Source organism: Mirounga leonina, unplaced genomic scaffold, assembly GCF_011800145.1.
Source record: "Mirounga leonina isolate KUSES-001 unplaced genomic scaffold, KU_Mleo_1.0 Mir_150, whole genome shotgun sequence".
NCBI classification, from domain to species: domain Eukaryota; kingdom Metazoa; phylum Chordata; class Mammalia; order Carnivora; family Phocidae; genus Mirounga; species Mirounga leonina.
Window position 1 is genome coordinate 19287111 of NW_023270374.1, and position 144179 is coordinate 19431289.

At 42.1% G+C, this 144179-nt stretch overlaps 1 protein-coding gene across 4 annotated transcripts; it reads left to right on the forward strand.

The window, feature by feature from the left end:
* The first annotated feature begins 48380 nt into the window (after window positions 1-48380).
* Window positions 48381-102573, forward strand: GPCPD1 (glycerophosphocholine phosphodiesterase 1). Of its 4 annotated transcripts, XM_035005877.1 has the most exons (21): window positions 48381-48550; window positions 53784-53860; window positions 57399-57498; window positions 62361-62445; window positions 68471-68546; window positions 70454-70495; window positions 72280-72403; window positions 76042-76273; window positions 77934-78096; window positions 78416-78548; window positions 79472-79526; window positions 82336-82428; window positions 85345-85422; window positions 86121-86160; window positions 87815-87876; window positions 89741-89806; window positions 91735-91871; window positions 92386-92521; window positions 92938-93098; window positions 97849-97920; window positions 99139-99354. In XM_035005877.1, exons 2-20 carry the CDS (start codon window positions 53812-53814, stop codon window positions 97871-97873), a joined length of 1857 nt encoding a protein of 618 aa, XP_034861768.1. In that variant the 5' UTR covers window positions 48381-48550; window positions 53784-53811; the 3' UTR covers window positions 97874-97920; window positions 99139-99354. The 4 variants fall into 4 exon arrangements, with proteins under 4 accessions (XP_034861768.1, XP_034861764.1, XP_034861765.1 ...); XM_035005873.1 differs by lacking the exon at window positions 97849-97920 and having other exon boundaries at window positions 99139-102573; XM_035005874.1 differs by lacking the exon at window positions 97849-97920 and having other exon boundaries at window positions 48381-48546; window positions 99139-102573.
* The last annotated feature ends 41606 nt before the right edge of the window (window positions 102574-144179 follow it).

Genomic DNA, 144179 nt, shown 5'->3' on the forward strand with positions numbered 1-144179 from the left:
AATTAGGCAGATAGAACAAATTCTCTTTACTCGCCTTTTTGTTCTATTCAGGTCTTCCAAAGACTGCATGAGGCCCACCCTCATGAAGACTTTCCTCAGTCCCCCAACACAAATACTAATCCCACCCTAAGCATCCTCACAGACACACTCAGAATAATGTTTAACTAAATATGGGGGGCATCCTGTGACTCAGTCAAGTTGACATAAAACTAACCATTACAGTGCCCAAGAAATATTTGCTTATTAAATGGATGAACTCCCATCTTCAGGTTCTTCTGCAGATTCCTAATTTGGGCAGCCAGGATCAAGATGTCAGTCTCCCCTTCTTGCAAACCCAACCATTTTCTTTAACTGATTACCTTGGAGCCTCCCCAGTTATTTGACTGAAGGAGAAATGAAAGGCAACCTTAATTCACTCCACTTGTCACTAAACCAGTTACCTCCAACACCACTCTCTAATATTCTCCCATGTAGATCAAGAAGTGGGGGAGAAGTGAAGAGGTGGGAGTGTGGCTGACAGGAGCCTGAGAAGGAAGCATCCAGCCCCCCAGGTTGGAAGACCTCTTTAGAATGTGAGGTGTTTGTGTTTGTTGTTGTCAACAGTGCAACCTAGTGCTCCCAGGGAAGCAACGTGGAAAGTCCCTCCTAATATCTCATTGCACAAGAGTTTCACGTATGGCAGGTTGTGAAAAATGGCCACAAATTCCTCCAATCCATGCATTGCCTTCTCCTTCCCAGTGTGGCTTTTCATCTCTTCCCATCAAGGGGTAGAAACGATTTCTCTACGCCTTTGAATTTGGACAGACCTTCTAAGTTGCAGGAAAGACATCGTGGGGGAGTTCTGAGCAATGTTTCAAGGACCCTTACAGCTCTGTTCACACCTGCTTGGGGCCCTGAGGGTGCCAGGTAAAGTAGCCCAGGCTCGCATCCTTGAGCGTGAGAGATCATGTGGACAGAGTGGTTCAGTCGACAGCTGGCACCAACCACCAGACAGGCAGATGGGGCTTTCAGGTCCCCCAGACCCAGTCATGCCTGATTGCAGCAACACGGGTGACTCTATTGGCTTTCTATTGTTGTATAACAAATCACCACAATCTTAGCCTCTTAAACAGCACAGGTTTACCATCTCACAGTTCTCTGTATCCAATACGGGTTCGCTGGGCTAACATCAAGCTGTCAGCAGGGCTGTGTTCCTTTCTGGAGGCTCTCGGAGAAAATCTGTTTCTTTGCTCATTCAGATGGCAGGTGGTGTTCAGTCCCTTGTTGTAGGGATGAAGGTACTATTCCTGTGTTGGCTGTTAGTGAGGGCTGTTCCCTGCTTCTGGAGATCTGCATTCTCAGACTCATGGCCCCTTTCCTCTAGATTCAAAGCCAGCAGTGATGAGCCAAGTTTCTTTCATATTCAAATTTCTCATGTCTCTCTTCCATAGCATCTCTTTGCCCAACTCTTCTGCCTTCTTCTTCCACTTTTAAGGGCCCATGTGACTCCTCAGACAATCCAGGATACTATCCTTATCCAGAAGGACCTTATCCAAAGGTCCATAAATTTAATCCCATCTACAATGCCCCTTTTACTGTATAATGTAACATACACAGCCCTAATGCCAGGGATTAGGGCATAGACATCTTTGGAGGAGGACGTTATTTTATTTGTCATAGTGACCCCAGATGAGAGCATCAGAAGAACCACCCACCTGAGCCAAATTCAAAAGCTGACCTACAGAATTATCAGCAAATAAAATGGGTAGTTTGTTTATGCAGCAATAATGAACTGATACATCCTACATACAATAACATCCGATCACTAAAAGGAAAAAAAAAAAAAGGGCCTTTGGAATAGACACCCAAAATTCTTGTGCTCTTGGATTCCAAAGTGGTCCCTCAAGCCTTGAAAACTCTCAAAGTTCTTCAGGCTCAGAGTCCTAACCCAATCTTATTGATGCTAAACCCTCCTTGAAAATGGGAAATGGGTGATAAATCTTGAGAACCCAATGGATTCTTGAAGTATGTTATCAGTAAAATGTAGAAGTTGGACCCCAAGTGATGATTAAATATCTACCCATGCTCCATGCTTTTCTGGTTAAGTCACTTCCGGCTAAATGCTGAAAATCAGCTGTGGTGCCAGATGGGTCCCTTCAGGGCCGCCACTTGTCCTGCAAAGAGTTGGGCACATTTCACTACTTTGTACAGCATCAGTTGAAGAGAAGGCTTTACTGTGCATAGGCAAAAATCCACAAGTCCAGGGTGAGCAAGACAGACTCACACATAGTCTTCAATTTCACATTAAATCAAAGAGTGATCTGCCAGAATCAGATTGCTACTGGATCCAACTTTGGTTCATTTCAGTGAAGGGACAGTACCCAAACTTGTGACCTGTTGGACTGGGATGTTTGGCTATTTGGCTAGCAGGGCAAATGCAACAGCTCTTGGACTGCAAGGCCCCCAATGTCCCAGATGCAAAGCACTTGGCATCCCCAGACAATTTCACTCAACAGCTGACATCCCACATCCAGACCACTTGGCACCAATCTATGTCATAGGAGGGAGGCGAGTTTCTTCACTTGAATAGAACTTACAGCATGTCCACAAATGCCCTGGACCTGGCATTCCTTCCTTGAGACATGAAAGGAAGTAGGACTGCCTGCCTTTTTGTTTGCTAGTTTTTCTTTTCCCTAATAAGGCAGATTCCTTAACCCATTCTGTATGACATTGTAGAATTGGTTCCTACCCTTGTATGACAGATGTCAACCCTGCAGGATCCCACCCTGGCATGAGAGTAGCTTTGAAAAAATAGACAGACACTGGTATCACCCAAGATCAACTAAATTGGCCCACACACTAAAATTTTTTATATGCCATGGACCTTTTCACATTAGGGGAAACATATGGACTCCTTCTCAGAATAGCATTTTTATAAAGCATAAAATGAAATGCACACATTTACAAAGTAACTCTTTTATAGTGGAAGAGAGAAATCAAAATATTAAGAAAACAAGTTTGTGGGGCACCTGGGTGGCTCAGTTGGTTAAGCGACTGCCTTCAGCTCAGGTCATGATCCTGGAGTCCCGGCATCAAGTCCTGGGATTGAATCCCACATCAGGCTCCCTGCTCAGCAGGGAGTCTGCTTCTCCCTCTGATCCTCCCCCGCTCTCATGCTCTCTCTCTCAAATAAATAAATAAAATCTTAAAAAAAAGAAAACAAGTTTGTAACATATTTGCTTCCATGTTAACACATTAAACAAGATGTAGTGATGGATCTAATAACCACAGTAATTCCAAAAGAGTAACAAGAGTAAATCCTTTCCTCCAGATTTTGCTCTCTACCAGTTCTCACCTTTATGATCTCTAATGGTTTTCCCAGAAAAGAATCCCTTTACATGGTATCCATGTTTGAAAAGAGTCTTTCTTCTCTAGTACTGGCAATAATTCATTTTCCCATTTCTGGAATGCAAATAGTTTAAGAACCATTGTTATGGCCTTTAGGAAGTCGCTGAATCCCAAGGGCCTCATACGGGAATGACTATATGAGCAAATACTAGCTAAGATGTTAGGTGGTAGCACCTTAAATTATATCCTTCTCAGAGGTATTGACATTGCAATTAGTTATTTCTATGTATATTTGGAATGGAGATTTATTTTTAAATTTTATTTAATACATGCCCACTAGAATAGCTAAGATTACAAAGACTGACAAAACCAATTTTTGGCAGGGATGTAAAGCAACTGGAACTCTCATACATTGCTGGTAGGAATGCAAAATGGAACAGCCACTTTAGAAAATAGTTGGGCAGCTTTTTATACAGTTGAATGAAAACTTACCATGGTGAACCATACTTACACTATGATTTATATTCCTATTCCTAAGTGACAACTCAAGAGAAAGAAAGACATGTGTTCACACAAAAACCTATGTGGGAATGTTTCTAGCAGCACAGTTCATAACAGCTAAAAACTAGAAACAACCCAAATGTCAACGAGCTAGTGAATGGGTAGGATGGTATATCCTTATTATGGAGCAATATTGAGCAATATAAAGGAATGAACAGCTAATACAACACAGATGAATCTCATAAGCATTATGCTAAATGAATAAACCCAGACATAAAAGAGTATACACAGTATGAGTCCATTTATTAGAAATTCTAGAAAAGGCAAAACTGTATAGACAGAAAGCTAACTGGTGGTCGATGAAGGGTTGTGGTCAGGGAAGGGGAAATGTCAAAATGTTTTGGGGAGTGGAAATGTTTTAGTAGTGGAAATGTTCTATATCTTGATTGAGGTGGCAGGTAAACTCTTTGTCTGACGGGGCGCCTGGGTGGCTCAGTCAGTTAAGTGTCTGACTCTTGATTTCGCCTCAGGTCATGATCTCGGGGTTGTGAGATGGAGGCCCAGGTCCGGCTCCACACTCAGCAGACAGTCTGCTTGGGATTCTCTCTCTCTCCCTCTGCCCTTCGCTACCATGGGCTGTCTCTCTCTCTCTCTCAAATAAATAAATAAATCTTTAAATTAAAAAAAAAAAAACTCTTTGTTAGAGAGTTGAACTACATTGCACAAGGATGAGGGGTAGGGTCGGAGTGGAGGTGTTGATTCTGAAAACTGATAAGGAAGATCTGCAGAGATAGGGCCTTTATGTAGGACGGCTACAAGTATACAAAGGGTTTGGGATCCTAGGTGCTACTCAGGGACCTTAGCAAAAAGCCCCCACCCAAATGAAGAGAGGGAACAATAGAGGGATTAAGTGGAACTCCATTTCTTCCAACACATCAGATGGCAAGATATCTGTTCTGAGTAAACCCTGGGTGTTGTTACAATCCTAAGGGAGTGGGGAGGGAACTGTTCACCAAAAGTCTGGGGTTGGGTTTCTCCACTGCGAAAGCCAATGAAGGTTGAATCCGATTTAGTTTCATTTAGGAGTGTAAAAGAAGGTGACAGTTCTTGAGTTTGATTCTCATGGAACAAATTCATACAGATTCATACATATGACCATAAAATCATATTAATAGAGGGCTATTAGGGAAAATGGAATATCCAAACAAAAGGACAACTAAAGGTGGTTTTGGCACTGAGAGAGGTGGTAGGAAAACGCTTGGCAGCAACAGTGCTCCTAGCTCCCCTGGGATCTTACTAGAGGCTGGTGCTTCTCATCCTGCTTTCTTAAAAAGACTCATTTACTTGGGCTTAGAGACTTTTCAGGGAAGCATACTTGGGTGGTCTGCCATGTAAGGAAATGGAAAGTCAGCTTGAGTCTCATGTCTAAACTTGCAAAGACCATCATTTGCCAGACAATTTGTTTGGAAGAGTTGCCTTGTCTATGAAAGGCAGCCAGCAGAAGTTAACACTGTATTACATCAATATAAATAAAGGCTCTCCTCTTATAAATACATGCCCCAAATACTAGGGGCAGCTCACTCAACCTTGGGAGTTAGCAACTGCATGCTAACGGGATGATCAAGAGTTTTCAATTAGGAAAGAACCCTACCAACCAAAGGTGTCTTTTCAAGGTAAACCAGAGAGATAGATGGTTATGTTAACATCAGCTTATTGTACCTATTTATGACTTCAGGAGAACCATCTCCTTACATAATAGCTTGGCTTCATGACAGTCGAGAAAGGCACTTGCATAGATAAATATGGAACTGTGAGTATAATGAGAGTATAATGTTGAGGATCTTTAATGATTGATTAAGATAGTGGATTAAGAGTTTTTGAAATGTCTAAGGTTTGTCCCAGCCCAGGACAATCTATGTGGATGGAGGGGGACTTGGAAGAACATCTTAGTCCGCTTGGGCTGCCATAACAAAAGACCATAGACTGGGTGGCTTCCACAACAGAAGTATGTTTTCTCACAGTTCTTGAGTCTGGAAGTCTGAGATCACGACACCAACATGGTCAGGTTCTGGTGAGAGGTCTCCTCCTGTCTTGCAGATGGCCACCTTCTCGCTGGGTCCTGCCGGTGCCTTTCCTTGCATGTGGACAGAGAGCCATCCCTCTCTTTCTTCCTCTTCTTATAATTCTATCACATCAGGACAAATTCTATGAGCTCAGAACTCCCCCCCCCCTTATGACCTCATTTAAACTTAATTACCTCCTAACACCCCATCTCTAAATACAGTCATATTAGGAGTTAGGACTTCAACTTCTGCATTTGTGGGAGACACAATTCACTCAGAGCAAAGAATACACAGTCTATCCCTCCCCTCAGCTTGGATTTTCAACTTAACCACCATAGAACCTGTAATGTGTGAAGCAGTGGTAACTGGTAAGGAGGGTGGGCTCTACAGCTCAGAAAGAGGAGGGCTAGAGTACTCCAAAAGACTTTCTAAAGCTGGGACTCTCTTGGGACCATCAAGCGTAACTAACAGCAGATTTCCTAAACCCCCGAATCCAATCTGGCACTTCCTTACTCAATGGCTTCCAACCGCTCTGAAGAAAATGTCCAGAAAGCAGACCCCTCATTGCACTTCCAAGCCTCTTCTCTTGCCACACTGTGATGCAGTCCTCTTGAACTCCTTTTCAGATTTCTCCTTCACCTTCAAGGCTGTGCCCATGCAGTTCCCTCTACCTGAAAGATTTACTGATCTAATACCTCATTTTCATCCCCTTACCTTCAGTTTCTGCCTGCTAGCTCCTCCCTTCCTTGAGATCTCAGTTTAGAAGACACTTCCTCCAGAAAAACTCAGATTACCCTCCCCAGGGCTGGTTATGTGGTTTTCATGTTTACTGTATGCCATGGTAGAGAGAACAATACCATGAACTCCTTCTCAGCCATCACTCAACCTCATTGGATGATGGAATATCATCAAATATTCCCTCAGTGTTCAAATTCCCTCATAAATAATTTAAATCATTTGTCTGAATCAAGATCCTGAGTTCACACTTTGCAAGATAATACTTAACTTTTTTCACTGAATTAAGATCTATAATATATATGCATCGAGTGCTCATCCCTTACCACATTGGTGGAACCACACAGTATTGTCTGTGCTTGCATACACCCCAGGCCACACACCTGAGATGCAAACTCACGGTTCACATTCATATTTGCAGAGCTAACCCCAACCACAAACTACTACTGACTTTGTCCCCTCAAAACAACTCACCCAAATGCACTGACAGACAGCCCGGATGTACCACCAATATGGTCACGGTCAGCACAAATTGGCCTCATCATAGGGCTCCTCAAGAGTTAGAAAACAGGGTGCTTTTTTTTTTTTAAAGATTTCATTTATTTGTTTGACAGAGAGATAGAGAGAGAACACAAGTAGGCAGAGCAGCAGACAGGGGGAGAGGGAAAAGCAGGCTCCCCAGTGAGCAGGGAGTCCAATGCAGGGCTCGATCCCAGGACCCTGGGATCATGACCTGAGCCGAAGGCAGATGCTTAACCGACTGAGCCACCCAGGTGCCCCAAAAGCATGCTTTAAAGGAAAAGAAGAGAAAGACTGTGTGATGCTGCATTGGGCAGCTCCAGGCTCACCTGGCACATCCTTCAAGGGCATCTCAGGCAGTTCATAATAAACCGGATGAAATGTACAAGTGCTCCCTGTGAGACATACCGCACCATAGGCTGGAGCTAAGTTTAGGTGGATCCCAAGATCTTCCCCCTCCTAAGATCCTCTAAAAATAGCTTCTCTGTTATTTAGGAAATCTGTCTTGCTCCTGAGCACAAATATGCTTTGATTTGATTCCAACAGAAAAAGGCATTACTGCCTGAGAGAAAAACACACACACACACACACACACACAGGCTCTTAGTGAGGGACATGGATGGGTAATGTACTATCTAGAATTACTTTCCTTGCCTTTTAGAATACACGTAATGCTCCGCTACCCCCATTTCTGTGTTCCGTGCTGAAAACACAGAGGATGGGGGCTTTCCCCATTGCAAATTGGTGTGTGTTAGGAGGAGAGAGATACAGGCTGTGTTCCCAGTGTTACTTTGTAACACAGAACGTGTCCCAGAGAGAAATGCTGGGAAACAGAGAGGAAATAGGGGAGGATTTATATTTCCATGTTGGCAGTTGATCACATTCAGTCTTATTTAGCGAGGCTGCCTCAGTGCCTGTTGCCATGGGAACAAGACATGATTAAGTAGTTTATTGAATGCAGTTTCCATGGACCAACATTCTAAAGCTGGGTCAGGTTTTCATCCTCACGCCAGGTGTTGTAAAGCTACCAGGCTGGGGGCGCCTGGGTGGCTCAGTTGGTTAAGCAACTGCCTTCGGCTCAGGTCATGATCCTGGAGTCCCAGGATCAAGTCCCGCATCGGGGTCCCTGCTCAGCAGGGAGTCTGCTTCTCCCTCTCCCGCTCCCCCCTCTTGTGCTCTGTCTCTAAAATAAATAAATAAAATCTTAAAAAAAAAAAAAAAAAGCTACCAGGCTGTTTTCTTCCGATTGGTGTGTTTTTAATTTCACTGCCCACGAACACCCAAAACATTTGAAATAAAATAGCCAAGCACAAGGGGCGCCTGGGTGGCTCAGTCGTTAAGCGTCTGCCTTCGGCTCAGGTCACGATCCCAGGGTCCTGGGATCGAGCCCCACGTCGGGCTCCCTGCTTGGCGGGGAGCCTGCTTCTCCCTCTCCCACTCCCCCTGCTTGTGTTCCCTCTCTCGCTGTGTCTCTCTCTGTCAAAAACAGATAAAATCTTTAAAAAAATAAAATGGTCAAGTGCACGAACCTAATATTTGCAGCGTTTTGATGAGCTTGTCAGGAATGACATGACTTGGCACATTTGCCAGGAGACAGCTGTCATCGTAAAATTTTAGATGCGTCCACGCTGCATTTTTGCATCCCAGTGTAAAGAACTCTGCGAGATCACCAAAGCCATCCCTGACTCGCAGTCGTCTTCTCTTCCCTGACTGTGTTGCTTCAGAAAAACATTCATTATTGTAGTGGCTTCTTTGTAACCTTTCCAGATGCTTCACATTCCTCATTTGTTCAAACCGGACAGTTCTCTGGTGCAAGTCTGGCCAGACATCTTGTCTCCCTAACCACCCAATGAGGTATAGCAACCCTGGTTTCCTCCTCACATCCTGCCCTCTTAGTTACTCACATGACACACGTGGATAGGCAGCTGACACTTAGATACTGTGTATCTGGGATTCTTTCCAGAAACACTCTGCAGCGGTTCCGTGTGTAGAAATCAGCACACAGCGGACAGTCAGCAACAAGGTGAGAGCTGGGGCAAGGCCACCTCAAAGGCCTGCGTGCAAATCTAGGCCTTGCTTCTAGAAGCTGGGTGACTTGCTTCCTTTCCCACAACTGCTTCATGATTACTGGAATGCACCGCCCGGATTCCTTTTTGGGCCGGAAGGATTTATTCTCCCAGCTGCTGGAAGTGTTGTCAGCTGACAGCAGAATCTCTCTCCAGGAATTGCCTTCTCCTAAAAAGAGCCGGCTCCCACAGGGCCCTGCTTCCTTCCTGGACATCCCACAAACAATATCTGGTTTATAGGGGGTGAAGGTGGAGGTGGTATGAGGGCCCAGCCCCCTCATTGCCACTCACCTTACTCCGACTCAAGATCCCTCTGAAGGGTCATCCCAGCAACAGAGGCCCCTGCAGAGCTGGCTGAAGTCCTTGTTGGGATGTCTTTGCAGTCCAGCTTTTCCCTCTGCTCAACCCTACCTCTTTCCCTTCCCATCCAAGAGTACTGCTCACAAGGAGACACCCTCATAAATGGGTACATGAATGTCCATCTCAGAATCTGCTGCTGGGATAAAAATCTGCAACAAACCTAAACTTCCTTTGAGAAGTTCCCTCTCTTACTTTTGCAGTGCAGGTTTGGAGTGATTTGCTCCATACTCAGCTTTGGGTTTAAGGCATTTGGAAAAGCCCATCTGTTCCTCCATTCCGAGGCCACAACAATGTCTGAATTAGGGCAATGAAACCGTGAGAAGAGGTCTGATGAGGACTCCTGAAAACGAAGCTTTCCTAATTTTCCCGTCTACCAGAGGACATGTTCTCTGTCATTGGATGTGAGCAAGGCAACATGTGGCCTTCGGAGTTGCTGACAGGCATCTAAAGATGATGAGAGACACTTGCTGAGATTACAGCCAACACGGGAAAGTGGAGGTGAGAAATAATCGCAAGATTCAAACCACTGGCTCAAACCACATCTCCACCAGTCACATCTGAAGTCAGCCTACCTGTGCATTTCTCAACCTGTGAACCAATTAGTTCACTCTATTGTCTAAGTCAGTTTCAATTTCCCCAACTGTAAAATGGCACTGATGACTCTAGAACCTTCCTCATGTGGAGGTTTTGGAGAATAAATTATCAATGGACCCAGCACATCGGAAGTATCCCATGGGTGTTAGTGATTCCTGTGGATTTCAAAACCCATAGCTGATTTGCCTGATGGAAGCATGGGTTCCTCAAAGGTACAAAGGTCTTTACTGAACAATGTCTGGGCTTCCCTTCAACCTGTAGTTCAAAGCTTAATCCAGAGCTAAGATTTTCAATTTTTACATAGTGGCATTTTTAAAAATTGAAATCTCATGTGGAAACCATAGATACATATACATGTGATAATCTCCAAAATGTGAGGGCACTTGCTATGTGCCAGGTTCCATGCTCAGCACCTTATTTTTAGGTCATATGTGTGTACTTGTATTATGTATGAGTTCACTGACCCCTCCCAACAACCCTATTATTGTTGCTTGTACTTCCTGGAAAACTTCTTGAATGCCTTCACAATAGTACAGAGAATGGTGGAATTTGATGAGTATTACTATTTACTCTGAATAATGGACACTGTGAATGCAGTTTTGGGGTCACAAGACTTTTTTTTTTTTTAAAGCGGGAAACAATATATGTAGCAGAAATAGCCTAAAATAATAGCTACATGCCCGCGCGCGCGCGCAAACACACACACACACACACACACACTTATTTCAGAGCTTTAACTGGGTCTCTGTGGGGCTGAGAGCACTTGTTGAGAAAAGTAAGCAGCTCAGTCACGGACCTCTTTCATATTCCAAACAGGCCTGAGAAAACAATCTGAAAGAGGGAAGGAGAAAGGAAGACAGATTAAGGATAGGAAGGAATATAACCTTATACAGAAATGTGAAATTTTATATTCACTGGGGAGAGGAAATATGCCAGTTATAGGGTATGTGGGAAATACTTCATTTCCTCCTTTTGGGTTTAGACTAAGAATTTATGTCTGTCATTGGGAGACTGTGTGTGTTGGTGCGTGTATGAGCCTTCAGCTCCCTGATGTGCAATTAGGGAATAAAGTGTTTTATCTGCAACTACACTGGTAGGGAGATTTAGAGTTCAGCGTTAGGATTTAAGGACCCCTGTCCCTGCTGGACCCTTGGAAGGGACTTGGAATACCAATACCTTTAAGAACTATCCTGACAAACTGGAGGGTGTTATGCTGAGCGAAATAAGTCAATCAGAGAAACACATGTATCATATGACCTCACTGATATGAGGAAATCTTAATCTCAGGAAACAAACTGAGGGTTGCTGGAGTGGGGGTGGGGTGGGAGGGATGGGGTGACTGGGTGATAGACACTGGGGAGGGTATGTGCTACCAGTGAGCGCTGTGAATTGTGCAAGACTGTTGAATCACAGACCTGTACCTTTGAAACAAATAATGCAATATATGTTAAGGAAAAAAAAAAAAAAAGAAGATAGCAGGAGGGGAAGAATGAAGGGGGGGAAATCAGAGGGGGAGACGAACCATGAGAGACAATGGACTTTGAAAAACAAACTGAGGGTTCTAGAGGGGAGAGGGGTGGGGGATGGGTTAGCCTGGTGATGGGTATTAAAGAGGGCACATTCTGCATGGAGCACTGGGTGTTATATGCAAACAATGAATCATGGAACACTACATCAAAAACTAATGATGTAATGTATGGTGATTAACATAACAATAAAAGCATTTTTAAAAAAAGAACTATCCTGACACCCATGCCCCCAAGGTGTTGACCCAGACCAAATAAATCAGCCTCGGGGTGTATGGTGATTAACATAACATAATAAAAAAAAAATCAGCCTCGGGGCCATGAACTGCTCAAGGGGGGACAGACTAAGTCAGGTTTGAATGAGCAGAAGAGCTAGAGAGCCTTTCACAGAGTGGAAGATGAGTTGGTGGGGGCAGATTTCAGAACTGTGGTGTGCTGGGCGCCTGGGTGGCTCAGTTGGTTAAGCAACTGCCTTTGGCTCAGGTCATGATCCTGGAGTCCCGGGATCGAGTCCCGCATCGGGCTCCCTGCTCAGCGAGGAGCCTGCTTCTCCCTCTGACCCTTCCCCATCTCATGTACTCTCTCTCATTCTCGCTCTCTCAAATAAATAAATAAAATCTTTAAAAAAAAAAAAAAAGAGGGGCGCCTGGGTGGCTCAGTTGGTTGGGCGACTGCCTTCGGCTCAGGTCATGATCCTGGAGTCCCTGGATCGAGTCCCACATCGGGCTCCCTGCTCAGCAAGGAGCCTGCTTCTCCCTCTAACCCTCCCCCCGTCATGTACTCTCTCTCAAATAAATAAATCTTTAAAAAAAAAAAAAAAAAGAACTGTGGTGTGCCAACAAGAAGTCTCAGTAAACAACTGAACTGTTGGGAAAGTTTTCCCTTAAACTAGAGGAAAATTCTTACAAAGCCTCATCTGAAACCACATCTTTCCTATCATATGTGATCTGAGTTTTCCTCAACAGGATGGTGAAATTTGACTCCCCCTCCTACCTTGTGAGCCGTGGCCATCAGGGGCCATGGGACCTGGGGAGACCTGTACAAAGGTGTCAGTCTCCACCCAAAGCAGAGAAAGGAGGGAAGGGCCCCTCAAGACTGGGGGGTGAGTGGGGTCCATGATGGATGTCAGGAACCTTTTGTGTCCTACAAGAATGTGCAGTTTCTTAAGGGCCCAGAAAACTGACTCTTGAGTTACAAGTGGGGTCAAATAAGCTTTTTTCCTTAGCAGAGAGTAATCACAATCCATTCCAAACATTTCTCTAAAGAATTGAAGATATTTGTCCAATATTTCCTGTGGTGGAAATGTGTGATCATGTTAATGATTGATCAAAGGAGTTGTGGGGACTGTGCATTTCTTAAAGAGAGGAATTCAGTACCAGCGGACCTCATATCACTCTCTGTGGAGGATTCCTTATGCAAGGGCCCCAGGTCCACGAAATACAGGCACGTTTTCTGGTAGATGGTGCTGTACGGCCAGACATCTGGGTAGCAAGAAAAGAGAGTGGCATGGGATGGGAAGCCAAGAGCTCCAGCTAGCCGCTAGCCAGCAAGGTGACCTCTGGCCCATCTCGTTGGCCTCTTAGAGCCTCAGATTTCTCTTCCTTAAAATGAGAGTTTGCAAATTCCACAATTAGAGATTCATTCCTTTGACCTCACGTGTTTCCTCCTGCTAAAATACACATACCCGTATGAGTGTTGTGGGAAACCATAACCAGGTATTTATGCTAACGTGAATTTATTCAAGAACAGGCTTTGACAGACAAGAAGGGAGTATTGGAGGAGGTCACTGAGTTGGAGAAAGAGAGCCAAAAGGGGAGGCCAGACAGGCCAGCAGACAGTTTTGATGAGAGCTAAGAGAAGAAAAATGAAGTTTGGATAGTGTCACCTTGTCAAAGTGGGAGGGAGGTAGACTGTCTACACATGTCACCACAGTAAGAGTTGGGTTTTACGAAATATTTGTTCCACTGCTAACCAGCTCTGGCTATGCTGGTTAAAACCCCTAAGTGCCAAATCATCATCCTTGGGTTTCTTCTGAGATTGCGGTGACTACCAGGTAGCTATCCTTTGGAGTAAGAGAATGAATTCCTTTCTTTCAGTTTCCCCTATAAATGTACGTCTGGTGATCATTTTCTAATGAAATCATTTATTGAGAGTGTAGGAAACTTCTCTGTTTTATCGACTCCCAAATAAAAGATTAATCAATGATTAAAAAAAAAAAGGCGGCGTCAGAGGAGGTAAATTTCCCTTCGGTTCCTGCCGTCTCTGAAATATTTTGGTTGTGTGTCTTTCCTTGCATCCAGAAAGTGGAGGTATTTGAAAGAGACCCATCCCCACAGGAACCAATAAAGGAGAAGGAATGCACCGTGCTCAGGGCTGACCAATTTGGCTGACTCACTGAGAGCAGAAAATGCACTCTGTCAGTATTTGTTGAGCAATAAAAGGAGAGCTGTAAAATAAATAAACAAATGCATAAATAAAAATAAATTTAAAAAAGAGCTGTGTCTTGTGGCTTCTCATAATTTCTTCCAGAAGAAGTTTAGCAGACACTGTGAAGTAGAGATGAAACTGTGATTTTCTACAGACAAGTTCAGCTGGTCAGCTCAGTGCAGGGCTCAGTATAAACAGCTCCCTTTAGAAGCAGCCAAGAAAATGGTCTTAACAAATACAGCATGCTTGGATAGTTTAGGACAATCTCTTCCTCCGATTGTCTGATCCTTACAGTTCACACAACAAAACAAAAATGCTTCTTTTGATATCACTGAAGATTTCTAATTGGGTCTTGGGGCGCCTGGGTGGCTCTGTCAGTTAAGCATCTGACTCTTGATTTCAGCTCAGGTCATGATCTCGGCATCGTGGACTCGAGCCCCCCGTCGGGCTCCGTGCTCAGCACAGAGTCTGCTTGAGATTCTCTCTCTTCCTCTCCCTCTGCCCCTCCCCCTCCCTGTGCTCACACTTGCATGCTTGTGCTCTCTCTCTCTCAAATAAATAAATAAATAAATAAATAAAATAAATAAATCTTTAAAAAAAAATCTTTTTTTAAAATTGGGTCCTGAATAATATAGGGACTGTAATAAAGTGGCAGGAGAAAATATAAAAGTGACGTTTTTGTCCTGAAATAAGCTTTCTTCCTCAAAGAAACAAATATGAACTGGGCATATTTCCTCCTCAGGGTTTCCTCAAGGACAGATGGATCTGGGACCTTTGACCCTTGTGTGTCTCGTGACTCACTCTCTGTATGTAAAAAACTTTTTAGTTGTCAGAAGAAGATTAGACAATACAGCCCTATTCTCTGCAAAATAGATTTCTTCCCAGAGAATTCTATCCATCCACTCACTTTTCTATGATTTAGTTTGAAGCACTTGAAACATTTTTTGGCTCTTGGGGAGATGATCTGAATCACTTAACAGAGTATAGGCTAGATTCTCCAAATTTGTAACTTGACAAAGGGGATTTATGGCTTTTACGAATGCTGGAAAGTAAGAGCTTCCGTGGGTTAAATTCCACTGATAACTTGCTGGTGATTTGTAGCCAACAGTTAGTGATTTATTAACAAAACAGAAGAGGAGCTGTTTAAAGTATTAGAACAGAATTCAAATCCTGAGTCAGTTGTAGCCAAGTGAATGACAATTCCCAGTTGCATAATTATTAGGAGACCTGATGTCAGCCCAGTGCATGTAACACAAAGTTTTGCCTATAGACATCAAAGTGAGACGTTATGCTCTAGAAAGGGTCTGTTTCCTTAACATCAGTGTTTTCTACAAATGTAAGAATGTTTAAGTACCAGAAGTTCACCTGGAGTTTCACTCACGCTCTCATCCAGAAGAGTTTAAGCTGAGTTGAAACCTTCTTCTCGTACCCCATCTCACAAGACCTGGGTCTCAGAGGAGGAGAAAAGAGAACAGCAAACTCCAACAAGAAACACAGGAAATGAGATGTGTGAGAAAATTCTCCCAGTCTCTGCATGTTAAGCTGAACACAGCTGTGTCAGAGGGCCAAGACCACAGCAAAACAGGAACTGCTTGGCTAAACACTTTCCACTCAAGTGGTCTCAAGAATGTCCTTATTTTTGGTTTCAGATGCTGATTCACATGATCAGTTTTAGATATGGATTCTCTTGGGTGTGACTGGCCACATCTAGCAGGATCCCCAGTTAGGACAGAAGTAGTTCATTGTTTATGTTGCCTTTGATTTATTTCAAATCTAACAAGGCTCCGGGGCGCCTGGGTGGTTTAGTCTGCCTGTGGCTCAGGTCATAATCCCCCGGTCCTGAGATCAAGCCTCCTCCTGCCCTTCCCCACCCCCCGCCACCCAGTGGGGAGTCGGCTTCTCCCTCTGTCCCTCCCCCCACTTGTGCTCTCTCTCTCCCAAATAAATAAATAAAATCTTTAAAAAAAAAAATCTAACAGTTTTCCTTAAAAGTTTTCCCAATGTTGTCATTTGTGGAAAAATTGACAGTATAACCATGGGAATAACTGTGATGATGGGGGTGCGGGGGACGGAGCTAAGAAGGAGAATAAGAGGAACAAAGAGGCTTATTTCATTTAGGATGATTGGGGAGGCTTCTCTGAGTGGACAATAATTAAGCTAAGATCCAAAGGAAGAAAAGAAAGAGCCAGCATAAGAAATGTATGGGAAGAGCTTGCTGAAGAAGGAACAGCATTTGCAAAGGCACTGAGGCTGGACAGGGCCAGTGTAATGAGCCCGAGGGAGAGTGGTATGAAATGAGCTTGGGGAGGTGGGTAGGTACTATAGCAGCTTAGAGGGCCCAACAAGTTTATATTTAATTCTAAGTGTGGTAGAAATCTACTGAAGGATGTTAAATAGATCATGGTGTAATCTGCTTTGTAAAATCAACCTATTTTCTGTGTAGAGAACGGGTTGGATAAGGCAAGGAGATTTGGGTGGTAAAGGAGGTGGAGAGGTTTGAAATGGGCTTTGGAGATAAAATCAACAGCCCTTCTGATGAATTGGATACAGAGAGGGAGGGAAAGGATGAATCAAGATATATTGAAGTTTCTCACCGGGGAGACTAAAGCAGGGTGGTACCATTTACAAAACAGGTAAGACTTGGTGGGGCAACAGGTTTGGGAGGTGAGGAACCAAGAGCTGCAGGAGACACATTGTAATATCTGTGAAATTCTCTAATGGGTATATCAAGAAGGCAGTTGGATAAAGGAGTCTTGAGTTCCAGGAAGAGATCAAGGCTGGAGGTATTAAATTGACATTGTTGGCATCCACATGGTATCAGAGCCATGGGACTGGATAGTTATATGGAAAGACAAGAGAGAAAATTACCACATTTAGAGGTTGGATGGTGGAAAAAGAACTTGCATAGATGGCAAACAAGGAGAAATCAATCTCCCAGGGACCAGGAGGAGAGTACTTCCAGAAACAGTGGGGTGGTCAACTGGGTCAGTGATGCTTAGAGATTGGTGAATACAAAAACAGAAAAATGTCCATCAGATTGGGCAACAAAGAGGTTGTTGTTAACCATGATGAAAGCAGGTTCAATGAAATGATGGGGGCAAAAGCCAGGCCAGAGGGAATAGGGGAGGGGAAGAGGTTGAGACAGCATGTGGAGGGCATTCTTCCAAGAAATTTGGCTCTGATGAAAGTAGTTAAAAAGATCTTTGCTTCCATACATGTTGTGCAAAAACAAAGCTCTAAGATTCTTTTCATATTAGTCTGGTTTTCCCTTCCTGTTTTGATTGCAAAGCCCTCTTTGCTTCAATTTTCAATTAGCACTAACTGGAAAATCACCTCTTTTCATCCCAGCACGAAACCTGAAGGTTATTGTCCTGTAAAGTAACTACTAATTACATTGGCAAAAGTAAACTTCCTGAAAGACTGTGTCCTTGCTGAATAAAGATATCATTTAGGCAACCCTGATTTCTTGTTAGAAGCTGAAAATATTTATCTTCATAGAACCAAATAATTATTCAGGAGAAATAATCCCCTTTATAGTTTAGCCAAGAAATTGAAAATGACCTTTAAGGGCAGGGACAGCTTGTCTCCTATTGTTAGTGCAATAATAACTTTGGAAGAGGAGAAATTGGTCTGTCATGCTCACTTCTATTTCACCTCCTTTTTTCGGCAAGATGTGTCAGGGACTACCAGCCCTCAAGACTCTCTACCCCTTTCCCAGCTCCTGAAAAAAAATTTTTGCTTGTGTTTTCCTTAAAATGTTCCTGGCTTCAACATTACATACATCCTTTGGTCTTCTTTTCTTCTCTCAACTATCTTTTCCTTAGTTTAACTGAGCTCAGTTTCTAAGATGGCTCCCAATGATCCTGCCTCCTAATATTCATGCCCTTATGTAGTCCCCTCTCTCACTGAAAAGGGCTGGTGTCTGATGTAGGAAAAGACGTTAGGGTTCGAAGCCAATGGCCAAGAAAGAATTCTTGAGACGTCTTTGGTGCAAAAATTTGGTTTTGTTGTTTTTTTTTTAAAGATTTATTTATTTATTTGAGAGAGCGAGAATGAGAGAGAGAGAGTACATGAGAGGGGGGAGGGTTAGAGGGAGAAGCAGGCTCCTTGCTGAGCAGGGAGCCCGATGCGGGACTCGATCCAGGGACTCCAGGATTATGACCTGAGCCGAAGGCAGTCGCTTAACCAACTGAGCCACCCAGGCGCCCCCCAAAATTTGGTTTTATTAAAGCACAAAGACAGGACCCGTGGGCAGAAAGAGCTGCACGTGGGGTTGTGAGGAGCAATTGATTATACACTACTTGGTTTCAGGGAGGTAAGGAGAAAGGGAGGTGTCCAAAAGGACTTTCATCTGCTAAAGAAGACCCTCAGGATGCTGGAGCCTTGCTATTATCAAGCTATGTTTGTTTTTCCCTCTAGCAAAGCATTAATATTAAGATAGTTAGAAGTCTCCTGCAAGAATGTCACACACAGCCCACCCAGGGGTTGGTGAGTTGTGGGGTGTCAGCACAAGCTGTCCGCAGCTTGCCTTCTGCTTCCTCATCAATGTCTGTGACCAATAAGATAGTACAGAAATGACAGAGGATGACTTCTGAGGCTAGGTCACAAAAAATATTATGGCCTCCACCTTGCTCTCTCTTGGACTGCTTACCCTGGGAAAAGGCAGCCACCGGGTCATGAGAACAGTAAAGCAATTCACTGAGAGGTCCTCATGGAGAGGATCTGAAGGTTCCTGTCTATAACCAGGGCTATGTAAGTGTGCCATCTTGGAAATGGATCTTCTAGCCCAAGTCAAGCCTTCAGATGACTACAGCCCCAGCCAACACCTTGCTCCCGTAATAGTCTAGAGCTAGAATCACTCAGCTAAGCTGCTACTGAATCCCTGACCCATGGAAACTATCATATAAAATGCTTATTGTTTTACAACACTAAATTTGGGCATTATAGAACAATAGATAACAGTACATCACTGAGATTGATATTGGGAACAGCTCTATGGCTTTCCACCAAGAGTTTACCTATTCTAAAGAAGATTGTTTTAAACTCAAATCTGGAACTGATAAATTTCAGAAAACAGAAAAAATGCAGTGAAAGATTCAAGGCAGGGATAAGGAGATGAGGTCATTTTTCTGTACATATATGTATTTTGGAAAGTAGGGGAGGGCAGAAGATGCTAATATACAGTTAAGTAGGTCCAAACAACCTGTCTTCAGATCAAACCTCTTCGTGTCAGAGCTTCTTTAAAAAAAATATTCACTGAAGCAGACTATCATGTTAGATTAAAAATAGCCATTTCTCAGGGGACCCAGCTAGACCATAGACCACAAGGCGGGGAGGAAGCCCAAGCTAGCCATCTGGAGAGGTACTGGAAAAGAGAGAGATGGCTGACTAGTCCCTAGCTGATCCAGCCATCCCAGCTGCAGTGCTGGACATGCAAGTAGAGAAGCCGTCTCGGACATCTGATCCAGTCAGTCTTTCAGCCAATCCAGCCCCAGCTGCCATCTCACTGCAACTATATAAGAAACCTGAGCAAGATCCTCCCAGCTGAGCCCAGCCAGCCAACACAACAAAGAAAGATAATAAAACGGTTGTTTTAAGCCACTAAGTTGTGGAATGGTTTGTTCTGCAGCAAAATAATTGGAACAATGAAAGAAGGAATTGATCAGAGAACACTAGGTTTTATTAATGCAGGTGATCATTAGTTTGCAATGGAACCATTGTCTGGTGGTGTGACTTTCTCCAGCTCAGCTTCTCAGGTTCCGGAGGAGGGGGATAAATAGTAGGGCTGAGAAAGATTATTATTTTGCCACATGGCATGAAGAGACAGCAAACCAAGGGGTGATAAATGGGCATGTAATGAAACTGAATTTGATTTTAAAAGGAGGAAAGGAATCCAGAAAAATGGAGATATGGCTCCCAAAGTTTTGTTGTCTAGGGCCAGTGTTGCCCCCAAAATTAAGCTGTTAAAAAACCCCAAAGCTAATGGTTGACCATTAGCATTTTCTCTTGTGAACTCTTGGCCACCTCATTTCATCCACACTTTTCGGTCTTCCACTGTAATAACTTAGGCACTGAGTTATTCCCAGCTATGACATGGTGACATTACATAGGGCAATGGCCATCTTGTTCTTTTGAACATCCTAGTAGCCCCCTGCCTTATGCTTCAAACAGGCCTTCAATGAAAGTTTGCAGTGCTGCTAGTTAGTTGTTGTTTTTTTTTTTAAGATTTTGTTTATTTATTTGACAGAGAGAGACACAGTGAGAGAGGGAACACAAGCAGGGGGAGTGGGAGAGGGAGAAGCAGACTTCCCACTGAGCAGGGAGCCCGATGCGGGGCTCGACCCCAGGACCCTGGGACCGTGACCTGAGCCGAAGGCAGACGCTTAACGACTGAGCCACCCAAGTGCCCCTAGTTATTTAGTTTTTAAGAAGAAACATCAACATCCTCTTATTGTTAACATTTTTCTTGATCATGAAGCAGAGTGCTGGAAGCTTATGGTACTGGCACCAAAACAGACACATAGATCAATCAAACAGAATAGAGAACCCAGAAATGGACTCTGTGGTCAACTAATCTTCGACAAAGCAGGAAAGAATATCCAATGGAAAAAGGACAGTCTCTTCAACAACTGGTGCTGGAAAAATTGGACAGCCACATATAGAAGAATGAAACTGGACCATTTTCTTACACCACACACAAAAATAAACTCAAAATGGACGAAAGACCTAAATGTGAGACAGGAGTCCATCAAAATCCTAGAGAACACAGGCAGCAACCTCTTCGACCTCAGCCGCAGCAACTTCTTCCTAGAAACATCGCCAAAGGCAAGGGAAGCAAGGGCAAAAAGGAACTAACTGGACTTCATCAAGATAAAAAGCTTCTGCACAGTAAAGGAAACAGTCAACAAAACTAAAAGGCAACTGACAGAATGGGAGAAGATATTTGCAAATGACGCTACAGATAAAGGGCTGGTATCCAAGATCTATAAAGAACTTATCAAACTCAACATCCAAAAAACAAAGAATCCAGTCAAGGAATGGGCAGAAGATATGAACAGACATTTCTCCAAAGAAGACATCCAAATGGCCAACACACATGAAAAAATGCTCCACATCGCTCGGCATCAGGGAAATACAAATCAAAACCACAATGAGATACCACCTCATACCAGTCAGAATGGCAACAATTAACAAGTCAGGAAATGACAGATGTTGGCAAGGATGCGGAGAAAGGGGAACCCTCCTACACTGTTGGTGGGAATGCAAGCTGGTACAGCCACTCTGGAAAACAGTACGGAGGTTCCTGAAGAAGTTAAAAATAGAGCTACCCTACAACCCAGCAATTGCACTACTAGGTATTTACCCCCAAAGATATAAATGTAATGATCCGAAGAGGCACCTGCACCCCAATGTTTATAGCAGCAATGTCCACAATAGCCGAACTATGGAAAGAGCTGAGATGTCCATTGACAGATAAATGGATAAATATATATACAATGGAATATTATGCAGCCATCAGAAAGGATGAATACCTACCATTTATGTATACATGGATGGAACTGGAAGGTATTATGCTTAGCTAAATAAATCAATCAGAGAAACAATTATCATATGGTTTCACTCATATGTGGAATATAAGAAATGGCACAGAGGATCATAGGGGAAGGGGGGGAAACAGAAAGAAATCAGAGAGGGAGACAAACCATGAGAGACCCTTAACTATAGGAAACAAACTGAGGGTGGCTGGAGGGGAGGTGGGGGGGATGGGGTAATTGGGTGATGGGCATTAAGGAGGGCACGTGATGTGATGAGGACTGAGTGTTATATGCAACTGATGAATTATTGAACTTGACATCTGAAACTAATGATGTACTATATGCTGGCTAATTGGATTTAAAATAAAAAAAAAACCACTAGAAGGGAGCCTGGGTGGCTCAGTCGGTGGAGCCTGTGACTCTTGATCTCAGGGTTGTGAGTCTGAACCCCATGTTGGGCATGGAGTCTACTTAAAAGAAACAAACAAACAAAACACTGAAAATATACTTCCTATCACTGTCTTTGGTCACTTTGATAACTTCTCTTGGTCAGGTCAACCTCCCCATTCTTGGGGTAGCTCTTGACTTTGGTGAGGCTTCCAACAGAAAATACTTCAGACTCAGATATTAGGTACTGACCATTTAATAATGAAAATGCTTATTCTTCAGGGAGGTAGGATAAGAGATGTTTGTTTTTGTTTTCTTTTTTTTTTTTTTTCTTTCCAATATGAGCCTTTGGCAGGGCCTCCGGCAGGCAACAAAATCATATTTGAGACATTAGAGAAAAGACTTAGGAACTGAGTGTTCCTAGGCTTATCAAGTGGATGGTTTGTACTAGACAGTCAAGAAAGAAGGATTTGGTGGTGCCTGGGTGGCTCAGTCGTTAAGTGTCTGCCTTCGGCTCAGGTCGTGATCCCAGAGTCCTGGGATCGAGCCCTGCATCGGGCTCCCTGCTCTGCGGGAGGCCTGCTTCTCCCTCTCCCACTCCCCCTGCTTGTGTTCCCTCTCTCACTGTGTATCTCTCTCTGTCAAATAAATAAAATCTTAAAAAAAAAAAAAAAAAGAAAAAGAAAGAAGGATTTATTTTCAGAAAGGAAGTATATGCTATTAAGACAGTTAATGGAAGAAAAGTTTATTCTTTTGTACCACCTGCTCTGGTTTCTGAACAAAAGTTTATTCCATTGTACCACCTGCTATTCCGAGGCTATTCTACTTGAAGAACGTATTGTGAGAATCATTGTCTGCAGTTTCCATAGAAGCAGTCTCAGTGTTTGCTGATAAGTTACAACAACCACTCCCAAACCATTAAAACGGGTCTGAACCCATCCTGTTTGGTAAGTAGCTGATATTTCACAAAACAAAAGTGAGAAAAGTAAATGTAAATGGAGCCCAAGATTTCAACCCATGACTGTGTTGACTGGGCATAGAATAGGAAATACAGGGGCACCTGAGTGGCTCAGTCAGTTAAGCGTCTGCCTTCAGCTCAGGTCATGATTCCAGGTTCCTGGGATCAAGCCCGCATCAAGTTCCCTGCTCAGTGGGGAGTCTGCTTCTCCTTCGGCTCCTCTCCCCCTATTTGTGCTCTCCCTCTTGCTCTATCTCAAATAAATAAAATCTTATAAAAAAAAAAAAAGAATAGGAAATACACCGGTGTCTACAGAGTTGGGTTTTTAATCTCAATATCCAGAAACGCTCAAAATCTTTTGAGTGGAGAAAATCAAATGTGAATACACCCTACTCTGTCTACCAAAGCCCAAGAATTCAGGGATAAGAAACACTGGCTTTCATTTCCCTAAAAAGGTAAAAGACAAAGGTTATTTACTATATACCTTGAAAAAATTTTTAGATGACTTAATATTTTGACAACCAAAGCAGCTATAATTCTATAATCTCACTGTATCAAATAAATATGTAGGATATTTTATGAATTTAGCATTTAACTTAGAAGACTTTTTTTTTTTTTTTTTTTTTTGGCATTTAAAGAACACTTTAGGGGGCGCCTGGGTGGCTCAGGTAGTTAAGCGTCTGCCTTCGGCTCAGGTCATGATCTCCAGGTCCTGGGATAGAGCCCCTCATCAGGCTCCCAGCTCAGCGGGGAGTCTGCTTCTCCCTCTCCTTCTGCCTCTCGCCCTGCTTGTGCTCTCTCTTTCTCTTAAATGAATAAATAAAAAATCTTTAAAAAAAAATAAAGAGGAGGAGGGGGAAAGATGGCGGAGGAGTAGGGGACCCTATTTCAACTGGTCCCCGGAATTGAGCTGGATAACTACCAGACCACTCTGAGCACCCACGAAACCAGCCTGAGATGTAAGAAGATCTGGATCTCTACAAACAGAATATCGCAGGCGGTTGGTTGTGAGGTTCGAAGCGGAGAGCCGTGATTCTGCGGGCAGATATCGGACATATCAGATAAAGGGCTAGTATCCCTTTATCCCGACAGCAGCGGGAGGGTGCCTGGACATGGGGATCCTACACCGCCGGTGAGTGACAGCCTCGTGCGCTGCGGACGGGCACAGACTCGCAGACCGGTAGCGTGGGAAAAGGACTTTAGGGCAGCCCCCGGGGTGGAGGACCAGACCGGCGGGGTCACGCGCACAGGAACCGCAGCCCCCTTTACAGAAACCGGATCGACGGTCGCACGCATGCAAACTGCAGCCTCTGAGAGGGAAACCCGGTGCGCCGGGGTCACGTCGGTGAACTGCAACCTCCAGGGTGGAAACCCTGAGCAGCGGAGTCGCGTGTGCGCGAACTGGGAGCGGCTGGCGGTTTTAGAAGCACAAAGGGCAGAGAGGAGCCCCGATCTGGAGGCAGGACTGGGAGCGCTGCGGGGGGACGCACAACCCAGGACGCTGCAGTTTATAGCAGCACGGACAGAAATGGAGATGGTGTGGCCTGGAGGGCTCACTGAAGAACAGACTGCGGTCTCTCTGCTCTGAGGCAGAGGGTTGGAAAAGGTCTCTTCTGCTCTGACTTGTGGAAGAGACGCGGAAAGCCACCAGGGAAAGGCGCTGGAGAACAAAAGCCCCAAAGACTGATTCCCACTGAGCCCATCCCCTGCCACAGGGGCGCAGGGCACCTCCGCCCAAACAGGGTTGCCTGAGTAACAGCGCAGCAGGCCCCTCCTCCAGAAGACAGGCTGGGAAAACAAGAGGCCAGCAACCCTAAGGTCCCAAGAAAACAGGTGCATCTTGCTTGGATTCTGGTCAATAATTTGGACTCTATACATTCCCTCAAACACCCATCAACAGAATGACTAGGAGGAGGAGCCCCCAAAACAGAAAAGACTCAGAGATTATGACTTATGCTGCAGATTTACAAATGGATGCAGGCATAACCAAGATGTCAGAGATGGAATTCAGGCTAGCAATTGTGAAGACAATGGCTAGAATGGAGAAATCAATTAATGGCAACATAGAGTCTCTAAGGGAAGAAGTAAAAGGGGAATTGGCAGAACTTAAAAATGCTATCAGTGAGATCCAGTCCAATCTAGATAATCTAACAGCTAGGGTAACTGAGACAGAAGAGAGAATAAGCCATCTGGAAGACAGTATAATAGATAAAAAGGGAAAAGAGGAGGCCAGGGAAAAACAACTCAGAATCCATGAAAATAGAATCAGAGAAATAAGTGACACCATGAGGCGTTCCAATGTCAGAATCATTGGAATCCCGGAAGGAGTGGAGAGAGAGAGAGAGGGCTAGAAGATGTATTTGAGCAAATCGTAGCTGAGAACTTCCCTAATCTGGGGAATGAAACAAACATTCGAGTCCTAGAGGCAGAGAGGACCCCTCCTAAGATCAAGGAAAACAGGCCAACACCCCGGCATGTAATAGTAAAACTTGCAAATCTTAGAACCAAGGAAACCATCTTAAGGGCAGTTAGGGGCAAGAGATTCCTTACATACAGAGGGAGGAACATCAGAATAATGTCAGACCTATCCACAGAGACCTGGCAAACCAGAAAGGCCTGGCAAGACATATTCAGGGTACTAAATGAGAAGAACATGCAGCCAAGAATACTTTATCCAGCAAGGCTTTCATTTAGAATGGATGGAGAGATGCAGAGCTTCCACAACCAGCAGAAGTTGAAAGAATATGTGACCACTAAGCCGGCCCTGCAAGAAATATTAAGGGGGGTTCTATAAAAGGAGAAAGACCCCAAGAGTGATCTGCAACAGAAATTTACAGGGACAATCTATAAAAACAACGTCTTCACAGGCAACATGATGACAATTAATTCATATCTTTCAATAATCACTCTCAACGTGAATGGCCTAAACGCTCCCATAAAACGGCACAAGGTTGCAGATTGGATAAAAAGACAGGACCCATCCATATGCTGTCTACAAGAGACTCATTTTGAACCTAAAGATACATCCAGACTGAAAGTGAAGGGATGGAGATCTATCTTCCATGCCAGCGGACCTCAAAAGAAAGCTGGGGTAGCAATTCTTATATCAGACAAATTAGATTTTAAACTAAAGTCTGTAATAAGAGACACAGAAGGACACTATATCATTCTTAAAGGGTCTATCCAACAAGAAGATCTAACAATTGTAAATATCTATGCCCCCAACATGGGAGCAGCCATCTACATAAGCCAACTGTTAACCAAAATAAAGAGTCATATTGATAACAATATGTTAATTGTAGGAGACCTCAATACTCCACTCTCAGCAATGGACAGATCATCTAAGCAGAAAATCAACAAGGAAACAAGAGCTTTGAATGATACATTGGACCAGGTGGACCTCATAGATATTTATAGAACATTCCACCCTAAAACAACAGAATACTCATTCTTCTCTAGCGCACATGGAACTTTCTCCAGAATAGACCATATACTGGGTCACACATCAGGTCTCAACCGATACCAAAAGTTTGAGATTATTCCCTGCATATTCTCAGACCACAATGCTCTAAAACTGGAACTCAATCACAAGAAAAAATTTGGCAGGAATTCAAACATTTGGAAGCTAAAGACCACTCTGCTCAAGAATGTTTGGGTCAACCAAGAAATCAAAGAAGAACTTAAACAATTCATGGAAATCAGTGAGAATGAAAACACATAGGTCCAAAACCTATGGGATACTGCAAAGGCGGTCCTAAGGGGGAAATATATAGCCATGCAAGCCTCACTCAAAAAAATAGAAAAATCCCAAATTCACCAACGAGTTAGTTGGTGATACACCTTAAAGAACTAGAGAAAAAGCAACAAACGACGCCTAAGCCACGCATTAGAAAAGAAATAATTAAAATTAGAGCAGAAATCAATGAATTAGAAACCAGAAACACAGTAGATCAGATCAATGAAACTAGAAGTTGGTTCTTTGAAAGAATTAATAAGAGTGATAAACCACTGGCCAGACTTATCCAAAAGAAGAGAGAAAGGACCCAAATTAATAAAATTATGAATGAAAGGGGAGAGATCACGACTAACACCAAGGAAATAGAAACAATTATTAGAAATTATTATCAACAACTATATGCCAATAAACTGAGCAATCTGGATGAAATGGAGGCCTTCCTAGAAATCTATAAGCTGCCACGACTGAAACAGGAAGAAATTGACAACCTGAATAGACCAATAACCAGTAACGAGATTGAAGCAGTGATCAAAAACCTCCCAAAAAACAAGAGTCCAGGGCCTGATGGATTCCCTGGGGAATTCTACCAAACATTCAAAGAAGAAATAATACCTATTCTACTGAAGCTGTTTCAAAAAATAGAAACAGAAGGAAAACTTCCAAACTCATTCTATGAGGCCAGCATTACCTTAATCCCCAAACCAGGCAAAGACCCCATCAAAAAGGAGAATTTCAGACCGATATCCCTGATGAATATGGATTCCAAAATCCTCAACAAAATCCTAGCTAATAGGATCCAACAATACATTAAAAGGATCATCCACCACGACCAAGTGGGATTTATCCCCAGGATGCAAGGGTGGTTCAACATTCACAAATCAATCAATGTGATAGAACACATTAATAAGAGGAGGGAGAAGAACTATATGGTCCTCTCAATTGATGCAGAAAAAGCATTTGACAAAATACAACATCCTTTCCTGATTAAAACTCTCCAGAGTATAGGGATAGAGGGAACATTCCTCAAGCTCCTAAAATCCATCTATGAAAAACCCACAGCGAATATCATCCTCAATGGGGAAAAGCTGAGAGCCTTTCCCTTAAGATCAGGAACACTTTAAGGGTGCCCACTCTCACCACTGTTGTTCAACATAGTACTAGAAGTCCTAGCAACAGCAATCAGACAACAAAAAGAAATAAAAGGTATTCAAATTGGCAAAGAAGAAGTCAAACTCTCTCTTTTCGCAGACGACATGATACTTTATGTGGAAAACCCAAAAGACTCCACCCCCAAATTACTAGAACTCATCCAGCAATTCAGTAATGTGGCAGGATACAAAATCAATGCACAGAAATCAGTTGCTTTCTTATACACTAACAACGCAACTGTAGAAAGAGAAATTAAAGCAACGATTCCATTTACAATAGCGCCGAAAACCATAAGATACCTCGGAATAAACCTAACCAAAGAGGTAAAGGATCTAGGAACTACAAAACACTCATGAAAGAAATTGAAGAAGACACAAAAAGATGGAAAAATATTCCATGCTCATGGATTGGAAGAATAAACATTGTTAAAATGTCTATGCTACCCAGAGCAATCTATACCTTCAATGCCATCCTGATCAAAATTCCAATGACATTTTTCAAAGTGCTGGAACAAACAATCCTAAAATTTGTATGGAATCAGAAAAGACCCCGAATCGCCAAGGAGATGTTGAAAAAGAAAAACAAAGCTGGGGGCACCACGTTGCCCAATTTCAAGCTATATTACAAAGCTGTGATCACCAAGACAGCATGGTACTGGCACAAAAACAGACATACAGACTAATGGAACAGAATAGAGAACCCAGATATGGATCCTCAACTCTATGGTCAAATAATCTTTGACAAAGCAGGAAAAAACATGCAATGGAAAAAAGACAGTCTCTTCAATCAATGGTGCTGGGAAAATTGGACAGCCACATGCAGAAGAATGAAACTCGACCATTCTCTAGCACCATTCACAAAGATAAACTCAAAGTGGATGAAAGACCTCAATGTGAGACAGGAATCCATCAAAATCCTAGAGGAGAACATAGGCCTCTTTGACATCGGCCACAGCAACTTCTTTCAAGATACATCTCCAAAAGCTAGTGAAACAAAAGCAAAAATGAACTTTTGGGACTTCATCAAGATAAAAAGCTTCTGCACAGCAAAGGAAACAGTCAACAGAACAAAGAGGCAACCCACAGAATGGGAGAAGATATTTGCAAATGACGCTACAGATAAAGGGCTGGTATCCAAGATCTATAAAGAACTTCTCAAACTCAACACCCAAAAAACAATCAAGTCAAAAAGTGGGCAGAAGATATGAAAAGACACTTCTCTGAAGAAGACATACAAATGGCTACAGCCACATGAAAAAATGTTCATCATCATTAGCCATCAGGGAAATCCAAATCAAAACCACACTGAGATACCACCTTACACCAGTTAGAATGACAAAAATGGACAGGGAAAGAAACAACAAATGTTGGAGAGGTTGTGGAGAAAGGGGAACCCTCTTACACTGTTGGTGGGAATGCAAGTTGGTACAGTCACTTTGGAAAACAGTGTGGAGGTTCCTCAAAAATTTAAAAATAGAGCTACCCTATGACCCAGCAATTGCACTCCTGGGTATTTACCCCAAAGACACAGATGTAGTGAAAAGGGCCATATGCACCCCAATGTTCATAGCAGCAATGTCTGCAATAGCCAAACTGTGGAAAGAGCCGAGATGCCCTTCAACAGATGAATGGATAAAGAAGATGTGGTCCATATATATAATGGAATATTACTCAGCCATCAGAAAAGATGAATACCCAACTTTTACATCAACATGGATGGGACTGGAGGAGATTATGCTAAGTGAAATAAGACAAGCAGAGAAAGTCAATTATCATACGGTTTCACTTATTTGTGGAACATTAGGAATAGCATGGAGGACATTAGGAGAAGGAAGGGAAAAATGGGCGGGGGGAATTGGAGGGAGAGATGAACCATGAGAGACTATGGACCTGAGAAACAAACAGCGTTTTAGAGGGGAGAGGGGAGGGGGGATCGGTTAGCCCTGTGATGGGTATTAAGGAGGGCACGTACTGCATGGAGCACTGGGTGTTATATGAAAACAATGGATCGTGGATCACTACATCAAAAACTAATGATGTAATGTATGGTGACTAACATAACATAATAAAATTAAAAATAAAATAAAATAAAATTTGTTAATCAAGAAAAAAATAAAAATAAAAATAAAGAACACTTTAGGGGTGGTTGGTTGGCTCAGTGGGTAGAGCATGAAACGCTTGATCATGAAGTCGTGAGTTCAAGCCCCACATTGGGCATGGAGCCTACTTGAAAGAAAGAAAGAAAGAAAGAAAGAAAGAAAGAAAGAAAGAAAGAACACCTTAAAGAGGGACCATATATCTCTTCCATATGCATCTTGTGAATAGCTTTTAATCCTTTTGTTATTGAAAAAAGTGGCATTGTGAAATTAAAATGGGTAGATTTTTATAGCAATAAACACAATACAGATAAATGTCTTTGGAAGATAAAAATCTTTATTAAGTTAAATGAATTTTAAAAGTTATGAATTAAGTGTAGCGGCACCTGCATATCTCAGGCAGTTGAGCATCCGACTCTTGATTTCAGCTTAGGTCTTGATCTCAGGGTCATGAGTTCAAGCCCTGTATTGGGCTCCACAGTGGGCATGGAGCCAACTTAAAAAAAAAGTTATGGACTAAGTGTTCAAATAAACTTTTACCTAGTTATCTTTCCATTTATCTGATCGATAGCATTTTTTTTAAGATTTTATTTATTTGTCATAGAGCGAGAGAGAGAGCACAAGCAGGGGTAGTGGCAGGCAGAGGCAGAAGCGTGCTCCCCACTGAGCAAGGAGCCCGATGCAGGACTCGATCCCAGGATCCCGGGATCATGACCTGAGCGGAAGGCAGATACTTAACCGACTGAGCCACCCAGGTGTTCCTCGATAGCATTTTTAGTACATCATGTTGCCATTGTTTAAATTCTAAGCTATGATTCACATTTAATACAAATAGCTCTCCTTCAAGCAACTGAGACTGGAAATGGAAGGACATTTTCCCCAAATAATCAAGTCGTATAGAATCTTTAAGCCCAAAAGAAAGATTTCTGTAGGTGAAAAGGGCATGGTATCATTTAGTTCAGCATAACTTCTACTTGACTTGGGAAATTTGTAGAGTTTATCTCTGTATTTGTGATTTCTGCATCCAGCTTTTACAGAAAAAAAAATTTTTTTTTTTTTTTAGAAAGATTACCAAACCCACGTTTTCACAACATCCCTGGTGCGTTGTAAATATTACTGTCACTGCTTACTAGCTGTGGAAATAGCCTAAGAAGTTCAGGGATTTATCAAAGGTCTTGGCAAATGTGTTGTGGGAAAAGGTAAATGAAATTGGAACCAAACATAATGGATATAGTCTTGATGTTCGTTATTTACCTTCTATGTAAATATTTTCCCCACTTGTGGTTTGCTTTCGTGAGTCATTATGGAAAAGCAACCACACAAGGGCCGGGTATGGATTATCAGCTGGTCTCTTGTGGGTGGGGGCTGTGGGACGACCAGATTGGGTGGGGGAGACCAGTGGTACAGCTGTGAAAGAATTCACCCAAAGCAGAACAAAGGAGAAAAGATAGAAGTTTATTGAATACACTGCAAGGGGCGGGGGGCGGGGAGGCAGGACAGCCAAGGAGAGCCCAGAAGGCGGGGTGGGGGTGGGGGGCTGTAGTTAAGGGGTAAGGTGAGGAGATATGGGAACATATGGAGGTTTCCTTTTTTGGTACCTGTGCCCAGTTGTAAGTAGCCCATTGGTCAGCTAGGGCGTATGGGTGTTTTGAGGTGGGTCGCCTAATGGGCCTGTTGTGTTCTGTCTGGTGGCCACTGTGGAACCTTCTACCTCACTCAGGTCTCCATTGCTCAAGCTTGCCTAAAAGTGGCCTCTACAGGGGAAGCAAATTAAACCCAGGATTGCAGCACCAGGTCACGTGTTGTGAAGAGTGCTTTTGTTCAAGAAGCAACCCTATGATTTTAGGTGTCCATGTCATGTTTTGATGACTCATAGTGGCATCACCTTGAAGCCCTACCAGCTGGAGCTCCGGAAAATACGTGATGTAACCCAAGAACATCAGGTGAGAGATGAATCACAGGCATGAAAGGCCTACAAAATGACATATTCCCTGAGTATTATTCCACTATGGCTAGACTGCAGTGAGCCTCACTACTCAAAGCCTTGCAACTCAGAGTACTTGCTTACTCAAAGAGATTGATAGCATCAGCCACCCCCATCCTACCCTCCCAGTTTGTTAGAAATTCAGACAGGCCCCAGACTGCTGAATCAGAATCTGCACTTTAACAAGATCCTTGGTGATTCAAGGGTAAGTTAGAGTTTGAGAGGCACTGATCTAGGTCCTAGATTCTAGGGCATCCCATTATTGTACTTGAGTTCCATGAATTATCCAAAAGACCCAAGACACCTCTCTCCCTCTTCCTTCTACCCATTTCTCTTCTGTTCCTTTCTCTCTTCCTCCTCCTTCTCCTTCTTAGCCTCTTTCTCTCTCTCTCTCGCTCTTCCTCTCTCTCCTTTTTCTCCTCTCTCCCCCTCTAGAATATATGCTAGGAAAATAGAGACCTTTAACTCACGAATTTTTACGCGTATTTGCAAAGCCAAATAACTCTCCCTACATGGAGCATAAATCTGTAAAGGAGCTGAAAGGGGGGCATGGAAAGGTGGTAGTGATCATTCTCTCCGCCAAGTTGGAGCAGAGTGAGGAGGAGAGATGCAGGTGGACATGGGAAGGTGTGAGTTTTGCCTCCCTCCTCTGTTAGCCTGAAGTCAGTCACTGAAATCTCATCACTTACTGAAGTTACTGAACAAGAGGCATCAGGACTCTGCCCCTTGCTTTCTTTTGTTACTATTTTATTTTGAAGTAATTTCAAACATAAAGATTGCAAAAATAATGCCACGGACTTCTGTATATCCTTTATCCAGATTCGCCTTTTTTTTTTTTAAGTGCTACCCCTCCCCTCAACATGGGGCTTGAACTCACAACCCCAAGATTAAGAGTCACATGCTCTACCGACTGAGTCAGCCAGGTACCCCCAGATTCACCATTTTTAACATTTTACAATATTTGCTAGCTCTCTCTCTCTCTCTTTGTACACACCCCCCCCAACACACACACAGATTACCTCGGGAGGCTGTATCTATTATGCCCCTTACCCCCATCCCCCCCTTTTTTTGTAGGGTCGGTAAGGATCATACCATATTTTCTCAAACTTGTGATTTGAGTTTTATGATTTTGGAGATTATTTATACTGATTGTTTAACAAGAAAAAAGAAATTCGAAGTTCGCAATATTAAAAAGCTTGCCTCGTCCATGGATTCCACTCTTAGAGTTAATTAGGGTTTTGTTTAGTTTTTCCTCTATGCCTGCTTAAATACTCCATCATCCTTGAGAACAAATAGGCACATTTAAGCTATCTTTCCAATCATTCAAAAGCATGTAATTTTTTTTTTTTTTTTTTTGATGTCTATAGGGAGAACTGACAAGGGCTAACCACCTTTTGGGTTTGAGTATGTGTGGAGATTTTTTTTTCGAGCTTTATTGAGATAACTGACACACAACCTTGTGTACATTTAAGGTGTACAACTTGTTGGTTTGATATATTTCTATATTAAAAAATGATTGTCGCCATAGCATTAGCGATCACATCTCCATCCTATTACATAATTGACATTTCCGTGGTAAGATCTACTCTCTTAGCCACTTTCAAATACACAATACAGTATTGTTAGCTTTAATCACCCTGCTGTACATTAGGTCCCCATGTACATTAGATCTTATAACTGGAAGTTTGCTCCCTTTGACTAATACCTTCCCATTTCCCACATCCCCCAGCCCCTGGGAACCACCACTCTATTCTGTTTCTCTACTCCTAATACGTTAGTGTTTATTTCCTAAAAACAAGAATATTCTCTTATGAAATCACAGAAATTTAACATTGATAGAATACTATTACCTAATCTACAGTCCATATTCGGGTTTTATCAATTGTCCCCAAATGTCCTGTACAGGAAATTTTTTTCTGAAACAGGATCCAGCCCAGGCACTTGTTATATTTGATGGTCGTATCTCTGTAATTTCCTTTAATTTGGAACATTTCCTCAGCTTTTGTCTGCCAAAGACAAAGAAAGATGAGGTGACATTCTGGAACAGTAGAGACCAATCATGAGACTTTTTCATTATTAGGTTCAGATTATACATTTTAGGCTTGAATACACCACAGGCGTTTAGAAAAACCTGTGGTTTTTTTCTAAACTACAATCGGTGAGTTTCAGCAAGCTCACGCAAGAAATGTTTTTACAGGATTGAGACCAAGGACTCGGTATAAAAATTTCAGATTCTCCATCCCAATACTCCTTCCCCTGTAGGCTAAAATGTTTTCCATACCCTGGTTGGAACAGCCAAAAAGTTCTGTGTGGTAGTGGAAATAGTCTGCCTTTTAGGTAAGGGCATGGACTTGGGAAATGCGGGAAACGTGGGGGGGCCAGGCTCTCAACAGACATGACTCAGCAGGAGTCATGGCTTGGTACTGGCCTCTTAGGTGGTGTCTTGGGGAAAGGAATATGAAAATTCATCAGAAAGCGTAGGCCCCAGTATTAGGTAATATTCATATACATGGGGACCTAATGTACATAATATACATGGGGACCTAATGTACAAAAAACTGATTCTCCTTACGTTGTAAGAAAGTGAATATATTGGAATATACTAGTTGGAATATACTAGAGTCTCACTACTCAAAAATATGGTCCCTGGACCAATAGCTTTAGCATCACCCGAGAGCTTGTCAGAACTATGGAGTCCCGGAGCGCCTGGCTGGCTCAGTCGGTAGGGCATGTGACTCTTGATCTCAGGGTTGTGAGTTCAAGCCCCACATTGAGTGTGGAGCCTACTTAAAAAATAATAATAATAATAAAAAGTGCAGAACCTCGAGCCCCACCTTGGAACTATTAAATGGCAGTCTGCAGTTTAACAAGATATCCAGGTGATTCACCTACGTGTTAAAGTGAGAAGCACTGACGTGGAGTGGGGCAGGAAACTCAAGATGCTGGCAATAGGTGCAAAGCAAGCCTTAAGATGCAAGAACCAGGGCAACTCTGGAGCTGTAGGAGCACATGACACTTCCTGTTAGAGTCCTCTGCTAAGAAGACTTAGCGCAAAGTCATGGAGATGAAAACTACAGCATAGGGAATATAGTCAATAACACTGTAATAATGTTGTACGGTGACAGATGGGGACTACACTTATTATGGGGAGCAGTAATATATAGAACTGTCAAATAATTATGTTTACACCTGAAACTAATATAACACTCTAGGGCAACTATACTTCAATAATAATTTTTTTAAGATTTTTTTTATTCATTTGAGAGAGAGAGAGAGAGAGTGAGCAAGTGCTCGAGCAGCGGGGAGGGCCGGAGGGAGAGGGAGAAAGAGCAGACTCCCCGCTAAGCAAGGAGCCTGATGCAGGACTCGATCCCAGGACCCTGGGATCATGACCTGAGCTGAAGGCAGTCGCTTAACCGACTGAGCCACCCAGGCGCCCCCCCAATAATTTTTTTTAATTAAAAAAATGAAAGAAGATTCAGTACAAGTGCTCCCCACCTCCAGTCTCCGAATTCAAAATTCCCAGTTCCTGGTGAAGTAGTTTCTGTTGGTGCCCTAACCGTGGCCCTCAGCCTGCCCCGAAGATCACGTGTGCACCATTCTCCTATGTGTTTATGGCTTCCCACACCTTCTCTTTGTCCAGAGCTGTTCTCTGGCCACTGTCTCAAGCAAGGCGAGCCAGCAGGTACACAAGTTCATGCCCCCAGAAGTAGCCCTCGTAGAATAAGAGATGGACTTGGCAGATACGTGCCTCAGCCTCCTCACCCCTCAGCAGGATAGCGTGGTGTTTACACAGCCTCTCAAGCGTCCCAGGAGGACTGAGACCCGGTTGCCCACAGCGGTCACTCCCTCTTGTACAGCATGCTGGAGTCCTGTTGTACTGGCCAAGAGCCATTTGTTAAATTTTCAGAACCTGTGCAAGCTCAGAGCCATTATTAAAATAAATTATATTAAAAACAAAGGTAAGTGGCACCTGCGTGGCTCAGTCGGTTAAGAGTCTGCCTTCGGTTCAGGTCATGATCTCAGGGTCCTGGGATCGAGCTCTGCCTTGGCTCCCCGCTCAGTGGGGAGTCTGCTTCTCCCTCTCCCTCTGCCCCTTCCCTCACTCATACTCTCTGTCTCTCTCAAGTGAATAAATAAAATCTTAAAAATAAAAATTATTTAAAACATTAAAAAAAAAAAAAAACAAAGATAATACATACTCAAACTTGCTTCCTAATTGCTCTTAAGGCTATTTACACCTATTATATTTGCATGGTGGAAATGTTGTATAGTGAGGTACAATTGTGCATTTCATCATGGCTCAGCATTTAGTGATGTTATGTTGGTAGCTGAAGCATGGCCATGGTGGGAGTATTGATAACCATGGAAATTGGCAAATGCAATTTTTTTTTTCCTGGAGAGTGAATTATTAAACATTTACCATCACACCATGGACTTACACATTCTTTAGTGCCTCTTCTCTGTTCCTTGTCCCCTTCTTCACCTCATAATACTTTCTGAGATCACCATGCAAATAAGTTACTTGCATACATATCTTTGTCTTCGAGTTTGCTTTTGGAGAAATGCATACTAAAACGACAGGAGAGAAAAATCTGATTTTTCCAAGCAGATACTGCTGCTCACTTCTGGATCAATTAGCGACAGCCAGGGAGGTTGGACCTCTTAGCACAAAGCTGCCACCACGTATCTACCCTTCGAGAGTGCAGTTTCCAAGCAATGAGGAATTGCTGTGAGCCTTGTAGGCGCTGCAAGGGAGGCCTGACAGAACTCTCAGCATGGTGAAAATTTATTTCTAAGGAGACATTAGGGGGAAAAGAAGCTGGTGTGGAATTCATTAGAGAAAGGAATTGAATCTCCTACTTAGAGGAACTGGTGGGTGTTAGGTGTGTGAAATTCCTGGGTTTCAGCATAGGTCAGTGGTTATCAGACTTTAGAAATTTTAGACCAACAAAGTCAATTTTTTAAAAATTCTGGGTCTAGACAAAGGATTGCCAACTTTTAATATTGACAAATAGAACATACAAAACATATAAAATATATATAAAAACATATAAAATATCTGCCATTTACTAGCCATGTGAACTTGACCTCGCTATGCCTCAGTTTCCACAGTACTAAATGGTAGTAACAATCTACCCGTGGTATAAGAAAAAGAAAACTATTATAAAACAAAACAAGCAACTGTCATTTCAATTTTAATGGCTATTTTTAACCTTTAAAAAGTAGAATAAATAGTATTTATTACAGGATATCTTTTTATGTGATAAATTTGGCTTCATGGAGAATTTATGACATTTCCTTTGTATTTCTCATTTCTCTTCTGGCTAGCGAACGTGTCTCCAAGGAATCATTACTCGTCCACACTGACTTTGGGGAAATCACTCTTCTGGGCAGAGCTCTAATGGTTTTACAGTATACAAAGAGATAGTCTCTGAAGTGAACAAAAATAAAGAAATTAATGTTTTCATGGCAGGAATGCAGTGGAAATCACACCATCCATCTTTCAGAGACTCTTCTTTCTGCTTGCCTCTGTACATCTATTCTGCTTGTCTCTTCCTCTTCCTACTGCCTTCCCCTGTTGACTCATCTTGGACTTGCCCTGATTATTTACAACCTCCTGGCCTAAATACATGGCACTTATGGAGGACTTCCTTCTCAATGTCTGTTATGGGATGAACTGTGACCCACAGAAAGACAAGCTCAAGTCCAACCCCCATCTCTGTGAATGTGACCTTACTTGGAAATAAGGGTCTTTGCAGACATAATCAAGTTAGGATGAGGTCATTAAGGTTGGCATGAATCCAATATGACTGGTGTCCTTAGAAAAAGAGAAGAAGATGGGGCGCCTGGGTGGCTCAGTCGTTAAGCGTCTGCCTTCGGCTCAGGTCATGATTCCAGGTCCTGGGATCGAGCCCCGCATCGGGCTCCCTGCTCCGCGGGAAGCCTGCTTCTCCCTCTCCCACTCCCCCTGCTTGTGTTCCCTCGCTCGCTGTGTCTCTCTCTCTGTCAAATAAATAAATAAAATCTCTAAAAAAAAAAAAAAAAGAAAGAAAAAGAGAAGAAGAAACACAGAGGCAGACACACAGAGGAAAGATGACATGAAGACAGACACACAAGGAGAATGCTGTGTGAGGATGGAGGCAGAGACTGGAGTGAGCAATCCATCTACAAGTCAAGGAATGTTGAGGATTGCTGGCAACACCAGAAGCTAAGAGAAAAACATGGAACAAATTCTCCTAGTGCCTTCAGAGACAGCAGGTTTCTGCTGGCACCTTGATTTTACTCCTCTGGCATTCAGAACTGTGACAATAAGTCTCTGATGCTTTTAGCCACTGACATTGTGGTACTTTGTTACAGGAGTCCTAAGAAACTATCACAGTATCTCAGCTAAAGTTGCTGAAAGAAGCTGCTCAGGTGTCTAACCCTGGTCCAATCAGAGGCCAGCTTTGCTTCCCAGCCTGAGCAACTACGAGTGGGGCAGTTTGACCTACATGTCTCATATAGGAAGGCTGGCAGTCTAGGACCCACTTGGAGAAAGGCCGGTGAGTGTGGCCAGTGGCTTGAAGACACAGACGGGGAAGCAGGACTCTTACTCTCTGTCTCCATTGGCTTGCAACTTGGCTTTCAGGAGGGGAAAATGAACCCCAAAGTTTCTCGTTTCTGCAGCCATACTGAGAAACTCTCCATCTTTTATCATGGAGGAAACGGAAGCTTTCCAGGGTTTGAATACCAATCGCTAAAATAATGTTGACCAATACTGCCTTATTTTGATAAAATGTCTTAATTTCTCCATGCCAGGCATTCTTGCAAGCTATGATTCCATGGGAGAAGAAACGTGGTCTGATTAATGAACTTACTTATTCCAAGGCACAAGTATGACAAACAAAATGGGCTATTCATAAAAATATTAATCTGGGCCCTTTATGGGAGCAACAAGCAGGAGAGAGATTCAAAAGGAAAAAAAAAAAAAGCCCACATCAGCACCCAAAGATACTGTATGTGGTGTATTGTTTCTCTAATCAGATTGAAATAGCTGAAATGGGAAAAATCTTTTTCTGAGGCTTTTTTGCCATTCTTGAAATTCCTTCGACATTGCACTGGGAAAATAGACCTCACGACATGCAGAGCCAAGTGATGAATCATTCTCCCTAAATAAAGAAATAAAACCTGAATTTGAGCCAAACCAGTAAATCCATTATCTTTCAATCTAGGAGTTGTGATGTGCTGGTAAATATCCAACAACCAGCTCTCCGGAGGGAAAGGCTCTGATTTGCAGTGCTTTCTGGTTTCTGACTCCCACCCTGGCTAATTTCAAGTCACCAACCTAAAGAGAGTGAACTTGAGGTTGGGAAGAGGTGTGTACAACCCATTCACGAGCTAGCTCCTCCCTGCTATTGCTTGGGAGTTTATTTTAACAGGTTGTACTTGACATCTGTAGAGAAATTTTAAAAAGATGTTTTCTTTAGACTGTTTCACATAAGAACTCCTTCACAGCCAACATTCTTTTTTAACCTTTACACTTGATAAGGTCAAAGCAATCTTAGGTTTATAGGCTGTAAAATTGAGTGCCTAAAAGGATGAGGTGTTTGTGTAAAGCCAGGTAGCGGAGCTGAACTCAGCAAGTTATTTCAACTCGATGGACTTCATTTCCTTTGCTGCAGAATGGGTTAATAAAAGTATCCTAAGATGGTTGGGAGGGTTTAATAAAATAGTGCATGTAAAATTCTTAGCACGTTGTCCAGTATGCAGTTCTTCCTATCATTCTCAGGCACAATCAAAAAATTAACAGTTATTCACACCAAATCTTTAAAAAACTGAGAAAAATGCAAAAAAAGCCACAATATCACATAGCCCCACTACCTTTTTGTGTATTTCTTCACCTTTTAAAAAGTATTATAAAAACATCCATCGCTATAAATATATACATAGATCAACATATACTTTTTTTAAAAGTGGGATCATATTATGCACTCTACCATTTGCTTTTTTTTTTAACTTAAAAATAGACTGTGAACATCTTTCCAAGTGGGTACATGAGGAGTATTCACATTTTCAGTGGCTGTGTATTTCATATGTAAATAAATGAGCATCACTTATGTGTCTGTTGCCACACTTCCCATTGTGGGGTGTTTACCTTGCTTTATTTTTTACTTCTGTTTTTTTTTGTTTGTTTGTTTCTGTTTTTTGGGGGGGGGTTGTTTTAGGCAATTTCAAGCTATGCTACATGAATATTCTTGGTATATCTTTATGTGCCTGTATTAGTATTTCTGTAAATACACATTTCTAGAGGTATAATTTCTGGGTTGAAAGCTATGCACACTTAAATTTTTCATGGCTGTGATTCAAATATTCTCCAAAAAAGTGTTATCAATGAATTCAATAAGGATTAACATGCCAGAGTACTCATTTCCTCATATCCTTCCAACAATGGGTGCTACAAAACCCTTATCACAGAAACAGATTATGTTTCTGTGATTGCCTCCTTATCAAGGATTCTTGGAAACTGAAGTGGTTGAAGACTACAGAACTAGAGATGGGGTGTAATTGCTCCATGGGCTGCTAGGAGAAGTTTTTGGACCCAGAGTCAAAGGGGACTATCTTGGGGCCTGGGAGGAAGAGAGTGGTGTTTGCCCTCCAACCTCAAAGACCAAAGTACCACACAGTGTAAGCCTGTGGTGGCAGTAGGGTGGCATAGTAAGATGACAGGTCCCTTCGTTTTGGCTCAGGGCATCTCTTGTACTGGAAACAGGATGGGGAGCTAATTTGTACCAGAAACAGGATGGAGAATAGTTTAGTGCTCAACCCTGTGCCAAATTTAAATAGTCCTGTGAGATTCAAGATTTGTGATTCTGAAATCCCTTTAAACTCTACTAAGGATTAGATGATCCTTTAAGTGGCTGAGTCTAATTACAAGATATGGTGGGCTTTAAAAGTCAATCCTTTATTTCCTCAGGCAACAGAATTCAACAAGGCCATCTTAATAGGCATTGTTCTTGGCACTGGGACTTCAAAATAGAAATAAGATAAGGTTCATGACCTCAAGGAGTTTACAGTCTCATTGGGGAGGGCAGAGGAGATTGAAAACCAGTAACCAATACCTTTCATAGAGTTCAATCTGGGTGAGGGACATTTGCTTATACAAATTTACCCACAGAGAATGCAAACTGGTGCAGCCACTCTGGAAAACAGTATGGAGGTTCCTCAAAAAGTTGAAAATAGAGCTACCATATGATCCAGCAATTGCACTACTGGGTATTTACCCCAAAGATACAAAAGTAGGGATCCGAAAGGGTACATGCACCCCAATGTTTATAGAAGCAATGTCCACAATAGCCAAACTGTGGAAAGAGCCAAGATGTCCATCGACAGATGAATGGATAAAGAAGATGTGGTATATATACACAATGGAATATTATGCAGCCATCAAAAGGAATGAGATCTTGCCATTTGCAATGACGTGGATGGAACTGGAGGGTATTATGTTGAGCGAAATAAGTCAAACAGAGAAAGACATGTATCATATGATCTCACTGATATGAGGAATTCTTAATCGCAGGAAACAAACTGAGGGTTGCTGGAGTGGGGGGTGGGGTGGAAGGGATGGGGTGACTAGGTGATAGACACTGGGGAGGGTATGTGCTCTTGTAAGCGCTGTGAATTGTGCAAGACTGTTGAATCTCAGATCTGTACCTCTGAAACAAATAATGCAATATATGTTAAAAAAAAAAAAGAAGAAGAAGAAGGTAGCAGGAGGGGAAGAATGAAGCGCGGGAAATCGGAGGGGTAGACGAACCATGAGAGACGATGGACTCTGAAAAACAAACTGAGGGTTCTAGAGGGGAGGGGGGGTGGGAGGATGGGTTAGCCTGGTGGTGGGTATTGAGGAGGGCACATTCTGCATGGAGCACTGGGTGTTATGCACAAACAATGAATCATGGAACACTACATCTAAAACTAATGATGTAATGTATGGGGATTAACATAAGAATAAAAAAAATTAAAAAAAAAAATTTACCCACAGAAAGTTTTGTCACACCCACAAAGGAAGAACTAAGAAGAAGGGAGGAGGTTGTTTACAAGGAAATGCTTCCTGGATGAGCGGCAGATCACTTGATTGCTTCTTGGAGCTAATTTTACATTGGTTCAAGTGAGTGGGTTGGTGCGCAGCCAGTGAAGAAGGGTCTTCTAAGAGATCTTCTCAAACTTTGTGCTCATGTGAATCCCCAGAGTTCTTGTTAAAATGCAGGTTTTGAATCATCAGGTCTGGGGTAAGGCCCGAGATTCAGCATTTCTAACAAGCTCCCAGGGAATGTCAGTGCTGCTGGCTCAAGAACCACACCTTGAACCTTGAATGCCAAAGTTCTAGATTGAAGAGGCCCTGAATCCTTTAGAATGACTGGGAAGGAAAAAAGTGGCTTGGGTCAGAAATAAAGCTTGAAAGGTAGGTGGGAGCTAGCTAAAGAATAACTATCTAATGGTGGAGAGCCATTGGGATAATAAAAAGAGGAGGGATAAATTGGGGGAGGTGGTGGAATCTAATTCAGAGAAGCAGACTATGGAAAATAAACCTCCTACCTCTTCCCTTTCTCCTTAGTCATTTTCTTTTCTTCTTTTTTTTATTAGTCATTTTCTTCCAAGAATTCTTCTTCCTCTCCTTGTCCTCTTTCTCCTCCTCCTCCTTACCATCATCATCATCATCATCATCATCAACATCATCTTACATTTAGGCCATATAACTAGAGAATTACTTGACGCAAGCAATGGGGAAGACTTCTTTTTTTTTTTTTTTTAAGATTTTATTTATTTATTTGACAGAGAGAGACACAGGGAGAGAGGGAACGCAAGCAGGGGGAGTGGGAGAGGGAGAAGCAGGCTCCCCGCTGAGCAGGGAGCCCGATGTGGGGCTCGATCCCAGGACCTTGGGATCACGACCTGAGCCGAAGGCAGACGCTTAACAACTGAGTCACCTAGGTGCCCCAAAGGGGAAGACTTCTAAAACTATAGATTCATAATAATAAAGTTTATGACACAAACTTGGCCTATAGGACACAGACAACATATGCCAACAATATTTAAATAGAGGTGAATAGATATCCTGGAGGAAATCTTGGTTTGGCTGAGTTTGGCACACAGTGAAATTAGCATTATTTTGAGGACAAAAAGAGATTTTTGACTATTACAGGATTCTTAGGTCTCTGAATTCCTTAAAATTTCCGAGTTGAGTTTTTTTTTTTAAGATTTTATTTATTTATTTGAGAGAGAGACTGAGAGAGAGAGAGCATGAGAGGGGGGAGAGTCGGGAGGGTCAGAGGGAGAAGCAGACTCCCTGCCAAGCAGGGAGCCCGATGCGGGACTCGATCCAGGGACTCCAAGATCATGACCTGAGCCAAAGGCAGTCGCTTAACCAACTGAACCACCCAGGCGCCCGAGATGAGTTTTTATCTACAAAACAATTTTGGGTCATTTGCCTTACACAATGGGTGCCTGCTTTGGCCATATTCTATGATTTGAATGGTGAATGGGTGACTTGGCAGTGGCTTCTCTGGACTGCAATCTGATACCTAAGGAAATAACCACTGACTTTAATGACAAGTTTTCTCAGGCTCAGAGGCCATTTTCCTACAGAACTTTTCTGTCATAAACTCCCTGCTGGGAACTTGTCTCCCCAGACTCAGTAAAATAAACATTTCTAAAGCCAAACAGTTGAATTTATCAATGCTCATTTCTGTTGTTAGCCGGGTAAGAAAATAATTTCGGAGACAATTTCCATTTCTGATGGACTTTGGTTGACTACACACACTAGAATTTAGTCCTCTAATCATGAATCATAGACATAATGTCTGTATTAAATGAAGGAAGGCCACTTAATCAGATTTTAAAAACCCAGCCTAGTAGTTAGATCTTCAGAAAAAAAGATGCCCCCAAAATTCTAACTGCCATCACTTTTCATAGGTCCTTGGTGTTTTCTTCCTCTTCTTTAGGAAACTATTTTGATTATTCTAATTTTTGATGGCTTAGCATTTTTATGTATAGTCACATTAATTGATTGCATGGTAAGGTGGATGAATCCCAAGCGGTTTGGATGATACTCACCCTCTCTCCATACTCTTTGGGTTGGGACTTAATTTGCTTTTTTGGGAGGAAAATGTAATAAGAAACATAGCCACAGCATACACTTATTTTCATGAAAGGAAGACGAGGTTCTCTTTAGCCTAGCTGGACTAGGATAATCAGTTTGTTCTGTTGCCTTGGAATCCAAACTCAGAGGCCTATCTGGGCCAGGTAGGACTTGTGAAATGTATGATTAGGACAATGGATGAGTAATAGGGAGTGGTGGGGTCTTCGTTGGATTAGGGTGTGTATTCAAAATTAAATTTAAAACAACATCACCACTACGTGAGCCATATGTCCAAGGCTGTGGGTCAGAATGTTATCTAACTCAATGTCAGTGTTTATAGCCACAGCACTACTCTTGTAAGATAAGGTGATATGAGTGTAAGGGGAGGCCATACAATGGAACCCATAGCAGCTGAATCCCTGCTTCTCCAGGGGGTAGACACAACATGGCTTAGTATTTAATGTTGACATCTAGAATTGACAAACTTGCTTTAATACTTTTTCCTGAAATTTTCAGTGATTTCTATAAGCATGTTTATATCCGCTCTGTGCCAAGCACTGTGCTGGGATGTGAAGATCAATAATACGTAGTCCTTGCCCTTGAGAGCCCAATTATAGGAGGGCGAAGTAGAGATCTAACAGATAAAAGCAATCAAGTGTTAGTTCTCACTCTCATTTTTGTTTTATAGGAAAAATAACAATGGTATAGTGTAAGCCAACAAGTTGGGAGTACAACAAAGAGCAGAATCATTGCCTCTATCTCCCCCATCTAAATCATTCATATAATAAATGCACCACTATTGCCAAGAACCTCTGCCTTCCTGACTTCAATCTGGGCTCTCTGGCGTGCTGCCAGCCAGGAGAGAGCAGCTGGGATTTTGAGGCTGCTGTGTGGTAGTGGAGCTGTTAGAGTCCTTTTGTTCAGAGGAAGGATATGCCCAGAAAACAACAGCTCCTTCTGTGGACAGTCATCAATATTTTCACTAAAATGATAAAATGGTAGCCAGTCAACTGTTGAACAATTTGAGCAGTAAAGGGAATTCCCTTGGGGAATCCATTTTAACGCAGAATGCACGAGACTGAGAGGCATTTGGAAAGACAAAAAATAATAAGTGGAAAAGGCTAACAACAAAATGGCTTAGCTCAGCATTTTCTGATATAACTTGTACTTCTTAATTTTACAACGTCTTGATTCCTAGAGTCCATAAGGCAGATGCCTTCCAGAGTTGTAATTATGTTTATGTTACACGTGGCAATTTTTCTTTAGAGACTGTTCCATGATATCCAGTTTTACCAATGTATTGGTCATTTACAGATGGTATCCTACTACCCTAAATATGAAAATTTGAGCTAACACCCATATGGGGCTGGTTAGTGACCCACAATGGAGCCCACAGATGACTTATAGATGAAAAGTTACTTTAGTCAAAATCAAATTGAAGATGTCCCCAGTTACAAAAAAATGGTTATTTATACTCAAAATGTCAGAGATGGTGAAGGGTTGGATTCAAGTCTAGGTCTGGCCCCTAAATCTAGAGCTTTTCCATCAATATCATTACTGTAACCAAGCCTGGGTTTGTTCCTTGGTGGGTCACAGAAATTACACCAGGTGAGTGGCTGCACAAAGAAAAAAACTTTATTTGCAGCAAATAAGGAGATGATACAGGACAGCTTCCAAAGTCATGACTCCCCGAGGATGGGTGAATACGCACCTTACTTTTAGGGTTAGGATGAATATTTAGATAGGGAAGACTTGTCAGTGTGTATAGGGGCAGGCATAAGGTAGCGAATGCGCTTTAAAGAAACATGCCTATACGTACATTGTATGTCCTGTAAATGAGGCTGAGACTCCTCCTTGGGCAGAGATTTTAGTATTATAATGAGGTAAAAGTAATGGAAGGTTATTCCAGAGGTCACTCCATGGCCCCTCTGCACAAGCTAAAGTAGGGGTTTAGCTCAAAGGGTCTGGATAGTCTGGGCCAGGAGGTCTTGTTAAGGTAGTTGCTATCACCTGAGGGGTGGTTTCAGGTTTCATTTGCCTGAGTTAAGAGGAAACTACAGTGAGTACAAGCAGGTAGGCAGTAAACGTCAGATCTTGGAGCCTGGCTGGTGATATTACCATCTTTAAAAAAATTAAGGTATAAAGTGAGATCATGCAGTGTTGATTTTAGACAAATGAGATAACATATTTCATTATGTAATCAAATAAGATGTTAATCTTTTGTAAAATTCAATACATATGGAGTCCTGGAAATGAGTAAATTAACCTCATTAACCATGTTTTTGAAAAATTATAACATTCCACAGAAGTGGCGGGAGGAAAGAATATATTCTCTACATTCTATTTCAATATCTCAATCAGAATGGGAAATATATGATGTAATCTAAATATATTGCACTATTAAAGAATTTCTGAGCAAGGTTTTGTAAAATGGCATCTCTAGGAGTACCTTCTTTCCCTGTGGGGGTCCAAGTTTCTCTGTTCTTATTATTCTTCCAATCATCTAATGCTACTGGTTTGTTTTAGGTCTTGAAGAAGTGCCTCAACTTCCAGCCCACTGATGGCATCTTTCAAATATGTATAATTCTTCTATAATTTCAATAGGACTTAGGGAAGGAACATGGATTGGGTACATCAACTTGAACTATGAACATCAGACAAATAAAGCTTGACTAAGTGGTGATCACAGGAAAATAAAGATCTATTATAAATATTTAAAGGAAGCAAACTCGAAGGGAAGAAATCCATCACTCAAGTATGACTAACAACAGAGAAATGAAACTCCAAGCTATTAGGAAATGTACAACAGCAGACTTGAGCAGATAATGGTACATAATTGGGAGGAAATTTTAATTCTTTAAGAAATTTGGTATTAAAAGTGCCATCAAAAAACCATTGCATTCTGTGCCTAACACAGAAATTTGGTATTAAAAGTGCCATCAAAAAACCATTGCATTCTGTGCCTAACACAAAGCATGCACTTAATAATTGTTTAGTAACTGAATGGGTGACATTGTCAGAAATGCCCTGGGGTTAAATCCAAGCTGAAATATCAAGTGTGGTTGTGAGCACTTTGATTTATAAAACTAGAAACTCTTTCTAAAGCTAGAGTTTGGGCGCCTGGGTAGCTCAGTTGGTTAAGCGACCGCCTTCGGCTCAGGTCATGATCCTGGAGTCCCGGGATCAAGTCCCGCATCGGGCTCCCTGCTCAGCAGGGAGTCTGCTTCTCCCTCTGACCCTCCCCCCTCTCATGTGCTCTCTCTCTCTCTCTCATTCTATCTCAAATAAATAAATAAATAAAATCTTTAAAGCTAGAGTTTATCTAATACAAATGCTTTTTTTTAGTAGGCCCGTTCCAACCAATTTGCGACACTGAGCTATCTCTTACTGCAAGAGTTCTTTAACACCCACTAAAAAGGTGGTTCTTTAATTTTCAGTATCTCACTTGATTTAAATGAAATATTGATAATGTAATTTTATATTAGAGGTTAACCAGAAGTTAACTTTGACGCTGGGAAGGTAACAATTTAAGTTAGGTAAGTGGCAAATGCTGATTAATTTTTCTGTGACCTTCAAAAGAGAGAAAACTTTGCTTTTTTTGTTTTTGGTAGGGCTGATTTTTCACAAAATAAGAAATTTGCAGAGAGGGTCTGTCTTGCTTTAGGAAAAGTTCCTTCAAACTTTAATTTGCATACAAATAACCTGGGGATCTTGTTAAATGCAAATTAGATTAGGCAGATCCGAAAAGGTCCTGGGAGTGCAATTTTGACAGCTCCCAGGTGATGCCGCTGGCCTTGTAAGATTTTGTGTAGCAAAGGTATAAACGCTCAAACATCTTAGGTCACTCAATTCTCGTTTTCAACTTTAAAGATTTGGTCCAAATGTGCTTGCTGTTTTGTAACGAGAGAAAGTTTCCAGAAAACACTAGGCCTGCTAATTTCCTTCACTTTTGAATGGCAAAAAAATGCATTTCAGAACTGCAGCTCCGGCCTCCACGACTGGTCGTTCTAAGGCGGCTTTGGGGAGCAAGGAATGCGTCTAAGACCCCAGTCCGGACGTCGGCGCTGCACCTAGCTGGGTTCCGAGTCTGCGGAAAACACGCACGGGATGGGGGGACCCCGGGGATGCCCCGGCGCCCCCGGTCGCCGACGCTAGCCCTTTCCAAGAACGCGCGGGCCCGCCCCCCGCGCGCGGCCGCCGATTGGCCAGGACGGCGCCGGCGTGACGTCAAGTCCCGCCCCATCGCCCCTCAGGCCCCGCCCCGCGGGGTGGCCTGGCGGTTTGGTCTGGAGCAGCTGAAACCGGTTTGAGTGGAGTCGCTTCCTGCCGCTCGGCGCCGCCCGGGGCTGCCTGGGGGAGCGCTGGCGAGGCGCTGACGGCGGGCGCCCGGCTTCTCGGCCCGCGGCCCTCGCTCTCGAGCGCAGCGGCGGCGACGGCGGTGACGGCGCGGACCCGCGGAGCAGGCAGGTGAGGCGGGCCGCCAGGCCTGGCCCGGCGCTCGGTGCGGAGGCCGCGGCGGCAGCTCACGTGGCAACCGAGCTGTCAGGGCGGCCCGGCTGGGGATGCGGCGGGGCGAGGGGTGGGCAGGTGCCCCGGCCCCGGCCCTGCGGGCACCGTCCCCTGGGGAACACTGGCCTGGACGTTCGCGCCGGTACGTCGGTGGGCACCCTCTGTCTATTTGGACTTTTATTGTTTGCTCCCACGATTCCCTGGGCTGCCTGGTGCTTAGTTCCTCTCTGAAAAATTCGGACAGTATTTTCCCTGCCAGAATTCATAGAGCCTAAGACCACCACGAGTATACGAACTTAAGGAACGAAGAAACAGAAATTGCCACTGAAATCTGTTTGTGCACCCCTAACCCGCAGCATGCCCCTCGCTCACCACTACTCGATCCGTCTGTGCGTAATCCTTAGTGTTTTGGCAACTGCTTATTTTCTGAAATTGCCTAACCACATAGTCGAAGGCATGCTTGTATAATCCAGTTGTTCCAAAAAACCGAAGTGCCTTCTTATCCTAAGGAGAGGTCCCAGGAATAGACATCTTTGCTCTCCATGCAATTTTGGGAAAGCTGCACCGTCTCTCCAAAACTGCTCTTGGCCCAAAGCTCTTCAGATTGCCATGATGCCCTCTGGGGGGACTCCTCGATCAGTTAGGGGCTTCATCAGCCCCCTCTCACCCCACTGCCCCGTCGTAAAGGAAATCGTTCATGGATTCAGTCATGAATTGCAGAGAATTCTTTTATTTTGAGGCAGCTGTGGAGTCCAGTGTAGTGCCGACATAGAAGAAGATTGAACCGAGCAGGATGTTCAGACCTGATGATGTTTTCTTCATACTCTTCTGTGGCCCTCTCTATTCGCGCCTAGTAACTACCCCCTTCTCTACCCCTTCATGTTTCTCCCTCTTGCTACATTTCTGACAGTTGTGACTTAGAAGTAAATACAAGCTATCTGTCCTTTTTTCAACTCCTGATGGTCTGGATACAAATGATTCAGGATAAAGCAAACAGGTAAAACTGCACGTGGCCTAATCTGTTCTGGACTTAAGAACTAGGGAGAACCAATACTCGACACAAAATAAGACTTAGGGAAGTTCTGTTCGGAAAAATAATGACCACAAAAGAAATCTCACAGTGGCAGAGTAAAATTTGATACCTACAAAAAGTAGGTTGATGAATCAAATCCTTGTATGTAATCTAACCAGGGAAAGCATATGAACTATACATGACATAATATCAAGACAAAGTGAAATGGAAAACATTTGGAAAACTTTTACTGCATTGCTTAGAAAGTTGAACCAGGAATAAACCTGGCTTAGTGAAATCTCCAGAAATGCATAATGAAAATCCATTCGTGTCTTCATGGCTCAAGTATACTGGGGTCAGAATAGTGGGCTCATAATGATCCTCCAAAAGGATTAACAGAAATTAACTTAGGAAAACATAGGTATTTCATATATTCTTTATAGCCAGTTATGAGGACCAAAGCTGCTGGAGTCTAGGAAAGAGTAAGACTTGGAAATGGCTTTTTTCTTTGAAAAAATTTGAAGGAAGACAGAGATGTTCTTTTCGGCCAGAAAAACACATTTTAACTAAAAATATCTGTGATCTCAATATAGCTGTAAACTAAATGTTCCTGTACCTTGGTTTGCTTAAATATCCCTTTTGGGGTGCCTGCGTGGCTCAGTTGGTTAAGCGACTGCCTTCAGCTCAGGTCATGGTCCCGGAATCCTGGGATCGAGTCCCACATCGGGCTCCTGGCTCAGCAGAGAGCCTGCTTCTCCCCCTGACCCTTTCCCCTCTCATGCTGTTTCTCTTTCTCTCTCTCTCTCTCAAATAAATAAATAAATAAAATCTTTTTTAAAAAAATAAATAAATACCCCTTTTGTTCCTCAAGCTGGTAGACCAGTAAGGTCATGTGTTGGGATAGTTTCTTTGACCAAAAAAATAGAGTAAAATTTATTTTGGCAGGTAGTGTAAACTGAAATATTTCTTGAATGTAAATTACAATGTCATACTTTACTAATTGCTTAAGTCTTTAAAAAATGTTAAAATACTGTTAGATGCTACTCAAAATCTCAGATGAGAATACTGTTTGATATTTATCTTCAAAAAGCACAAAATGGAAGTTTTATATAAAACAAATTGTGTTGGTTAAATTACATTTACAGTCAGCTCATGTACATGAAAATGACTAGATTTTTTCACCTTACTCTTGTTTTGTGTATGTCTGGAAGACCTCCCCTGTCCAAGTTGGGATTTTTTTTTTTTTTTTTTGCTTGTTTGGAAGAGGAAATGTTGGTGGGTGTGTAAATTTTGCATTCTGCAACAGTACAGTATTTTACTTTGTCACTACTGTTTTGGTGGTAGCTGGGTGCCAAAATTGTGCACACCAATCCTGCACCAGAATTTTGGCCTCTGTCCACAATCAAGTAAACTGATGTAGGAGCAGCTCCCCAGGCTTTTATTTGGTATGGTATTAAATTGTGGAGGGGAAAGAGAGGAAATTAAACCACACTATAGGACTTTTGGCAATCCAAACGAAAAATGATGCTTTGTTGACATCCAGGGAGGTTTTGAGGGGGGGTGTGTTTTTGTGCTTGTGTATGTGGTTTTGTACAGTACATTTACTGCAGCTATTACAATAACTGTTACCAAGTTACTATAGGCACTTTTACAAGCAACCTTAAGAATGAAAGTCAATTTTAATAATCAATTGAATTTATGTAAGTTTCCCATTTAATGCAGTAGAAATTTAGAGGTAATTTTGTGCCAGTTGTTGATTTTAATACATGGGAATAATTACATTTGATTTCCCTAAAATTGGCTAAAATAGATATTTAAAATTGATCAGAAAATAGTTGAGTAGCAACTATGTAATTATGTAGATGAGATTATGTAGTCCTTTGTTGAAAACTGACAGTAAATACTGGGTGAAAGTAGAAGTTGTAGGTTGCAATTAAGGTTGGTTATGCACCAGTTTTGCTGGATGATGGGGCTTTTTGCTGTGTCCCAAAATTCAGTTACGTAAAAGCCAAGCTCTTTTGCTAGTCTTGAGGTTTCTTTATATGACATAAATTAAAGGTAAGAGTGTGGTGTTTAGTGAACTATTTAATTATTAGAAAAGGAAGTATTACTATTCTTAGAGTTAGTACTCCGATTCCTATCAGATGTCATATTAAAGGAGAGCTAATAAGATACTTGGATAATGATTGTTTAATGAGGGGGTTAACAGTCTACAGCTATTTTTAGTTTTAGAACATTCTTTGGCAGTGCTAGAACTGAATGTATATGCTTTAAATAGATTGTGTTTGTTCTTAGACAAATTATTTTGATCAAGGACAGGATTTTCTCTAGTGCACGGTCTTGGGTTTTCTAACTGAAATGGTAGAGTTATCAAATAGGGAATTCTGTATGAAGGTGATATGAAACCACATTGACCGGTGGTCTTGCTTAATATGAATATTCAGTATTTACATTTTATCATTGATGTAAGTGGGATGATAAATAGTTTGTAGCTAACAGTGAGTCTGGAATTTTGACCCTCATAGCAGCCCCCTGTGGATCAGGTTTCTCAGCCTCCGCCCTATTGTTATTTGGAGGCGGACAGTTATTTGTGGAGAGCTATTCTGTGCATTGCATGGTGTTTAACAGCACTTTGGCCTCTAGCCACTGGATGCCAGCAGTATCACTCCCAGTTGGGACAACCAAAAATGTCTACTGACATTGCCAAGTACCCCTTGGAGGGCAGAATTGTCCCCAGTGAGAACTGCTTGCTATAGATCTACCTTGGCTTGGAAGTGTAGTTACTTGAGCAGCAGTGTTCATTGAATGGTCATTGCAGAGTTGGGTATACGTTCATGGGGTGGGAAAAGGAGCAAAGGGGAAATAGAAGAATGAATAGCTATGAAAATTACTTTATGATTTTTAAAATAATGTATAAATACAAATAACCTTTAAGCTGGTAAACTAATGAAATGATGCAGAGTAAAGACATTGGAATTATTTTAGGAATACTGGTAAATTGGGGCACAAATTTTTGGGGAGGGTTTGGAGAAGTTATGTAGAATGATCTGCCCTTGTGTAGAGTGTGTGTTCTTTCTATATATAAGTTATATAGCCTCCTTTAGAATTGATACTGTATATATTTTAAAAAATCTGTTATCTTTCCTCAGGTACTTAAATTAGGGGGTGGTAAACAGATTGGTTTGGCTGGGAAAAACAACCAAGAAATGAAAAATCAGCTAGAGAGAAAATGTGCATAGGACATCAAGGATTAGGGGTTTAGATTTCTGTAAGTAATCGAAGTAATTCCTAGTCAGGGACATGAGGAAGAATATTTTAACTGACATAAAATGTATTATTGGGAAGACAGAATACAAAGACAAATCCAAAAAATGTATTATTGGGAAGACAGAATCCAAGAATGCAGAATCCAATCCAGGTTAGAATGCTTAGGATTTTGAATGAAGTTCAGACCGTAGAAAGAAAGGCCTCTATGTAGGATCAATTAGAATCAATAGGGTTTGGTAATAGAGCACAGAGTTGAGACTTTAAATTTGAGTCTACAGAACTAGAGTAATAACAGTCCAGAGAAAATCTGAAAAGAGTGGTTTATGGGGGAGGGTTGTGTTTTTTTTTAAGTTATTAGTTACATTACTTAGAAGCAGAATCTGCATCTTGTTGCAGAACATAACTAGTTTGTTTCAGTGAATGGTACTTAAGTTCTTCAGTTGTTTCCTTGTTATTAAAGTTGAAACTTTATTGAAGTAGAAATTCTCTCTTGAGCCAAGTTTTTTTCTGTCTGTAGTTGTGTTTTGTTTTTGTTTTGCTTTTTTTCCTCCGTCATAACACGAGCCTGGTCGGGAAAGATAGATTGAGTTCAGAACAGCTGCTTATCAGAAGAGAAAGTTTGTAACAGAATCTTGAATCCTTAAAAAAAAAAAAAAAAAAGTTTGGACACTTGTTTTGCAATTTTTCTGGTCCCTACACACAGAAAAGGTTTTAACATTATGCCTTAAAAATTGCTAGGTACCTCCTAAATCATTCAGCCTTTATATATGAGTTTTCTGGAATCTTTTGTTCACAGTTCTGATTTATTTATTTTTGGTTTTTGTTTTGTTTTTTAATTTGTTTCTTGGTGGTAGCTATTTAGAGCTAAGATTTTTATATATTTTAAATGACATCTTCTCTTTTTCTCCCTAGCTCAACATTGTAAAATAAATCCATCAGAATGACACCTTCTCAGGTTACTTTTGAAATAAGAGGAACTCTTTTACCAGGTATTGTAAAATTTTACTTTGAAACAAAATTTTACATGAGTATTTTTTTATCTTGATTATCTTAAATATGCAGTTTGTTATTACAATAGGACTAATTTTTAGATGAAACTATCTTTAGAACTTACCTTATTTTTCAGAAATGTGCTTGGAGTATAGTATACTTAAGGGGGCGCCTGGGTGGCTCAGTCGTTAAGTGTCTGCCTTCGGCTCAGGTCGTGGTCCCAGGGTCCTGGGATCGAGCCCCGCATCAGGCTCCCTGCTCGGTGGGAGGCCTGCTTCTCCCTCTCCCACTCCCCCTGCTTGTGTTCCCTCTCTCACTATCTCTCTCTCTCTGTCAAATAAATAAAATCTTAAAAAAAAAAAAAAAAGAAAAGAAAAAAAACCATACTTCCCCAAATAGTAAATGTCTTAGTCTCATATTTTCCAAGAAAGCTGTGAATTTATTTAATTTTGCACAGGACGAAGATAGTGGGACTAACCATGAAAATGAGGGAAATTTTGCTAGTGCAAGAAGTTGGTGAACTATTTGGTTAGATAATTTTGTTCCCTATTTGTAAATTTTTTGGCTTATTTTATGTTTTGCTGTCTACTAAAGCAGTGTGAAGTAATTTTAGGGTAAATAGCATATCAAAATAGTATAACGCCTGGGGTATGTATCTCCTTATTTAATATACTCACTATACTGGCCAGTTCCTCAAATCTGTTACATTCTTTCCCTCTTTTGGGCCTTTCTCAAATTGTTTCCTCTGTCTGGATCTGTGGCCTCCCTTCTCCCCTTTAACTCTCCTTAATGCCAACCCCACATTTAGCTAGGTTAGGATCCCTGTGAAATTCAGGGTTCCAGGACTTTTCGTAGTACCTTACAGATTTTATGGAATTATTTGAGTAATTTTGTTTATGGATAGATTGTAAGCTCTGTGAAAATGTGACTTTGTCTTGTCATGCTGAGTGCATGCATCTAACACAGTGCCTGGCTCAGAATAGGGGTAAATATGTGTTCAAAGAATGAATAAATGATTCACTCTGTATATTCAGCATCTTTGGTCTAGCAGCCATCAGAGCGATGTAGGAAAGATGTCATTAGGGTTCAAAGCCAATGGCCAAGAAAGAATTCTTGAGATGTCTTTGGTGCAAAAAGGTGGTTTTATTAAAGCACAGGGACAGGACCCTTCGGCAGAAAGAGCTGCATCGGGGTCATGAGGAGTGGCCCATTATATACTTTCAAGTTGGGAGGGGGTTAGGGATAGCATAAGTCTCTAAGGAATTTTGGAAGCAAGGTTTCCAGGACTTTGAGGGGGCTAGCTATTGTTGGGAAAAGGTAATTTATTACTGCCTAATAAAACCTTAGTCATGAGACCCTTCAGATGTATATCGGTGTGCCATATGCTTGGGGGATGATTACCAACACATATCTTGGGGGGGGTTAGAGCTAAAGGAAGTTTCCAAAGGAATTTTTATATGTTAAAGTAGACTTACAGGATTGGGGGGGCGGTCAGACTAGAATTGTTTTTTGCCCTTAGCAAAGTATTAACATCGAGGCAGTTGAGTCCCTAGAGGAATGTCACTCTGCCTCTTTCAAGGACTTGTCAGTGGGCTGTACGTAGTAAGGAAATTTAATAATTTTTCTTCTGCCTTTGTTTCCCACATCAAGAGCAGTTGACAGAGTGTATGTTTGTCCAAGTTAAATTCTTCGCCAAGATGATCTGGTAGAGAGCTCCCATCTCTGGGCAGGATTCTGCAGATTGAAGATTGCTAGTGGCTGATAGGTTGGCTCACTTGGGTCAAGAGCTCACCTTAGTCCAGTGTATAGCCTTCTCTGTGGAGAGAAGACTGCAGAGCGGTATCATATCCTTTCAGGGAATTGTACACAGGCACTTTAAGTTAGAAGGAGCTGGCCATGTCAGGCATAGGGACCAACCACAGAATTATCCCTAGAAGGGTGAGCTTGATGAGGGTCTTATTCTCAAGGACTAGAGGGAAGATAGTGGTGGATGTGAATGTAAGAGAGGACCATGTACACAGCAACATGTATGACTTTGGGAATGAATATTTATATTTAGCAATAGCATTTATCTTTCTTTTTAATCAGAGAAGGTGGTGATAACCTAAGTTAATTACAAAACAAAATCTGGTTACTCTAAAGAATTGGTGAATATTTTGATACGAAATCTCTATATGTAACCACTCTATGCTTGACAAACATGTATTTAGAACCCCAAAAGCTCCTGAGTGATTATCGCACTTGAAATTTTAGTTAAGTTTTAGACAGTCCAAGCTTATAGAATGCTCACGCAGGTGGTTAAAGCCACCTACAATTCTGGCTTTACTAGAGTAGTGCTTAAAAGCCACTCAGAATGTGGAGGAGTTTGTCTTGAACTTTGTTCACTTGGCCTCAGTTCATTATCTTTTCTTTATGAATTTTAATTACAGTAATTCAGAATGTATTGCTATGTAAGTCAAAGTCTTCTCCACTTATATCCAATAATTTTTTTAAAGATTTATTCTCTCTTTAGAGAGAGCATGTGCAAGCAGGAGTAGCAGGGGTGCCAGAGGGAGAGGGCGAGAGAGAATCTCAAGCAGACTCCCCACTCAGTGTAGAGCCCAATGCAGGGCTCGATTCCACGACCCAAGATCATGACCCAAGCTGAAACCAAGAGTCGGACGCTCAACTGACTGAACCATCCAGGCACTTTGAAGTTGTAGACTTTTACTGAATGTATGTAATTCAGCAAATACAGGTGACAGCTATATTTTCGTTTGTCTGTTGATGAGAAGTCTTCAGGTAAAACAATAGTCATTATTTTAGTAAGGAAAACTAGATTTTTCACTATGTAAGTCTTTGTTTTGAGGATTTTTTGTTATTGTTGTTGTCCCCATTGATAATTTTCTTAATCTTTAGCTTGTTAATAGCCACTGTTTGAGTTCCTGGAAAATAATGGTTACTGTTTCTCTAGAATACTTATGTGCATTTAGTGTGTGCCTTTTTAAATCAGAAACTGCCTTGGGGCGCCTGAGTGGCTCAGTCGTTAAGCGTCTGCCTTCGGCTCGGGTCATGGTCCCAGGGTCCTGGGATCGAGCCCCGCATAGGGCTCCCTGCTCTGCGGGAGGCCTGCTTCTCTCTCTCCCACTCCCCCTGCTTGTGTTCCCTCTCTCGCTGTGTCTTTAAAAAAAAACATTAAAAAAAAAAAAAATAAATCGGAAGCTGCCTTGAAGGCAGGAACTGTGGCATGATCACTTTGTCTTCTTGGTGCTTGTTTATTGGCTCAGTTAAGTGGTTGAACAAATGAAGAATAGTTCACCTCTATACATCCCTCCTTTTCTTTGGTTTTGGTTCTGTAGAGGTAGGTCAAGTTAAGAATGCAGGTGTTGGTGCGGTGCCTGGGTCTGACGCATGTCTCCAGGGAGGCTCCTCCCATCTCTGCTAAAGGTGACTGCATCCAGGTTCTAGTGGAACTGACTGCTCTTTTCGTGCTTCCTAGAACTAAAATTTGAAACTTTCCTGCTTAGCCCACTATAACTGCTTGTTCTGTTTCTTTAGGAGAAGTTTTTGCCATATGTGGAAGCTGTGATGCTTTGGGAAATTGGAGTCCTCAGAATGCTGTGGCTCTTCTTCCAGAAAATGAGACAGGTGGTGAAAGGTAAGAAGGGAAATAACAGGTTACAGAATAATTGTGACATCCAGATTAGAAACTTGGGGGGTTTCTAAGATACCCTTCATATATTTTTTCTCTTTTAGTTTTAATTTTTATGACCGTTCTTGCATGTGCATAGAGTGAAGTAGTTGTACAAGGTTGGTTATAAAAAAAAAAGTTTCTGTTTCTCAATTTCCCACTTCAACCATTTTCAATTTTCGGCTGGTTCTTTTGGTAGTTACCACCATATTTCTAAATAACAGGCTTATATTGCTATTTCTTTTTTTTTTTTTAAGATTTTATTTATTTATTTGACAGAGAGAGAGAGAGCTAGAGAGGGAACACAAGCAGGGGGAGTGGGAGAGGGAGAAGCAGGCTTCCTGCCGAGCAGGGAGCCTGATGTGGGGCTCGATTACAGGACCCTGGGATCATGACCTGAGCCGAAGGCAGATGCTTAACGACTGAGCCACCCAGGCACCCCTCTATTTCTTATTTTTTTAAGCTTTTTTAAGGTATTATGTTTTGGCTCTCAGTATATATTCTTTTTTTTTTTAAGATTTTATTTATTTATTTGACACAGAGAGAGAGCACAAGTAGGAAGAGCAGCAGGCAGAGGGAGAGGGAGAAGCAGGCTCCCCACTGAGCAGGGAGCCCCATGGGGGACTGGATCCCAGGACCCTGGGATCATGACCTGAGCCGAAGGCAGTCGCTTAACCAACTGAGCCACCCAGGTGCCCCTATATTCTTTTTTTTTTTTAAGATTTTATTTATTTATTTGAGAGAGAGATCAAGAGAGAGAGCACACCAGTGGTGGTGGGGCAAGGGCAAAGGGAGAAGGAGGAGCAGACTCCCCGCTGAATAGGGAGCCCGATGTGGGGCTCGATCTCAGGACCCCAGGATCATGACCTGAGCTGAAAGCAGATGCTTAATCAACTGAACCCCTCTCAGTACATATTCTTGATAAAAGATCTGATTTTTGCTTTGGCCTATAAAATAATTTTCTGTAGCAGAGAAGTGGAACAGGTATTTTAGTTAATGTTCTGAAATGAGTTTGCAGCCGACATTAAACACAGCACTAAAGTTAGCATGGGTGTATTGGTGCATTGCAGTGGGGAAAGAAGGGCCTGGGTGCTGGTTTCAGTTCTGCAGTTAACTGCAATCTTGGGCAGATCTAATTTCTCTAGGCCTGGGTTACCTCATCTGCATGGTAAAAGGGTTAGGACAGAATCAGTGAATATTGACGAAGATGGTACTTCTTCACTTGGGGATATTTGGAAGCATTATGGGTTGTAAAGATTATGTGTGGGAGGTAAGGAGAGAGGAGATCTTAAACAGTATACAAATACATGCAGTGGCCCTAGGGAGAAACACCAAATTACATGATTATTAAGCTCAAATTGTTTTCCATGTAGAGCAGTGCTACTGAAAATGTGGCCTGTGGGCCACTGCTAGAGAAAAAAAAACTTTAGTTTTTCTAATAATCAGTGCATTATGTGAGAAATATAGAAATTAAGAGCAATCATTTAGAAATGTTTATAGCACTTTGACATTGCTGGGACATTCATGCATGTCCTTGTGGACTCATCTCTGTTGCACTGGATACATAGAATTATTGGTTACAGGACAGACAAACAAAAACTTGTCCTTCACAACAGATAGCTTGAGGAGCACTGATGGCAAAGCAAAAGAAAGAAACAATACAGTACCATAATGCAAATTAAGGAAAAGAAAAACGGGCGCCTGGGTGGCTCAGTCAGTTAAGTGCCTGCCTTTTGTGCAGGTCATGATCCCAGGGTCCTGGGATCCAGTCCCCCATGGGGCTCCTTGCTCAGCGGGGAGCCTGCTTCTCCCTCTGTCTGCGCTCCCCCTCCTTGTGCACTCGCACTTTCTCTGACAATATAAATGAATAAAATCTTAAAAAAAAAAATCTATAAAACACCCTTTTCCTATTTGTCATTAGTGTGACACTTTTTCTCAGCCAATTCTCAGCTGTTTTTATAAGTAAAGTTTAATTGGTAAATAATATTGGAATCACAGAGGAACGAAATGTTTATTCCCTTCAAGTGGCTATTTTTTCTTCCATTTTCAGATCAGTCTGAAGTAAAACCGTATATCTTTCTGAACTTGTTCCTAAAACACACCTTGCCCTGAACGCTTGAGCTGCCCTGTCACATGTCTTAAGTCCATTTCAGCCAACCTGGTCAAAGTTATGTGAACAGATGAGATAATACTTAACTACGTAACTTGAAGGGACCAGCCACTTTACCTTGCTGATGCACATTGAAATGTAATTGATTCATATATGGCAGATAAACAGTGTTTCACATGGAGAAAGGAAGTAGATGATACAAGAGGATACAAAAAGCATTTGCTTTGAACACCATTCTTGTGTTTTAGAATTGTGTTTATTTGGATTTCAGTGTTGTGCATCTAAGCCCTTTGTACAAAGCTCTTTTTCAGAGTCTCTCAAGCTTCTCCATAGCTATAGGTTTGTAGTGACAAGAGCGCTGTTAGGATTTGTTTTTTCAACTTACAGATAATTTGAAAGTCATAGTATTGTTTCCTAATAATGCAGAAAATGTGGGTCACTTGTCGTTTTATTTGCTCTTGTAGATTTTATGGTATTTTGGGGGAGGATATGAGGTCATTCAGAATCAGGCAGGTGCACTGAGCCTCATTGCCCCTCTGTCCTGACTTCTTGAATTTCATCAGATTATGTTCATTTTTTTTTTTTGAAGATTTTATTTATTTATTTGAGAGAGAGAGAGAATGAGAGACAGAGAGCATGAGAGGGAGGAGGGTCAGAGGGAGAAGCAGACTCCCCGCCGAGCAGGGAGCTTGATGCGGGACTCGATCCCGGGACTCCAGGATCATGACCTGAGCCGAAGGCAGTCGCTTAACCAACTGAGCCACCCAGGCGCCCAGATTATGTTCATTTTCTATGTCACTGAACAGTTCTGGTTCATTTTTTTTTTTTTTTTTAAGATTTTATTTATTTGACAGAAAGAGACAGCGAGAGAGAGAACACAAGCAGGGGCAGTGGGAGAGGGAGAAGCAGGCTTCCCGCTGAGCAGGGAGCCAGATCTGGGGCTCGATCCCAGGACCTTGGGATCATGACCTGAGCCGAAGGCAGCCGCTTAACCGACTGAGCCACCCAGGCACCCCAGTTCCAGTTCATTGTTAACTTTGCAACATTTACTTAGGGAAATGGAATAAAAAAACTCATTGCTTTGCTCTCTCCATCGCTTTTCATTTAGCAGTTCTTAACCAGGGGCACACGTTAGACTCACTTGTGAGGGCTTTAAAAAATACACATGTCTAGATCCTACCCCTGGGGGATGAGGAAGTAGGCATGAGAGAGGGGCCCCAGCACATTTTTCAGAGCTTCCCGCTAATTCTGTACACGTCTGGCGCTGGCTTCACATACTCTGACTGATTTATGAATGAAATAGTGCTAGAAATTTGCCATTTTTTTGTAGCAGAGATGAGAAATAATTGCACCTCAGAGTTGGTAGATACGTCTGCCTGGAATGCTGTGTTGAAAAGGATTCTGAGGCTTATCAGGGAAAAGTAGTGCGGGCGCATGTGCCGTGCATTTGCCGTTCTTGTTTTATAGCAGTGGCCCTCAACTAGCCTTCTATCTTCACCTACCCTGTGAAGTTTTATCAAACTCCACATGACCGGGCTCCACCCAGACCTCTGAATTCAGAGTCTCTCAGGGTGGAGCCAGGGCATATGTATTTTATTACTACCAGATTAATCTGATTGTTGACCATGGGTGACAGGTGGTTGTGGATATTTTGTTAGGAACCCAGGATTGAGTCCGAGTGGGGATAATGCCCTAAAGCCTGCCTTGGCAGAGCCAGGTGCGAAGCAGTGCTAGCCATCTGGTATCGGGGAAGAACATTTGGAGCTGCTGTTTATTCACTAAACTATTCATGCTGAATTAATGTTTGGGTAATGGTCTGTGACAGTGCCTCTCAAACTGAAGTGTTCATCATCAGAGTCACCTGGAGGCTTGTTAAATTACAGATTGCTGGACTCTCCCCCCCAGAGTTTCTAATTCAGTAGGTCTAGGTGTGGCCTGAAAATTTGGATTTCTAACAAACTCCACGGTGATATTGATGGTCCTTGGATCATACTTTGGATAGCACTGGTCTATGATTGGAAGGTAATAAAAATCATTTATAATCATGAGTTGTAGTGACTGCTTTCACTGTTGAGTCAAAGCTTTAGAGTAGTGGTAGACTGTGTTGGCATAGCATAGGTCAGAAGAAGACACTGAGTTGAAACAAGTAAGATATGGATCCCAATTGCTTGGCGAGGGGAATAGCCAGAGGCTGGGCAGGACAGTCAGGATAAGGGACAGTTGGGAACATGAGTATAGCTCATCTGCCTCAGCCCCAAAGCCTCTTAGCAGCCCTGTAACATCTCTAAGTGGGAAGTCAGAGAAGATTCTGACTGTCGCTTCCACCTTCGTGCTACTTTTTCTGTTTGGAATACTTCTTGTCCTTGTATGGCTGGTTCCTTCTCATTGTGTAGGACTACTCGCAGACTGTTCTTCCTCATTGAGGCCTCTCCTCCAAAACTTCCTGTCACATCAGAAAGGTCAAATAGCCCTTGCTATGTATGTTTGGTGATTTGTTTGTCTACCCTCACAAGAAAGCAATCTGCTTAAAGATAGGGCTCTTTCTGCCTTGTTCATCACTGTGTTCCCAGTGCCTGGTGCAGGGTAGGCCTGGAGTATAATTTTGTGTAGGAATAAATAAGTGGTATTGGTCACAGACCTAGCTGGAGGGGTTTTATGAATTATGAAGTCTTTATGCATTTTAATTTGATATTAATGCTTCTGCTCTTTTTCTTCACAGCATGTTATGGAAAGCAACCATTGTACTCACTAGAGGAGTATCAGTTCAGTATCGCTACTTCAAAGGGTGCTTTTTAGAACCAAAGGTATGTTTTCTTTTATCTAGTTTCCAGTTTCTTTAACAAACTTACTTCTTTTAAAAAGCAACTAATTTCAGTTTGCAAACATTGAAAGTAATGAGTTTGTTTTGATCAAATAAGGAAAACAGAACTCTAGATTAATAATATTTTAGTGCTAAAAAGCAAGCAAGTAGCCACTTCAGAGGCAGACGATGTCTGCAGTGGAATTTTTAAAAGACCAATAGTAAGTATACTCTGCAGTATTCTTGTTATGAAATTGGTTTTAATGATAAATGAGTGTTCTCAGTAGCTGTGCTTTTTCTGTAACTTTTGTAAACCTGTTAGTAACCAGTTAAAAGGGTTTTCTTTTTGTTTCATTTTTTAATCCTTATGTGGTATAAATACATTTGAAAGAGTATATAGCCAGCTTTAAGTGAGTAATCATTTTAAAAAATTATTTCACAACAGCCATCTCTTAGTGGCTGCATTTGTTTTAACTCCTATCAAAACTGAAAGTCATTCCTCTTAGATTTTTTTCAACCATGGTGTTGATAGATTAGGATCTTTTCTGAAAGCCTTTGGAGTATCTGTAAAATCTAATCTGCTTGCTCACAATGATTTATTATTTTGGGATTGTTTTCATATTTAGAAAAGAAAAAAAGTTGATTCTTTCCCTCTTATTTTAAAGATGCTTATTTCCTGAAAGGATTCTTTTCCTTCAGATTTTTATCTTTGAGCACACTTAGGCTGCATGTGAGCAGGGGTTTAGGCAGGAGTCTAGGAAGCAGAACATGGATTAAACCGTTTTAAAATTTTATTTCCCTTTGGGATCATTGAATACTTGTTACATGTGAAAAATGCAAGCAGCCGCTGTTACCTCATTCTCTTAGCCACCATTATAGAAAAGAAAAAACTGACAAAGCCACTTCAGCTGTCTTTTGCACCTATTACGTTTCTTATTCCAAGAATATATTGTAAATACTCAGTGATTAAAATTACATTATGGTTGATCATCGTGTTGGCTTATCTTGACAATAGTCTCATTTTAATGACTTAAGATCATTTGTTTGGCATAAGGGTTATGCATTGTGGCAAAGTTTTTCAGTTTAAATTGAACAGTTGTGCAGTGATAAGTAGGTCATAGCACTCGACATTGAAAGTTTATTTGAGGATCCTGGTATGTGAAATTTGTAGTATGTGAAATCAACTAAATTTTACTTAAAGGGGCATTTGGACAAGAAAAATCAAAATGCGTCCTTTGGGCATAGTTTTCTAAAGTAAGACTATTGTCAACATAGATCAAATTAAGCCAACCTACAGTATTTTCCCTCTTCATTGAAAATGTAACCAAAAGCAGCAAATCAGTCCAACTGCCTTTCTGAAAAAATTGGCAAGAAGTCTGCTTACAGTAAAAAACAAGTTTTTCCCCTTGTAATACTTGCAAAAGTTTACAGTATGTGTTGGTGAGTGTGTTTCTTTAAGTAGGTGCTCTGTATCGTGTACACATGTACCGTGTGATGCAGGGGCTGCCATGGTAAGTATGTTTTTCATGGACTAGAGTAAATAGCTACATAAAATCCCATGCATATAGCTAGAGGTTTTTTTTTTTCCCACATGCCAGCTTAAAGTGACACTTTTCTTTTAAAAGTTGGTGGCGCTCTTTAAATGAAACATAATTTTAAATAGAAATAATTATGAAACTTTGTCTCAGTTGTGCATTGTCAAATGATAAAACTAATGTGCAGAGAATCTTAAATTGTAAAATGTAAATTATTGGAATATATATTTCATGATTATAAAGAATGATGGGAAAGCAAAGTAATTATGAAACATTGAAAAGCTGAAATGAGTAATAAGATTAATTTTGCTGAGGTAGTCTACCCAAGCATTTGTAGAGCCTAAGCTAAAAATCCTTGCGGTCTTGTCACTTGACCTTCATATTTCAGTTTTCTTATCTATAAAATGAAGGGCTTGGACCATAGATTTCTTAGGTCCCTTCCATTGCTAAAATTTTATTGCAAATAAATAAAATTTTACCATTCATATTTTCTCCTCCGTTTTTGCTCTTTCTGGCATATTCTTTTTAGCTTAGAAGAGTCTTGAAGTCCCTTTTCTCTCAACTTTTCATAGCTACCTATTGTCTTCTACTTTGTAGAATTAGAATGAGGTGTTAATACGTTGAATTTTAAATAATTTCACAGGTGACAAATCAAAATACTATCTTGAACATAGCAAACAAAGGTTGTAGATATTCTTGGAATGAAAACACAGGTGGGAATCTGCAGATGGTCCATTTAATTTCACATCTTCACCAGAAATAATTTTTCAGTGAACATCAATTAAAACCTTTTTTTTAAAAGATTTTATTTATTTATTTGACAGAGAGAGACACAGTGAGAGAGGGAACACAACAGGGGGAGTGGGAGAGGGAGAAGCAGGCTTCCAGTGGAGCAGGGAACCCGATGCGGGGCTCGATTCCAGGACCCTGGGTTCATGACCTGAGCAGAAGGCAGACGCTTAACGACTGAGCCACCCAGGCGCCCCCAATTAAAACTTTTTTTTAATCCATTTCCATCCTTCTATACTTGTGGCCAGAATTGATGATGTAACCTGATACTGAAATGTTAGCCAATTTGTAATAATGTTGTCTGTGATTTCCCCTTCATTTCAATGGAAATAGCTTTTTATTTTCCGGTAACTTACTCTGTTTCTTATTTTCATAGGTGTTCACATTCACTCATAATTAGATTTGTTATAAACCCTTACTTTGTTCTTAATCTCCCTTGATTTATGCTTTAAATCCTTTAACAAAAGAATCAATCATCTGTGATAGGCGCACATCATTGTTTATTTTCAGAATAGCCCAGGTATCTTACTTCGTGTAGCGGTTTTCTTAATAAAATTCTTCTGGTTGCTAAATACCCTCAGCTGTTAATCTCAAACTTGAACCATCTCACAAATGTCTGTCTGCCTAGCTTTCTTCACCTCATACTTATTCATAAGTGACCATTTTTCTTATTAGTCTTTTTAAAAATCATGATTTTTAAATGACTGTTGGTCTGGCCTTGCCATCACAGATAAAAATTCCTCAGAGCCCTTTTTACATGTACCTTTTTTTTTTCCCCCAAAATGGGGAAAGACAACAGTAAAATTTTGGAAGCTACATTTTTCATGATATTTGAAAGCAGTGATACTACATGACTAGTTGATAATTTTCCTACGTTGTTTGTTCAAAACAAAACAGACCAAAAACCTCAGTCTACATATTGTTTCAGTGCTTGATGTAGCTGAGTAATGTCGGTCATTGTTTAAGAAAGCAGTCATTATGCTTTTCTTTCTTTGCAGAAATAGATTATTTTGTATTTTTATTAATATGCTTGTTTTAAAACATTTCAACAATCATCTGATTTAATATATGTTAAATTGTGAAACAACTCTATCAATACTATTGATGGAATAATGTCTTGGACTGGTGATGTTACTTTTTTCTTCAAAGATCCACCTTGCACTTGACTCCAGAGTGCTTAAAATTATGGCAGCCTTTTATAGAATGGAACTGTTCTTTTTTCTAAGATCTTGAGGAATGAATGAGTTTATTACATTTAGCATATTAAAAAGGATTGCATGTTTTGGAGTCATTACTGAGATTTTTAATTTCCTAGTGCTCAGGGCTTAAATATTTAAGACGTTCAGTAAGCTAAAATTGAAGATTACCTTCTAAAGTTTAATATAGTAGTATAATTTTGAAAGTTCGCTGTATTTTAAAACTTGGTAGATTTTTTTTCTTTATTATAACTCTTTGTTGTACCAACAAACATGGATTTGTAGTGTGAATGCTTGTATACCCAATTAGAAGTCATCCTTTGAATCAGCTCTTTGGATTGCTCCTCAAACGCTCCATTCTGTTCAAGCCTAGGTTATTTTATGCTGTGAGTAGTGGGTTTGCTACTAAAGCAGATGAGGGTGGAGTTATTAAAATATTATTAAAATATGTTTTCTACCAAATATTTTATCCACAAGGCTATTCTGACAGGATTAGATGTAGATATTATAGTCAACACTTTGTAAAGTTCCCCTGACACTGAATTGATACAAAAACAGAAATAAACTCTCTGTTCTTCTATCCACTTCTTATCCCTGCTGATATTTAATAGTATGTTCCTGGCACCCTTTGAAGTCACCTTTGGTTAGTAACTTCTATAAGAATGTAGATCTATATCATCTTTGTAGCAAAGAGGAAATTTTTGGGGGAAGGCAGGTGTGCAGGGGACATGAGAGGAATGGGGGAAGGGTATAGGTTAGATCTTTCTGGCTACTCTGTTGCTAAGAAACATTGTTCCTTTCTTAATGTATATATTTGCATCTTTTGAGGATCAGAAAGTTTGATGTTTAAGAAACAAATTCAAAAAAATGTGACGGGAAAGTCGTAGTAAAAAACATCTAGCAGATGTAGGATTAAATGTATCTCCCTTTTTTTTAGTGTAAAGGAAATGAAATTCATTATATTTAAGATGAGCGGTTTCACAGTAAAAAAAATTTTTTAAAAACATCTGCCCAGTCTGCCAACTCATAAGTTGAACCCTTAAAACAAGGAGGTATTCAGCTAGAGAAAATGAGGATTTGCTATCTTATCCCATTTGCTGTATGATTTGAATGAATATCTAATGCTATTTTAATTTTCAAAGTTCAAAAGTTTGCAAGTTTTAAAAAAGATTTCAATCTCTGGTTATTTTTAAGTAGCGGAATATCTCTTGCATTTAATTACTTAATGTGCCTAATTTGTCTCATACTCGTTTATTATCATTTGGCACATTTATTATTAATCAATATTGAAACCTGTAAAATGATTACAGAAGAGTATTTAATACCATCTAAAGGTGTACACAATATATAGAGAGAAGCTTATATGTTCTGTGCTTTCTAAGAGTATGTAATATATGCCTAGAAAAGGGCTTTTGAAGATTATGTATGAAAATATCAATAGTGATTATCCCTAAGTGGTGTGATAATGAATGATTTTTGTGTTTTCTTTTTGCTTTTTTGTATTTTATTAAAATGTTTTCTGAAGATGTGAAGAGAAATGTAAAATACCTTGTAAGGTTACCGTTGAAATTTTGCTTCTAAAATGTCTATTTAACGGTTTTGTTTCGGCACATAAGTTAGTCCATTTTTTTTTTTAATAATTGAAAGAAAATTAGGAAGCATTTAGTTAGTAGTTAGTCCTTTAGGTGTACATAGGGAATCTTAGTTGATAGTTCATTTTTGTTTTTAAATTGCTGTAGATGTTAACATAGAAAGCTTTATTTTCCCTTTTAGTAAGAGGACTTGATAACAGAAGACTATTAGAAGTATGTATGAGTTTATGAACTGTAAGACTAGATGGTAGTTCCCTTTTTGTCAGACTTATTCTTCAAATTTACTCATGCACATGTACTTTCTTTTAGGGTTTTCCTGTGCTTTTTAGAAACACTGGTTACTATGATACAAGAAATCTGATGTTCTTCCTGTTATTTACTTACTATAATAAAGAACTTTGTTATGCCCTCTAGTTCCTTGTGATCATTGATCTTGAAGTACTTGTACCTACTATTCCTACTATCATAGAGTATAGGCTTTTCCCAAACACTTGGAGAGTTATTTGAGATGACTTTATTCAGTTATAATACCTCATTGACCACTGACAACCAAGCATAAAGTATATTTGGTGTTAACTTTAATTTATGGGAACAGAACATCAGCTAAATACGAAAATTTCTTTAAAACAATTTGGAGTATTGTAGGCAGATTTAAGAAAGGGTTTAAGATGGTTTTATGTTGCCAGTTTCATCTCCTTTTTCTCTGTTTACTGCCTCACTGTCCTTTTCTTCCAGCACTCATAATGTTTTGTGAGATGGTACATTCCGGATTTTTGACATATAATATTGATAAATAACAAGATGAATCTTTTGGTTTCATATTTAGTATAAGATTTAGGCCACAAACATCTAATGGAGTCATGGGTAGAAAATAAGATATAAGAAATTATTGCAGACGTTTAACTTTTAAATTGCAGACTATCGGTGGTCCATGCCAAGTCATAGTTCACAAGTGGGAGACTCATCTACAACCACGATCAATAACCCCTTTAGGTATGGGCATTAACTGCATCTGTTTGAGGCATATGCATAAAGTTACTAATATGCTGCACAATGGCTTAGTGGGATTTAATAAATTTTTATTCTAAAGTTTAAGGTCAATGCATTGTCAGTACTGCAAATTTCACTTAGCATATCATGGATCTTTTAAAACTAAACAGTTCTTAATTGCCTTTCTTCATAAACTTTGTTAGAAATGCTTGCCAAGTTATTTTTATTTGGGGGGATTAGATTAATTTATTGTGGAATATTTATTTTCATTTGGAGTAGTTAACAAAGTTTGTAAAATAGCATTATTCTTGACTGAGCATCCACAGCTTTATTTGATTACTTGCTCAGAGAGCTTAGAGAACATTTGAGGAAAAAATTAATCCAAAACAGATTCTTAAATTTTTAACTTTGAATTTAGTAAGAGCAATAGAATAAGTTAACCTATTTATTCTGTGTGGTTTTTTTTAACTAGTAAATACTTGATTAAACTTGTATGAATGCATTCAAATTTCTTGGTTGTAGCGTACATATTTTCTTCCTGATTTACTTAAATACCTGCTGGCTGTGTTAAAATTGATACTCAGATAGTTGGTTTTATTTTGCTCTTGTTTTTGTTGTTTTTTTTTTCCCCTAAAACATCATTCAGTTTTCTTGTGCCAAAAAATGGCATTTCTCTTCATACAAGTATTTTTAAATGTCCTTTTCCATACGGAGATTAAAATTTGAAGTTCATTTCATATACATAAATTACCCACTTGGACTCATCTGTATATTCACTCGTGCTGAGAACTGTATCTTTTAGTTTCTAGAGAAAATTAGAATTTAAAGATATTAAATGGCTTGCTAGTAGCTATCTTAGATTAGAAAGTAGTGAGAGATCCTGCTTTACCTTGTGGCAAGGACACGTCTTGTTTAAACAGATATTTCATTCCATCCTCTTTATTGGATTTTCTTTTTATGTTTTAGTACATTTTTGATAGTATATTTAGAAATTTCATGAGTAGTGTACTTTAGAATTACAATAGTCCCATACTGAGGTTAGAAATTATTAGGTATTAAACATTTAAAAAATAATTTGCGTTTGGAAGCATCTTGCAGTTAAATATATTTTCTTATTGTGAGAAGTAGGATGTTTGTTTCTGGTCTTTTAAAAATTAATTTTATGCTTTTGGGAAACATAACCTCTAAACTTAAGAGCTGCGTGAAATCTACCAAGAATCTTTATTGGGAACTGTCACACCTATTTTGACAAATATTTCAGACTTATATTTAAAGTTAAACTGGGAAAGGAAGTAGCAGGGAAGATCATTAGTGTTTTACTGAAGAGGGTGGGGCTTACCAGCTTTTCTTATTTAGCTGAAATTTCTGTTAGAAGGGAATGTGCTAGCACTTATTCTTTTTGTAGTTCTTCACAGCTCTGTATATACAGGTAAGTTTGTGCTGTTTCTAAAGCTTGTAGCTGGCTATAGAGAATAGTTGGGATTCGAGGAGAATTACATTTTAGATAAGTTCAGAATATGCACTACATAAGAATAAGCATTTTAATTGTGCCAAGACCTTTGGTTTAAAAAATCAACCAGGAGATATTGTTGTCCAGCAGCCTGTCTCATAAATTGGTGGGTGTAGAGGTTTGTTCCAGGGCCTCTAGAGCACCTCTCTGAGGAGTCTTCTTTCCCTTCCTTGTAACACCACGAATCATCACCAAGTCTGTAAGAACTTTTACTGTTTGATTACCTCCTTAAAAGGGAATTCTTGATTGAGGGCTACAATAAATATGCTTATTCACTTTGGGCTGCTTTTAAACTTTAGATTTCATATTTTAAAAATCCTTAATGTGGGTAATTTCTCAGTTGTTCATTCTGTATACATCATGAGTTTTAACTGTTTTTTTTATTTTCCTTCAATTCTAGAAAGTGAAATTATTATTGACGATGGACAATTTGGAATCCACAGTAAGTGAGATTTAGTTTTGACAATTTTTACTGATATGATTGAGATGTTACCTTACATTTCATTAGAAACAGCACAGGGAAATATGACTGTATGACACTGAAAATAGAGACTAGATCCAAGAAACAAGTACATTCTGTTAAATAATAGTTTCCAGTATAATCCTTAAGCTTTAAAAAATGTTATCCTTTTGGTTTTTCACTGGTGACTTCAGGTGTATGAATTAATATACTTAATTTAAGAATATACGTAACTGTTAACATATCATCACTTTTTAACCCTTATGTTTAGTATTAATGTTTCTAAACATTCTAAACTCTTAGGCTAGGTTTGTGCATTTTGTGTGTATATGCATTTACAGTAAAATCCAGATTGAGCAAAATGTTCCAGTAATTCTCCTGAGACTTTAACAATTAATTTAGAGTAGAATAGACAATCCTTTTACTTCTGAGTATGTTGAAAATGTCATGCATTCATTTATTTTTCTGCTTCACTAAATACTTTATCCTGAGGGTTCACGTTGTCTTCGGTGACTGGAATTCTCACAGTAGAATAGTGTTATCATGCTAGAGCTGCATTTTTATTTTAGATCATATACTATAGAAGTCAAAGATATAAAGGGGGTGAGCAGAATGTGTGCTTGCACTGACTGTGAACCAGAGATAAATTGCTGATACTAGGTGCCTATGTTTATGCACCTGAGAAATGTACATGCTTTGGCAATATTTGGATAGGAATTAAGCTTCTTTTCCTTAATTTTATTTGGGATTATTTATATAACATTATAAGGTAGTCTAAAATACTTGCATAGCTTTAGTTTTAGTGCTTTGGAGTCTTGTTCTGTTTATTTACAAAAGATGGTATTTATGCTACATGTTTTAGAGAGCTTGTTGGATGGAGAAGTAGCTTTCTCATGTCCTTAACTGTAAGGCATGACATCATATTCCTCTATTGTATGTTAATATCTATGCAGTTACAAAGGCAGGCATTTCTTTCCTCTTTTGTAGTTCTCTTAAACTCAGCTTTAGTTAGCTGTCAGGATGGAAAACCGTCTCTCCAACTTTGTCCATTTCTGAGAACAGTTTAAAATTAAGAGAGGATGGTGGTTTCTCTTTATTTTTAAAATTTGATAATTATTGAAACTTTTAAAGTTATACCTAAAGAGAAAAACTTCTGTTTTTTTTTTAAGTCCTGTTGATAAAAAAGTTAGGTCCAAAACAGTTGACAGCTTTCTGGTATTTATGAACATTTTATGACATATGTTAGCAGGAAACTTCAAGTTAAATAATGCTAACACAGTGTTATCACAATCCTGCCATTTATGTTAGAACTTATAAAGGCGAGAATAAAAAATTGGCTCACGGTTTTGTTCTTAACCTTCTCATATCTCAAGCTCCAGCTTTAGTGGTAGAACTAATTTCAGCTGAATAGCTCATATGACGCTTTGGAAGTGTGACAGTGGCCCTCCGTGGAACAACCGCTAGGTTAGAGCCAGTGAGGAATGTGGTATTCTTTCAGAAATTGATGCTATTACCTCGATAATGGACTCGGTACGAAATTTTAATTTCCTTGAGTTGTTAAATGTGGCTGCTTGTTAACATTGAACTTTTTTCCCCCCTACTTCATATAAAAGTTTTTGAGTGATAAATTTAAGACTACCTGTGTGTTTGCTTTGGAGAGAAGTTCCAGTGATACATAAACTGTGTATATTAAAATGTGAACATGAACTAGATTGTTTCAAAAAAGTATGTATAATAATTACTGTTCTTCATATTTACTCTGCCAGATGGTGTTGAAACTCTGGATTCTGGATGGCTGACATGTCAGACTGAAATAAGATTACGTTTGCATTATTCTGAAAAACCTCCTGTCTCAATAACAAAGAAAAAATTAAAAAAATCTAGATTTAGGTATGACCATGTGTATTTGTTACTTAGGCTACTTATTTTTACTAATGCTGTAGATTTCTGACCCATTTGTTTTTAGCCTTTAAGTGTATAAATTAAGAACATAACACACTTATAGGTGTTATATTTTCTTATTGAAGGGTCTTGTGAGAGTGAACTGCTTCCCTGACTCAGATTGTTCCAGTTAAACTGGAATTCTCTTAGTATTAATTGCTAAATTTGAAACCAGAAAATTTTCTTTCTATATAGATAAGTGATTTCCAAGTGTATGTATCTTTGTGGTTTCTACCATTCAAAATTTCTTTTTTTTTTTTTTTTTTAGGATTTTGTGTTTATTTATTTGAGAGAGAGCCTAGTGAGAGAGAGAGAGAGAGAGAGAGAGAAAGCATGTATGTGAGCTGGGGGAGGAGCAGAGGGAGAGGGACAAGCACATTCCGTGCCGAAATCCCATGATCTGAGATCATGACCTTAGCCGAAACCAAGAGTTGGACATTTAACCTGCTGAGCCACCTAGGTGCCCCCATTTAAAATTTCTTAGTGTAGCAATAGTTTGTTTTAAAATTGATATGACAGAAATGAATTTGTGCTAAATGAGGGGATAATGGTATAAACAGAGAAAAATGATTATTGGAAATATACTTTGGTGTTCTAAAGTGTTCCTATGGCTTGAAAATGAAAATTTCATGAAGAAAGGTAGCAGTGATCATGGCAGTTCCAGATTAGTTTCTTCTTACTCCTATATTAAGAATAGATTTCAAGCTTTGTGTAAATAACTACATAGTGAGTAACTTTATTTTTCTGTAACGTCATCATACATACCTTTAAGTGAGCTGGCTTCTCAATGACCCAGGCAGCCCTGTCATTTGAGTTTTTATAACTTACGGACTGAGAGTTGTAAGTCTTGGTATGTAAGGCATCCTTTTCTGACAAAATGTCAGGGCTGGGTTGAAAGGGCCATTTTCAGCAACTGAAGTAATTAATAATACAATACTTAGTGTCTTTGTCATAAAACTTACAAGATACTGCAGGTAATAACCCATAAATTGCTTAAATACTGTAGTACTTATCCCAGTCATAAAATTAAAAAGGGAAAGGGTGAGTAACACTTCACAGTCCTTTGCATTGGTTGTTCTGAGAGGAAGTGGAAGGTTTTGGGTGTACCTTATCTTTGTGCATAGCGTATCTAGGCCTTTTTCATACATAATTGAACCCTTTTTTCTTCTAAACTTTAAATTTATTTATTTATTTATTTATTTATTTATTTATTTATTTGAGAGAGAGAGCACCCACATGAACCCTCCCACCCCCCCCAGCTGGGGGGCGGGGGAGGGGCAGACTGGGTGGCTCAGTCAGTTAAGCCTCTTGAGTTTGGCTCATGTATTGATCTCATGGTGGTGAGATTTGGCTCTGTGCTTGGGGTGGAGTGTGTTTAACATAATTGAATCTTATTTACATGTGAAAAGAAACAAATTGTGTTACAGCTATAAAGTGTCTTCTTAGAATAAGAACTTGAGGGGTGCCTGGGTGGCTCAGATGGTTTGGCGCGTGCCTTCCACTTGGGTTGTGGTCCCTGCTCAGCGGGGAGCCTGCTTCTCCCTCTCCCTCTGCTGATCCCCCTGCTTGTGCTCTCTCTCTCTCTCTCTCAAATAAATAAAATCTTAAAAAAAAAAAAAAAGAAAAAGAGTAAGACCTTAAAATAAGGATGACTGTAGAAGATAAAGATAAACCAGATGGTTGGTTAGGCTTATGAAGATTTTTTTCTTTCTTGACTTTAGTTAAGAAATTAATAGATAATTAATGGTTGGGTTCTGCTTGCAAATTTCTGATTGCAAATGCATACTGAGTCCTATACCATTCTTGTTTATATAGAAGTTATTTTGAGTGTTAGTATATATTATTGTGTTAATCAGGCTTAAATTGGAATATTTTTGTATAACCAAACTTTGGTGGACTCTACAATAAGTAACTGATTGCTACTGAAATAATTGTGTATGGGGTACCTGGCTGGCTCAGTCTGAAGAGCATGTGACTCTTGATTTCAGGGTCGTGAATTTGAGCCCAGTGTTGGGTGTAGAGATTACTAAAAAATATATATAATAGTAATATAAACTATTAAAAAATTGTGTATAACTAGAAATTTGTGTTCTGACCACCTTTTCCCCCCAAATTCGTATTTAGTGATAAACTAAACCTCCATGAGGTAGGAAATAAATTGATCTGCAAGAATATCAGGACTTTAAAAACTTAGCAAAAGCTTATGCATTTTATTTATTTTTTAAAGATTTTATTTATTTTTTTTGACAGAGAGAGAGAGAGACAGCGAGAGAGGGAATATAAGCAAGGGGGAGTGGGAGAGGAAGAAGCAGGCTTCCTGCTGAGCAGGGAGCCTGATGCAGGGCTTGATCCCAGGGCCCTGGGATCATGACCTGAGCCGAAGGCAGATGCTTACAACTGAGCCACCCAGGTGCCCCCAGCTTATGCATTTAAATAAAATATTAAACATGCTGTTCTTTCTAATGAGAAAGAACCAGCAAGTTTGTTGTTTTTTTTTATTATCACCAAGTTTTAAGCAAGTTTCTCCTTCAGTTGACTCTATCAATAAGTGGAAAGACAGATTATAACCACTATAGAGCTATTTGAAGAAAACCTTTAACATAAATGACTAAAATTTGTTGATAAATCCCTTTAAACTTGAATTTTTTGGGGGGGGGGTAAATGCACATTGCTGTTAGCAGAATAGTTATTTTTATCTTTGTGCCTTATTGCTTATTTATTACTGTCCAAATGTGATCTCTCTTCATATATCCTGGTAGAGAATGTTCCTTCAGATTCACTAATAGAATCAGTTATCCAGAACTATTCTTTTTTTTTTAATTTCTTTTATTTTTTAAAGATTTTATTTATTTCTTTGAGAGAGAGAGCAAGAAAGAGAGAGAGCACGAGCCGGGTGGAAGGGCAGGGAGCCCCATGTGGGGCTCGAAACCAGGACCCTGACATCATGACCTGAACTAAAGGTAGACGCTTAACTGACTAAGCCACCCAGGCGCCCTGTTTGTTTCATTTAAAAAGTACTTCTATGTAAATACATACACACATGTAAAAAGTGTGCATGCATACAAATAAACATTTAATGCAGTATATCTTTTTTTAATAATGTACTTTTCACAGAATACCTGGACTCACTGTGGTAAGGTAGAAGAAAGGTGAAAATTTTTAATTTACAGCCTCCAACTCTATAGTCTTTTTATGTACACTAACAGAATATGATTCAGTTTGGTGCTTGTTTTATACATATATTCTTTTGTGAGACTTTTCAAAAGAAGTTGAGATAGCCAGTTACAAATGAGATAATAGTAATGGTTCTATAGAAAAAGAGTTACTGAAAACAACCTTAGGCATAATGAGCATTTATCTTGTTTTAGTTCCTTGCAGAAGTATATGTAGATAAAAACATCAGTATATTATAAAACACACTAATGCCTTAACCAATAGTATGTGTAGTCTTGTATAATACCGTATTTTTGTTACTTGAAGCATTAGCATATTCAGGGAGCACTTTTTAAAGTTGGCATTTAGGTAACACTTGTATAAGTTTTCCTTTTCCATTTTTTTGCATTTCATTATTTTTTCCATTTGTGTAGGGTAAAGCTGACACTAGAGGGCTTGGAAGAAGATGATGATGATAGGGTATCTCCCACTGTTCTTCACAAAATGTCCAACAGCCTAGAGATATCCTTAATAAGCGACAATGAGTTCAAGTGCAGGCATTCACAGCCAGAGTGTGGGTATGGCTTGCAGCCCGATCGTTGGACAGAATACAGCATACAGACAATGGAACCAGATAACCTGGAACTAATATTTGATTTTTTTGAGGTGAGTAATTTTTTCACAGAGGGAGTTGAGAAAGAGTGCAGGCATGGGTTTATTTTTATATGTTTTGATTTTTATTTTAGTCTGAGTGTAAACCCATGATTCATACATCCTTTCAGATGTTTGTCTATACATTTTAGCAGGCTTAAAAAACTTGGAGTTGATAGACTCAAGTACTATAAAAAAAATTCAGCTGAATTGATGTTTTACATCAAGACCAGATGTCTTAATATCTGTGCCTGTTCTTTTTTTTTTTTTTTTTAAACCAACGTGGGGCTTGTACTCACAACCTCGAGATCAAGAGTTGCGTGATCGACCGAGCCAGCCAGGTGTCCCTGTGCCTATTCTAAATATAAATGAATAATATCCAAAGGAGCCTCCAAGAATAGAGGGACGAGTGGACGTATGACTCTTGATGGGCCGCCCAGTGTAACTAACATGATTGAGTCCTCCTCATGACTGAAGTCTGGTTTATTGAGGCATTTTTATAATAAGAATTCCTAACAGCAGACTCATTTTTACAACTTTGCTTGATAGTATAAATATGTACAAAAAGAGTTGCTATGAAGATTGTGCCAGGTTGTTCAGAATCTGCTACCAGCTTTCCAGAGCTCCTGCGACTCAACATGAGACCCCTCTGGCTTGGGGCGTTCAGGGGTTCTCGTCTTCATAAGTCAGGCTGGGTCCTTGGCTAAGGTCCTCGCTTTACTCTGCCCAGGTAGTGGTTCTGTGTACTGCTTTCCATAGGCTCTGACTCTTTGGCACTTCCACTCCCATTTCCATTAGACGAGAGACCTAGCCACAGTTTTGTGAAAATAGCGGAATACAGGATGGATTTAAACCCACAAGTAACATTTGTTACACTTGTTAAAATCATTATAGTCTTTGAATTATTTAATTTGATGATGCCTTTATGCATCGCCTTTGCAACTGGCTTTTTGTATGAAAAAGCTTTTTGCATTGTATGAAATATAAAGTGTTTCCTTTCAAAAAGCTATAATAAAGAATTTTATTTTTAAAAAACCTGTAATTCGATCTTACCCAAATAATAAGATCTGTGAGACTTTATTGTAAAAATGTGAGGTTTTGGTTGAATGTTTCCTTATTTCTTAAGGACCTATCTTCTAATACTCTCTTAAACGTCCTAACTTGCTTTTCATTTGTTTAGCAGTTTTGGAAATACTATTTTATTCGTAGACTAGGCTGATAAAATATCCAGTGTAATCTCCAAATGAGTATTCAGTTTCCTAGAGAGTTAATTATCCCTTTATGTTCTCTGTGGTAATTCATTTTTAGAGAATATAATACACATTAACAGCTCACTACAGGTGTATTTTAGTCTTTGAATATGAAGAGACTTAGACACTTTGTCAGTGTTTTAAATTCATCTGATACATGTTAAAGGATCAGAAGCGCCAATCAACAGAATTATGACTAATAAAGTACCATATAAAATCTTAAAATATTATATACTAAAAGAAAATGTATCATTTATTTTACAAAGAATCTTATCTAAATTACCTGAATATAAATTTGATTCCTATTTATTATTGATCTTCCTCAATAGATTCTGAATTAATTTTAAGGGAGTTTTTTGATCTTTAAATGGGAAATACTGAAGTGTAAGAATGTGGATTATTTTAAACCTCATTTTTTATTTCAGGAAGATCTCAGTGAACATGTAGTTCAGGGTGATGCCCTTCCTGGACATGTAGGGACAGCGTGCCTCTTATCATCCACCATTGCCGAGAGTGGGAAGAGTGCTGGAATTCTTACTCTTCCCATCATGAGCAGAAATTCCAGAAAAACAATAGGCAAAGTGAGAGGTAAGCTGGGAGAAACAGAAGGGCCCTTTATAAATGAGCAAAGGTTAGGTTCGAATTTTAGTTAGCTTCAAATTGAGTTTTTGAGAATGGCGTTAAGTTAATAATTTGTTTTTGGAATATTAACTACTACAATAGCAATAAGGGACATCTGAAATTTTCTGGAAGCTTTACTATGAATCAGTTTTGACTTGTTTTCTATTTAATAGAGATTGATAAAGTTGATTCGAGGGATATTTAAACGTAAATACCATTTAAATGCTCATCGTGGCCTTTTTAATCAGCTTTATCTTTATTTCTGCCCCCTTTTTTTCTATGGAAGTTGACTATATAATTATTAAGCCATTACCAGGATACAGTTGTGACATGAAATCTTCATTTTCCAAGTATTGGAAGCCGAGAACACCATTGGATGTTGGACATCGAGGTGCAGGGAATTCTACAACAACTGCTCAGTAGGTTGAATATTTGAGCGGTATTTAGCATTTGGTAGCTTGCGCATGATAAGGTTCCATTGGTTTGGCCCACTAAAGGTCAAAGGATCCCTTTATTACCTGGGATTTAATGTAATTTAAATTAAGTAGAGACTAACTCACTCGTAAGACTCTGTCTGGTCAGTGTCTCTAATATCTACCGAACTCTGATGCCAAGAGGGACATTAAAAAGAGAAGGCCGAGGAAAAGCTTGATGCAGGAAGCAGCCTGAATCTCAGTGTGTGTTGTGGTCCCAACCTTTGGCATGCTTCCCTCTCTGGGTCTCGGTTTCCTCACCCGTTCTTGATATCATTTCCATACTGCCGACCTGCTGGGTGTCAGCCTTTTCCCATTCCCCCGGTCGGCCAGGATGAAGTGCTCTGAGGCACCATTGCAAGGGGCAAGTCTCTGTGTCTCTTCTACTTTATGCCACTGCAAAAGATTGTTTTCCTTGAGTGGTCACCTCACTTGGGGAGGTATGTGTGGGTGTGGGATAAGTTTATATTCAGTTTATAAGTACCTGCAGTCATTAGAGCTTGCATTTATGGAATAAATGCATATACCCACCAAGTGATGGTCACAGTCTTAATTTGGGGATGGCAGAAGGAGCTTCAGCATTGAGAATATTGAACTGTTTCCATTGTTAAAGATATAGTTGGCTTTTTTTTTTTAAAGATTTTATTTATTATTTGAGAGGAAGAGGGACAAGCAGACTCCCCCCATGCACAGAGCCTGATGTCAGCAGGGCTCCATCCCAGGACCCTGAGATCCTGACCTGAACCTAAGTCAGATGCTTAACGACTGAGCCATCGAGGCACCCCAGTTGGCTTCTTTATTACATTTGTTTTCTTTATCTTGTCTATAGTGGATGATAACTGTATTTCTATATATTTCTTCTCTTTCAGGCTTGCTAAAGTTCAAGAAAATACTATTGCTTCTTTAAGAAATGCTGCTAGTCATGTAAGTGACCTTCTCTTTTTTTGAACAACTTGGGATCATTGGTCCAAAGATAGCAAAGTAGAGAAATGTGGGCTTGGGGAATCTTCCATTAATAGCTTAAAAAGGTTAAGTAGGTTAAAAATGCATGCTCCTTCTGAATATGATTCTAAGCGAAGATAAAGTATCTCTGAGCATTTGTTTTTAGATTCTTGGTGAAGATTGTGATGAAAACTATAGAATCATTAGCATGTTTGAGATTACAGGTTTTTTTGTTTGTTTGTTTTAAAAGATTTTATGTATCAAGAGAGAGAGCCAGAGAGCATAAGCAGGGGGAGGGGCAGAGGGAGACTCCGGGAGAAGCAGACTCCCCACTTAGCAGGGAGCCCAACGTGGGGCTCAATCCCAGGACCCTGGGATCATGACCTCAGGCAAAGGCAGATGTTCCACCGACAGAGCCACCCAGGAGCCCCTGAGATTACAAGTTTTGAGTGATTGGAACAAGAAAAACAATCCCCATTAAGCAATGCTTTTCATTAACTGAGTATTGTGTTCACTCAGATACTTTGGAAATAATGCTTACAGAAGGATTTGATGGTGGTTTTAGGTAACGCTTAAGTCTGTCAGTTTATGTCCTGCATACCAACTTGATTATGTTAAATTTCTTAATTCCTTTTATCCATTTATAAAAGGTTAGAGTCCATTTTTTAGCTTTCAATTTTTTTCAGCAACTACAGCTTGACATTTTTAATGAAGAAGATTAAAGATTCCCCTGTCTCCCCCTTCTGCCTTGTACCTGACTGAAAAACCTCATGCTCTAAAGTTAAACTAGGGGGGAAATGGAGGAGAACAGCTCATTCTTTAATTTTCATTTTCTCCACAGTGTTCTCCGCGTGCCTTACACTTTGCCTTTTTAAATAGTTCAGCAAGTAAACTTGATTAGTGTGATGTTTAATTTTATTACTTATATGAGCAAACATCTATTCTAAGACATGCTTTTTTCATATTTGAGCATCTCTACAATTGGTTAGGGTTTTACAACTTTCTTAGCCTTGCATCCTGGTGTCATGGGCAGCATTCTTTCCCCTTTTAGTGGTATATGAAGCATATTATAATTCATGACATTTTATTTTAGTGTTTAAAAATATTAATAGTGGATTCTTCTGTCTTTTGTTGAAAGGATGGATATTAAATCTATGAGTGTTGGGGGCTCTAGTTCATTATTTGGAACCAGTTTCAGTTCATTGTAGCTAACTATTCTAAACATTGGTTTATTAGCTGTAAACACATGAAGATCCTGCTAAGGAACTTTAGTGTCTACATGTCCTTTTTTTTTTTTTTTAAAGAGAGGGAGGTGGGAAGAGGCAGCAGTAGAGGGAGGAGAGAATCTTAAGCGGCTAGCACAGAGTCCGACACAGGGCTCGATCTCACAACCCTGAGATCATGACCCGAGCCAAAATCAAGAGTCAGTTACTTAACTGACTGAGCCACCCAGGCATCCCTCCGTGCCTTTTGAGAGAAAATTTCATTAAGCTTTTTTTCTTCCATGTTCTGTTGAGATCCTTTGTAAGTCATAAGGATCACATTTTAGAATGCCATATGCTAGTTATTAATGACTTGTTTATTTTAATGTTAAAAACATATCCTTGAAGGGGTGCTGATATGTTATTGGCTTATTTCTTAAAGCTCACACATGGATTTTGGGATCAGGTTTTCTCTTGCAGTAAAATTATCTTCGAAAGGGTGGTGATCCTGTAAAGTTAAACATTTAAACTACAGAGCTATAATTTGTTTAATCAATATAACTATTTAAGGATGCTAGGGTTTGTTCTCTTCGGTAGAAACGCTTTTTTTGTTATTGTCTTGTTTTATAGCACTAGAAGGAGCTAAACTTATTTCCTGTTTCAGAAATCATCAAGGAAATAGGCTTCGATTCTAGTCTGTGATTCACATGTGCTCACAAGTTGGACACCCCTCTGTGCCTAAAGCTTGGGGAGGGGTGGAAGCATGTCATCTGTCCTTACACAAGCACTTCTCTGGGCTACAGGAACATAGAATGCTCACACCTTGTTTCCTTTGATCCCAGCCAGCTCTCTTTCAGTGAATGCACACCTTTGTGGGTCAGTTTATGTTCTCAGCTTTATTTGGATTAATTCCTATGTCAGAATGGGTCCGACTTGGAAATATGCAGCCTTAACTCATCCTCGTCATCCTCCCTCCTGTTGAGGCTCTGTCAGGAGATTGGGCTTGTGCAGGGCCGTTCTTGACCCCCTTGCAGCTTTCTGTCTTTTCAGCAGCACCTGTCATTTCCTCTTGACTCTGCTTTTGGGGTTTTTCCAGGAAAGGCTGGAAGGTGTGCCGCTCAAGTGCACCAGGGTGCAGAGCGGAGACATTGCGGCTTTTTCCTTTCCCTCCTCAGCTTTGAGGGTCAGCTGTCTGGCCACGGAACTTTGGGGCAGTATGGCACAAGCTGGTCCCGCTGCCTGTTTCTGGCAGGCTCCATTTCTGCTAAGGGCAGCAGCAGAGGTCACAGGCTGGCCACTGCCACAGAGCGGCCCTGGGGTGTGTTCGCGTGGATCAGTGTGCCCATGTTTTTGCCGGGAAAAAATTGCTTGTGCTGTCATAACGAAGAATAATAAAAAAATTGTAAGAGAAGGAATTACTTTTTAGCGAAAGCTTGAAGCATAACATTAATTCATAAGGAAGTTTTTTTGTTTTGTGTACAGGTCTATGAGTTTATAGTGAACAGTGAATTTCTTATATCCTTGTAGTTTTCGATGTATTGTGGGCCAGATAATGTTTTTCAAGTACCTGTTTCCTTTATTTCTGTTAGGGTGCAGCCTTTGTAGAATTTGATGTACATCTTTCAAAAGATTTTGTGCCTGTGGTGTATCATGATCTTACCTGTTGTTTGACAATGAAAAAGGTATGTTGAAATTCCTTCCATTTCATTTTATTTATTTTTTAAGGGGAGGGGAGGGGAGAGAGAATCTTAAGCAGACTCCGTGCCCAACGCAGAGCCTGACACGGGGCTCGATCTCACAACCCTGAGATCATGACCTGAGCCAAAATCAAGAGTTGGACGCTTACCGGCCTTAGCCACCCTAGTGCCCCAAAATTCCTTCATTTTAAACTCTTACAGTTAGATAGGTTTAAATGCTAGGAAGTTTGTTTTACATATATGTGTAGAGTTATTTATTAGGGTTGATCAATTCATTTTTTTGGTCAATTACTGCCAATTCTTTCCTCTGTCAAGCTCCCACAACATCGAGAGAGTAAGGAGATGGGAGTAATAATTGCCTAGAGTGGGGTCTCTGTATTGCTGATTTGCTTTCTTCTACTATCTAACAAAAGGACCTTCCAGGTGGCTTCTGTATCAGTCTGCCACTGTTCTGTATTGAAGCAAGAGAGGAAGCTGTCAGAGAGTCTGTTTTCTAGCCTCCCTTCTATTTCTGCTTCAAGCTTTTCCTCAGATTAATAGGTTAGTATGATTTGGCCAAAAAGAGAAGAGCCACAGTGGGAAAGCACTTTGGAGCCAGGTAGTGGAGGGCCTCAGGAAAGGGGTGTAGATTTAGGAGCTAGGAAGATGTGACAGACTTTTGAGTCAAGAAGGGAAATGTTCAGGGCGCCTGGGTGGCTCAGTTGGTTAAGTGACTGCCTTCGGCTCAGGTCATGATCCTGGAGTCCCTGGATCGAGTCCCGCATCGGGCTCCCTGCTCGGCAGGGAGCCTGCTTCTCCCTCTGACCCTCCCCCCTCTCATGTGCTCTCTGTCTCTCTCATTCTCTCTGTCTCAGATAAATAAATAAAATCTTTAAAAAAAAAAAAAAAAAAGAAGGGAAATGTTCAGAACTAAACTTCTAGATGTAAGTACCTGATGTAAGGGGAATTTAAAAGGACAGAGACTAGAGACAGGGGGAGTGGTAATGTGGCCAAAGATACAGTAAGCCTGGACCAGTGTGGAGATAGAATGGAGAATGGCATGATGGAGGAGAAAGTCCAGAAGGAGATTTGAAAATATATATTGTTTCTTAAAAATTGTAATCGTTGTGTGAACATAATTGTGATAATTGCATAGTGCTTAAACTTTAGTGTACAAATTAACCAAGTGATTTATTAACTTAAACTAGGAGGGGGCGCCTGGGTGGCTCAGTCGTTAAGCGTCTGCCTTCGGCTCAGGTCATGATCCCAGGATCCTGGGGATAGAGCCCCGCATCAGGCTCCCTGCTAGGCGGGAAGCCTGCTTCTCCCTCTCCCTCTCCCACTCCCCCTGCTTGGGTTCCCTCTCTCTCTGTCAAATAAATAAATAAAATCTTCAAAAAAAAAAAATAATCTGGCAAATATACAACTCTTAAAAAAAAAAAAAAAACTAGGAGGGTTCATTTGGCATTTTCTATAAAACTATTGGGTATCATTTTCCGCTGAGGTGATTTAAAGTTAAGGCTAGTGTGCTAACATATAGGACACTACCAGACACAGTTGTTGTGGTATATATGGCAAGGTGCCTGGCTCTGCCTGCTCGTGGATTTGAATCCGTCATGGGGGTTTGGAATACTATGATGTATGGAAAAGCACACTTCCACTTCTAGAAGTGGACCCTGCTGTTTTTGCATATGTGAAGGGGCTAGGCTATAAGTCTTTGTTGGTAGACCATAGGGGCTGACCGTTCTCTTCCATAGTCTTAGGAGAGAGAGGGAAGGAGATGCACCTACTTAGATAATAGAGGTAAAATAACTTAGTAGAAAAGCAGCAGATTGTTTTGCTCTGGGGAAAAAAATCAATGCAAAAGTGGAACAGGAAGAAATGGAGCAGTAAAGATCTTCGTAACCAAGATTGAGGTCAATCAAGCTGTAATTTCAAAAAATCTATGAGTTAATTGAAAAGTATCACTGATACGGTTTTCACCAGACTTTGTCTTGCTCTTAAGTTGAACCTGGATGAGTTAGAGAATGAAAGTAACAAATTGTATGTATTTTTAGTTTTAATTTTTAAGCTGGTATTTTCCTTAATAAAATCAATTCATGTTCATTGTAGAACTGCAGAAGATTATGACATGAAAAAGAAATCTTCCTTTCCCCTTTCTCCTTGGTCACACTTCCTTACTCTTAACAGTTTCTTGTGTGTCCTCTAGAAGAGCCTTATGCACAGGTTTATACCATATGTATGTGAATGAATATAATCGATTTTAGCATATTTGTTGATTGATGATTTATTGGTGGTCCATTAATTCATTTCCTTAAGATGGGGTGCCTAAATAGTGTGGCGTTTGAGATGGTAGTAAAATCTAATAAAACAGATTTGTTCATGGGGAAAACATTTGTAATAGATTAGAGTTCCTGTTAAGATTAGAGTTCCTGTTAAATATTACTGCTTAAAACTAATCAGACATTTTTTTCCCATGACCATTGATTTCTATGGCTATTTTTAACCAAACTTAAGTTTAAAAGGCTTAGAAACTTATTGACAGAAATTAATCCTTGTCTAGTCCTTGTACATGTTGATTGCCTAGTCTGTAGCATGGATATATATATGTCAAATAAAATGTCAGCAGCATGACAGGAAGTAAGGAAAATGGCTGATTTCTGGCTTTCTTCTCAGTATGTCTTCAGGGCCCCATCCTCCTCCCAGCTCTTTTTTTCTTCCAGGCACTCCCACCTACATCAAAAACGAAAACCAGAATTTAAGATCTGGAAGATGGTGTTTAAAAAAGGGGGCTCCCCTGCATGGGCTTGCTGCGGCCTTTGAACAGTTGTTATCATTCACTAAGTTGGGATGTTAGGCCTGTCTAGGGTTAAACATTCAGTGATAATTTGAGGCCTATTTTTCTCTTTATTTTCTTTTTAGAAATTTGATGCTGATCCAGTTGAATTATTTGAAATTCCAGTAAAGGAATTAACGTTTGACCAACTCCAGTTGTTAAAGGTAGTAATGATAACATAAAATGTAAATGATCTTTTAGTTTTAGAATGATTTATACTTTGTGTATGTTTTCTTTGTGCATGGAGATGACTATTTAGCATGAGGAGAGTGTATGCTTTGGTTCTCTGTACTGTTAGGAAGAATGGGTTTGCGCTAATCCATCTGTCTTCTCTAACAGTTTCCATGGACCCTACTGTTTTTGCATATGTGAAGGGGCTAGGTTATAAGTGTGTTAGTGGACCATAGGGGCTGACCCTTCTCATTCATAGTATTAGGTTGCCTTTGGTCCACATTAGCCCTTCTTTATATAACTATTTTACAGTTGCACTTTTATGCTGTCCTTGGTTTTTATACTTCTGTCACTAAGATCTTTTTATATTTTTTATACCATGTAATTTTATATGATCACTCTTCCTGTTCTCACTAGATACCTATATAAATGGTTGATTGAGTATAAACAGTTTCTTAAGAATTTTTATATTCTTCTTCCCTACTTGGGTATTTGATCATGATCTTATGTGTTTGTATGCACATATAAAATATATATAGCGGTTAGTGATTATTCTTACTAAACTGATAATTCTACATTTTATGGTTTTCTTTAACTTGCTAGATTTTCAAGTTACAGTTCTGTTAACCATATCTTCATAAATTAAGGCTTTTTTTTCTGATTGCATTTTGTGTGTGTGTATGTTTTCTAGCTCGCTCATGTGACTGCTCTAAAATCTAAAGATCTGAAAGGTATGTACTAATATGGAAGCACTATTTTCATTTCCCTTTTTTTTTTTTTAACATACCCTTGGTCATTTTAATATTGGGCTATCTAAATAATTTTACAGACATGAAGTCTTTACATATATTAATTTTCAAATGCATTTATGTCATGTGTATAGTAATTATGAGTTTTTACTTTTATGAGTTTTCTTAGCTTGATGATCAAAGTGTTTTGTAACTTTGTACCTATCATTTTTTCCGAACATTCTTAACCAAAGAAGAAAGTGGAGGGTATATCAAGTATGAAAGCTGGCTCTAGAGCCAGGGGTTAGAATACAACTCTAACATTCACCAGCTGTGACCTTGGGCGGGTTACTTTACTTTAACCACTTTGTCCCTCAGTTTCCCTAAAACTTGTCCTGCCTACAAAATCCCTTTGTAATTGTACTTGGCACTCTCATAGAACTTCGTAGTTTGTGCCATTCATTTGAGGTTTAATGGCTCCTTTTTTTAACCGTTTATTCTGTAGATGTCCTATCTCTTCAACTAGAATGTAAATCTCTCTAGGGTGGAAAACATGTTTTTGTATTCCCCAAGACACTTACAATGCTCTGTATGTAGTAGGTGCTCATTAGATATTTATCTGCGGTTTTGATAACAGGATGGTTGGAATGACTTTACGAAGATACTGTAAAGTGTTAAAAGAGTCCAAAGATTATCCCCAGAGCATTGGTATGACTTTGTAGGCTTTATAGTTATTTCATGACTGTTAATAATAAAATGAATTTTATTTATTATTTTTTATTATTATTTATTTAGCCGGAAATTTTTATATGACTTTAGTCTTTGTAGTACACAGTGTTTTTTGTTTAAATCTTTTTTTTTTTTTTTTAGGATTTTATTTATTTATTTGAGAGAGAATGAGAGGGGGGAGGGTCAGAGGGAGAAGCAGACGCCCTGCTGAGCAGGGAGCCCCATGCGGGACTCGATCCTGGGGTCCTGGGATCGATGCCCCACGTCCGGCTCCCTGCTCGGTGGAGAGCCTGCTTCTCCCTCTCCCTCTGCCTACTTGTGCTCTCTATCGCTCTGTCAAATAAATAAATAAAATCTTTAAAAAAAAAAAAGAAAGAAAAGTTTGATATTTAGTTTGATGTCAAATTTTTTTTCCCTCTTGGAACAAAATTCTATGTGTCTTGAGATATAATCTATTTTAAATTAAATGGTGGGGTAACAAAAGCACAATTTTAATTTCTCTTTAAATTCTCTTAATTTCTAACTTCGGAGCTGATTTTGATATTTCAAATAGAAGCCTTAGCAAGAGGACACAGCTCTTAATTCCATTGAGAAATAACAAATCACTGCTGGTGACTACTTTGTAAAAAGTAGTATTATAGTGTTTGTAAGAAAATACTCACTGTTGGTGCCTCAAACCTGTGTTTCTGTGAAATGTTGCAAACTAGTTTTCATATTTTAAAATATGAAAACTATGTTAAGTATTAATTCAAAAAGGAGGTCTTAATGGTTAAACATAAGAACCTTCAAAATACTGCATATGAAAGGATCTCATAATTACCTCTATCTGCGTCTTTTTTTTTTTTTTTTTGGTCTTAAGAGTTTAGGATAAGATCTTAGTGATAAAATGGTATTTTATCTACTGAGTTTTTGTAATTTAAATTTTCAGAATCTGTGGTTGAGGAAGAAAATTCGTTTTCTGAAAATCAGCCGTTTCCTTCTCTTAAGATGGTAAGTTCCTTAGGGAAACTAGGACAAGGCTATCTCATTAATTCTGTTATAACTAAGTAAGTTATTTTGGTCTCTTAGATGGGCACTAAAAAGGCTGTGTCAAAGACAGCATTTATATAAACTTGTCATTGATTCTTTTTAGAGAAGATATATTTTTGTATGGTGTACCTATGCTACTTTTTAAGAGTAACCTATCTGCTCAAATGAATAAAAATCCCCACCTCAGTGGGTTAATTTGGTAAGAACAGAAAATTCACATATTTCTGTATATAAACAAGAAATAGAGGGCACAGAAAAAGGGGCGGGAGGGACGTGTGATGGTGGAAGAGCATTTTTACAATATTTAAAACTGTTCCGGGGCACCTGGCTGGCTCAGTCAGAGGAGCATGCGACCCTTGATCTTGGGGTCGTGAGTTCTAGCCCTATTTGGGTGTAGAGATAATGTAAATAAAAACCTGAAGAAAAAAAAAAAAAAAACTGTTCCTTAGCTTTTAGAGAGAAATGAGATTCTCCAACCAAAGAAAATAAGTACTCTCATTACTCAAAATGAGACACAAATTTCAAGAATTCACTTGAAAAAGTATAACAAATACTAGCATGAAGATTTTAAAACTAGACACAACTCATACAGGAATCTCTTTACCGTACCAGGCAAGCGCCTGTGGATGCCGGGCACTCCTCACTCATGCTGGGTCTGCTTTTTTTCCCTACTGGCTCCATTTCCTAACTTCTGTTCTTCTCCATTGTCTTTTTCTGATGTCTGGTACAGTAGATGTCTTAGGCAACAGTTTATCAGGATTATTCACATAACAGAAAAGAACCTATAAGAGAGCTCCTAAAACATGATTGGAATAATTTTCCAGATATTTGTGAAGCCCAGCCAAGTAACGTCATTCCTTCTGGTTCAAAAATCTGAAATCGTTTGGTTCTGAGAAATCTCATGATTCCTAGACTTGTGATTAAAAACAACTTTTAAAAAAATTGTGTATTAATGGTTTAACATTTACTTAGCCAAATAAGTTAAACACACTTTTATTCGCGTACTTTGCCACTGTCACTGTAATTTAATCACAGAAATTTTAAAACCAAAAAGGCCAAATAAAATCTGTTTATTTTTAAGAAAGGGAAAGAGAGAGCTCACGTGGAGGTGCTGGGGGGGAGGGGCAAAGGAAGAGGGGGAGAAAGAGTCTTAAGCAGGCTCAGGCTCAGTGCAGAGCCCTATGCTGGGCTCGATTTCGTGACACTGAGATCTTGACCTGAGCCGAAATCAAGAGTGGGATGCTTAACAGACTGAGCCACCCAGATGCCCCTAAAATCTCAATTTAAAGGAGACTCTTTGTAAATTTGATGTTTAGCAGTCTCAATACTAATATACACTATTGTCCTTATTTTTCTAATTTTGTATTAGTCTGGTAAAAACATGATAGGTACACTAAATAAAATAAGCCTAAAAGTATCAGAGAAGAAAGTCAAAAAGCCCCACATGAAATGGAGTACACAGTTTTAGGTTCTGTACTTTCCATGCAGCTGGTTAGTGTAGACCCAAGACCTATGATGGTGAAAGGATTTGAGGTTAAAGATGCATCTTTGTGGTAGTTCTGCCATCACAGATGTTGCCTAAGACTACTGCTTTTGCTGTTTAATTTCTTTTGACTTCCTTATTTAACTTAATCATCAACCAGGTTGTTAGTTTGGGTATGAGAAAAGATAGTGCTGAAGGCACAAAACATTTTATTCTTACTTAGTGATATGTTTTACTATAGGTTTCTTTTTGTAATAATTCTCTTCTTTTTTTCTTCTCTTATTCTGCCATTCATCTCACCAAAATCAAAACCAAATTCACCTCCAACAAACAAAACTCTAGGTTTTAGAGTCTTTGCCAGAAGATGTAGGGTTTAACATAGAAATAAAATGGATCTGCCAACAGAGGGTAAGTAATCCTTGACGGAACACCTTCTTCCTCTCTCTCCCCCTCATTTCTTTAAATGCGTTTGTTCCCATCTCCTTATTTTAATGGAAAAGTGAAGCTGAAATCTTACTGTGGCTTCTTCCAACATTATTGGACCTTTTTAATAAAGCATACTTTATCGTTATACTATATGTGAGTACTTGAAAGTAGTGATGAATGTATTGTAGTATAAATGTCAATTTACATGTGTTTCATGTGCACATTAATATGGATGGTTTCTGGATATACTTATAAAATTAACAGTGAAAACTGGACAGTTAACTTTATAACTGATTAGTTTTTATTTTCTTATTCTCCATCTAAACATGTATTTTAAATAATTCCCTAAGCAGTTTTCTGTTAAGTGGCAGTAGTAGCTAGTAACAGTTAACCAAGAAAAGAAATTTCTGCAGGTGTGTTTTAAATCATTCCCAGATTTAGTCATTTTTTTGTTCAACAATTTATATTGAAAAGCTGCTGTGGGTGAGGCATTTTGTGGGTGCTGGGTTCAAGTAGTGAAAAACAGAATAAACATTGCCTTCTTGGAACTTACAGTCTAGTTGAGGAAAACAATTAACCATTGAATATATCAGATGGGGATATGTATAAATGGTTGGGGTGCATGGTAAGAGGGTTGTTGGGCCCTGAAAGGGGCTAATTCAGGTATGATTGGGCAATCAGAGCAATATCCTGGAATTTGTTTTGATCAGAATAATCTATAACTGCCCTCAAATCTTGCCTTCTAAGTACTGTTTATGATAAGCTAGTCCCAGTTAACATAGTAAGTGGTTTTTCTTAATAAGTGATTTTTAGTTTTCTGAGCTTTTAGGATTTAATATATAAAACATCTAATATTTGAATATCAACAGGGCTCTTAGTATCTTAGCTATACTTAGAGAATGTTATTTGAGGGTACTTGATATGTCTTAAGAGTCAAAGAATGAGGTTTTTAATTAGTAATTAATAATTACCTGGGTTTTTTTTTTGTAGGGGGGACACCTGGGTGGCTCAGTTGGTTGAGCATCCAACTCTTGGTCTCAACTCAGGTCTTGATCTCCGGGTCATTACTTACTTAAAGTCCCTCATTGGACTCCACATTGGGCACGGAGCCTACTTTTAAAAAAGGGGGGCGGGCGGCGCCTGGGTGGCTCAGTTGTTAAGCATCTGCCTTCGACTCAGGTCATGGTCCCGGGGTCCTGGGATCGAGCCCCGCATCGGGCTCCCTGCTCGGCAGGAAGCCTGCTTCTCCCTCTCCTACTTCCCCTGTTTGTGTTCCCTCTCACTGTCTCTCTCTCTCTGTCAAATAAATAAATAAATAAATAAAATCTTTAAAAACAAAAAAATTACCTGGGTTTTTTGTAATGAATTAGCAAATGAAGTCCTTTTGTCTTACAGTTCATGAAGATTATAGAAATATTTTATTTTTTTAAAAGATGTCATTTATTTGAGAGAGAGTATGAGCGTGGGAGGGGAGAGGAAGAGGGAGAAGCAGACTCCCCGCTGAGCGAGGAGCCTGATGCGGGGCTCGATCCCAGGACCCTGAGATCATGACCTGAGCTGAAGTCAGACGTTTAATCGACTGAGCCACCCAGGCGCCCCTATATAAAAATATTTTAACTTCAGTAGAGTGCAGATTTCCAGACTTTTAGCTTTTTATTTTGTTAACTTTATTAAAGGAAAAGTTTACTGATGGTATAACTGCTTTGTGTCTAAGTGTCTCTACCTGAATTTTGACAGCTGCACTATCACTAAGTAGCTGTGTGGTCTTGGGCAAGTTACTTAATCTTTTTAGGCTTTTGCTTTCCAAATGTAAAATAAGAGTTGGATTAGATGTTCCCAAGATTTCTTTTCTGGCACTGATTCTTGGGTATCTAATGACTTTTGTTTTCCTGTTTATTTCTTCCACATAGGATGGAATGTGGGATGGTAACTTATCAACATATTTTGACATGAATATGTTTTTGGATATAATTTTAAAAACTGTCTTAGAAAATTCTGGGAAGAGGAGAATAGTGTTTTCTTCATTTGATGCAGATATTTGCACAATGTGAGTAATACTCAGTTTTTTTCACCTATATTTTTCGACAGTAGCTGGTACTTAGGGTACAAAGATTGTGGTTGGAGGTAGGGAGGTTGCCCAGATTTCACCCTTGACTTGACCTTTCAGTCAGGTTATATATATCTTCACATCCCTTTAGGACTACCTGCAGGATGCCCTCCCACCTCCTCCAGTGAACTCCACACCCACTGGATCCTAGTACCTCACCCCCTGTGTTTCGTTTTATAGGCCTGTAACCTCCTCTTTACCAAATTGTAAGCCCTCAAGGGCTTTCTTGTTGCCCATTTCTGAGAACATTTTTAGCTCTCGTATAGAATGATTTAAAATTTTTCTTTTTGATTGAAAGTTGCAATACATGTTAATGGTGATTATATCTCAATAATGGGATTATGCTCTTTGGGGGGAGGTGGTTTCTTTATATTTTTAGAGTTTCCTAAAATTCTAAAACAGTATATTAGAATTATCTCCCTGATGAAAAGTATTTTTAAATTGTCTTTTTTAGGGTTCGGCAGAAGCAGAACAAGTACCCCATATTATTTTTGACTCAAGGAAAATCTGATATTTACCCTGAACTCATGGACCTCAGATCTCGGACAACCCCCATTGCAATGAGCTTTGCACAGTTTGAAAACCTACTGGTAAGTTATGCTTGATTTTTGTTTTTATTACTATTTTAATTTTTTAAGAAATGTCTTAGAATAGTAGTAAGTTTTCATGTTATTTTACACCTCTGATTGGTTAGTTTTGACACATTTATAACAAGCTGATAGCTCTACTTAAATAAGGATATTAGATCTCAGAATGAAAAGCTGTTAAATGAATGACAAAATATTTTCTTGCGGGCCTAGATTAAGTAAGTTTCTGAGTGGATTTTATGAATCATCTGAAATGGCTTGACTGTAAATTTGTTTGATAAAATAAACTAGAAGAAAAAGTTCTGACATTTTTTTCTCTGCCCAGTCTACTTTGGGGAACACTGATGGAGATTGTAATCATTTAGCATTTGCAGTTAATAAGTTACTTTTTCATGAGTAACTTATTTTTCTTCTTTTAGGGGATAAATGCACATACTGAAGACCTGCTCAGAAACCCATCCTATATTCAGGAGGCAAAAGCTAAGGGACTAGTCATATTCTGCTGGGGCGATGATACCAACGATCCCGAAAACAGAAAGAAGCTGAAGGAACTTGGAGTTAATGGTCTAATTTATGATAGGTATTTGTTTTTCATGAAAAGTTTTCATGGATTGTTAGAAAAAAAAATAGTTGTTTTATAAAATTAAAAATATTATTAAACTTAGTTAAGTTAAAATTCTGTAGTTCAGCCTGAGGTTTATCTTAACATTTGTCAGTGGAATTTTTCAAACTCTGGAGTATAGCACAACCATGTGGGAAGCTTATTAAACATTTGGACGACTGGGCTCTACACCAGATGTGCTGTCATCTTGGGGGTTGGGGGGCTGTCTCCCCCAGACCTCTCTGTCTGCACCAACTTTCTTGGGGATCTCATCGAGTTCTGTGGTTTTTCATACCTTTATTCTCCAATTTTTGTATCTCCAACCTTTGTCTCTTTCCCCTGACCACTTACATTTTTATATCCAGCTATCAACACCTATCCTTTCTCTAGACTTCCTGATTTCAATATACATGGCAACTCTGTCTTTCCGGTTTCTCAGTCCAAATCCTTGGAGTCTTTCATGGCTCTGTTCTTAAACTCATACTCTAAAACCAGTCAAAAAGAATCTTGTTGATTCTGTCTTCAGAATATATCCTGCATGTATCCACTCACCATATTTACTATTGTCACTCTGCTAAGACAGCCTCATTTCTCATGTGGCTTATTGAAGTCCATCTGCTTACTGTCCACTCCTTTATCTACACCTCCTTGCTATCTGTTCTCAGCACAGCAGCCAGAGGGGAGCCTATTCTAACTGAAGTCAGATCGTGTTACTGCTTAAAACTCTCCCATGGGTCTCTTTGTCATCTAGAGTAAAATCCAAGACCCTTCCAAGGCCCCACATGAGCTGATGCCCATCTTTCTTCCTCCAGCTCCCACCCCAACACACCCACACAAACATAAGCTCCATGAGGACAGGCTCTTTGCCTGTTTTTATTCACTCCTGTGTCTCCAAAAGTTAGAACAATGTGTGACATACAGTAGGGATTCAAATATTTGTTGAAACAAAAGTTTTTTCCTTTTTTTATAAGCTCCCTAGGTGTGTTTATGATATGTTTGAGAGCCACTAATCGGAGAGACGAAAAGATTGCTTAATATAAAGAAATTTGGGGTTAGAAGGGATGTCATTTAGTCTGCTGAGGGGTTAGCAGGCTTGCTAATACTTGAGCAACATCCTATAAAGAGTAAGTGATGAAATTCTTACGAGGCCTGCTTTAAAGAAGTTCATTCCTTGGATGTAGTTCACTTTACTGTTTGTCCTGTATAGTTAATATCACTTATACACTTCCAACTAATTAAAGGAAGATAAAAATTTTTACAGTAACCATTTGAAAGAAGTGCTGGCTTTAGCAAAAAAAAATTTTTTTTTTTTTTAAAGATTTTATTTATTTATTCATTAGAGACAGAGAGAGAGAGGCAGAGGGAGAAGCAGGCTCCCAAGGAGCAGGGAGCCCGATGCGGGACTCGATCCCAGGACCCTGAGATCATGACCCAAGCCGAAGGCAGATGCTTAACCATCTGAGCCACCCAGGAGCCCTTTAGCAAAATTTTTGAAGAATATTTCTTTGAGGAGGAGGAAGGAATGATTGCAAATATTTTCAGGCAAGAAAATGTAATCTGAGACATACTCTGTATGACTTTGTAGGGTGTACAGATTTTAGGCAGATCCTTTGAAGGGCCTTACTTGGTTGGAGCCAAATTGTGACATGTAATGGACAATAGGAAGATACTTTGTGATATAAAAGGCCCTGAAGAAAGTGAGTAATCTTCCTGGCCCAGGGTCAATAAGAATAATTTTAAAGAGGAAGCATTGAGTTGGTTTTAGGAGTGGCTAAGTTTGCTTTGACAGGATTTGAGTTTTGGGCAGAAGCAATAGCGTGACTCAGGGCAGGACTGTGTTGAAGGTGTGGAAGACATTGAGGAGACAGCCCAGGACGGGGCTCCTGCTAGGGTCTGTTAATGTTGTGTTTACCTTTGAAAGTTGTTGGGTTTTTTTGTTTTGTTTTTTAATGTTTTAATCAAAGAAGTGTGTGTGTAAGGTTTACAGTAAAAACCAGCAGTTCCCTATGCCTATCCCTTTCATTGTTTTTAGCTGAGTTCCTGTGGCCAAATGTTTTTTATTTTTTTAAGAGAGAGCGAGCGGGTAGGGGGCAGAGGGAGAGAGAATCTTAGGCAAGTTCCATTCCCAGTGTGTGGAGTCTGACTCCAGGCTCAGTCTCTTAACCCTGAGATCATGACCTAAGCCCAAATCACGCTTAACCAATTGAGCCACCCAGGTGCCCCACCCTAAAGTTTCTTTAGCTGTTTCTTCTGGTATGTAATTTGCTTATGCTATTATTCTTTTTATTATCAAATCTAGACATAATAGAGAAGGTTTTGAACGATTAGTGATTTTGGAGCCTTTGATCTGTTTTATGTTGGGGAGAATTGTTGATGAGAGTGGGTGTTTTTAGTTGATCAAAACTGATTTCTTCTTTTCTCTCACAAAGGCAATAACACATTGTAGATTTTACATTTAATCATGGTTTTGTGGTACATTATCTCATATAAAGAGCTATGTTTGATTTGCTGATATTTGGGATTTTTGCATTTGTGATAATGAGTAAGATGACCTTTGATTTACCTTTCTCAACTGGTTGTTGTCTCATTTTGGTATGGGGAAAATACTGGCCTCATAAAGTAATTAGGCAGTGTTTCCTCTTTTTATAAAAAAAAATTACTGTGTCTGCTCAAATGATTAAAAAATAAATCCAGTAACAGACACCCATGTTTAAAGAACATTATCATTAGATTTGAAGTCTCCCATATGCCTCTCCCTAATTCAATTCCCTTATCTCCTCCCTTAGATATAACTGCTTATCAAATTATTATTCTCTTTGTAAAAATTTTAAATTCTTATTTCTATCACTAAATAATATACCATTCTTTAAACTTTATTTGTACTTTTTTCCCATTTGTTATAATGTTCTTAAAATTAATCTATTTGTTGTAATATAGCTATAATTTATTCAACTTTGTGGCTATATAATTTCATGGCTATGTCTCCATCACAATTTATTTTATATGAGAACATTTAGGTAGTTGCCAAGTTTTTGCTTTTGCAGTGTTTGCTGTAAACATTGTTGAACCAGGCCTTCTAGAATACATGTGTAAAGTTTCTCTAGGGCAGTGACTTTCAAACCATTTTGACCCAACCCAGTTAGAAATGCATTCTCCATTGTGACCAAGTGCACACATTGATATGTATATGTATATGTACCTGAAACAGAATTTTAAAAAGAATCGCCCTTGGATATTTTCTATTTGTATGTGTACTTTTGAAGTGCTAGTCCATTTTGCCACTGGCCTTCACCTTTTTAAATGCTAGTCTTAACTTTCCAAACTTGTTTGGCAACCCACTGTAAGGCATCTGTCTATGGGTCAGGTATTGGAAGTACATCAGGACTATGGTCCTGTGAAGTGGGTGGTTCTGTATTCCTTGGTTCTGCACCCATTGTAGCCTGCGACCAGTTCTCAGGAGTGGGCCAGTGCATAACTGTCAGTTTATCAGCAGCAGCACATGGTTAAAACAAGCCACACATAAGTAAGAGTCTGATTCAGGCTTGCTAGGGCACTCTGTCCTTAGGGTACAACGCTGGTCGAGTGGCCGTGGCCCTCTTGGAGTGATGAGAGTCCCTCACACACCTTCCTTTTCACTCAGACTGCTCCAGTGTAGACTCACTGACTTCTTTGGACACTGCTGTCATCCTGAGTGAAAATTGCTCCCTGACCTCAGTCCCTGTGTCAGAGCTCCCATCTCCTGTAGTCCAGATCTTTTTTGCTTTCCTGTCATTTTTATGGAACACATCCTTCAGCATCTTCTTGAGAAAGGAGGACATGGAAAATAAATGTTTGGTCTTGCATGCCTGGAAGTATTGTGGCTGGGCATAAAATTTCGTGTTAGGAAATCATTTTCTTTTAGAATTTTAAAAACACTTATCCGTCACATTCACAGTTTCAGTGTTACTGTTGAGGAGTGTGAAGCCATGTTGATTCCTGTTCCCGCACATGTGATTTCTTTGTTTCCTATCTGGAAGCTTGCAGAGTCTTCTTGTCACCACAGTTGTCAAATTTCATAGAAATGGATCTTGGTGTGGGTCTGATTTCGTCCCTTGTGCTGGGCACACAGCAGCGCATTTAATCTGTTGATACATGTCCTTGAAGATGCAGAGATTCTGTGAATTATTCTTTGATTTTTGTCTCTTCTGTTTTTCTGCCCCCCCCCCCCCCCCCGCCATAGAAATCCTTTCGTTTACATACTATTCAGTCTTGGACCAGACTTCTAATTCTTATGTTTTCTCCTATTTTCTATCTTTGTCTTTTTGCTCTACTTTGAAAGATTTCTCCAACTTCATCATCCACTGTTCTATTGAGTTCTATTTTCTGTCTTTAATTTTAAGAACTGTCTTTTTTCTTTGAATGCTCTTTTTTCTTCTATATATAACATCCTGTTTTGGATCAATGAACTATTTCTGTGAAGGCATCAGGGCTTTTTTTTTTTTTTTTTTTAGTCTTTGGAATTTTCTTCTCTTTGACTCACTATCTTACATGTTAGAAGCTTTCCTCAGTTATTTGGAAATCCTTGGCTGCTTCTCATGGTAAGAAATTGGGATCTAAAAAGCTTGTTGAAGGCTCTGAGTGTGTGAATGGGGCTTGTTAACTTGGATTTCACTGTGGGGTGATCTGGGTGGCCTGTTTGGTCATACTTCTGATGTCAGTAGATTTAGAACTTTACTTTTTGGCTGACCAGATTCCTCACAGAAGAATCTATATAAACTACCTAGAGGATCCAGATCTGGCTCCCAGGGTTCTTGGGATTCAGGTAAGGGAAGAGAGCTGGGGAAGGGAGGGCATGTCTCTGAATTTTGCATGTGTTATATGTATGGACTGTCTCTAATTCCCCTGGTGCTGGTGGCTTTTGTAAAATGCCCAAACCCTCACCTGGTCTTCTAGTCCTCCATTCCAAGAGCTTTCCCGTTAAGTTCTCAAAATCAACCTAAGTGGGGGAGTGGGATGCTGGGCAGCCTCCATGGCAGGAAGTTAGAAGGAAGGGAGATGCTTACTGCTGCTCAGAGCCTTCACTCATCTTCCGTGTTTTAGCTGCCGCCCCTCCCCCCTTCCCCAGTTCTAGGGGAATCTGGTGCTGCTTTTAACTCAGCCTTTTCATGTTTTCCACTATACTGGCTTGTGATTTGGCCTTTTCCGTTCTGCTAACTGAAACACTTTGTTACTACTTATGCATCTGTTTTCCAGCTTCCAAAATTTTGTTGCTGTGTCTCTTTGTTTTTTTCCCCATACGCATGGATTCTTTTTTAATCCCTTTATTTTCTTTTTAACGGGATGTACAAAGAAAGTATAGTTGCTTCTGTTTTTGGTCTGATATCTTGACCCGGAGGTCACTTCTCATTCTCTTAGAAATTCGTTCCTACTATGATGTCACAACGACCTCTGTTGTAGCACCTCACATGAGCTGCCTGGCCCTCACATCTAGGCCCAGAAGGCCATCCTGTCTCTGCTGATGGGCAGTGTACTGCTGCCATTGTCACCTGGGGCTTTTTCTGGCCTCTCAACTATGGGTACCTTGGCCTAGGCTGCACAGCTTCAGGACAGTTCTCACAGTGCAGATCTTCAGGGCTTTGAAGTCACAACTGGGCATGAATTCCAACTCTGCCTCTTAGTAGCTTCCCATCTGTAAAATACGGCATTGCCAGTTGATTGGCTTGGAGAGAAGATACCTGAAGAATCAATCCCTAGGAAACTACAGGTTTATTTTGCTTTCTGATTCAGTTGCTTTGTAATTCATTCTTTTTCATTATGGGCACATAAGGACGTGCTGCTGTTCTGTGTTGGAAAGATGGAGAAGAAGTATTTTTAAATTGAACTGATACTTACATCTTTCAAAGAGGGAAGGGGGGCTGTTGTACGATGGATGTTCCAGTCATTCTGTAATCAGATTGCCCGGAAAAGGTTAAGTCAGACAGGTCTTCAGTAAACCATAAAATTACACTATTTTATGTGTTTTGTGTTTGTTTCATCATAGGATATATGATTGGATGCCTGAACAGCCAAATATATTCCAAGTGGAGCAGTTGGAACGCCTGAAGCAAGAATTGCCAGAGCTTAAGAGCTGTTTGTGTCCCACCGTTAGCCGCTTTGTTCCCTCGTCTTTGTGTGGGGAGCCTGGTATCCATGTGGATGCCAACGGCATTGATAACGTGGAGAGCGCTTAGTTTGTATTGGGCAGAGGCCATCTGGGGGCATGCACCGCTGTTCTGGGTATTGACTTTTCATCATCGAGCATCGTTTATCTATGCCTTCTAGGTTTCTCAGTCCAATGAAGCAATAATGAAGTATTTTACTCTTTAACTACAGTTCTTGCTAGAATCACGTATGCTATTTAAATCACTTGGCCAGGTATAATTACCAGTCAGTCTCTTTACAATGAGAAAATTTGTTGGTTGACAAACCTATTAAACTAAATATATAAACATATAATGTTAAACAGATGTTCATTAAAAGCATAGTGCTTTGAAATTAACTATACAAATATATTTACAGTTCTTACAGCTTTCATTTGATCAGGTCTGAAACATTTAGCACTTGGGGAACATGACTATGCATAATTATACCTGACCATGGAAAAAATTAAGTACCTCAAATGCATGCATTTGCACTGGTGATTCCAGCTGCACAAATCTTTGTGCCATCTATGTATATATGTATTTTTTACGTGGATTGACATGCACAGACACCATTTTCATTCAGTATGAACCTAGAGGCTGCTGCCTTCTCCCACTTAACCAAACCAGTGCCTGTGTAAACAGCCTGCAGGTGATCCTTGAGAGCTTGTTGCATAAGTCTTTCAAAAGTTGTTTTGCATAAAGTTTCCAAAAATGCTGCAGGGTAATTTAATGTATAAAATATTAGAAGTATGTACTGCATACTTAAGAGAATAGATCATAATGTATAAATTCTATTCAGTGCATGCTTTAGGTTTTAAGCATGAGATTGTACACGTTTACTGTAAGTCCTTGCATCTGTGGTGCTAGGTGAGTGTGAGAAGGTGTCAAGGACTGAAAATATTTTGTTGCCTAAAAAAAAAAAAAAAAAAAAAAAGCCTGTTTGTAGGCGTTTTCAGTATGCTTATTTTAAGTGTCTCTCACTACCTATTACACACCATTGCTTTGTGGGTTTGTTTTGTGTGTGTGTGTGTTGTACAGTAGTTAAATCTCCATGCAGAAAAATAAATGTCCTGAATTCTCATATTGGTATTCTTTATTGGTTAATATGTATCAGGCATGTAATTTATTTAGAAATGTAGAAGATCCTTCTAAATGTATATGCGTGTTTGTAGGATTATACTAAGGTTTCGTTCATTAGATGCTGATTGTTTTGGCATAACTGTAACTTAAGAACGAATGTTAAATAAAATATACAGATTTATTTTCTTCCTTATAAAACAAAATTTCAAGAAGGTATTACTTTTATAGACTTGATTCTATAATATTATTATGAGAAATTGGAATTTAGGAATTGGAATCCTACCCTAAAGTGATGAGTTTATTTGCATCTGCCTTTTGCTGCATGTTCTTCACTAGGCAATTTATTCATGCATTGAGATGTTTTAGTACTAGCTGAGAACCTAAGACTTGGAATTACACATTGTATCTTTTTTTTTTAAGCCAAACAATGCAATTGTGTGATTCAGTATCGATGAATTATGAGACTTAATATCAATTGTGTGAAGGCAGGCTTTGAATGCCCATGGTGTTGTGCTATAACAGTGATATTTAATGGAAAAGAGTTTAGGAAATGCAGTCTTCTGCAAGGGTTCTATATACTTTTCCCACATTGAATGAGATTTTCCAACGCTTTGGTGTGACTTAGGCAGTTTTAGAAAACTCCTAAAAAGGAATTTCATTTTCTTTGTCTACAGACCTTGCTACAATACAGTGACCGTTACCTTATGGTGAGTTGATTAGCCATAGGTGTGCGTTTCCGGTCTTGTTCGTTTGCTCTCCTCCCCTGTGCCTTTCCAGTCCAGTGGCAATGCAGCTCCATGTTGAAGACTCACAGATCATTAAGGGAAAAGAGAGGTGATGGGGCGAGGCGGGGAGTTTCCCAAACAGTGTCATTTGCTGCAAAGAGCTTACACAAGGACTGCTTATGCCCCAGACAGAACCTCACTGCTCCCTTTCTTTCCTGTCCCTTCCCGACCTTGCAAACCAGGGTTAGCAGGCAGTTAAGGCATAGCAAGCAGTAGCTCCCCGTGGCTATAGGACTGAGTCCAGGCTTCCGTATCACTAGCTGTTGCCCTGTACGCTCTGCTCTGGCCACACCACGCTCCTACACGATTCCCTGTCTGTAGCCATGTGCCCTCTGCCTGGAAGCCCTCTCCTCCCCACAGACTCTCTCCCTGCCAGACTCCTTTCTCCTGAGCCAACAACCTCTCTGAGTTCTTGCTGAAACTTCTGCAGAAGGGTGTGAATCCATCTTTTACTCCATAGCCGTATGTTCATACCTTGGTCATGCCATGCGTCCTAGTGCATTCTAGGTAGGCATAGTTGTTTGTCTCACCTACCAGGCTGCGGGCTCTTTCAAGGGCAGGGAACTTGTCGTACTCTTTTTATTTCCACAGTGCATGGAACATGGTAGAAAATAAATGTTGGAATTGTCGAGATAATATAATTTGTATCAAATGTCCTTTTGAATTAAGAGACTTAATTATGTTTACTAAGAAAGTAAACTTTGGTTTACATTTTGACAGTTGGAACAGTTTGTTGATACCAATTTTAAATGTAGAGGTATAATGTTCAGATCATTTTATATTTTCTGGAAATTGAGTGCAATGTTTGATAAAATGCCGCCATTGTTCTCTGGTGTTTTCTACTCTCTGGAATTATGTACTGTAACTGACTGGATGTAAATGTGGGGAATACAGTTCATTCCTGTGTTGGTAGTGCGAAGGGCTGCCACAGCCACCCATTACCTCACTCCCGTTGTCGCTTGTGTCTTCTCCCCTCCAGACCGCACGCTTACGCCTACCTCAGTACCGCTTTCCTTGTCTGAAATGCCTTCTCTGTCTTCCTTCAGTGTCCAGCTCAGGTGCCACCTCCGTAAACCTTGGCTCAGCTTTTGATCGAAATCATGATGCAAACAGATGCTTACAGCCTCTAAATCTCACTACTTCATTTTGCAGCTGGGCTACTAAACCCAGAGAAGTTAACTGACTTACCAGGTTGGGACTAAACTGGGTTTTGTGATTCCTAATTCTGTGTTCTTAATCTACGCTGCCTTCCGAATTCTTGTGGCATTTGTTAGCATGTGCTTTCTTACCGTTTTTTTTTTAATGTGCCTGTTCTACTTCCCTAAGATTGTAAGCCCCTTAAGGGCAGGGACTTCTTCGCATTCCTAGCGCTGCTATAGTGTTCTCTCCTTAGTTACGAACTAGACAAATAAATGGCGGTGGCAACGATCCTAGTTTCCTAATCAGATTGTTTCACAGTCTACATACGGTTCTGTATGGCCTGCTTGGCTATGTTGTCTGGAGTGTGTGTGCTCGTGTGCATGCGTGTGCATGTGTGTCTGCATGTATACTCGGGGGGTTCTCGCTCTGCCCCCGTGGTTCGGGGTCACAGACGGGTTACCGTAAGCCGAGTTTCCGCTCCGTGCCAAATGAGGACAATTATGGGACTCAATGGAAGACGAGGTCCAGCTTTTCCCCCAGGCCTGGCTGGCCCTTCCTGGGCTGACACCCCTAAATCCCGCAGCCGCTGGTCTGGGTGGGCGGGATGTGCTGCCCTGGATAGGACTCAGGTGACCCGTGGGCAGGCTGTCTCACTAGCCCTGGTGGAGCGTCACTGCCCTTTGTGCCTGAGCTCTTTCTCTTCGTAGCTGGCCTCATTCTGTTTCACATGTTGACTGGTTTGGTACTCTAGGCTGGCAGTGGAGTCCTGTTAATTCAGATTTGGATATGACTCCTTTGCATTTTAAATTTGGGTTGTGTATTTTGGGGGTAGGAAGCAAAGTGTACATTATGAGGAACATTGCGTTATTTTGTTGTTCCTGAGTAGAAATTTATTCAAATACAATCTCTTAGTTTATACAGTTTGAGAAATGGATTTGAAATGTTTAACATGCAAGAGAGCATATGATTAAGACCATGCAAGTGTGTGTTGGAGATAAGAGGAAGAGAGAAGAGGTTGAAGTGCTTGAGCCCTTGCAGAATGGGGTAGATAGAGATCAGGGTAGCTGTGAAGCCACAGTGGGGCACAGCCTTCGTAAATCAGAAGCCAGGGTAGGGTGGTATTTGTGATGTGTTCAGAGAGAATGAAGGAACCATCCTGATAATGGAGAGGATATTTTTTTTTACAGATTTTAAAGGGAAATGAAAGAAATGTATTTTGAAATAATGAGGAAAGTAGTATTAGTACAGGAATAATAAAAGAAGTGCAGAAATTAATTTGTCTAATCCTCCACTAAACTGGTCCAAGTATACATCTTACCTGCTCAGACCAAAAACAAAAATGCAGATGGGATAAGTGAGCTTCTGAAACTTACTTGCATATGTGCAAAGCTAAACTATGTAATGTCACAGGAAGAAAACAAAGTTTAGTAAAAGTCTGTCCCACGGTTTCAAGTGTGTCCCTCTGCAGCCCACATTTCTCCCGTAAGCCCAGATTTGCACATCCAGCTGTCTGTTCGCGCCTCCACTTGGAGGTGTGATGGCCACCTCACATGTAATGTGCCTCCAAAAAACTCTTTTTCCTTCTGGTAAAATTGTTCCTATCCCACCTGCTCCGGTGATCTATGTCACAGTAAGTGACACCCAGGAGTATTACACAATCACAAGTTACCAGTAAGAGAGAAATCATGGAACTTTATATTACGATATGTGATAGGTCAGTTGCCCATTTGTTTCTTCTCAATTAAAAAAAAATCTGCCACGTATTCTTTTGCTATTTTAATAGCATAGAATCATCTTACCAAGTGCCAGAAAAGTCCCCTTGGGATTTTGAACAGTGTTGGATTGATTTTCTAGATTAACGTGTGGGAAGGATTAATGTTTTAAAAATAGGAAGTCTTCCTATCCAGAATACAGAGCGTATCTCCATTTTTTCAGAAGTTTTACATCTTCCAGTAAAACGAGTTTTTTCATTTACATACTGTATATTTTTTAAGGTTTACTCTTACATTTAAAAAACTACTTAAGAGGTTTTTTTATTATTCCCATTTTCCTTACATATCTTCTTCAGTAATAAGCAGTTAATTTTTGTTTATTGATCTCATCTGTAGCTACTCTGCTGAATTCAGTTAGTCAAAATATTTTGTTATTTTAAGTGTCCGGGATTTTCTAGTTGATCATATCTGCAAGTGCATTTTTCTAATTTTTAATAACAGCTTTTTCTTTATCTTGTCTTATTTCAGTAACTAATAACAATTGTAGGCATCCTTGTTTCTTTATGACTGTAATGGGAAATCGTATGATGGCTGCTGGGGATTCCAGTAGATGACCCTTACCAAATTAAGGAAATTTCTTTTTCTTCTTGATTTGCTAAAAGATCTCTTCCCCAACCAGCTCCACTCCAGCCTCAAGGGATAGGTGTGGAATTTATTCAGTGACTTTTTGAGGAGTTCGAAAACAATCATAGTTTTTCACTTATCTGTTAATTTTAATGGACTGAACGATGCTGATATATTTTCTAATGTTGAATTACCTTGCAATAATTGGTATAAAACCTATTAGTAGAACTAATGATGTAATGTATGGGGATTAACATAAGAATTAAAAAAAAACCTATTAGTGTTCTTTTGATAGTGATTGGCTGATTCATTTAAGATTTATTATGTATATTCATAAATCAGATTGACTTAGTTTCCTTCTGCTATTTATGTCTAGTTTTAGAGACCATTAGGATAGCCTTATAAAGTCAGTTGAGTTAGCCTTTCAGGTTTTTCTATCATGTGGAACAGTGTTTATAATGTTAGTATCCTCTGTTTGTTGACGGTTTGATAAGCGCTCTTATAAAACTGCGTATTTTCAAGTGGGTTTTTTTTTTTTTTCTCCTGCCCTTACAGTTTCTTCTTTAGTTATAGCCTGTTTGTGTTCTCTACTTTTTTATTAAATTTATATTTTGGGGGAAAACCAGCCAGTTTTCCTAGATTTAAAAAAAATTACTTGTCTGTCCAGCTATGTGTTGTATTTAGTATTAGTGTGTGTATACGTTATATAATATGTAATATATATATACACACATACTAAATACTGGATATCATATATATGTAAAATCTTCTGAGATGTGACCACTTTTTCATCTTAATGTTTTCTTTGGCATGAAGCAGGGAGTTATCCTTGATTAGATTGCCAAAGGTCTTTTTTTTTTTTAACTAGACTTTAGTAGTATTGAGCAGTGTTCTTACTGTTTCATTAATTACTGCTCTTAAATTTAGTGTGTAAAATTCTACCTAATTTGGATTTATTTTCTACCTTTTCTTCTTGAGTTGAATCTACTTCAATACTAAAAACAGTTCTGGTTCTATAACAGAATGGAGTTGACCTTGGAAAAATACTGTTTTACTAGAAGGGAACAAGAACTTTACTTTCTGAAAAAAGAAAAAAAGTCTAAGGAGCTGTTGTTTCCATAATAATGGAAGTATGCACCATATAAAGTATGAACCTTATTTTAGTTTTTAGCTAGTCTGATTGAAGTGAATTCCCTTATATTGTAATTCATTAAGGCATAACCATGATCAAATATTTGTCAAGGGCTTGGTTAGGAGAATAAAGGCAGCTTCTGTCTTCAGCGTGCTTATTTAGTTTGAGGTATTTATATGTTTTTAAAAATGCAAGATTGGGGTGCCTGGGTGGCTCAGTCGGTTAAGCGGCTGCCTTCAGCTCAGGTCATGATCCCAGGGTCCTGGGATTGAGCCCCACATCGGGTTCCTTGCTCAGCGGGGAGACTGCTTCTCTCTCTGCCTGCCACTTTCCCTGCTTGTGCTTTCTCTCTCTCTCAAATAAATAAGTAAAATCTTAAAAAAAAAAAAAAAAAAAAAGCAAGATTGTATAGCGGTTGTCCAAGAGCGCAACAGAAAGTCACTAAACTTTAACCTGATATTAGCTCATTTAATGACAGATAAGTCCTCCCACTTCCACTTCAGCCAAAGTGGCTCTGCTCTGACCTGTTTTGGTTCTCCTAATTGAGATGTGATTGGAAGGTAGGGCTCCTTGGCTAAGAACTCTTGAGATGCCTGTCAGACGTGTGTGTGAGCGGGGAGGAGAGGACATGATTGATTTCCGCAGTGTTGTCTTCCAATTCACTGTTTACTTTCACTGTATCTAGCTTACTCTTTTTATTGAATTTTAAATATTACATACTTTGTAGTTCTTTTTTTTTTTTAATGGAAGTATAACGTCCATTTATCTCTTTAAACATTCTCAAGCGATTTCATTTTATCCTATACTTTCCAGGCTTTTGTGGAATGAATTCTTGTTCTGATTTTGTTGGCTATCTTTCTTAGCATTGAGTTTCCTTGTGTGTTTTGGAGTTTTGGTATGCAAGCTCATAGGGTTTTTTTCTTTGTTTGTTTGTTTCCCTCTTCCATCCTCTCTGGTGATCTGCTGGTTGCCTCCCTTAGGAGCTCCAGGATCTCAGACTAAATCCGGGTATATGATCGCACCTGGTAATTAATACCAAGGGGGAGTGGGAACATTTGTACCCCATCCCAGAGTCACCTGGTAGCATCATTTTGATTTCTGGTCCAAGGAGGTTTTGCTATTTTATTTATTTTTATTTGTTTTCTCTTTTTGTAGTGTGCCCATTTTTCCTGTGTATTTGGAACAAAGGTTTGTTTGTTTTGTTTTGTTTTGGCACATAGTCACCACATCATCATACAGTGTTAAAAATTCCATCCTCCCCAGAGGGCACCAGAGTGAATGTGTGCAGTGAGCGTGCTGGAGGTTTACAGTTGTCTGGCTGCCCAGTGCACAACTCCTACTTTTGGGAGCAGGATTTTGATGGGGGTGAGTGATGTTCTCTCTCCCCTGTTGGGTACAATCCTTGGGGACCTGTGAAATAAAGCGTCCTCCTGTCCCCCAGCCAAGGACTGGGTGCATGAACAGAGCCAGGCCAACTGGACCCTGGACTCTCTCCTGGATCACTGTAGATTAATCAGAACAACCATAGGATAGAATAAATGCTTCGACTGTTTCCCTTCTAGAGCAACTGCAGTTCCCACAGTGAAGCCCATAGGATCTTGCTGCTTGCTTCTTTGGACCTGTGCCCAGGCCTTCCCTTCAATTCTGTGAGATCACCTCCATCCCTCTAGTAAATTCCTTTCTTCTAATATTAGAGGCAAATTTTGTTGCTTAACACCCAAGAAAGCTTGACTGATGGACCGTGTAACCTTACAGATGTGTATGTAAGTGCTCTGATAGAATTTTTACATACTATGCTTTCCAGTACGGCAGTTTGCATTTTCTTCACACACGTCAGACACTTTGTCACTTGGTACGGGGATAAATGAACCACGGGGTAGGCCCTATCTCAGGTAACCAGGCAAGTGTCTTGGTGGATCAGGACCCCAGCCCATGCTGTTGCTGCGCTGTGAACAGTGTGGCTAGAGGGACTTCTGTCTGTCCTCCCCTGTCGCCTCCCAGCCTTGTCTCTGGCCATCCTGAACCTGAGCCCACGTCTCCAGCCACACCTCTCTACTCACTGTCTCAGAAGGCACTGACGCTCTCTTCGTGGCGTCGACTTTTACTGTTGGTTATTATTTCACTTCTTCCTTCCTGCAAGACCAGCTCAATGGCCTGACGCCTTTTCTGACTACCCTAGTCCACAGGGCAGTGCTCCCCCCACCCCACCTGAATTTCCAGAGTAGCTGATAGCTGTTCACTTGACAGTTGTTTGCCTTTTCACTTGTGTGTCTGAGTCCAGGATATAAAGAACACTCTGACGTTGCTTTGACGGCATGTCAGAGAGGCTTCTTGCCCTGCTCGATACACATACATTTGCCTTCTGTCTTATCATGGCGTTATATTCACACTGTTTCATCCAGTAAGTGAGCAGATCTCATACTCATGCAGGAAATTTATTTCATTACCCAACACCAAAGGTAAAGAAGAAACCAGCTGCTCAAAAAATGATTTGACTTCCACTTTTGCCTCAAAAAAACCTTCTGAAGCCATTTTTTTTTTCCCCTGGCTGGTTCTAGTTCTTAAGGAGCTGTCAGAAACTTTCTTACGAGTTGTGAATTGGAGAGACCAAGGTCCTGCACATCCACAAGGACTGCAGCCTGGACCTCTGGTTACAGATCTGGCCCTACGGGTAGCCCGTGGGAATGCCTTGCTTATAGCGTACATGAAGAACTTTCTTCATTAGTAAATTTCTTGTTTCGGTAGCAGGGAGACTCAGATACTTGAATTTCTGAGAACTAAGAAAAGCCAAAATCAGCCTAACATCAATCAGAGGTGGTAATAGTCTCTTGAAAATTTCTCAAATGGCCAGGAGCCCAACAATATAGTAATATTTAAATATTTAAAATTTTTCTAACCAGTGAAATCATTTTGTACTAATGTCAGTTAATATCCATAGGAAATGAACTGAGCTGAATATATTAAGTCTCTGAGAAAAATTACTAATATTCTGATGACAAGAATGGTAAACGGCTGCTTTCTGCCAAAGACAACCAAGAAGAAAAGATGTAAAGAATTGGAACAGGGTTTATGTTGTCAGGAAGGAAGGAAGGGTTTCCTGTTGTAAGATATTAAACATGAACAGATAGCACTTTGTTGATTAGTGGGCTACTCTGGGCTGTAGCATTAAAATCTCGTACGACATGTAAAACAAGAGAGTGAGCAATGACTGGATTTTCCTGTGACCTTACGTTCAAGCCGTTTTCATGGTTTCTTTGATAATACACTTACCATACAGCCAGCCATTCCCTCCTAATTGTTTATCACAAGAAGTGAAAGTCTGGGTCCACGTAAAGCCTTGAATGTACATAGCAGCATATCTGTGAGAGTCCCAAACTGGAAACAACCTATGTGTCCATTAACAAGTGAATGGATATAAAAATTGTGGTATATCCATACAATAGAATGCTTTCCATCAGTACAAAAGAACAAACTATTACTACAACATTATAGATGAATCTCAAAAATAATTTTACTGAGTATAAGAAGCCAGACAAAAGTTCATGCCATATAAATCCACTTACATAAAATTCTAGAATATGAAAACCAACAGCAAATCGGTGATTGCAGAGGAATGGGGGTGAAGTGGGGAGGGAGGAATGGGTTATACAAAGGCTTAGGGAAATTTGGGGCAGTGATAGATACATTCAGTATATGGATTGAAAGTGCTCGTCTTTAAAAAAAAAAAATGTATTCTTTGTATCCTAGCTCCATCTAAATAAAACTAGTCTTTGAAAGATAAGCCGGATCTCCCCCAGAAGGGCTGTTAGATTCCAGATCACAGTGTTGCTTTAAGGTGGCAAAGTATCTACTTTGACTCTCAAGAGTATCCATCGTGTTCATACAGGGAGGTGGGGTTGCTCATGTTTGTCTGGGCTGGCCAGTGGCTTACAAGCTGGCGGTGGCAGTCACAGAGGGCCTTTGCCCAAGATACCAGCCTTTTTCCCCTCTGGCTTCATTGATTCCCTTGGGCAGAAAAGAACCCAGAGGACCCGTTCCTGGAAAGTAGGAACCAGGATGTGGCTCTGCAAAGCATCAGCTTATTTGGGAGTTTTAAAAAAACATACTAGGGCGCCTGGGTGGCTCAGTTGGTTAAGTGCCTGCCTTCGGCTCAGGTCGTGATCCTGGAGTCCCGGGATCGAGTCCCGCATCAGGCTTCCTGCTCAGCGGGGAGTCTGCTTCTCCCTCTGACCCTCCCCCCTCTCATGCTCTCTCTATCTCATTCTCTCAAATAAATAAATAAAATCTTTAAACAAAAAAAAAACATACTAAAATAAGAATCCAAATACTATTTGGCTTTCAGGTGTTTGGAACCCATGCTTACATAGCAAAAGTGAACATAACCTGGCGGTTTCACATGAAGGGAAGACACTAGTTGAAATCGACTTGTAGGAAAACAATTTTTTTTTTAATTTCCAAAGCGATTTATTATTTAAAAATGGAAAATAGAAGTAAACAAACACAAATAATATCCACAAGTCTACTACCCGAATATTACCATTATTATAATTTGGTATACTATATATTTCTAGTCCTTTTTCTATGCAAATAGTACATTTTATTTTTAGTAAAATTGTGGATCTTTTTTCTCAATTTTTTGACTTAACATATAATGAAAAATTGGAGTCCTTCCAGAAAGATGGACTAGACAGACTTCCCATATTCTTGCTGCTAGTACAACTAAAAATCCTGAACATTCTATGTAAAACAAACATAAGACCCAAAGGCAGAGAGAAGGCAGGTTGGTTAGGGACCTAGGGACTCAAGGAACTCCATGGTGGTGGGTTCCTCGGGTTTTCCTTTTGCCTCATCTATCCCAGGTAATACCAGAGAAGTTGGCAACCAGGAAACACCAACAGGTACAGAAAAAAGAAAAAAACAACAAACGGAAACAAGAGCAAAGCCTACTCTCCAGCCCAAGAACCGTGAAAAGGGCAGGCTAGTAAGACAAATCTTTCAGGCAATAACTGCGCTGTTCCGATCAAATGCCATGGGAAGGGCTGCAGCGCCATCCCCCCCCGCCCCCCCCAACCAGTAAAGACCGAGTGGAGAGCCTAGCTTTCACCCCGCCCCACTGCCAGGATGGTGTCCGAGAAGGCCCAGCGGGGAACCTGCCGTCCAGCCCCACTTGCCACAACGAGACACCGCTCTCCTGCCCTTCTGGGATGGGGGCAGAAGAGAGCCAGGAGAATCGGGGTTTTCAGCACCGCACAGCAGTAATGGGGGTGCTCTGTCACAGTGGAGAACTGCACAGGGAAATATGTATGATGATATATAAAGGGCCACACTGTTCATAGGGTCCTCTTCTTGAAAATGCAGCAGGAGTGGGAAAGGATAAAAATTTAGGACTGCCTCCTTCCACCCTGGAATGCATTCTTTTTCAGTCTTTGCTGACGTCAGTTACAAAACACCAGTAATTCTAAAATAAGGAAGAAAATGTCCGTCTCTGTCCCTCTCCTGTCTCTTAGTACTTGACCTCCTCCTTATTCATGGAATTAGTGGCAAATGTCATGGTAGCTGATCAGCTGTCATGGAGTCACACCTGCTTCTTTTGGAGGGACCCAGATCTCTGAGCTGAGGTGGTCTCCGCTGCCCACCGCCCAGCCCAGAGTGGCAATGCCGTCACCGCCCCCCAAGCCTCCGGCTGACCTTGGCCGTCTATTCGGAAGCCGATTCCAGAGAAGGGGGATTCTGCCCAGCTTAGCAGCTACCATTGTCTTCTTCGGGGAAGGGAAGAGCTGATTGTGTCTCACCAGAGCACCAGAAACGTTTACCCTGCAGGGTGCCACACCAGACCCCGTGCCAGGCTGAGGATAAGTGGCGGGCCTGAGCCAGCCCCGCTCAGGACACACTCTGGGTTGTGCGCAGCACCAGCTCCTTAAACAGCCGGAGTGTGGACTGCTCTGAGCCCAGTGCCCAGCCTTGGAATGAATGAAGTGGTCTGGTCTGATGTCAGAGATGCCTGATGCCGCAAGTGTCCCTTCCTGCAGCCTTGAAAAATCATTGCTTTCGTTTGTTTGAGGCAAACCAGGTTCACCCACACAAAATAATAATTAAAAAAACATAAATCACTCCGGGCCAAAAGAAGTGTGTATTAATTTGCCAGAAGTACGTAAGTAGGCTTAATATATAGAAATTTTCTATAGAATATGAAATTATACTGAATTCTAAAGTTTGTGTTTTACCTGAATTTTCTTTTTTTCTGTTTGGTGTTTTTTTTTTTTTTTTTTTTGAAAAAGCAATATTCACGTACCACAGAAAACTCAAGTGTACAAAATTTGTACTAGGAAAAGAGTTTGCAATTATAAAGCTAGGTATTTTTCTTTGCCTCGCAAATCACCTTAGGCAAGGGGGTGAGAAGGCAGAGCGGGAAGAAGGGGCGTTCCCTTCCCAGCAAGAAAGGGAAAGAAGAGAAAGCACCACCAAGCCAGCCAAGAGGGGGGAAAAGGGAGAGGGAGTGTGAGCAGGTGAGATGCCAGGATCCTTGTGTCCCATTTCCTCCCCTTGAGGCGGAGTGGGGAGGGCTACTGAACAAGCCCCCAGAGAAGTAGGGAGGTTGTACAACACTGGAGACCCATTGCTGCACGGAAATGGGGTTGGGGGCAGGTTGTCCATCTCCAGTCCGGGGGCCTTGGCTGGTGAGGGGACAGTGCAACCCTGGGAGCCGCAGAAGACTGGCCTCTAGAAGGTGGCCAGTGCTGGAGGGGACCTCATCAACAGGCTGTCACACGGAAGCCATTCCCTCCCCAGAGGCCGAGCAGAGCGCACGCGCAAGCGTACCTAGAACCAATTCCTAGCAATGGGATTCTAAGTCAAAAGCCACGTGAATACCGGGGCTGTGTCTAAAAAGTCCTTGCCTGTTAGGTAACAATGTCATTATAGGTAAAATGATATTCTGCCGTGGATGTGCTTTAAAATAATAGTCCAAGGTGCCTTCTTAGCGCAGTGGGCAGCGCGTCAGTCTCATAAAATAATAGTCCGGCCAAAAAGAAAGAGTGGATTTGGGATCGTGGTGACATGAGGCAAGAATGGCAGAATGTTCCTCATTGTTGAAGTTGACGGATGGGTGCTGTATTGGTTTGCTAGCGCCATCCCAGCAAAGCCCCACGGACCGGGGGCCTTAAACAACAGATTTATTTTTTCTGTTCTGGTGGCTGAAAGTCCAAGATCAAGGTTTGGTTTGGTTTGGTTTGGTTAATTGATTGATTGATTTCTCAGAGGAAAATGTCCATTTCCAGCAACGTGGCAAATTAGATGTACTGAAACAGTTTCTCACCACAAAGCAAATATTTATTTAAAATAATAGGCAAACTCTTGAGAAAACAAGAAAAATCCACGAAACACAAAACCAAAATTGAGGCCACAGCTACCCTGAAGAGTTTGCTATTCCAGAAAACTAGAGACTGGATTTCAAAGGCCATTTAGGGGGACAGACGGTCGTGTCCGTGGCCCATGCAAGGTGAGGGAATGGAACGGAAACCCTCCAAATGGCCAGGAGCGCTGAAAGACTGCAGTTTGAATGGAAGGGTGATCTAGAAAAAATGTTTGCTACCAGCAAATGACTATCAGTGTTTCTCAGACCTCTGCTCGGATCATAGGTCCGTCCTCACACAGATTCCAGGTTTGAATTTCCACTAGCACAGGATCAGAAAAAAACCCAGACCCAGAAATGATTCTCAGATTCTTCCTGTTGGTTGTACCTGGAGCCCCTGAAGAAGCAAATGCAAATTCAGTTTGGAAGGAGCCACTCATCCAGCCCCTGAGAAGTCCTTTAAAGGAAGGTAAGCCAAATATTAGCCCACAATAAAAAGTCACCTAACATACAAACAAGCCACTGTAAGTCAACAGAGATGTCAACGAGCAGATGTGGACTCCAGACAATAGATTTACTCTTTCAGTTGGACGTGGAGTAGGTCAGACTGACGAATCAGAGATTGGCCCGGGGCTGGAAGGTCAGAAGCTGACCGCCTTGCTTGTCGGAGGATGTGTGGGCAACGGTGGGTGGGCTTCTGCATGCAAGACTGAGCTGTTGACTGTTTGATGGCTGTGACTCCTTAGGTCCCCACCTCTCCTCCGTGAACTCCTTCCCAAGCCCCTTGGATGGAATCGGCCACTTCCTTCCTCCCTTGTATGTCCGTCCCACAGTCCCCACACGTACCTCTGCCTCAGCATCCGGGATACTCGCCCCGGTTACTTTTCATTATACCATCGACCCTTTGAGTGCCCAGGAAACATCTACTCCAACTGTGGCGTGAGCACCAAGCAGTGCTCTGTAAATGATGACGCACGCACCCAAGAAACATTACCAAATGGGTGGCTATTTAGTCGAGGAGAGAGTAGATCGTTGCTTCGTGTTTGTAAGCTTTTATTCTTCATAACCACCCAGCAAGACAGGTACGGTTATTACTGCCATTGTCCAGAGAAGATGAGACTGCTGGTTAGTCCAGAGGGAGGTCGTACAGCCCTTGACCTTGTCACCAGCATGGCAGGAGGGATGTGGGGCAGGTGGGAAGCCTTGGAGTGGCAGGATCTGCCAGACTCCGTGTGGGGGCACTGCAGGGGGGGAAGGGTGGTGACTCCGACTCCGAGGTTTCTAGCTCGGGCAGCTGGCTGGATGCCGCGGCCGTGGGCTGCTGGGACGGCATGGAGTGACTTCCCCTTCGGGCCTGGCTGGTCTGAAGTGTCTGGGAACACCCAAGGGGAAAGTCCCATCGGCTGCCGGGTATATTGGTCTGGAACTGAGCAGGATGACCAGGAAAAGATCAGAGTCATTACCATGGAGATCTGCCCGCCACACGGTGTCCCTGCTATACACACACACACACGTGAGCACGCAAGCCAGGAAAGTTCCTTTGTATTTTGTTACAGTAAAAAATTCCAACACATAGCAGTTTAATAGAGTCATAGGCCTATTTCAAAAATGCAAAAACTTCAGATCAAGGTTTCCAAAGTGTGTATGATGGCATTCTGGAGCCAAAGGTAGGATGTTGGAGAGGTTATACAGGCTCTGCAAGTGAAAGCTTAGGGAGACATTCCTACCCTCTGTCTGCAGAAATTCTGGTCAACAGCATTTCAGAAATTCTGGGGAATCAGTAATCCAGAAATCAGTAATCAAGGAATAAATAATAAAGGAACAAAGGAATCAGGAATACAGAAATAGAGTTAACTTAAAAAACCATTTCTTGTATAGTCTTTTTCTTGGAAACACAGCTATAGGAGGATTTGCATCCAATCAGTCCTGTACCTGAGTGTGGATCAATTTCCGGTTGCAGGTGCTGGGGGGTGTTCTCATCAGCGAAGAGGGCAGGCAGAGTGTTTTGGAGGACAGGAGCCTTGTCCTGCCTTCCAGAATACAGGTGTACAAGATGACATGGGGGACAAGAGCCCAGGGAAACAATAAAGGGTGTAGAGGAGGGTGTGAGAGCCTGTCAAAGAGAAAAGAAATGAATTGACAGCATTTTGCCTGGTATGGCCTCTTGTCCTCTTCTTTCTTCTTGTCCCGTGACGAGAAACTCAGACTAACAGTATGTGTACCGCGGTTCAGCCCACTCATCTGAACCCCAGGTGAGCAAGCCTGGGACTCTCCACTGGCTTGGACCCGTTGCACAATGGGTAAATAGAATCCAAGTTTCTAAGAACCAACTCAAGCAATCTTCAGCAACACAGTTCCTTGTGTCAAGTGTCTCTATTCAAGATGGAACTGGGGGTCTGTCTCCATTGGCTTTCAGCAAGGCTGTTCTAAGAGGGATGGGCCAAAGTTTGGGGAGGGAGCGTGATGAAGGTATTCCAGCCTTGGTGCTGGGAGGAGGTGGGGGGTGGAGAGAGAGGAGTCCAGGCTCCAGGCATGTTTTAAGGGCTCTGCTGGAAGTACAGGATTTGTTTACTGTGACTCAACCCTCTCCTGTCTTGGGGCATCAGCAAGGACTCACTTACCCATTTCAGGGAGGAGTCAGCTGAGCAGGGTGATCACCATCTTCCCCTCTGAAGGCATTTCATGGTTGTCTCAAAAGTGTTTGGAGTCTGGACCCAACAACTCTATCAACGTACTGACTAGGTTTGGGGGACGATGCCTTTGGCTCAAGAGGAGTCCCCAAAGTGTTTGCACATCTCGCAAGTATTTTTAAGTTTGGGAAGCACTAAGAAATAAGGAAGCTGGAGGCTGGTGATGCCAAAACTGCAGAAGCAGTGACCCCCCTGTGTGGTGCTTGTGATGCATCCCGTGGTGGAGTAAGTCGAGTATGGGCAGGGCTGAATGTCCCAGCTCCCCCAGTGTCGAGTCCTCAGTTTCCCTGTGGGGTACTCTTTGAGGTGTGGGGAGTGCTCATGATTTCACATAATCCAGAGACACCCACAGGATCTCTTTTACCAAGTCAATGCGGGCGCTATGCCAGGCACGGGAGCCTCAGCAGTGAGCACCAGTGACCCCCGCATGAGGCTCAACATCTGCAACATCGAATGCACTGGAATCCTGGTTCCATCTGTGTGAATCTGTCTGAGCCCCAGGCTTCTTATCTGAAAAATCCAAGCTGGCGGAGTAGGGTGGGGGTTAGAGATATGCGTGTAGCACCTCGCCCAGTGTGAGACAGGTGCCTGGTTGTTAGAAATCATTGTGTTACCTGCTGAAGGCTCCTGGGGATTCCTGGGGATGTCCCACCAGAGAGAACCCCAAGGGTGAGCATCAGGCCATGTTGCTACTCAGACTCCATCCCTGCTGGTGCAGACCATACCTGGGGCCAGCATGCCCTGGGAAAAAGGGCTGGGGGGCAGGAGGGGTGTCCCTTCTTCACCCTCTAAGAACAATCGCCTTGAATTATTCTCATCCCTGTTTAGCCCAGACCAGTCCCCTTAAGCTAAACCAACCTCTTTGTCCAGCCTCATTGTGCATGTGCCGCTCACAATGTAGCTGGTGCCAAGAACGATCAAAGCCCTACATACACAAGCTCCTTCCCCATTCCACTCTGTATCTACACCCCGTTTCTGGGCATCTCCCCTGCACCTTCAGGACCCAGAGCGGCCTGCAGATGAGGAGGGGCTTATCCAGAACTTTCTAGGCTTTATTACCCCACCCATGGCACTTAGCACATGGATTTGTACTTTTTTGATTTATGTGCTCTTTGTCTTACTCTGCTTGGGCAGCTGTAACAACACACCACAGGCTGGGTGGTGGTTTAAGCAATACAAATTGATGTCTGGAGACTGGAAGTCCAAGATCAAGGGGTCAGCACGGTCTGTTCCTGGTGAAGGCTGCCTGGCTGTGTCCTCAGCCTTTTCCTCAGTGGACACACTTGGAAAGAGAGCAATCTTTCTCTTCCTTTTCTGATAAAGGTACTAATCCCATCATAAGGGTCCCACCCTCATGAGCTAATCTAAACCTAACTACCTCGTGACAGTCCCATCTGCAAACACCATCACACTGGGGGTTACGGCTTCCCCAGGTGAATTTTGAAAGGATGCAATTTAGTCCCAACAGATACTTGGACAAATAAAAATGGCCGAAGTATAGCACTTCGGGTCTGTCCCCTGAAGACGGGGTCATATCAGGTCCCCCATGTCCCCGAATGCCTAGAGCGGGTCCCAGAGAACCTGGATCAGCCTTGGATCAGGGCTTCTTTCCAGACTCCCAGAAAAATACTTCCAAGCATATACCCTGGGATGGATGCGGTACAGTCTCACATTCTTTCTCCTAAAAATATCTTCCAATTTGCAACTTTACTACTTTAAGGAAATTTAGAAGATAGATAAGCAAAAATCTAAAAAAATAAAGTCCACAGGAATCCCTGAGAGAGAATACTAATGTGGGAAGGCTAGTGCAGACCCTGCTCTAAACGTAAATGTGTGCTCGCGTGATATATGTTGCTTAAATTCTGCTTTTCCCCACTGTATTGTCCATCTTGGGAAGAATTCAACATCTTGGGTGGCCTTTTCAGCATCATTTAAAAAGGCGGCTTAGCATGTGGTCTTTGTTGCTTCAGGGAGGCAGCTTCTCACAAGGGCCAGCTGAGGACACGGACTCAGATTGGGGGTGAGGATGTTGCCCTTGGGGAGCGGACCATCGTTGGGGGGGCAGGCCACCACGCTGTGAGAAGTGAAGAGCAAGAAGAGGGGAGCTAGGTGATGTTGCCCCAGTTGCCTTCTGCTCTGAGGGAGGCCCAGAGTCAGCCTGGGACCCCCTAGGCCACTCCAGGCTCTGGAACTGGGAAGGATAGGCTTCCCCTCCCAGGAACAGGGAGGATGGCTCTCGGCATCAGGACAGATCTCCATTGGAGCGGTGATGTTACCCCAGGGCGTGAAGGCCAGGAGCAAGCTCTGGGGAGGGCAACAAGGGAAGGAGGTGACAGCCCATTTCTCTGTGTCTCTTTTGTCCAAACCCCTGAGACTTGGAAGCCATGTGGGTGGGAGAAGCAGTACTGTTTGGGCTTTCCTAAAACCCAGAAGGGGTGATGAGGAGATGTATCCAGGGACACTGTCCTGACACACAAGGAGGACTGTCGCCAGTAACTGCTTCTACCAAGAAAAGACATTGTTCCTCCATTCATTCAGTTATTCTACAAATCTTTATTGACTTCCTACAGTGTGACAGGCACCACAGAATAAACAGATTTCATCTGTATTTTTTTTTAAGATTTATTTATTCATTTGACAGAGAGAGAGCACAAGTAGGGGGAGCAGCAAAGGGAGAGGGAGAAGCAGGCTCCCTGGAGCCCAACATGGGGCTTGATGCCAGGACCCTGGGACCATGACCTCAGCTGAAGGCAGACACTTAACCAACTGAACCGCCCATGTGCCCCTGCATTTCATCTGTATTTTAAGAGGCCTTCACTATCAGAACAGTTTAAAGTTGAGCTGCGTTAGGGGTAGTGAGGGCCCCCTTGCTCATCATGAGATGGGATGGTCGTCAAGGACCTTCCTCAATGGGATGAATTTTAAAGCTAATATTAAAATTTAATGAATGTTTTTTGCAAACACTAATTGGCTTGTTCTGACCCCTCCAAAGCTGGGTGAGGGCTATTGGAAGGCAGTGGGAGGGAGTGAGAAAGGAACTTATCAGTCTGGGACCAGATGCTTTCTAGAGGGCCTGATGGCAACACGCACATCTCTACCGCAGGCCTCACCGATAATCCACGCCTGGGCTGACTCACAACTGGAATGCCCAGTCCTGGCCTCTGGGCAGTCAGGGGCCACAGCCGCACACCCTCTGCCTAACTCCGAGTTCTACCCATCCTTCCATGCTGAGCCTGCCATCCCTCCATGGGGAGCTGGTCACGGCAACCTCAGTTCCACTGAACGGGGCAGGTGACGGTCTGATCCCATTTGGAAGTACGGATATTTTGATATGCAAATGACAAAGGATATAATCATCATCCTGAGTAATCTCAGGACAAAACTGTTTTACAACCTCTTTGTCATGCTAAATAAACAAAGCATTGGACTTGCAGCTTGTTCAACTGGACTTTTAGCCGGTATCCTGGCACTGGGTAATTTTACTCCACCAGCAGGCCTCAGCCTGCCCTCCGTGGCCTCCCCTCTCTTCCTCATCCTCCCTGATTCCCCCACATCCCTGAGTCTCACCTCCAGCTCTGAGCTTCAGTCTTCTCCTGCTCCTACCTCTGCTCTCTGTCCTTTATCTCTGATCCTCAGAAATAAAGAGTCAGAAGCGGACAACAGTAGGTGGAAATTAGTTCTTTGCTTGTTGGATGTCAAAATGGCCATTCCAGAACCTGCCTCAACTGAGCTTATCCACCCTGGGCCAAGGGCACTGGTGTTTGGAGAGGAAGGGATAAAGGAATGCCTGAATTGAAACTGGATTCTTCCAAGGGCTGACCTGAACCTCCAGAATGTTCTGATTTCTTCCCCCTCCTCTCTGTTTCTGCCTATGTGGTTATGAAGCAGCCATGTTAAAACCAAAAGCAAAACAAAAAGCGAAGCAAAGCATGAGATCTGGGCATACAAAGGGCTTCCAAAGCTTAAAAAGAAATGAGCCATACAAAGTCACAGAGCATAACTCTCAAGGTGTCTTGCCAAGCGTAGAGGTGTCTAAGACCAGTATCTAATGACCATGACTGTTAGCCAGAGGAAAGGCCAGCCCAGCCCAGCCCAAAGGAATAGGGGGTATCAAGAGAGGCAGTGGAATGTCACACAGGTCCCTCTAGACCAGCAGAAAATGATGTTAACAGGTCTAGAGCAGGGCATGAAGGAGACATGCATGGGCATCTCACTATGCCAAAAGCAAGGAAGGTGTCAAAGGCTAATGGAATGAAGTCAAAGGAACACAGAGCCAATCTAAAGGGACTTTCACTTGTCTAAGACTGAACATTTCTAGCACAAAAATGGATAATGTCTACAGTGGACTGAAACATCATAATGATATGAGAACAAAATGAAACAACAGGGATTCATGCATTTGTCAGCGTTAGAAGTTTCAAGGGCACAACCCAGTTCTCTGACAATTGATAAATAAATGGACAGAATCAAGCATTTATCCTACCTTTACTAGATCGGCTGTATTTCAGGAAAACCTATTAGTTGCTAAGGAAGTCTTCCTTTACAGAAGAATTCCAACTAATAGAAGCAAAAAGAATGATAGAATCAGAAAACTCATCAACCTCAAGCACCATGAAACAATGAATGCAGACAGTGATCATCATGAGATGCTGGAATCACAGTGTGAAAGTTGATGGGGAGCTTTATCATGGAGGAATCAGGCCAGTGCCCCCTGCACCTGTTGAATGGTCTTAGCACCACCAGAGGTAACCAGGAGCTATAATATGGCTCTTGATGGGTAGCCACAGCATTCTCAATTTACCTCCTCTCGATTTTTCTTGCCTCAAAAGCTGAATCTGAATTTGAGCCAGCATTTACACCTGACTTCCAGTGTACAGGAAATACAGGGGACGGAGATCACCATGGGACATGGATGACACCACAGGAAATTAAAAAACCAAACCCAGAACACAGAACACTCTAGAAGACCATTGATTCACGCTCTCTAAGAAATCAGTGGCATTAAAACCAAAAGAGAGAGAAGACTGTTGTAGACCAAAAGAGACATAAGAGACATACAACCAAATGCAACGTGTGGACCTTTTTAATCCTGATTCAAACAACCCAACTATTAAGACACCTCTGAGATAAGTGGGGAAATGAATATGGACAGGTATTAGATGGTATTAAAGGAATCATCATTAATTTTGTTGAAGGTTTAATGGCATAGGGTTTTAAAATTTTTTGTAAAGATTTTATTTATTTATTTATTTATTTGAGAGAGAGCATGAGCCAGGGGAGGGGCACGGGACAGGGAGAGAGAATCTCAAGCAGACTCTGCACTAAAGGCAGAGCCCAATGCAGGGCTTAAGCCCATGACCCTGAGATCATGACCCCACCCAAAATCAAGAGTCAGTCACTCAACCAACTGAGCTACCCAGGTGCCCAGGTTTTAATTTTTTTTTTAATATTCTTATATGAGTTCAAGAAGCATGCTAAAATGTACAAGAGAAAAGATGTATCTTGGATTTGCTTTGAAATAATCCAGTACAAATAGAAAGGGATTTGCTTTGAAATAATCCAGTACAAATAGAAATAATCCAGTACAAATCCAGTACAAATAGATAAAACAACACTGACTAAATGCTGATAACTCTAGCCGAGTGATGAGTATCCATGAGTTCATTATACTATTCTTTTTTTAATTTGTTAGAGAGAGAGAGGGAGAGCATGGGGGGGGGGGGGGGGTAAAGGGAGGGGCTGAGCAAGGAGCCAGATGTGGGGCTGATCCCAGGACCCTGGGATCATGACCTGAGTCGAAGGCAGATGTTTAACCAACTGAGCCACCCAGGCATCCGTTATTATACTATTCTGTTTTGTATACACTTGAAATTTTCTGTAACAAAAAGTTAAGAGAAGGCAGAAACCCACCAGTTCCTTTTTTTAATTTAAATTAAATTAACATAGAGTGTATTATTAGTTGCAGAGGTAGAGTTCAGTGATGCATCAGTCTTATATAATACCCAGTGCTCATCACATCACGTGCCCTCCTTAATATCCATCACCCAGTTACCCCATCCTCCCACCCTCTTCCCCTCCAGCAACCCTCAGTTTGTTTCCTATGATTAAGAGTCTCTTATGGTTTGTCTCCCTCTCTGATTTCATCTTCTTTTATTTTTCCCTCCCTTCCCCTATGCTCCTCTGTTTTGAGAAACCGACCAATTCTAAACTTGAGCAAGTCAGTTCACCTTTCTGTCTTCCTTATCAGTGAAATCAGTTCATTAAAATAACCAGCTTCCAGCTCCTGACTCCTGGGGTTGTTTATCCTCCTCCCTTTGGTTTGGGAACCACTTTTAAATGCCTTCCCGGTTATGTCCAAATCAAGAGGCATCTGTAGTGTTGGTTGCATGGGACATGTGGGGGCTCTGAGGGAAGGAAGGGGAATGCAGAACCAACTCAAGGTTAGATGGTGATAAACAAGAGTTGATTGGTGTTTTGTTTTAGGTAGCCAAGGAACTGCAAAAGGGAAGACAGATTTATCTGCTGCAACTTCCTTGTTTCTAGATTTTGTTTTTGTTTTTCAGTGTATGCTGTTGGTTAATTTCTGCGTGGGAACCTCTATGCTGAGGGTCTGGACAGGAGGATTGCTTGTTTACCAGTTGGCCTAACACGGAGGGAATGGCTTTCTTCAGTTAGGGTGATGTGGCTGGTTCAACCCAAAAAATTCTTACCCCATATTCTATTTTTTGTAGCAAAATTCCAAGTGTGTAGGGAAATGTTTGCAAGGAGGCAGGAGCAACTTGTAAGCAGGGCAAGCAGAGGGTAGAAATTTCTTGATGAGAAGCTATAGATTCTCTATGTTATAAAATGTAGAAATACCAATCTGGCTTTTGGACCTTATACTTTCTATCAGCTGGTCTGTGTTTGGGGTAATATCGGACTGGGTCAAATGTCAATGGAAGTTACATCTGTAAAAAAAAAAGCCACACTACAAAATGAATTGGGAGTTATTTATATCATGGCTATTCAGCAAGCTATAGGGAGATGACTGGATTGATCTAGAATTCTTTGATCTCAGGATTCACAACCCAGAGCTTTAACTACAATCTAGGTGCAAAGACCATTGGATTTATATCTCTAGCTTCATCTCTCCTGTGAACTGCAGACCCCTATAGCCAATTGCCCCTTCAAGATTTCTACTTGGAGGTCCAACAGGGTCCTCAAACCTCACATACCCCCATGTGAAGTCATGATGTCCATTACCACCCCCAACATTCTACTTGCAATCTCCCCTTTTCGATAGAAGGCAACTCCATTCTCTCACTTGCTTAGGCCGAATCTTAGATTCACCCTTGACACCTCTTACACTTCCATGCCCCATATCCAATCCATCAGCAAATCCTGTTGGATGCTTCCTTCAAAATATTTCTGTTTTCCCTGCCTCCTTTGACAGAGTGAATGGGAGTCCCTGACTAGAACTGGATCACCCCCTTACCTCCAAAGTCACGGCCTCACCATCCCTATCTACCATGAGAAAATCAGGCCTTACCTCTTTGTGACCTTGGTGTCTGCTTTCTCCTGGCACCACAAGTATCTCAGGACTCCCTGGAGATCCCTCAGTCCTGAAACACCCGTCCTCATGTGACCTATGCATTGGCATTTCTGACCCTTTCTGGCAGCCCCTGCCAACCCCTGAAGCCTTTCCACCATGCCTTCTGGAACGTTTGGTCAGGTGTCAGCTAAGTGCCCTGCGTCTTCCATCTCTTCTGTAGCTGTCCCCTTCATCATCGTTCTCTAAGCCAGCACTGCCCAACAGAAATGTAATGCGAGCCACATATGTAATTCTAAATTTTCTAGTCGTCACATTAAGATAAAAGAAAAAAAGCAGGTAAAACTAATATAACATTGTATGTCGATTATACTTCAATCATAAAAAAAACAGGTAAAATTAATTTTAATAATACATTTTATCGGATACAATAGATCTAATGTGCAAAAACATATTTTATGTAGCCCAATATATTCCACCAAGCAAAAAGTATAAAAATATTAATGAGATATTTTACATCTTTTTTTCATACTGTCTGAAATCCGGTGTGCATTTGACACTTAGGGTATATTTTGATTTTTTTTTTTTTTTTTAAGATTTTATTTATTTGCGAGAGAGAGAAGGAGAGACAGAGAGCATGAGAGGGAGGAGGGTCAGAGGGAGAAGCAGACTCCCTGCTGAGCAGGGAGCCTGACGTGGGACTCGATCCCGGGACTCCGGGATCATGACCTGAGCCGAAGGCAGTCGCTTAACCAACTGAGCCACCCAGGCGCCCCTTGATTTGGTTTTTTGATGGTTAAAGTGACATTTAGTCCTACCAAAACATTAAAGTTGTGTTTAACAGAAAAAATAACTTACAGTGCTTCAATTTTTAGCTTAATTGGAATGAAAGTCAATTAAATATTCAGTTCCTCATTTCAAAGTGCTCTCTAGCCATGTGGGGCTGGCGGCTGCCATATTGGGCTGTGCAGATCTGAGGGAAAGCTCACTTTCCCTGCTGCTCTCTCAAGGTTTGGGTCTTTTCTAGAATTTTTGTGTATCTGTGGGCCCAAAGGTGAATGGGTGTCTTCCTCGACACTCATTGCTGTTTTCCTGGGACATTCTCCCTCCTTCCTACCACAAAGCCTGGGTAGATGCCTCTCTTCCTTGAAGACACCACTTCCTGGCTCCCTGTCAGTTTCTTTAACACTCTCCACTCATGATCCTTGGAAATATCAATATCTCTAAATACTATTGCCAACATAAGGGCTTTCAGTTCCCCACCAATGATCTTACCTGCTCAGCCATTCATTCCCACGGTCAGCCTCCAGACCTGGTCTGCCCACTGTCGACACCGTCTCAGAACAGAAATGTCATGCATCCCTCTCCTATCACTGCTCACCCCCACGCGTGCCCTCCCCTCAACAAGACCACCTGTGCATTGATTCGTCTTCAACTACAGCCCCCCTCCTGTCTCGCCCAGCTTTAATTAGATGGTCAGTTGTTGGAGTCCCTTGCTCACCTGAGCCCGCAAGGCCCTGCCCTGGCTTGCTTCATCACACCCTTCTGACTCCATGCCCTTCACCTCCACGTCTGCATCTGCACCCACACAACACAATGTGCTGGACGAGGGCACGTCTACCTGGCTTCGAACAACAGTCACCCCTGGCCAGGGCTGGCCCCAAATCCGACAGCTCTCGCTGCACTTCATCCCTGATTCTCCTAGATGGTATTTTACTCTGCTTCGAAAGACTTCCACTTAGCTAAATTCATTTTTCCCCCACGTAGACCACAGAGGAAAGTTACCTGCTACCACGTTTTCCTGATTTGAAGAAAGAGATAATGCCCAACCTACAGGGTTAACATGAAGGCTTTACGTAACTTATGTAAGTCACATATGCCAAAGGCATGCATATTAAAAATCAGAGACATTAGTTCTAGGGGAAACCCCTAGGCCAAATATGTTCTGATAGGATTTGTCATTTTCCTTCTTTTCTTTTTTAAATTGAGATATAATCTATCTAACACTGTGTGAGTTTTAGGTATACAATGTGTTGAATGGATACACTTATATATCCCCAAATGATTACCAGCATAGTGTTAACTACCACTTCCATCATGTCCCATAATTCTATTTCTTTCTTGTGGTGAGAACATAGAAGATCTAGTTTCTTAGCAACATTCAAGTATATAACACAGTACTGTTAACTATAATCCCAATGCTGGGCATTAGATGGATTTGGCATTTTCAGTAATAATAGTAAAAATACAGGGACTTCTGATTCCCTATTGACTTATCCTGAATTGAATCTTGTTCCCTTCCCCCAACTGTGCCTGGTGCCCGAGTGTCTGAGTCAGGCCGGTGAATATGAACTGCTAGGCTGGAGTGGCCGCAGGGAGGCACGGTTCCCCACGGATGTTCTCTGTGCAGGTGAGTTATGTGTGCATCCAACGGACCTCACCTGTCTCCCTCCTACCTGCCTGCCTGTCTTCATCCATTCACCATCCTATGACTTAAGTACTACCTGTTGTCGACGATCTTGATCCCCTGGACCCACGGTCATAAATAGGAATTGAGAAAGATCAATTTCTCAATTTTCCAGAGTTTAAAGGAAAGGTCTAACCATTCATGTCCAGCCACCTCACCTGCCCCGCCCAGCAGCAAAGTAGCCATGCGTCTGGATGTGGGCCACTCAAAATCAGCTGTCCATGCTTACCTGAGATCTGCCACTCCCGTGAGTCTTTTGCCAACTGATGGCACTTCGGGTGTTGTAATTTTAGTCCTACAAGTACTGAAGTAGAAAAAAGAAAAACCTTCCAGGCACCCATGTAATGTTATGAAGCTTTTTTTCCTTTTTAAATAGGCTTCACGGCCAGTGTGGAGCCCAACGTGGGACTTGAACTCATGACCCTAAGACCAAGACCTGAGCTGAGATCATGAGTCAGACACTTAACCAGGCATCCCGTGAAATTTTTTTTGACAATAAGTTGCTAGTTACTCTTCTCGTTATTCCAAACTAAGGGTTATCCTCAGGCGGTGTTAGAATGAACATATCAATGATCATATCAATACAAAATATTCTTGATGAAAGGAGAAAACCCGTTCAGTTAGAGTTTTGGTATAGGCTTCAGGGATCATCAATCAGTAAAAGCTCAGACATGAGCGCCACCTAGAGGAGGCCTCGTGTACTGGGGAGCGTCGGGAGTCAGGCTGGCTGGGTTCCGAGCGCACCTCAGGCTTTACTAGCTCTGCGTCCTAACCAAAGTTCCTAATGATTCCAGTTCTTTCTTTTCCCGCCTGTAAAACTGGGCTATTAATACTCGCCACTCCAAACGGCTGCGGTAAAGTTTAAAGCATAATGCATGTAAAGCATTGCCAATATGCCCAGCATGTGGCTAAGTTCTCAACAAATGAGATGCAGGGAAAGTGTCCAGCACAGCCAGTCTCAAGCCATGAACCCAAGCAAGAAAACTGTGCTTAATAAATCCTTTTATAAAATATTGTTAATTTCTGGCTTCAGGTGCAAGATATATATATTCTTTACCAAAAGGTGAAGAAGTCTAACTGCATGAGCTATGGTCATCCTTTGAATTTATATATCTACCTAAAGAAATTCTTCATGCATTTGCAACACATTGTCATAAAAATATGTTTCATTGTAAACCTTTAAGTGTAGGGTTTTCCAGAGGGTGGGGGTGTTGGGGGACCGTTTAATTGCAAGGTAAGATATGGGTGAAAGAGCTTTAAATGCCGTGTGCATGTGCTGCCATCTTGTGGTACTTAGGGGAACATGTCTCTGACGCATCCTGGAGCTGTTGCTGACTTGGCGAGTTCTAGCCACCCTGAGAAGGATTACGTAACTGCCGATTACATACAGACCTACATACGTGTATTAATTACGTCGACACCCATAACTCCGCGCACACAAAAAACGGGTTTCACGAAGTGGGTCACTTTGCCCATGAAGTCACTCAAGGTTGTTCTAAATGTAGGAGAACAGATGGTAAGACATTTTATTCGTTTTCCTTTATTTTTGAAATTTCCCGAGATCTCCTTTTTGATGCCTAGATTATTTAGAATGTGTGGTTTAGTTCGCAAGTGTTTTGGAGACCTTCTCATTATCTTCCTGTTATGAATTTCTAGTTTGATTGCTGCGCAACTAGGCTTTCATTCCCTTCTGTGCCCTCCCGGCCAATCCTAGCTCCCCTCCTGGTAGGAAGGTAGGGGCCACCAAGGGACACTCATGACCTCCCTACCCCCCTTGGAGTTACTTGATTCTGGGAGTTGCCTCTGCTTGCCCCAGCCCAACTCCCAGTCTCAGAGGTGCCCCTCAGCGACTCCTCTTCCCCACTTCTAGCTCCTGGTTCTCTCTCTGCATCTCACCCCCATCTGTCCACAGTGAAGTCAATTATACATCCCAGGTTTGCATGAGAAAAAAAATATCTTGAGGTTCCAGGAGAACAGCTACAGGTTGCTAGCCCAGGTGTGTAGATGCCATGAGCAGGAACACAGAGGAAGAGAGCCTCCGGGTGAGTCGTCAGGCTGTGGGGACTCAGACACGGACAGGTGAGGTGCTACAGCCTGGGACTCTGGACCTGGGGATCCGTGTGGCAGCAACAGGAAGCACAAGAAACCGAGTCTCAGCAGCTTAAGTTGGGGAATTTGGGTAGGGGCTTGGCTGAGGAGGCCGAGGTATTTCCAGGTCCTTGGCGGCCAGCGGTGGGACCAGCCTGAGGAGGTAGGAGGGGCTCTATTTATGGAAGACCTTGATGTTGGTAGGGTTGTCCGGGAAGGGACCCGGCGCTTTGCCAGCAGAGGCCTGAGACCCCCGCAGGGGACAGGATCTCTGGGTCAGCACTGTGGATGGCCAAGAAAGGGGCTCTTTTCTATTATTTTCTGGGTTTTTTTTTTTTTAATCAAACTTATTTATTCACAGAGGTCGAACAAATAACTTCAAAGAGGTTTTATTTCAGGAAATCTCCTCGCTGACCTGTCCCCATTGCCTGCCCCCTCAGAAAGCCATTTTCTCCTCTTTGAGCTGAGCTGCAAAGATCTTCTGTCCCATGCCCTCCCTCTCCCCATGCCCCCTGCTCAGCCAGCTCTAGTTCGAGGCGCCCTGCTGTCTCCCCTTCTGTTCTGGGAGCTGTTAGATCTCACCAGGGCTGCATGGTAATTGGTGGCAACAATCTGGGTCATAGTTGTCTTTGCTCTAACATTCTGGTGCATGTTCTCAGTAGACCTTGCTTTGCCTTTTCTTTTCTTCCCAATTCTTTCATAGTTTGTTGTTGTTGTTGTTGTCCTTCTCTCCAGTTTTTATCTTACATACTCTTGAATGAGGTAAGCTTTTCCCAAATCAGTTTTTAGCAGGAAGTCTGTCCAGAGGAAGATTGAGCACTGTGGCCCAGACTCTCTTAAATTTTACTGAAACTAAGGTTTCCGTGTGTAGGTCTTTTACGCCATCTTGAAAAATGAAATGCAGTAGCCAAACTGGAAGGAACATATAAATTACATCCGTGAGGCAGAAAGAGAACTAATCACAGAATCTCCCTCGCTGTGACCATCCCTTGGCTCCAGAAACCGGCCCCAGGGCGCTCACCACCAGCCACGTCCTTGGAAACCAATATCCAGAACCGTGGTTCTCAATTGGTTGCCTTTCTTTGTAGTTTGATAATTCTTTGTATATTTGCAAAGAATGCACTGGAGAGTTTTGCGTGTCTCTTTACACCGTGTTGTTCTTCTCGACTTGGCTGCTCTACCATGTGTATGACTTTCTTGCAAACTAAAGCACAGAGAGCTAGTTTGCACATTTTCCCTCTGTGGAGTGTTCCACTGCAGGGGCTCTACCACGATTTATTTCTCCATTCTTCTGTTCATGTACATTTGGATTGCTTTAGCTTTGCTCCTTTGAACAAGAGTTGCCTGTCCTCTGGGACAGGGGTGCAAAGTTTTATCGAGTGGTGGAATTGCAGGGTCAAAGTTACATGCTCAACGTCATCGGATGAGGCCGAACTCTCTTCCAAAGTGGTTGTACCGGGGTGCCTGGGTGGCTCAGTGGGTTAAGCATCTGCCTTTGGCTCAGGTCATGATCTCAGGGTCCTGGGATCGAGGCCCACATCAGGCTCCCTGCTCTGCAGGGAGCCTGCTTCTCCATCTCCCACTTCCTCCTGCTTGGGTTCCCTCTCTCGCTGTGTCTCTGTCAGATAAAAAAAAAATTAAAAACAAACAAAAAACAAAGTGGTTTTATCAAGCCCAGTGTAAACGAGTTCCTCCCTTTCTACTTCCCTGCAAATACATTCATTTTGCGTTCATATTAACCCTTCCCTTTCCACTCAGCTGACAGTCGCAGGTAGATGTAAAACACTGACACACACACAATCTTAAAATTACATAAACACTTAGGAAGAGGCCCAGCGTCCAAAAGGAATCTGCAGGATTGCCTGGGAAGTGTTGGATTTCTCTCTCTGTCTGGTTATGTTCTCTGTTTAGGAAGTTATTTCTGGCCATTATCCTTCTCTACCCACTTTCCAGTCCCTCTTCCATTCATAGGCAAATTTCTTGAGATTGACAGCCACAAATTCTGAATAGTTTCAGCCTAATCCCATCTGATCTCAGGACCCACCACTCCGTCCCAATCCTTCTCCCCACGGTTACTATGTCTCCCATCCTCCTTTGACCCTTCACCCCTGGACAGGGTGCCCTGGGTCGACCTCTCTGTTCTTCTTGACCCCTTTCTTCCTGAACCTCAATGGCACCACCTTTCCATAGCTCCATCTTAACATAGTAACTTTCCTGCATTGGCTTCCCCCACCCCCAGCGTCCTGTGCAGGGTCCTAGAAGCAGAGCCTGGGTGCAGGACTTATAAGCACAGGACTTCTTGGGGTCTGCTCCCAGGAGAAACTAAGGGAGGGACCAGGGCTTTTGCCCACTTGTGGGTGCGGTGAAATTGAACCTCCGCCTGATCCTGGCGTGCAGTGGAGTGTGAATTGCACTGTGCCGTCTGTCCCGTCTCTCGACAAGGGACCCACACTTTTGTCCCCCGCACCCTGGGCAGGCCTTTGCTGCCGCCCCGCAGCAGGGAGAATTCAAGGGTGATCCTGCGGAGGAGGTGGGTGGGGTGAGAGCCACTAGGTGACGCCCCCGTAGCCCCTGGGACCCAGGGCTTCTGTGTCCAAGCAACAGGTGGTGGCAACAGGTGTTTTGATGAGGGAAGTCCCACGTGGCAATGAGGTACTTGCTAGAAGGGTGAAGGGTTGGAGCAGAGGATTTCAACCTGGGCTGCTCATTGCATTAGTCTGGGGGCGGAGCGCTTTACAACTCCTGACGTCCACTCAGCACCGCCAAACAATTGTCTCAGGGGCTGGGGAGGTGAGGTCCCAGTGGCAAGAACTTGGGGAAGGCTCCCAGGTGGGCTTCCTGGGCAACCAGGATGACAGCATGGTTGCAGCAGGACCCTAACCTTAAGTTCCAGCCCAGAGACCCTGAGAGATGCCCCTCCCATCAGTACCAGCAGCCAGCAGGGGGGCGCAGGATTCTCACGTGGGGCCCCCACCCTGCGGCCTTGGGAGGATCTCTGGGGGGCGTGTGGTTTCAGAGGACCTACTCCTTGGCAGAGTGGACTTCGTCAAAATTTAAAATTTGAAATTTTAGGGGCGCCTGGGTGGCTCAGTTGTTAAGCGTCTGCCTTCGGCTTAGGTCACGATCCCAGGGTCCTGGGATCCAGCCCCGCATCAGGCTCCCTGCTCCACGGGAAGCCTGCTTCTCCCTCTCCCACTCCCCCTGCTTGTGTTCCCTCTCTTCCTGTCTCTCTCTGTCAAATAATTTTTAAAAATCTTCAAAAAAATAAAAATAAAATTTGTGCTTCAAAGGACACCATGAAGAGAGTGAAAAGACAAATTATATATTTGATAAGAGACTTTTAAAAAATTTTTTTATTCTGTTAATCCCCATACATTACATCATTAGTTCTAGATGAAGTGTTCCATGATTCATTGTTTGTGCATAACACCCAGTGCTCCATGCAGAACGTGCCCTCCTCAATACCCACCACCAGGCTAACCCATCCTCCCACCCCCCTCCCCTCTAGAACCCTCAGTTTGTTTTTCAGAGTCCATCGTCTCTCATGGTTCGTCTACCCTTCTGATTTACCCCCCTTCATTCTTCCCCTCCTGCTATCTTCTTCTTTTTTTTTTTTCTTAACATATATTGCATTATTTGTTTCAGAGGTACAGATCTGAGATTCAACAGTTGATAAGAGACTTTTTTTTCTGATAAGACTTTCATCTAGAATACATAAAGGACTCTTACAACTCAACAAAAAGACAAAAAAACAGCTAAAATATGAGCAAAAGATTTGAATAGGCGTTTCTCCAAAGATGATCTACAAAGGCCAGTAGCATATGAAAAGCTGTTCAACACCATTAGTCATTAGGGAAATGCAAATCAAAAGCACAATGAGACGCCACTTCACTGGGACGAATGAGATACCATCCCACTAGGGGTCTGTCAAAAAGACAGGCGATAGCAAGGGTCAGGTTGGGCAATAAATGGAATCCTCATACACACATTGCTGGTGAGCATCTAAAATGGCGCATGCACTTGAAAAAAAAAGTTTGGTGGCTCCTCAAAGGTTGAATACTTTGACCCAGAAATTCCACTCCTAGGTATATACTCAAGAGAAAGGAAAACCTATATCCATGCAAACTCTTAGCACAAATGTTCATAGCAATTTTATTCATAAATAGGCAAAAAGTAGAAATAATTCAGATCCTCAGTCATTGATGAATGGGTGAATACCATGTGGTTTCTATATACAATAGAATATTTTTCAGCAATAAACGAATGAAGTTGTTGAGAGAGAGAGAGCGTGAGAGTGCAGGCAAGCAGGGAGAAGGGGCAGAGGGAGAGGGAGAGAATCTCAAGCAGGTGGGTTATTCTTGAACTTGGGGGAGGGGGTATATCTTGATCCAGTCACCTTGGAAAATAGTTTTATCTTACTGAAATTAAATGTGATCTCTCCTGTGAACCAGCAATTCTACTCCTAGATCTCTAGATGTGTCATTCTCAAATTGCTAATCTCATATAAATGGCAAGCATATGCCAAGATTTTATTCAACTCATTAATAAAGAAAGCAGCATAAAGCAAAACTAAGTAAGGACATGAGTGTTTTTATATAATCTATGGGAAAAAATGCCAACATAAAATTGCTAAGTTAGATATAAACTGACTGTTGCCCCACACCGTGAAACTACTCTAACTTTTGATGTTACCTCCTTTCCTGACTAATTTTAGAATCAACACACCTAACCAGTCTTCTACAAGTCAACCTTTAACATTAGGGAGTTAGAAAACATTAGCCCCAATCAACTGCAAGAGCCATCAACAAAGTTTCAGTCCATGGGAATCAGGTGACATTGAAATGGACTTAATAAAATGTCACATAATCATCTTTCTACCTTACCTCAAAATTTTGGATAACTATGCTAACTAGTTATATAATCTATGGCAATTTTTACACATCGGCCATGGGACACATTTTCAAGATTGTTCACAATAGTATTATGTTAGTAAAATCTGGAAACCGCTCAAATGTTCATTATGAGAACAATGGGAAAATAGTCTTTACAATGAAATATGATACATCAATAAAAACACACTACAGCTACATGTTCTAACACAGAACAACTCCACAATATAATTTTGACCCTTGACTTTGGGCTAGACAATAGGTCTTGCTTTGGCCAATGTGATTAGTGGACGTGACATAAACTGAAATCTAAAATGAGCTTGCATGCTTGGTCTTGTTCCCTTGTGCTTCTGTCTTTTGCAGCCCAGAGAGCATGCCTCAGGGAACCAGAGGTTCATACAGTTCAGAGACATGTGGACCAGATCTGGATGCAGCCTAGATCCTGCGCCCAAGCCCAACTGAGTGCCACTGACCCCCAGGCACACAGCTGTGAAATAAATGTCTATTGGGACATCCCACTGGGCTTTGAGGTGATTTGTTATGTAGTATTGTTGAGCGATAGTGACCTAAGACAGACATCCAGACTATAATCACTTATATATAATGTTCTAGGGCATGCAAACAGTTAATGAATTCTGTGAATATACCAAAAACATAGTAAAATTATAAAGAAAAGCAAGTGACTAATAAAATTCAGGATAGTGGTTACGTTGGGTGTGAGAGAGGGAGACACAATGTTTGGGGGGCACACAGAGGCCATCAGATAATGGTGGTTTATTTCTCAAGCTGAGAGTTGGACACATAGTTTATTAGTATTCACTATAGCTTACTATACATATTATAAAACCTCGCATAGATACTAGGCATTTTGTTCTCCTTCGGATGGGTGAAAACAACTGCACACAAAACCTCGAGACACAATAAAGCGTATTGGCACTTGAGACACAGTCCATACGAAACTTTTACAAAAACTGAGCACAAGTAAATTCAACTCATTCACATATGAGTTATCTAAAAAGAATGAGCACAAATTGAATCAAAGATGAGAAAAAGGACAGGAAAAGCATCCCCCAAAAATGTTGCCACAGGCAAATGAAAAATATGACCAGACATTTTCAATCACATTAATAAAGCAGTGTATAAGGTTAATAAAGCACTCATCTCTAAGAGCAAGAGACAAATGTAGGATACAAGAGACTAAGGAAGAAATATCAGGGGTACAGGAGGAGATGGAAGAGAGAGATGAAGGAGGTTTTTTAAAAATAAGAAAAGTTCAAATGACAGCATTTCAGCTGAGAGCAGACATTGGGGAGAGGAAGAGGAAGTTCTTTGTGAACCTGGTAGAGAGCTATCTGCCTCTTAAAATGTGAATTCGTCATTTGGATTTTGAAAATATATACAAAACACCTTTTCCTGCCCCTCCCCCATGTCGGAGTCCCCTTTGCACTGTCCCTGCTGCAATGTTTGGGCCTCCAGGGCCTGGGAGATCCCACGTCAATCCACATGTCTGCCCTGTTCTCGGACAACCTTCGAGCACCCAGGCTTCGATCCAGCCAGTCCCAGCTCTGTGTGCTGGGACCATATAAACATCATTCACCATGCCTATAATCTTTTTTCCCGGTAGAAACTTGGTCCCCAATCTCCTGTTCCCCTGGGCACTGCTACTTTCCTCCCAAGGTTGGAAGACCCTGAACTCAGAGCCTCCGAGCCTCCGTGCCTCCAGACTGCAACGTTGCCACTTCCAGAGTCTGGCCCCTCACCTTCGGGCTCCATTCCCCAATTCTGTTGATAACATTTGGGCATTCATCATGGAATAGGATGAGAGGAGACATGGCAGCAGTGGAAGAGGCAACAGGTAACGTTTATTTATCATCACCATGGATACTGCAGGCCAGGTGCCCTGGGTGGGGCGTTGGTGGTGGTAGGCTCCGACAACCCTTCTTGGGCCCCCTGTCTGTCCTATCTCATTGGGACTCTTGGACATCAGGAATCTCTGGGAGGCTGCCCCGTATTACTAAGCCCTGGAATTGAGGTCTTACCTCACTGTCAACTCCATGTGATCTTGTGAAGACCACTCTTTCTGAGCCCATTTTTTTTAACTTCTAAAGCATCGGGGGGACATTTTCTGACTCCATAGGGAACAGTGGACAGATAGGGTGGAATGGGAGATGGGTGAAGCTGGAAGAAGACAAGGAATGTTGTCAGGATAGTTCCCTCTGCAGCATGGACTCAGGGAGCCAGCAGATCCAGAGAGATGTCTGTGGATGAGTCACAGAGGGAGGGAATGGGTAGATGCAAAGGTCTCACTGAGATCCAATTAGAGGAGGAGCTGCTTGTCGGCCAGGTAGTCACTTGTCTCCCTGGGAACAAGGCATAAAGAAGTCTGGGCACATAGAGACTCTGTAGCCCCTGCACTTCTTCTGACACATTTCTTCCTAACACCCTACAAACTCAACTCTTATTGACAAGTCCACCTGATACCACTGGGGCACTGGGACATAGCCAGGGTGGGATGGCTACCTCAAGAAGATGAGATGTCATGGGGGTGGGGAGGGTGGCAGGTCATTGCTCCAAGTAAAGCTCAAGTCAGGTACAGACCCTCTTTAGGGGAGGTTCATGTCTCACTGGCCATTCCTTGGACCTTAGATGACAACTGCTTAGTGGCGCTCCCTAACCAACGAGACACTTAGAAGAAAGGAATTGAAACATGAGTAAGTGAAATAATGAAGTCCTTTACTCAGGGAGATATAGGAAGGACATGAGAAAATGGGTCTTCTAAAGGAAGTGCCTAGGACAGTTCTGACTTGTTTGACCCATTGGAGCCAAAACACTAAGGTGTCACCACAACCTTAGAAGAACTCTCACATCTTAAAGCTACAGAAAGAGAGGACAAGATTGGGTTGGTACTGGATATCCCACCCAGGCTTACAGATTTAGGACAGGTTTTTTTGAAGTTTTTTGGGGGGGCGGTCCATAATGACCATTATTTTTCTTTTGGTACACTCCATAAACTGACGATACCAGGCGATCAACGATGGATTTATCAAAAGCTCAAAAAATGTCACCACAAAAAAGAAAAAGTGATTAAAAGATTATCCAATTCTGAAAAAAAAGACAAGTCAGCAAGGAACCTTTTGAAAATACCAGCATAGCTCCTCCAAAGAAGCAGATTCCAGAAAGAACGGGAGGAGGCCAGCATAAGCTCTCCGGGGATGGGAGTCCCTGGAAGAAAGTTACTCTGTAAGACTCTGTGAACAACCAGCAAATGAGCCCCAAAAGACAACTGAATGGAAGAGAACAGAGAATAAGCGAGAAGAAAGTCATGGCCCAGCAAGAGAAATCGTCAAAGACCAGATCCTGTACGGCCATCTCCAGGATGATCTGGTCAAGAAACCCTTCCGGAGAGAGGTCCTCCAACCCATATTCACGGCTTGGGCCACACACTGACGCAGTGAGGTCCCTGGTACCCCAATCATGTTCCACCTGCAATGATCTTCTTCCCTTCTCATGGGAGAGACGGGCTTAGCATTGAACTTGCTTTCACTTCCTCTCCAGGTGATTAAAACTCGATTACAACTTGAGGGTACATGAAATAGAGTCACATACTTCTGTTTTCGGTGGTGAGAAACAAAACCCAAGAGAGCTCCAGTCACCTCACCTGGTGAGTCCTACTTGGGAAATGGACCCACTGGCCATGTCAACAGGATTCTGCCTTGGAAAGTCCAAGGAAAGCCAATGAAACATGGCTCGCTGGGTGGCTGTTGAAGGAATCGCTGACCTTGACCTCCTGTGACCCTCTGGACTGAGGCGTGAGGTGGACACGGATGACCGAGCTCTGAGAGGTCATCGTGCTCCGAGGCTGTCCTGGCAGTGAATCGTAATGAGGAGTGACCCTCGCCCAGAGCCTCAGATGCTGCCCCGTGTCTCTGCCCAGACAGGAGTGAAGTCAGTTCTCTCCTTAACACCATGTTCAGAGGACAGCAAAGGCACAAAGAGGATCTTACGTGTGCCCACAGCACATGGCCAGCAGGTGGCCCCACCAGCTTTGAACCCAGGCATCTGGAGGGCTTGATCTGGTAAATCCTGGTCCCTTGAACTCCCCGCCCCCAGCTGTCTGCCCTGCTCACAGGCTCTCCAGGGCCTTCCTCAGGAAGAGGAGGAGAAGGCGGAGGCCCTGGAGCTTAGGAAGTGGACCCAGCTGGACCAGCAGGGGCTGAGTGCAGATTCCAGGTTTCTCTCTTGAGTCCAGGGCCCTTTCCTGGCAGACGGGAGGGCTGAGACCAGGATGGCAGCCAAAGGGAGCCCTGCTGGGCACAAGTTTCCAGGGGAAGCCAGAAGGCACAGAATCTCTCCAGGGTCTGCCAAGTCCTGTCCTCCCCCGGTGGGACAGGGGGGAAGCATCTGTGCACTCAGGGCCTCCCCAGCCTGGAAAACTGAAGCTGAGCCCACGGGGGGGGGGGGGGGGGCAGGGCATCTTGGGGGAGGAAGCCACCCGTGGGCTGCCTCCTTCAACTCCATCCACATCCAAACCGGGTCCACACCTGTGGATTGGCAAAAGGAGAGAGTGAAAGGCCCCAGGGTTTCTATCATCCCTACTGCCTCTCTGCTGGTTGTCTCTGTGCTCCTCGTTTCCTGGTCAAATTGGGAGGCCAAGATGAACCGGGCGGGGGGGGGCGGGTGTGGAGGGAGAGCAGGTCTCCCAGCCAGCCCTGTGTTTCCTCCTCTCCCCGGACAGAGTGGTCAGTGCCAGGGACTCGGGCAGGGTCACCTGGGTCCAGCCTCTGGGATTTCGACACCTGACAGTCCCTCTGCGAGTCTGACCACTTGACGCCTGCAGCACAGTCAAGCATCAGCTGGGGCAGAATCAGCAGGGAGCACCACCTCAGCTCTGAGGACTCCCTGCTGACTGTTGTGTGTGCAATTCCTTCCCTGTGTTCTTAGAGTCCATTTTTTCAAGCATATGAGTAATATCTAAAATGATATCACCATCGACAGGTTAATGGAAATTTCCAGGACTCTGGTTCCCTAGGGGGCAGGAAAGCCAGTGAGCTTAATCCTGTTTAAACTGCAGGGCCAGAGCCCAGGTGGGCTGGTGGGGGGGTTGTGCATCCTAGGGCAAAGCCTGGGAGGGTGGAGATCAGGTATTTTATGCAGGAAAAGCGGCCCGAGAGCCAAAGCGGCTGCCCATCTGCCCCGTGGAGGAGCCCCGGGCGGTGCTTCGGGCCCTACCTGTCACTAAAGACCTTCAGAGGAGCGGGCAGAGCAGGAGGGGCCTGAGGAAGGTGCTGGGGACCTGCGGGACCCTGGGAGTGTGTGCAGCCTGGTGACCGGGTCCTTCAGTCCAGTCCCCTCCTTGAGCCTCTCTGCCCCGGCTGCAGGGGGCGGGTATGTCTGGCTCTCGTGGCCATGTTCCCCCAGGCCCTTGTGGAGCTGGGTGTCTGTCCTTGTGCAGAGCGGAGGGCTGCCGGGAGAGGGGGCTGGACCCTTGTCCTTGTCCCCAGGGAGCATGTCAGCATGTCAGCCACTCCAATGGCCTCGGCCTGCTCTTGGGGTGCAGGGAGGACAGCAGGGTTTTGTCTGAATGTGGGCACGTCTCAGCAGGTCTGTTATCCGTGCGCATGTGTACTTATGTGTGTGGGGGGAGGGGGACATGTTTAGCAAACACATCCCCTTGAGCTGAGTGCCCAGGTGATTCTTCTGATCAGCCCAGGAAACTTTGTGCACCCCCTAAGTTTATGGCCCCGGGCGCTGTGCCTACCATGCCCCGTGGCACACAGGGCCCCCGGCCATCCTGGGTCTGCTGTGCCCCCTTATCCCTCCCACTCTGCCCAAAGACATTTCAAAGGGATCTCCCTGCACAGGGGACAGAGCCCCGAATCTCCGTGGCCGGGAGAACTCCCAGGTCACCACTGATCAGCAGGTGCCTGCCCTGCCCACGGGACGCTCTGTGCTGGCTGAACCCCTTCACAGCCCCCCGCCGCCCTGTGCGGGGTGCTTCCTGGGCTCCTGGCCTGCTCTAAGCCCAGGATATTAACTGCAGGCCCATGACTTTTGCCCATGCAGAGATGCTATCATCGTGCCCCTTTGCCGAGGAAGACGTGGAAGCACAGAGTAGCGGAGGGAGGAGAAAATGCTCAGGGCCACAGGGTGCCTACAGGAGGGAGTTGGTGTTGCAGCCCAGCAGTCTGGCCCTGAGGGGGCTCTCCACGACCCGTCCCTTCTGTGTGGACCCTTGGCGCCACATCAGGGGTGGGGAGAGCTCATCCAGGTCATGTCTTTACCTCGGATCAGTCTAGCACCTGGGCCAAGGGCCCAATAGAAGCACCCAGAACAAAGACCTCTGCCTGAGGCCTCCTGTTCACCACCTTCCCAGGCGCACAAGCCTCAGCGCACTCCCAGACCCCATTCTCAGCCCAGAGGTTCCCCACCTGGGCCTCTCTGATCACCGGAGCTCCCAGAGCTGCAGGGGGCGCCTCTCCCCGCCCGCATCCCCCATGTGTGTCCGGCTTTCTGGCACCTGAAAGAACCCACCGAAGTGAGAGTGTTTCCTAGACGCCACCTCCTCCTCCGGTAACTTACAGGCCGCACAGAACAGGCATCTGGCAGACGCCCCGAGAAGAACGAGGAGGAAGCCTGGGGAAGCTGTCTGCGCCCCAGTCCCTCACCGGACACCTGGCCGACGGCACCGCGGGCTGTCAGGAGGCGGCAGCGTCATCCCGGGCGCCACATGCCAGCCCAGGGGCCCCTGATGGAGAACAGAGAGAGCGGGGTCTGCTCCCCAGGGGCAGCCCCTCCTGGAAGCGGGGGCTCAGCGGCTCAGAGGGGCACGGCCTGCAGGTATGACATCCCCGGATGGAGGGGCTGCTGCTGGCATTTACACAGAAGGAGCCAGAGGCACGGAGAGGGGCCTTGTCACCTGCACGGGTGGCTGGCCGTCACGGCAGAACGGGGGTGTCGAGGCCCCGAGGCCCACCCTCCATGGGCGCATGTTGGCAGGCAGCACAGTGGGTGCTTAAGGCTGAACCTGAGCTCAGCACAGGGGTCCCACGTCACCCTCACCTGGACCCACCGGAACTGAATTCGGCAAAAGCAAAATCAGGGTTCAGACCATCACTTCCCACCCCAACCGCGGTGGGTGCTATTCTCATCCCCCACAGGACAGATAGCTGCCTCTCAACCCCCACGGGTCAGATCCCAGGACCCTGCCCTAATCCCGGGGTCCCAGCTCCTGCCCCCACCTCCCCCAGGACCCAGCCCGTGCCCAGTGTGCTCAGAAAGAGGCCTGACCTCAGGTCACAGAGGGGAGTCCAGCCCCTGGAAGCGGGCCTGAGCCAGGAGGGCCCCCCCTGCCCAGCCCTGCTGCACGCTGTCCCCTCTTACCAGGCAGATGGGGACTCCCCATCCTCACGTCCTCCTCTGCCCACCACAAGCAGCAAGGTGTCTGCACTCGTCCAGGCCCAGGCCCGGCCGTATACACTGTGTCCCTGTGTGGCGTGACCCTGCCGACTGCTGGTCACCTCCCCGACCCCGAACATTCCAATAACTGCCCTCCTGACTGAGCCCAGGCCAACAAACAGTCCTGACTCCGGGAGGAGTCTGACAGAGGCCCTGGCGGTTTAACTGATTCTGTCTCCAGGGATCCAACTGCCCAATGATGCTGATTGGCTGAGTGGCATGGCCCAGCTGACCCACTGGTCACCAGCTGCCTGTCGGAGCGTGGGGGGCCTGAGAGATGGGGGTGGGACAGGAGAGAGGGGAGGCTGGGCGGGAATGCCTGGGGGCTGGCCGCAGGCTCAGCCGCTTTCTGGAGCCAGGGTCCCATCTGGCTCTCCTCTGTGGGGCCCTGCAGTGATCAGGACCACTTCAAGAAGGTCTTGTTGTGAGGTTTAATGAGTCCAAGTCCCTGAAAATATGCTCACCTTGTGTCAGGATAGACTATCTCAGACCTAAAAGATGTCAGGGGCCACCTCTCCCAGAGTCGCCCAGGAAGGTCAGAAAGGTATCAGCATAACACTCTTCAAGCCCCATTTCCCTGTTCCCAGAAGCCCAACACAGCATGGGGTTGCCGCAGGGGATGCCAAGGCTTGGGCCAGAGGTGACAATGAATTGTGTCCCTCAAGATTCATATGTTATAGCCCTAGCTCCCACTGTATAGTTTTCGGAGCTGGGGCCTTTGGGAGGTCATGAGTCTTAGGTGAAGTATGAGGGAGAAGGCCTCTTGATGGGATTGATACCCTTAGAGGCAGAAACAGCAGAGGGCTCCTCGCTCCCTCTCTCTGTGTCCCTCACGTGAGGATAGAGCGAAGAGTCCGCCTTCTGCAATCCAGGAAGAGATCCCTCACCAGAAGCAAATCCCCCTGGACCTCGATCTTGGACTTTGCAGCCCCAGAACTGTGAGACGTAAATTTCTATTGCTGAAGCCATTCAGCGTGTGGTATTTTCTTACAGCAGCCTGAGTATGCTACAAATTAGGGAACTGCACTTCCCCCCACGAATGCCCCATCATTCTCTAGTTGAGCTTCCAATTAGTTTTGACCAGATATCGTGGATTTCAGTAATGAATCCAAATAGATTGAAAGCGTTTCAAATAACCTGGGAGCATCTATTAATAAAAGCTCTCCTTTGCTGAGGCCTCTGTGCTAGGTATTTAGCAGCTACTCTCCCGATCTTCATAATCACCCTCTGAAGTGGCATACCCATTTAACAGACAAGGAAACTGAGCCTCCGAGAGGCAACGTGATTTGCCCGAGATGATCCGGCTGGGGACAACTAGAGCCACGATGAGATTCAAGACTCCTAGCTTGAGATAATTCGGCTACCTTCTAGATGCCAATTGTACATGACTGTGACCCGTTCCCCAAGCAAATGAATCCTGAAGGAGAGATAGAGGTATTCCTTACAAACACACTCTGCTTCAGCCTTCTCCCAAGCTCCCCACCCCCACCACTCTGGATGAATGGAGCCCACCTCTGGACTGGCCCTTTTTTGTCCACTGCCCTCCTTCCCCCCAACAGGACTCAGCGGTCAGGCTGCCTTGGGTTTATTTTCCAATTCCCTGCAGCCCCTGCTCAGGAACGGTTTCCCCTTATTGATTCATACAGCACACAGGCCAGCACAGCTTTCAGGGATCCAGGCTGGAGGGCATGACATACCATGGAAGGCATGGAAGGGAGCAGAGAGGGGAGGTCCGTCAGAAGAGCCCCCCCCCCCCAACTCTGCAAAGTGAACATTTTGCCTAGTGGTGACTTGGAGAGCAACTGGGGCAGTGAAAGAGCAAGGAGGGAGGGAACGAAAGCAAGGCCCCGGAGAAGGGGAAACCGGGAGGGAGGCCAGGCTCTGTCCCCTCCCACATCAGAAATTCATTTCTCCTTGGGGATGCAGACACTGGCTCCTCCCAAGGGGCCTCTTGGATCTCTGTGGCCAGATCTCTGTGGCTGACACCCCTTCCTGCCTTCTCTGTAGCCCCCAGGCCTTTTGGGGTCGGTAGTGGTCACTCTGGCTCTGCGTCTGGCTCGCTGCTCGGGTGCCTCTCTCACCCAATAAACCTTAAATTCCTTTGGGGTCGGAGCCATGCTTTCTTCTCTGGGTTCCTGCAGCTCCAGATTCAGTGCGACTGACACACAAGAGCCTGTTGGCTGGGAGTCAGTTATTCCAGAGATGCAGCAAGGAGTGAATGTGTCCTGTACAGAGCGTGCCCCCCGAGAGCACTCATAACGGAGGCGCCTTGAACAGCGCGCTTTGGCTCCAAGCACTTCGCAGCTCAGATCGGGAATTAGAATGGTGCTATCCAGTCGGCCGCCAGAGGGCGCTCCGAGCAAACCTCCCGAGGCGGCTCTTCAGCCCTTTAACTTAAACTACCCCCCAAACTCTGGAATCACTACTGTCTCCCAGAGACAGGGGGTACAGGAGTCCCATGCAGGTGGCCAGGGTCTCAAGGCATGGGTGTTTACAGTTTGCTGGCATTTCCCCTGGGAGAGCAGAGGCAAGAAATCACCAAATTGACAATGGCCTGCTTGCGGGATGAAGAACAGGGCTGGAAAAAAGGCAAGGCGGTTAGTGGAAAGGCGTCACGAGCCCCGAGCTGTCTGGTCCCTGCTTTACCGATTTCTGGAAGTATGACCTTAAGAAAATCATTCTCTTCTCTGGGCCTGTGAAATGGCCGGGCTCAAGTTCTAGCCTGTCCCGGGATGTCAGCTCTCACAATCCTCCTGGGCGTAGGTATGCATTGCAATTTAGTCCACACACGAGTTTAGTCTCTGCTTTCTGCCCCTCTTCGGGACTCGCAGTCATGGGCACCGTGCAAGCCTGCAGTCCTTGCTGCAGTAGGAACCACTAATGTCCTGGACATTCCCCATATTCTTCCTGAGCGGACCCACATACAACCAGAGGAGTGAACCATTCAGAAAAGCAAAAGCAGGACAGGACATCCTTCAGAAATGAGCTTCAAAGGGGCATATGCAGAAGGAAACTATTCACGCAAATTCTTCCAAAGCACAGAGATGACGATGGCCTGTGATGCAGGACTCATTCTTGTGTAGAACCGTAGAGCAACATGCAAAAGCACGAGGCAGCATTCAGGATGGGGGCAGTCTTGGAAGGGAGACGACGATGAGGAGGGAGAGAAGGAATTGTTTCTGTAGCATTTTATTTCAGGCTAGACAGACAGAGGGGCAGACTTCAAGCATCTGTAGCAAATGTCCACTCCGATAAATCTGGTTGGTTCTTATATATATATTGGTTGGTTCTTAAATTGCTTTCCATAATTCTATGTTTGATCTATTCTTTTAATTGAAAAGAAAAAATGATTTACAGTAATTTTTAAGGTAACAGAGCCCACCAGCCCCTCAGAACACTTCAGAATGAAACTTGGCCTAAGGCAGTTTTCTTTCTCCTGTCACAGAACTGTCCATAGCTGAAGACATGTGCTCCTAAAGTGTCTTAGGTTTCAAAGCCCAGGTGGGGCAGAATAATCCTAAGGGGGGCAATACACTCTGGGGGAAGGACCAGCCCCTGCTTTGGATCCAAGCAGCCCTATAGTGACTCAGAACTCTGAGACTTTGTCTTCCTCATCTGTAAAATGGGATGACGTTTGTCCTCTCTACTGAGTTAGGACTTGCATTAAATGAGACATTCGTAAAAATAATGACCTGCTTGAAAATAACGATAGAAGCAGGTAAACAGTGTTATTTACTTGTCAAGCTATGAGTCCCAAGGTCTCATTAGTAACATTAGCAATAACAACGGAAAGAAACGAAGGGAGGCTGTATTACAGAGTATGGGGGGAAGGAAATATGAAGAGGAAAAACCTAGTGAAAGCTAAAACCTCCAAGGAAATAACTCCTCTTTCTGGATCCCGACTCAAGGCCTGTCTTTCAAAATAATGAAAATTATACTCTGTGAAAAATGATCCCAG

Coding starts and splice junctions, on each gene's coding strand:
- GPCPD1 (XM_035005873.1), top strand. CDS start 53,812: ATGACACCTTCTCAGGTTACTTTTGAAATAAGAGGAACTCTTTTACCA. Junction 72,404..76,041: donor TTAAAAAAATCTAGATTTAG/GTATGACCATGT, acceptor CCATTTGTGTAG/GGTAAAGCTGACACTAGAGG. Junction 78,097..78,415: donor AACAATAGGCAAAGTGAGAG/GTAAGCTGGGAG, acceptor TTTCTATGGAAG/TTGACTATATAATTATTAAG.